This window comes from Lissotriton vulgaris, chromosome 2_1 (genome assembly GCF_964263255.1).
Source record: "Lissotriton vulgaris chromosome 2_1, aLisVul1.2, whole genome shotgun sequence".
Lineage (NCBI taxonomy): Eukaryota > Metazoa > Chordata > Amphibia > Caudata > Salamandridae > Lissotriton > Lissotriton vulgaris.
Genome location: NC_141687.1, coordinates 122208896 through 122353074, shown reverse-complemented (window position 1 = coordinate 122353074; position 144179 = coordinate 122208896). Strand labels below are relative to the sequence as shown.

Here is a 144179-nt window from a genome sequence, read left to right as displayed (position 1 = left end):
AAATTGCTCTTTATAAAAATGATGCTCTATACACGTATACTTTACTCTTTTTCTGCAAAGGAGATGAAAACATATCTAATTATAGAATAAAGTAAACGTGTTTACAGTAACAAAATCATGACTGGTTTATCTCATTCTACATAGAAGGCCCCAAACCACATGCAAATATGTCATAAGGTCCAGAAGAACATCGGGCAACTTGCAAACGCCGAGATTAGCAAATTCACAGGGTTTTGTGACCGCAAAATCTCTTTTTATTATGTACCAAATCCATTTTGTCAATCTGAAAACCTTTTCCAAATTGCTGAATGTAGTTTGTAAGCCATACTGAATCGCCCTTTGGATTCAGTATCTTGTACCGTGGGCGAGAGTTTAGCATATTGTATGTATTCTCCCAGGGTTAGCACAAAGGTCTCCATAGATTCCCGCTTTGTGATGAATCGTCCGTCTGTGTATAGGTCTCCCAGTGTAATGCAGCCACCCCTCTTCCATTGCTCCACTACCATGATCACTGCCATTTCCACAAACAGTTGGAGTACCCACATACGCATGTCTAGTGCAAAAGGCGCTCTTTTGATCTCGTTTTTTACAGCCTTCTACCATATTCTGCAGGTCAGTCTCTCCACATATGGTGCAACTTAAAACATTTCCACCCTCCTCATTAGCAAAGTGGGAAGGGGCTCCATGTTTTAGGAGCCCCTTAACACTTGTTTCTCCCAGTTATCACCAGGGTCTAACCAATGTATTGCATGTTGCACTTGGCTCCATATCAGGCAGCTCTAACCCCAGGTGGCAAGTGCGCTTGAGAGTGTTGAGTCTGACCCTCATCTGTTTCCCACCCACAGCAATTCTCTGATTAGTTTATCTATCTCTGTGCTGTGAAGTAACAATGGGGGTTCTCGTAAAGCTAGCCCTGGAGCGCATAGAGGCATCTCGGTAACCAACCCTACCCATCAGTGATAAGGGCAGTGTCTTCCAGAACCAAATAGTCGGTCCCAGGCTTTCCCCCACCCTTCCCGGGTTCAGATTCATTATGTCTGATTCCAAGGGTGCAACTCTGATTCCCAAATATTGAACACATTTTGCCTTCTATGGGAGAACCGTTGAATCCCAAGTTAAGATGGTTTTTGACTCATGAAGAGGAAAATGCTCCCTTTGGACCCCTTCCCCTTTGTGAACTGGGGTGGCGGTACACAGACAAAATATCAATTTTTAAATATCGATATACAAAAATATCGAAGTTTAAATATCGATGGGACAAAATATCGAAGGTAAGTAATATCGACAGTCTGAATATCGATATTAGTATGATATCTGTAATATCGAAGTTGTAAATATCGATGTCAATAATATTGAAATTAATAACTTCGATGTTACTAATATCAATTTTTAAATAAATTTTGTGTATATTATATTGTATTTATTATGTTTTATTATTTATTTTTAATGTAATTTAATTAAATATTGTCTTTTACTACTGTAGCGGGTTGTGGGTTTATAGGGGAATAGGGTGGGAAGTAATTTAATTATGTTAAATTAATTATTAATTAGTAGGAATTATTAATTATTTAATTGAGAAATAATTTTTAATTATTTTTAATTAATTGATTAATTGATAAATATATTCTGTAGCGGGTTAGGGGTTTATAGGGGAATAGGGTGGGAAGTAATTTAATAATAATTAATTAATTGATATACGGCTAACATCTTATGCAGATGATACCCAGCTGGTCCTGGGCATCCATAAGGACGGCTGCGCTGTGGCAGCCAACTTCCAGAGAGCTATGCTTGAGGTCAGTACCTGGATGGCCTCTAATTGTCTTAGGCTCAACTCGGACAAGACCGAGGTTATGACCTTTGGAAAACTCTCTCCAGAATGGTCTTCTAACTGGTGGCCGGAAAAGCTCGGCTATCCACCTGTCCCAGTGGAAAAAGCCAGAAACCTGGGAATCATTTTTGACAGCAAGTTGGTATTTGACCTTCATACAAACAAGGTTGTGTCGTCTTCTTTCTTTATTCTGAAAAAGATTAAGAAGCTGCTGCCTTATCTCCCTCCCTCAGCTGGGAAGACTCTGGTCTCTACCTTAGTCTTCTCCAAAATTGGTTATGGAAACGCTCTCTTTCTCCATACCCAGAAGCGTGTTATAACAAAGCTGCAATCCATCCAGAATGCGGCAGCCAGGATTCTCCTGAGCATTCCTCGCCGCAACTCCACCACTCTTGGCATTCGTCAACTCCACTGGCTGAGAGTAGAGAGCCGCATTAAATTCAAGGCCCTCTGCATTGCATATAGGGCAGTACACGGCATAGGACCCAGGTTCCTGACGGAAGCCTTTCAGCCATACACTCCTAGACGGCAATTAAGATCGGCCAATACCAACCTCCTCACTGTGCCACGCACAAGAACGGCCACCTGGGGAGATAGACGTTTCTTGGTGGCCACCCCAAAACTCTGGAATCTTCTGCCACATTCCATCAAAACTGCCCCGAACCTGATGAGCTTCCGTAGGCTCTTAAAAACGTGGTTATTTAACCAGTGAGAGGATGACTGACCCCAGTAGCTCCACAGCGCCGAGACACCCCAGGGTATTTGTTGCGCTATAAAAATTACGTAAATAAATAAATACAATAAATAAATATGTTTGTACATATTTTAATTAATAATTAATTGGTAATTGATTTCTATTAATTAGTTAATTAATTAATATAATTTTGTACATATTTATAATTATTAATTAGTTGGTAATTAATTAATATTAATTATTTAATTACATTAATTATAGTAATTTTTTATATATAATTTATTGTTATTCTTAATTAATTAATTGGGAAAAATAATATTAATTATTAAATTAAATTAATTACAGCAAATGTGCTAATATATTTACTTTATTGTTATTGTTAATTAATAATTAATTGGTAATTAATTAATATTAATTAATTTTGGGTAAAGGAGTATTTTTAGGGTTCAGGGTCAGTTTTCAGTTTTTGGGTAAAGGGGTATTTTTAGGGTTCTGGGTCAGTTTTCAGTTTTTGGGTAAAGGGGTATTTTTAGGGTTCAGGGTCAGTTTTCAGTTCATGGGTAAAGGGGTATTTTTAGGGTTCAGGGTCAGTTTTCAGTTTTTGGGTAAAGGGGTATTTTTAGGGTTCAGGGTCAGTTTTCAGTTTTTGGGTAAAGGGGTATTTTTAGGGTTCTGGGTCAGTTTTCAGTTCATGGGTAAAGGGGTATTTTTAGGGTTCAGGGTCAGTTTTCAGTTTTTGGGTAAAGGGGTAGTTTTAGGGATAAGGGTCAGTTTTCAGTTTTTGGGTAAAGGGGTATTTTTAGGTTTCAGGGTCAGTTTTGGGTTTTTGGGGTACAGGGATATTTTTAGGGTTCAGGGTCAGTTTTGGGTTTTTGGGGTACAGGCGTACAGGGTAAAAACAAAAAAATATTACATTAAATCAAATAAATTACATGAAAAAAATTAAAATTACATTAAATTATTAAGTGTTTTATTTATTTTAAATGTATATGTATTAGTTTTAATTTTGTTTTAATATTTTTTTTTAATATTTGTAAAATTATATGTATTTTAAAATTATTTTTACATTATTATTCATACATTTAAAAAAAGGATATTTTTGATTTCGATATTTTTGTACTTACCTTAATGAAGATAGGATTCCGATATTTTTGCTGTCGATATTTTTGCTCCGATATTTTTGCATTTTGATATTTTGTCTGTCAATATTATGTCAGACATTCGGGGTGGCAGCCTCGGTGGGGAGAAGAGGGGGGAACCACGGAGGGTGGTGGGGAGTCTATAAAAATGTAAAATACTGGCTCTACCTTTACCCAGGAGAAGAGTAATATTGTGGCAATAGCAGGGCGGGAAGAGATGCCATATCAGGACATAGGACGTTCAGTCAAGTCCCAAACAAGACGAGATTATAAAGGTGGCACAAAGTTCATCTGGAATGTAACAGTATATGATTTATTTCACCATAATGTATATGTATGAGATCCTGCAGTGCAGATAACAATGTCTTTATTTTTCTTATGTACTGTAACTGGAGAAAATGAATAAAATTTGGAGGAAAAAAACAAGAGTGGGGAAACCACTGCCTGCTCACACTTACGTTTTCTGTAGCCGAAAATTTTTTAAGCACAAGCTGATTTCCATTTTGGAATGCAACCACAGGGATGGTAGTCTGCTGTCTGTTGCAGGCCACCATCTCTGTCACAGCAGCCAATCACCAGGGATTGCAGATTGTGATCTACCTATGAATATTAATAAGGCAGGCCATTTTATGATCTCTGCGTTTTTTTTTGTAGTGAACTCATTTAGTAAGACAGATGTTGGTGCACAAAATCGAATTCCCTTTGCAAAAAGTCTGCAAACATTTTGAAACCGATTTTTACAAATCAAACCTCAGAACATCTGACCCAAAGTTATGTAATTACCTTGCCTGTATGGCTATTATTATTCATACCCAAAGGGGATGATGGATCGAGTGTTGAACAATGCAAACACTCACCCCCAGTCAACTGATCTGGGTTTAATCCATTATCATTCTTTAGCTCCCTCCGCCGCCCCAGTTCAGACATGGCCATATGCAAAGCAGTTTGACCCTGTGCCTCATGGGAACAGTCCGGCCCGAACTGCCAAGCCATGTCTCTGTACTGGGGTGAATGTATGACATTGTTCTGCATTCTGTCCATCAACTGTTGTTTTTGAATATGTTACCCCGAGTCGGACGGGTATGCTCAGACATGAGTCCAGTGCTCTCCATGCCAGTGAAATCAAGCTATTCTGGCTGATGAGGGCTGAAAGCCCGAAACCGGTCCTAGGATGCTTGTTTCCAGTCCAGGGAGGACCTGGCTTGGCAGTTCGGGCTGGACTGTACCCATGGGGCACTGGATCAAGACTGATTTGCATATGGCTGGGCTCAAACTGGAATGGCATGGTGAGCAAAAAAATGATGGATTTAGGCCCAGATCTCTGTACTGGGGTGAATTTATGACATTGTTCTGCATTCTGTCCATCAACTGTTGTTTTTGCATTTGTCACCCCGAGTGGGACGGGTATGCTCAGACGTGAGTCCCGTGCTCTCCATCCAACTCGAATCAAGCTATCCCGGCTGATGAGGGCTGAAAGGCCAAAACCGGTCCTAGGATGCTTGTTTCCAGTCCAACGAGAGCCTGGCTTGGCAGTTAGGGCTGGACTGTTCCCATGGGGCACAGGGTCAAGACTGATTTGCATATGGCTGGGTTCCAACTGAAATGGCATGGTGAGCAAAATAATGATGAATTTAGGCCCAGATCTTTGCAATGGGGTGAATGTATGACATTGTTCTGCATTCTGTCCAGCAACTGTTGTTTTTGCATTTGTCACCCCGAGTGGGACGTGTATGCTCAGACGTGAGTCCCGTGCTCTCCATTCCACTGAACTCAAGCTATCCTGGCTGATGAGGGCTGAGAGCCCGAAACCAGTCCTAGGATGCTTGTTTTGAGTCCAGGAAGAACCTGGCTTGGCAGTTCGGGCTGGACTGTTCCTATGGGGCACAGGGTCAAGACTGATTTGCATATGACTGGGTTCAGACTGGAATGGCATGATGAGCAAATAAGGATGGATTTAGGCCCAGATCTCTGTACTGGGGTGAATGTATGACATTGTTCTGCATTTTGTCCATCAACTGTTGTTTTTGCATTTATCGCCCCGAGTGGGACGGGTATGCTCAGACGTGAGTCCCGTGCTCTCCATGCCACTGGAATCAAGCTATCCCGGCTGATGAGGGCAGAAAGCCCAAAACCGGTCCTAGGATGCTTGTTTCCAGTCCAAGGAGAGCCTGGCTTGGCAGTTAGGGCTGGACTATTCCCATGGGGCACAGGGTCAAGACTGATTTGCATATGGCTGGGTTCCAACTGGAATGGCATGGTGAGCAAAATAATGATGGATTTAGGCCCAGATCTTTGTAATGGGGTGAATGTATGACATTGTTCTGCATTCTGTCCATCAACTGTTGTTTTTGCATTTGTCACCCCGAGTGGGACAGGTTTGCTCAGCCGTAAGTCCCGTGCTCTCCATGCCACTGGAATCATGCTATCCTGGCTGATGAGGGCTGAAAGCCCGAAACTGGTCCTAGGATGCTTGTTTCCAGTCCAGGGAGAGCCTGGCTTGGCAGTTAGGGCTGTACTGTTCCCATGGGGCACAGGGTCAAGACTGATTTGCATATGGCTGGGTTCAAACTGGAATGGCATGGTGTGCAAATAAACGATGGATTTAGGCACAGATCTCTGTACTGGGCAAATGTTTGACATTGTTCTGCATTCTGTCCATCAACTGTTGTTTTTGCATTTGTCACCCCGAGTGGGACGGGTATGCTCAGACGTGAGTCCCGTGCTCTCCATGCCACTGGAATCAAGCTATCCTGGCTGATGAGGGATGAAAGCCCGAAAAAGGTCAGAGGATGCTTGTTTCAAGTCCATGGAGAACCTGGCATGGCAGTTCGGGCTGGACTGTTCCCATGGGGCACAGGGTCAAGACTGATTTGCATATGGCTGGGTTCAAACTGGAATGGCATGGTGAGCAAAAAAACGATGGATTTAGGCCCAGATCTCTGTACTGGGGTGAATATATGACATTGTTCTGCATTCTGTCCATCAACTGTTGTTTTTGCATTTGTCACCCCGAGTGGGACGGGTATGCTCAGACGTGAGTCCCGTGCTCTCCATGCCACTGGAATCAAGCTATCCCAGCTGATGAGGGTTGAAAGCCTGAAACCGGTCCTAGGATGCTTGTTTCCAGTCCAAGGAGAGCCTGGCTTGGCAGTTAGGGCTGGACTGTTCCCATGGGGCACAGGGTCAAGACTGATTTGCATATGGCTGGGTTCCAACTGAAATGGCATGGTGAGCAAAATAATAATGAATTTAGGCCCAGATCTTTGCAATGGGGTGAATGTATGACATTGTTCTGCATTCTGTCCAGCAACTGTTGTTTTTGCATTTGTCACCCCGAGTGGGACGTGTATGCTCAGACGTGAGTCCCGTGCTCTCCATGCCACTGAACTCAAGCTATCCTGGCTGATGAGGGCTGAGAGCCCGAAACCGGTCCTAGGATGCTTGTTTTGAATCCAGGAAGAACCTGGCTTGGCAGTTCGGGCTGGACTGTTCCCATGGGGCACAGGGCCAAGACTGATTTGCATATGACTGGGTTCAAACTGGAATGGCATGATGAGCAAATAAGGATGGATTTAGGCCCAGATCTCTGTACTGGGGTGAATGTATGACATTGTTCTGCATTCTGTCCATCAACTGTTGTTTTTGCATTTGTCACCCCGAGTGGGACGGGTATGCTCAGACGTGAGTCCCGTGCTCTCCATGCCACTGGAATCAAGCTATCCCGGCTGATGAGGGCTGAAAGCCCAAAACCAGTCCTAGGATGCTTGTTTCCAGTCCAAGGAGAGCCTGGCTTGGCAGTTAGGGCTGGACTATTCCCATGGGGCACAGGGTCAAGACTGATTTGCATATGGCTGGTTTCCAACTGGAATGGCATGGTGAGCAAAATAATGATGGATTTAGGCCCAGATCTTTGTAATGGGGTGAATGTATGACATTGTTCTGCATTCTGTCCATCAACTGTTGTTTTTGCATTTGTCACCCCGAGAGGGACAGGTTTGCTCAGCCGTAAGTCCCGTGCTCTCCATGCCACTGGAATCGAGCTATCCTGGCTGATGAGGGATGAAAGCCCGAAAAAGGTCAGAGGATGCTTGTTTCAAGTCCATGGAGAACCTGGCATGGCAGTTCGGGCTGGACTGTTCCCATGGGGCACAGGGTCAAGACTGATTTGCATATGGCTGGGTTCAAACTGGAATGGCATGGTGAGGAAAAAAAACGATGGATTTAGGCCCATATCTCTGTACTGGGGTGAATGTATGACATTGTTCTGCATTCAGTCCATCAACTGTTGTTTTTGCATTTGTCACCCCGAGTGGGACGGGTATGCTCAGACGTGAGTCCCGTGCTCTCCATGCCACTGGAATCAAGCTATCCCGGCTGATGAGGGCTGAAAGCCCAAAACCGGTCCTAGGATGCTTGTTTCCAGTCCAAGGAGAGCCTGGCTTGGCAGTTAGGGCTGGACTGTTCCCATGGGGCACAGGGTCGAGACTGATTTGCATATGGCTGGGTTCCAACTGAAATGGCATGGTGAGCAAAATAATGATGAATTTAGGCCCAGATCTTTGCAATGGGGTGAATGTATGACATTGTTCTGCATTCTGTCCAGCAACTGTTGTTTTTGCATTTGTCACCCCGAGTGGGACGTGTATGCTCAGACGTGAGTCATGTGCTCTCCATGCCACTGAACTCAAGCTATCCTGGCTGATGAGGGCTGAGAGCCCGAAACCGGTCCTAGGATGCTTGTTTTGAGTCCAGGAAGAACCTGGCTTGGCAGTTCGGGCTGGACGGTTCCCATGGGGCACAGGGCCAAGACTGATTTGCATATGACTGAGTTCAAACTGGAATGGCATGATGAGCAAATAAGGATGGATTTAGGCCCAGATCTCTGTACTGGGGTGAATGTATGACATTGTTCTGCATTCTGTCCATCAACTGTTGTTTTTGCATTTGTCACCCAGAGTGGGACGGGTATGCTCAGACGTGAGTCCTGTGCTCTCCATGCCACTGGAATCAAGCTATCCCGGCTGATGAGGGCTGAAAGCCCAAAACCGGTCCTAGGATGCTTGTTTCCAGTCCAAGGAGAGCCTGGCTTGGCAGTTAGGGCTGGACTATTCCCATGGGGCACAGGGTCAAGACTGATTTGCATATGGCTGGTTTCCAACTGGAATGGCATGGTGAGCAAAATAATGATGGATTTAGGCCCAGATCTTTGTAATGGGGTGAATGTATGACATTGTTCTGCATTCTGTCCATCAACTGTTGTTTTTGCATTTGTCACCCCGAGTGGGACAGGTTTGCTCAGCCGTAAATCCCGTCCTCTCCATGCCACTGGAATCAAGCTATCCTGGCTGATGAGGGATGAAAGCCCGAAAAAGGTCAGAGGATGCTTGTTTCAAGTACATGGAGAACCTGGCATGGCAGTTCGGGCTGGACTGTTCCCATGGGGCACAGGGTCAAGACTGATTTGCAAATGGCTGGGTTCAAACTGGAATGGCATGGTGAGCAAAAAAATGATGGATTTAGGCCCATATCTCTGTACTGGGGTGAATGTATGACATTGTTCTGCATTCTGTCCATCAACTGTTGTTTTTGCATTTGTCACCCCGAGTGGGATAGGTTTGTTCAGCCGTGAGTCCCGTGCTCTCCATGCCACTGAAATCAAGCTATCCTGGCTGATGAGGGCTGAAAGCCCAGAACCGGTCCTAGGATGCTTGTTTCCAGTCCAAGGAGAGCCTGGCTTGGCAGTTAGGGCTGGACTATTCCCATGGGGCACAGGGTCAAGACTGATTTGCATATGGCTGGGTTCCAACTGGAATGGCATGGTGAGCAAAATAATGATGGATTTAGGCCCAGATCTTTGTAATGGGGTGAATGTATGACATTGTTCTGCATTCTGTCCATCAACTGTTGTTTTTGCATTTGTCACCCCGAGTGGGACAGGTTTGCTCAGCCGTAAGTCCCGTGCTCTCCATGCCATTGGAATCATGCTATCCTGGCTGATGAGGGCTGAAAGCCCGAAACTGGTCCTAGGATGCTTGTTTGCAGTCCAGGGAGAGCCTGGCTTGGCAATGCGGGCTGGACTGTCCCCATGGGGCACAGGGTCAAGAATGCTTTGCATATGGCTGGGTGCAACCTGGAATGGCATGGTGAGCAAATAAGGATGGATTTAGGCCCAGATCTCTGTACTGGGGTGAGTGTATGACATTGTTCTGCATTCTGTCCATCAACTGTTGTTTTTGCATTTGTCACCCCGAGTGGGACGGGTATGCTCAGACGTGAGTCGCGTGCTCTCAATGCCACTGGAATCAAGCTATCCTGGCTGATGAGGGCTGAAAGCCCAGAACCGGTCCTAGGATGCTTGTTTCCAGTCCAAGGAGTGCCTGGCTTGGCAGTTAGGCCTGGACTATTCCCATGGGGCACAGGGTCAAGACTGATTTGCATATGGCTGGGTTTCCAACTGGAATGGCATGGTGAGCAAAATAATGATGGATTTAGGCCCAGATCTTTGTAATGGGGTGAATGTATGACATTGTTCTGCATTCTGTCCATCAACTGTTGTTTTTGCATTTGTCACCCTGAGTGGGACAGGTTTGCTCAGCCGTAAGTCCTGTGCTCTCCATGCCATTGGAATCATGCTATCCTGGCTGATGAGGGCTGAAAGCCCGAAACTGGTCCTAGGATGCTTGTTTCCAGTCCAGGGAGAGCCTGGCTTGGCAGTTAGGGCTGTACTGTTTCCATGGGGCACAGGGTCAAGACTAATTTGCATATGGCTGGGTTCAAACTGGAATGGCATGGTGAGCAAATAAACGATGGATTTAGGCCCAGATCTCTGTACTGGGCAAATGTTTGACATTGTTCTGCATTCTGTCAATCAACTGTTGTTTTTGCATTTGTCACCCCGAGTGGGATGGGTATGCTCAGACGTGAGTCCCGTGCTCTCCATGCCACTGGAATCAAGCTATCCTGGCTTATAAGGGATGAAAGCCCGAAAAAGGTCAGAGGATGCTTGTTTCAAGTCCATGGAGAACCTGGCACGGCAGTTCGGACTGGACTGTTCCCATGGGGCACAGGGTCAAGACTGATTTGCATATGGCTGGGTTCATACTGGAATGGCATGGTGAGCAAAAAAACGATGGATTTAGGCCATATCTCTGTACTGGGGTGAATGTATGACATTGTTCTGCATTCTGTCCATCAACTGTTGTTTTTGCATTTGTCACCCCGAGTGGGACAGGTTTGCTCAGCCGTGAGTCCCGTGCTCTCCATGCCACTGGAATCAAGCTATCCTGGCTGATGAGGGCTGAAAGCCCGAAACCGGTCCTAGGATGCTTGTTTCCAGTCCAGGGAGAACCTGGCTTGGCAGTTCGGGCTGGACTGTTCCCATGGGGCACAGGGTCAAGACTGATTTGCATATGGCTGGGTTCCAACTGAAATGGCATGGTGAGCAAAATAATAATGAATTTAGGCCCAGATCTTTGCAATGGGGTGAATGTATGACATTGTTCTGCATTCTGTCCAGCAACTGTTGTTTTTGCATTTGTCACCCCGAGTGGGACGTGTATGCTCAGACGTGAGTCCCGTGCTCTCCATGCCACTGAACTCAAGCTATCCTGGCTGATGAGGGCTGAGAGCCCGAAACCGGTCCTAGGATGCTTGTTTTGAATCCAGGAAGAACCTGGCTTGGCAGTTCGGGCTGGACTGTTCCCATGGGGCACAGGGCCAAGACTGATTTGCATATGACTGGGTTCAAACTGGAATGGCATGATGAGCAAATAAGGATGGATTTAGGCCCAGATCTCTGTACTGGGGTGAATGTATGACATTGTTCTGCATTCTGTCCATCAACTGTTGTTTTTGCATTTGTCACCCCGAGTGGGACGGATATGCTCAGACGTGAGTCCCGTGCTCTCCATGCCACTGGAATCAAGCTATCCCGGCTGATGAGGGCTGAAAGCCCAAAACCAGTCCTAGGATGCTTGTTTCCAGTCCAAGGAGAGCCTGGCTTGGCAGTTAGGGCTGGACTATTCCCATGGGGCACAGGGTCAAGACTGATTTGCATATGGCTGGTTTCCAACTGGAATGGCATGGTGAGCAAAATAATGCTGGATTTAGGCCCAGATCTTTGTAATGGGGTGAATGTATGACATTGTTCTGCATTCGGTCCATCAACTGTTGTTTTTGCATTCGTCACCCCGAGTGGGACAGGTTTGCTCAGCCGTAAGTCCCGTGCTCTCCATGCCACTGGAATCGAGCTATCCTGGCTGATGAGGGATGAAAGCCCGAAAAAGGTCAGAGGATGCTTGTTTCAAGTCCATGGAGAACCTGGCATGGCAGTTCGGGCTGGACTGTTCCCATGGGGCACAGGGTCAAGACTGATTTGCATATGGCTGGGTTCAACCTGGAATGGCATGGTGAGGAAAAAAAACGATGGATTTAGGCCCATATCTCTGTACTGGGGTGAATGTATGACATTTTTCTGCATTCAGTCCATCAACTGTTGTTTTTGCATTTGTCACCCCGAGTGGGACGGGTATGCTCAGACGTGAGTCCCGTGCTCTCCATGCCACTGGAATCAAGCTATCCTGGCTGATGAGGGCTGAAAGCCCAAAACCGGTCCTAGGATGCTTGTTTCCAGTCCAAGGAGAGCCTGGCTTGGCAGTTAGGGCTGGACTAATCCCATGGGGCACAGGGTCAAGACTGATTTGCATATGGCTGGGTTCCAACTGGAATGGCATGGTGAGCAAAATAATGATGGATTTAGGCCCAGATCTTTGTAATGGGGTGAATGTATGACATTGTTCTGCATTCTGTCCATCAACTGTTGTTTTTGCATTTGTCACCCCGAGTGGGACAGGTTTGCTCAGCCGTAAGTCCCGTGCTCTCCATGCCATTGGAATCATGCTATCCTGGCTGATGAGGGCTGAAAGCCCGAAACTGGTCCTAGGATGCTTGTTTCCAGTCCAGGGAGAGCCTGGCTTGGCAGTGCGGGCTGGACTGTCCCCATGGGGCACAGGGTCAAGAATGCTTTGCATATGGCTGGGTGCAAACTGGAATGGCATGGTGAGCAAATAAGGATGGATTTAGGCCCAGATCTCTGTACTGGGGTGAGTGTATGACATTGTTCTGCATTCTGTCCATCAACTGTTGTTTTTGCATTTGTCACCCCGAGTGGGACGGGTATGCTCAGACGTGAGTCGCGTGCTCTCCATGCCACTGGAATCAAGCTATCCTGGCTGATGAGGGCTGAAAGCCCAGAACCGGTCCTAGGATGCTTGTTTCCAGTCCAAGGAGAGCCTGGCTTGGCAGTTAGGGCTGGACTATTCCCATGGGGCACAGGGTCAAGACTGATTTGCATATGGCTGGGTTCCAACTGGAATGGCATGGTGAGCAAAATAATGATGGATTTAGGCCCAGATCTTTGTAATGGGGTGAATGTATGACATTGTTCTGCATTCTGTCCATCAACTGTTGTTTTTGCATTTGTCACCCCGAGTGGGACAGGTTTGCTCAGCCGTAAGTCCCGTGCTCTCCATGCCATTGGAATCATGCTATCCTGGCTGATGAGGGCTGAAAGCCCGAAACTGGTCCTAGAATGCTTGTTTCCAGTCCAGGGAGAGCCTGGCTTGGCAGTTAGGGCTGTACTGTTTCCATGGGGCACAGGGTCAAGACTAATTTGCATATGGCTGGGTTCAAACTGGAATGGCATGGTGAGCAAATAAACGATGGATTTAGGCCCAGATCTCTGTACTGGGCAAATGTTTGACATTGTTTTGCATTCTGTCAATCAACTGTTGTTTTTGCATTTGTCACCCCGAGTGGGACGGGTATGCTCAGACGTGAGTCCCGTGCTCTCCATGCCACTGGAATCAAGCTATCCTGGCTTATGAGGGATGAAAGCCCGAAAAAGGTCAGAGGATGCTTGTTTCAAGTCCATGGAGAACCTGGCACGGCAGTTCGGACTGGACTGTTCCCATGGGGCACAGGGTCAAGACAGATTTGCATATGGCTGGGTTCAAACTGGAATGGCATGGTGAGCAAAAAAACGATGGATTTAGGCCCATATCTCTGTACTGGGGTGAATGTATGACATTGTTCTGCATTCTGTCCATCAACTGTTGTTTTTGCATTTGTCACCCCGAGTGGGACAGGTTTGCTCAGCCGTGAGTCCCGTGCTCTCCATGCCACTGGAATCAAGCTATCCTGGCTGATGAGGGCTGAAAGCCCGAAACCGGTCCTAGGATGCTTGTTTCCAGTCCAGGAAGAACCTGGCTTGGCAGTTCGGGCTGGACTGTTCCCATGGGGCACAGGGTCAAGACTGATTTGCATATGGCTGGGTTCAAACTGGAATGGCATGGTGAGCAAAAAAACGATGGATTTAGGCCCATATCTCTGTACTGGGGTGAATGTATGACATTGTTCTGCATTCTGTCCATCAACTGTTGTTTTTGTATTATTATTCATACAACATGCTGTTACAAAGTATAATGGTAGTCACAAGGTAAATCTAAGTAGAGGTTTATTTATAAGTTACAAGATCATAGTTGTTAGTTACAAGCAGAATGAAGGTTGGTTCAAGATCAATTCAAGCTAGTTCATGGCCCCACTAGGAGCGGCATCTTCCCAGCTCAGCCCACTCACTCCAACAGTCACTCTTCCAGTCTACCAGGCATACCAACATTCCACACTGTCATCAGGCATTCTAAGGTTCCATACAGACACACATGCAAACTGGCTGAGCTGCTGTAAATGTAAGCACAACATATGCCAATGCTGAAGTTGGACTCAGAAACACTTCATTAAAATATAATGTATTTCATGTTGACTTCCTTGCACACAGCTCGACTGAAAAAATGCACAATAACAAAATACAACATCATATTCTAATAATAGGAATTGCGTAGTTCAACGTAAATGTTATTCGCACTCCCTAATACTGATTGGTTGGGAATTGCATGCACAACAATCAGAACTGAAAATACCCTCTCTTAAAGAATTCTATCAACTTAAAAATGTTCGCAAAGCCTGGTGCAAGTGCCCTTCTGCGAGAATGAGCTCAACTCATATTTATGTATATGACGAACAGCCAATCCCTATTTCTGGTATTCCGCTTATCAGATAAAACACAGATATAGGCTTCTCTGGACTTTCTCTTTTTTGGAGCAGTACTCGCTTTTTTCTTTCACTGTCTACTTTCTCTCTCTATAATAGGCTTTTTTTGGTGCAAATTTAAATTTGTAAGGATATTGAAAATATTTATTTGCAGAATTGGGCCATTTGGGACAGCAAAAAAACTTTTTACAATGCACAACAGGCAACTTCATTACTGAATTGCAATTTGCTTTAACTACAAAATACCGATTCGGTATTTGGAAGAGGTGGCCCTTCCAAATACTGATTCAGAATAGTAAGTATTAATGTTTTCTTAACAAATTCCGGTCCGAAAACAGTAATACTTTACCACCAGTTTAAAACTTGTGGTAACCCATTCGCAAAGGGGAAGGGGTCCTTCGGGGACCTCTTACCATGTGGGAACGTTAACAAATATTTTTAAGAGCAGTTAGGGGTCCGAGGGGCCATTGCCTACTAAATAAAACAGCAAAGTTTCATTATTTCTTTTTAAATGCATCCGGTTTTCCTTTAAGAAAACGGTCTGCATTTAAAAACAAAAGATTGCTTTATTAAGAAGCAATCACAGGCATGATGGTCTCCTGACCTCAATAGACCATCAGTCCTGTGATGGTTGCAAATCTTTATGAGTCGCAAATTGTGACCTACATCATTATTATATCTATTTCTGACACACTAATGAAACTCAAAAGAGTTTCTTACATTAGGAATACCGATTTCTAAATCACGATTCGGAATTCCTAATGGTTGTACATCTGGCCCTAAATCCCTTACACAGTTTGTGTCTCCTGTTGCCGGACCCAATTGCCAAGAGACATTTTAGCTTTGATGCTCAATGCTGAAGGAGATCCTGAACTTTTCACCACGACTGACAGTGTCACCTTAAGGATTTTCGGGGCTCCTGAGAAAGTCCTTGCCCCTGCATGAATACAAATTGAATTTTACCACCTGTTACCTGTTAATTCAACCTCGGTTTACACGTAATAATACTAAATTATATGTTTCACTTTAACAGGGTCCCAAAAATAAACAGTTAAAATATGTCTTGCTCTGGACCTCATTAATCCTTTCAATGAGACAGGGTAGAGAGACAGAGTCCGAGATAAAGGTAGGCAGAGAGGGATAGAGATTTAGAGTAAGAAACAGACTAGACAGAGGTCAAATAGAGAGAAAATTCACTTTCTCAGGGGCCCATTGGCAGGTGAGGGCCCTGGGCAATTGCCCACTTTGCTCATGCCTTAAAACGTCTCTGACGACTGATCCTGTCATACCTAGGTAAGGGGATTTGGAAAAGTCCATAGAATCTGAATCAGCAACATCTGTCGGCATAGTGAGATTATGGTCTCTATTTCAGGGCCAATAACCACCGATTCAAAAGAGGAAATTTCTGAGCATATGCTTGTAAGTGTCTCTTGAATGAAGCACCCTACATCATTAGGCTTAGTGTCCTGCAGTACTGTAGGTGTTACTAACTCAGAACTCCTGGTCTAGTTCAGGTTCACTGAGCTAAACTCCCAAAGAAGTTGATAGTCTTTTTTATCAAATTCCTCACTTCAGAAATCAGCATGTCTCTCCAAAGCATCCATTTGCTAGAACTTGAGTAGTGAACATCCTAAAAAAAATACTATGATACCTTTGAAATGGTAAAAAAGAAGTGTAGAGTGCAAGGTTTCTTGGTCAAATTGGGCTCCACCTTTTTCGTTCAAGACCCTTCTTTAGGAAATGTGTTGCTTTAGGAAATGTTCTACTTAACATGAAAGCAAGAAGGCAAAAAGTATCCTTTCGGGGGAGGCGTTTGATGAGTGGCTATTTTTCATTGTACGGCCACACCATTTCTTTAGGAAAGAAGTAAATCAATACATCACATTTACATTTTCCATAGTCCGCCTTTTTGGGCCCTAAATTCAAAGTGATTTCCCAATTTTCTCCCCAGAAGGTCTTGTACAATCTTTGTTTTTCACCTACATGCAATATTCCAAAGCTTTTTCCGTTAACATACACAAATACTCTAAATGCTGGATGTATGTCGTTACAACGCATGCTTTTTCCACGCATCCCTTTACAACGCAGGTTTTACAAGGCAAGTCGTTACAACGACTTGCGTTGGGGGGCGCTGGATAGTGAATAGTTTAATTTACTATAACGACTTGCGTTGTAATTCCTGCGTTGTAAAGGTACTGCGTGGAAAAAGTCTTGTTGTAAAGGATGTTTCCCCTTAATGCTGCTCCTAAACTCTGTGTATTGCCCACTGAAAGGGTTTCCTCTCACTATCAATGTCAGCTTTGTCCAAAAATTAGCTAGAATAACAACGCTGGTAAAAGTATCGCTGATAAAGAGATGTGGTCCCTGTTTTCCAATTTTTTATTGGCAAATTTGGCAGCATTCCTGAAGGACCAAACCTCCTTGTCTGTTCCAGATCACATCCATATACTTGTCACAGAGCTGCAACCAGTGTTGGGTTTTAATATCTTGCCTATTTGTACTGATTCAAGAAAATGCAAAAAATGGTTATGGAATATGCACAGAAATGTGGCGTTTCACCGTGTTTTTCAGAATTGTTTACCAAGATAGCAGTTTTTTGTACATTTGGCAGTTTTTGCCTGCCAAATGGACCATAACTGCAAGTCCCTTATGATGTCTAATTGGCATATCTACTGGTTGAGTGCGTTACATGGGGAGTAAACGCATCCTTGCCGTCGGGCCCACTCTTAGGTTCGTCGTATAAAGACAGACTCCAATGTTAGTTCTGGCGGTTAATTATTTATTTATCAATTTATCATGTTCATGTTTATTGGTTGAGAAAAATTCCAAAATTCATATATCCCAATATTATTACGAAATGTTAGTTGACATTTCCAAAGAAATGCTCCAATGCATTTTGGGCAAGGGATGCCCTTTATCAAGGAGCTCTAAAAACACAATAAAAACGCTTTTACCTATCAAAGCATACCACAAATGAACTTGCATTTAAATATAGTACATTGTATAGGAGGTGTACGACGAAAAGGGGAGGTGGTATACCTTATATGCCAGGGTGACAAAGTGAGTGGGGTGGAGGAAAGTGTGGGTCCGTTGTGGGGAAAAGTGAGATACGTGCGAAGTACACTTACGTGTTGGGATCATGGAGGTTCATGGATCTCTACAAAGGAAGGGGAAACAGCCTGTTAGGGAGGGTAAGAACCCAGCGTTAAGGAATGTTAACGCGGGTCTCAGTCGGAGCTCCAAGTTACTTGGGAATGAAGGGTGAAACGGCTTGAAGAATCAATATCGGTTCGCTGGAAATTCGCGGGGTTTTTGCGGAGTGAAGACGCCGATGTATGTAGCTACGCGTAGTGGTGGACTGTGAAAACTGTGAAGGGACTAAGCGGGTGACGGCGGGTGTGGCGGCCATCTTGGAGGGGGTGGTTGCTCGGGAGAGTGTGTGCAGCAGATGTAAACAACATACGGGTTAGAAACATATGCAAGTATTATACTCAAACAGAGGGAACAAAAGATCCAGGGTGAAACATGTATACCACAAGTGGTATCTATAAGAAGCAACTGAGTTCGATCCGGTCATTGAGGCCATGTGGCCTCATTGCCTGTAGTCTATATATCCAGGCGGTTTCGCGCTGGAGAAGTGTCTTGTTGTTGTCTTTACCTTCTTGTTTATGGACCATTTCAAGCACCAAAAATTTGAGTTGGGCCACGTTGTGGTTAGATTCAGTAAAGTGTATTGCGATGTTTGATTTCTGGTGCGAATGTTTGATTTGTGTTCGTTTAGACGAGTCTTTATTTTCCTGGTGGTTTTGACAACATATATCATGCCACACGGGCATTTTAGTAGATATATTAAGTTGCTTGAGTCGCATGTCGCATTTACGTGCAATTTGATTTTGAACCCTCTCATCGGGTGGTTTATACTGTTTCCCATGATGGTATTATTACAGCTGTTACAATTGTAACAAGGGCGTGTGCCAGTATAGGTGGTATGTTGTGTGGGTTCTCTAGACAGAATTTCCTTTAGGTTTTCAGATCTAGTATATGCAAAAATCGGTGGATTTTCAAATAAATTGCCAAAGTCAGGTTCAGAGGAGAGTATACGCCAATGTTTTAGGATGTTGTTTTTGTATTTTCTACTGCAAGTGGAATATTTTGAGACTATTACAGTTCTCTTATCATCTTTTTTGGTGGAGCCTTTGAGGGCTTCCTGGCGTGTAATAGCAGATGCATTTTTGATTGCGTTGGTTAGTGGTTCTTGTGGATACCCTCTGTTGGTGAACCTGGTAGCCATTTCTTCCATTTTCTGTATACAAGTTTCTGGATTAGATACAATCCGTTTTATTCTTAGCATTTGGCTGAATGGCACATTTCTTTTGAGCGACTGTTGGTGGAAACTGGTGTAGTGGACAGTGTTGTTTCGGTCTGTTGTTTTTCGAAAAAGGTTAGTTTCCAATCCTGTTTTGGTGACTCTAACTAGAACGTCAAGGAAGGTGATCTCATGTTCGTCAATGTTCCACGTAAGAATGATGCGGTTGTCTTTGGAGTTCAGGTCGATTAAGGCTGACTCGAGATTTTCTCGAGTGTTTTTCCAGATGAAAAATAAGTCGTCAATGTAACGAACATATAACTTGAGGTTATCTGACCAGTTGGAGTTGGCGTAGATGTGTGTTGATTCAAATTCTGCCATATAAATATTCGCATAGGTCGGTGCAGCGCAATTGCCCATTGGCATTCCGGACATTTGGAGGTACCATCGTTGTTCATGCGTGAAATAGCTATGGTATAGCGTAAAGATCAACAGTTCCATAAGAAACGTCTGTAAAGGATCCGTGAGGTTGCTGCTGAGTAAGGCTTTTTCTATAGCCTCAATACCACCTCGATGGGGGATGGAAGTGTAGAGGCTTTTGACATCGGCAGTACATAGGATGACATGTTCATCTGTGGCTATAGTTATTTCTGAGAGTTTTTTAAGGAATTCGGTTGTGTCTTTGATGTAACTCTTGAGGTTAATTACGATAGGTTGTAGATGTCGATCTATGAATTTTCCTGTTGGTTCATGGAGGGACCCCCTCGTAGACACAATGGGTCGAAACGGGGGGTCGTTCAAGTTCTTGTGTATCTTTGGTAACATAATTATAGACGGACTCTTTGCGTGTTCAACAATGAGATATTTCTTCGTGCGGTCGTCTATGGTACCTTCCTCATGAGCTCTGGAGACAAGATCTGTTAGTTCGGACTTGTATTGTTCGGTCGTGTTGTTATTTAGTTGCATGTAAGTTTCGGAATCATTGATATGTTCTTTGATTTTGGTTTCGTACATACTGGTATTGAGTACAACCAAGGCGCCGCCTTTGTCGGCTTTTAAACATTTGATGGTTTTGTTGCCTGCAATTTTTCTCAAGGTATCCTTGTCTTTAGTGGTGATGTTTTGTTTCGTTTTTTTTGGAAAAGTTGATTTTAGATATATCTTGTTTTACGAGTGTCTCAAAAGTGTCAATACTTTTATGACTACATGGTGGCATGTAAGAACTGGAAGTTTTTAAACCGAGTTGATCCGGTTTAGTGTCGGTGGGCGGTGGCAGTACGTTCTCAAAAAAGTGCCTTAAGCGCAATTTGCGAGTCAGTTTGAAGGTGCTCAATTCTAGTTCAAGAAGATTCGTAGAAGTCGTGGGAATGAATGAGGTACCTTTCTGTAACAGTTTGGTTTCATATTCGGTCAAAGCAGTATCAGAGATGTTAATAACTAGCGATTCCTCCTCCCCTTGGGTTTTTTTGTCACCTGAGGTTGGGCTTCTTCATGTTCTTTTTCTTGATCTTTTTCCCCGCCGGGGTCGTTTTTGTTTCGTCGGGCCTGATTCTAAAAAAGGCCCAGATGTGGAGGGGCTCTCGGTGGTTTGACTAGTTTTTTGTTTGGGATCTCGAGGTTCGTTTGATGCTGTAGATTCAAAGGTGGTTTTTCTTGGTGGGCGATTGGAACTGTCGCTCCCTGAAGATGACGTGTCGGTGTTTTGATTGTAAGGTTTGTTACGATGACGTTGTGCGTATACATCTGCCCAGGTGTATACCTCTCCTAATTTATAGTCGGGGTGTCTCGGCGAAATTTGCGGATTTTACGCTCATTAATTTCCTTGGTGTGCCTGTCTAGTTGGTTGTTAATGTCATCTAAGATTTTTGTTAGTTCCTCGGGAGTGATGGATTCCTTTAGTTCTTCTTCTGTTGTGGAGATTTCCTTTGATAGTTCGAGCAAAATTGTTGAAAGTTCTTCTACGATAAGGAGGATGAGGTCAAGGCTGCATTTGTTTAAGATCGCGTTCCACCGTTCCTGAAACAGTTTCGAGTTTTTACAGAGTGAAGGCTTAAGTGCAATCCGTAGTCCTCGGGGTATGCGCTGAGCTCGATGATATTTAATGAGTGTGTTTGCGTGCAGTTTTTGATTAATTCTCCGTTTAGATAAGTAAAGTAGTTGTTTCACACATTGTTCTTTTGTGCGGCTTGAGGTGGTTTCGGTTAGGTCTTCGTTGTTAAGAGCGTAAATGCGTTCAGTTTCTTCAGTTCTAAAGGCTAGTGTGCTAGCTCGTGCTTCGGTTGACTTTGATATTTCCTCATACTGCATTTTTGTAGGTGATTTAGGAGCGTGCTGCCTGCCTTGAGGGCGGTCAGAATGCGATAGTACTAAGAATAAGTGGCGTGGCGCACAGCTGGAGATTGAATTGAGTTTCCTTGTGGTTATCTTGGGAGATTGCAATGGTAGTTTCGGGTGCTCCGGCAAGAGACGTAACCGTCCGTGTACGTCGTGAGAAATGACTGGTTGAGTGCGTTACATGGGGAGTAAACGCATCCTTGCAGTCGGGCACACTCTTAGGTTCGTCGTATAAAGACAGACTCCAATGTTAGTTCTGGCGGTTAATTATTTATTCATCAATTTATCATGTTCATGTTTATTGGTTGAGAAAAATTCCAAAATTCATATATCCCAATATTATTACGAAATGTTAGTTGACATTTCCAAAGAAATGCTCCAATGCATTTCGGGCAAGGGATGCCCTTTATCAAGGAGCTCTGAAAACACAATAAAAACGCTTTTACCTATCAAAGCATAACACAAATAAACTTGCATTTAAATATAGTACATTGTATAGGAGGTGTACGACGAAAATGCCAGGGTGACAAAGTGAGTGGGGTGGAGGAAAGTGTGGGTCCGTTGTGGGGAAAAGTGAGATACGTGCGAAGTACACTTACGTGTTGGGATCATGGAGGTTCATGGATCTCTACAAAGGAAGGGGAAACAGCCTCTTAGGGGGGGTAAGAACCCAGCGTTAAGGAATGGTAACGCGGGTCTCAGTCGGAGCTCCAACTTACTTGGGAATGAAGAGTGAAACGGCTTGAAGAATCACTAGCGGTTCGCTGGAAATTTGCGGGGTTTTTGCGGAGTGAAGACGCCGATGTATGTAGCTACGCGTAGTGGTGGACTGTGAAAACTGTGAAGGGACTAAGCGGGTGACGGCGGGTGTGGCGGCCATCTTGGAGGGGGGTGGTTGCTCGGGAGAGTGTGTGTGTTTTACTTTCTTATTGTGTGTTTGCCTACCACCTTGCCTAACCTGCCTGTTACACTCATAATGCATTATTAGTGTTGCAGGAAAATGTGGACTGGAGTTAGGATCTGTACACTAGAGTTGAACAGACGTGCAGTTCAAAATTTGGTATGTATCTTGAAATGGACATAGGCATGCATCTTACCTTGTGAAGTACTGGCTGCTCCGGATGTATCCAAATGGGTCACTCCCATCATAGCTTCAGGCTGGAGTGTGGACTCAACTTGATACACCAGGGGTGTATGTCCACCCAGTGTTGCCAGTCTTCTTAGCCTCCCTCAGCCTGTCCGCAATTCTCTCCTTGGCACAGCTGCACAGGTCCTACCACCTTTTTTTCAGGTTGTCTATTGTGCGATGGGTTACCCCCACTGCGTTCACTTCATACTGGATCGTGAGCCATATTTTCCCCTTCTCTGCCTCTGGTACCTTGAGACACAGTTTCCCAAAGAGCTTATCATGGCTCCTCACAACGTCCTCTATGAGGTTTTCAATTTCTTTCTCACTGAACTTCAGTTTGCGTTTTCTGGTTGATGCACTCTCCCCTGGTGCTGATAATTCCATTATTTGGCACTGGACAGGCCTGCAAGCCCAGACGTTGTTTGTCCTACTCTGCTACTACACTCAGCCTCCTCCTCCTACTCTCTCTGTGAACTAAATAAAGCATGAGCTGGATAACTTCCTGGTTGTGACGTCATCACAACAACTATAAAAATATCACTGATGAAGCTCTCGCCCCCTATGTTCAGGCCACAGAGCCTTTCTCCTTAAAGAAGGCGAGTGAGGCAGCTCAAGAACTTGCTGATTCCATTTCCATTGCAGTTGAGAAACTTGCTCCTACCTCTCTTCGCTATGTGGCGAGGCAGAAACCCACTGCTCCCTGGTTCTCTGAACATCTGAGACTTTTGAGGCGGAGTTGTAGGAGTAAGGAGAGAATTTGGAGGAAATCTTGGGATATGAAGGACCGGGAGGAACACAAGTCCGCTTTGCGGGATTACAAACAGAGAATGATTTTGGAAAAGCAGGAGTATTTCTCCAACCTTACAAGCTCTCTAACCTCATCTAGAGAACTTTTCAAAATTGCTGACTCGTTATGCTCCCTCCAACTTCCAGATCCAGTGGTGAGCTCACAAGATCTTTGTAATAACATCTCGGATTTCTTTTATAGTAAAATCACGGATATCCATACTTCTTTAGAAGCTCAACGACTTTCCCTGGAGGATGGTGTTCCTCTCAATATAGCCAACCTTGATATCCTGGCTGAAGGTTCCTCGGTATCCCTCACCCAATTTCCAACTCTTTCACTGGAAGGACTTAACCTCCTCTTAGACAGGACTAAATCCTCCTCCCCATTGGATCCTGTACCTTTAAAAAAGTTAAAGGAATGTAGAAATAGTATCCTTCCGCCCCTGCTCGAAATTATGAATGGGGCTATTGTCCAGGGTTCTTTTCCGCAGGTATGGAAGAAGGCCATAGTTAAGCCTCTCCTTAAAAAACCATCTCTGGACCCGGACAACCTTAAGAACTTTAGGCCTATTTCTTTATTGCCAGCCCCGGCAAAGATGCTAGAAGCGCATCTTAATACACATCTTTCTATTTTTCTTGAGACTAGTGAATACCTTGATAGCTCGCAGCACGGATTCAGAAAACATCATAGCACTGAATCCGCTCTCACTGTTATGGTGGATAATATTCGCCGCAAAGTTGACCTTGGCCAAACTACAGTACTGGTTCTATTAGACCTCACGGCTGCGTTTGATACTCTGTCTCCAGCCATTTTAACATCTCGGCTTAAGGAGGCAGGGGTCACGGGATCAGCCCTGAGTCTTCTTGACTCCTTTCTCCATGACACAGAACAGAGAGTTATGCTTGGAGATTTCCTCTCCCCTGCCAAGTCATTGCAATGTGGGGTGCCACAGGGGTCGGCTCTTAGTCCGACCCTATTTAACATTTATGTGGCCCCCCTTGCTAGACTAGTAAGATCACAGGGGATGGAGGTGGTGTCTTACGCCGATGACACCCAGATCATGGTGTCACTGGCTCACTCTGTCAGTACATCCGCATTCAGCTTTAGGTCATGCATGCAACGTGTGGCGGAGTGGATGATTCTTAACTCCCTAAAGCTGAATGGCGACAAGACAGAGGTCTTGGTCTTTGGTAAAGACCAAGACATGTGGTCGAGCGAGTGGTGGCCTTCATCTCTTGGCATCTGCCCCACTCCCTCCCAATCGGCCAGAAACCTCGGCGTCATTTTTGACACCTCACTTTCCATGACGCTCCAAGTGAATAGGACCGTGGCCACCTGCTGGGGTGTTATCAAGATCTTAAAGAGAATCCTCCATTATCTCTCCTTCCAGGCGCGCAAACAGATTGCAATTGCTCTTGTTGTCTCCAGGCTTGATTATTGTAATTCTCTGTATGTGGAGTCCAACAAGGGCCTTATCCATCGATTGCAAACTGTACAGAACGCCGCAGCGCGCTTTGTCTTGGCCCTTCCTATAGCATCTTCGGCCACCACTGCTAGGAGAGATCTCCACTGGCTTCCTGTCCAGTTTAGAATTTCCTTTAAGCTCCTATGTCTCACATATAGAGAACTTGCGGCTGGCCCTGTAGACGCACTTGGTTCCTTGCTCACCCGTTATGTACCCACGAGATGCCTGCGATCAGCCGGGTAACATCAATTGGTAGTGCCTCCTGCTAGATTGACCAGATGGGGAGCAAGAGCTTTTTCTGTTGTCGCTCCTCAGCTCTGGAACTCTCTTCCGATGGAAATAAAAATCTTACCCTCTATCGACTTGTTTAAAAAAGCCTTGAAAACCTGGTATTTCACCAGAGCGTACCAATGAGATACTGCTGTCTGACCCGGCTTGTCTCTGTATTTGATTTAGGCGCCTTGACGCCCATTGGGCTAAGTTAGCGCGGTACAAGATACAATTCATTCATTCATTCATTCATCAGTATGCATTAAAAGTTACGCGCTATTAGCGATATCGCTATTAGCGAATTTGCAAATTGTGAAATCGCTAATAGAGTACTCGCATATAGGTATTTCTGTATGTGCGACTCGCTATTGTGTTATCACTATTTGCGATTGCGATTTTTAGCTATTCGGTAAAAAATCAGAAAAATGTTCATGCATTGAGATAGTGAATTCTTAATAGCGAATCTTTAATATTTGCTATTAACGGATTCGCTATTTCGGAGTTTGATGTATGTGCCTCTAAGCCTGTATGTTTAACTTCAAGGTTGAAACCATTGTCACATATGGTAAACAACAATATACAAGGTAGATATCACTGTGCCTTGTAAAAGGTAGGCCCAGCTGCTTAATGTTTTTGCATCTAGAATGTAAGCTGTGCGCTCATTTTAAAATGGTAGAATGAGTTTAGGTGCTTTTGCGCTGTGGCCAAATCATACCTTGTTGAACTAGTACAGATTTGAACAAATAGTTCTCCTTAACTTAATTTAGGAACTAAGCAGATAAATCATTTTGGCAGCACTACTACAAAAGTAAAATGAAGACACTATTGATAAAATGGATTTTTATTTAATATTTTGAAAAGGTTACATTTAATAAGACCATAATTTCTTCTCCTTTAATAAACCAATGTGACCTGGTGGCATTAATCCTCTTCCTGTGGCTGAGGCCCCCCGACTCACCAGTTAATTCATTTATTTAATACTGACTTCTCTCCTGGGAGAAGTGCTCCACATTCACTATTCAGAGCTTTTCCTGGTCAAACATCTTCCTGCTTGTCACAGTTTTTTTGATTTGACAGCCATAAGTCAATGGGAGTTCCTGACTATTACCTTCTTTGAAAGGCACAGATCTTAAAAACTAGAAGGAGGTCCAACACCACATTGAAATCCCCGCCCCACAGTCGCTGGCTGCACACCACTGATTAGAAACCCTACCTCCACAAAGAAGGCGGGAGAGTCAACATTAGGGGCATACACAGTCTAAAGTAAGGAGTAGCATCTTACCTCTCTGGCACCCCCTATGTTTGGTAAGATTATAACTACTGTTCCCTACATCCTATCCTAATCATTTAGTGTACTTTTTTTAACCATAAATCTTACTCGTAACTAAATTTGTTTGGGATCTTTAACTTAGTTATTTGTAAACTGCAATGTTATATTGGTGTTGCTGGTCCCCAAGTCACTGTGCAAGGTGGACCCTGCAGTGACATTTTTTTATCCGACGCAGGCAGAGAATCATAGTAAATATTCATCCGAGTGGGTGTTCAAAGGGGGCGATAAGTCGGAAGTAGCGTGCTGCTCGTGTACCTTAAACTCTTTGGCGTCTTGCCAGGGGCATGAAAAACTCTATAAATGCAATTCAATTCAATGCAATTTTCTCTAGAGATGGCATTGTTGCATGTGCAAGCTACCAAAGTTAATTTTAGGATTTCTCACAGTAACCCTTTTAACCTCTCTGCTCTATATTTTTTGTCATTGTGGGACTGCAGCCACAACTCAAATCAAGATTGAGGTCTTTCTCCCCATAGTCTAAGAAACTGTTTTGTACCACATGCTTGAATTATTTTAGCTACTTGTGATTTCTATAGGCGACATTTTCAGATGCACAGAACATTCTGAATTATACTGAACTCAGCTATGGTGCACCCACGTAACTTCATAAATTAGAGCAAAATTTCATAATCCTATAACGAATACTATGGAAAATTCCAAAGATCACTCAAGAGATAGCGGAACCTGGATAATGATACATATAATTCCATGCATTCCTGAGGCACAGGCCGGTTCATAAATCCACAGATTTTTTTTGATGGACCAGTATACACTAGGACGGTACCTGCACAATCTCGAAGATGTAGAAATTAATGACAGGGGGCTAGATTGAATCCTAAAGGCCTCATTGCGAGTTGCACTTTACTTTTGTTGGGGCTTGTAACCAGTTACCAGCCTCATTGGAATGGCAAGGTCCCCAGATTTTCTGCGGACCTGGGGCCATATTTACGAGCCCCTTGTGCCGCCTAGCATCACTTTTTGTGACGCTCCGGTGGGGTAAGCCACCAAATCATATTTATAAGGCCAGGCTACGCGACTTTGGTTAGCTTTGAATGGGTTCATAGATATGGATTAAGGCACGGCAGCGCAAACCGCTGTGTTGCCTTAGTCAGCACCAGGGAAGCATTCCATGGGCATTGTGGTGGGTGTTCCCACACAACACTCATGGATTTTGATGCTGCCCCAGATTAACAAGACCATGAACCCTGGGGATGCGCCGAAACATTACGCCTCCCAAGTTGAGGCGCAACGAGGAGACATAACTTTATTTTTCCTTGTTTTTTTCTTTTTCTACTCTGCAGCACACATAGAAAGAGGAAAAAGTCTCCCAGGTTTGGTTTTGTGCAGGAAGGTGCCCCTCCCTGTACAAAAACAATCCAGCAAGCAATGCAGGCACCCTTGCACCATGGTGCAAAGGTGCATGCATTGGTGCTAGGCTACTGAAATAGCGCCAGCGCAGGGGGGAAGGAGAGGAATGTGCTGTATGCCGTAGATATGGTGCATTCCTGCCCTTTCACTTTGATGCAGGGCAGCGCATCAAGGTGAGTTACTGCGCTGCACCAAATCCCCATGAATATGCCCTGTGGTGTTTTTCTATTGGTTCTGATGAGTAATTCCCCAACCAGCTGGAAACTACGTTTATGATCTCATGGGCCCAGCCATGGAGACGTCATCCTGTTGTATTTCAGATATTTACTCCTCAGAGGACCGCCCTCTCCTGAATTGTAACTGACTGCAAACAAGACTTCTGGTTCTACTGCCTGTAATGTTCCGGCTCTCCTTGTAATGAAGACAGGAGCCGCTGTTATATATGTACGTTATTTATTTACTTATTGGCATCAGAAAGCGCCGAGCCGCTGAACTTGCCGGCTTCCGACACTCGCGCTCTTTCCTCGGGATGTGCGCGCATCCCATCATGACGCTGCTCACGCCGGCTAGAACGCCAACTCTACATATCTCCCCTTTTAACACATATACCAAACTGACACTATTGTCCATCACCCATGTCGTAGTCCTGGAACCTGGCTGGTCTAACCATTGTTCTCCCCCCTTGGGTGCGTCTTACCGGGGTTGTAATGTCCTCTCTCTCCTGAGTCGCCTCACTACCTTCTCCTGGGTTCGGTTCAGCTGGGCTCCCTATCGACCTCCTTATGCTCCTCTCCGCTTCCCCGTTGTGACCAACGTTGCTGCCTTGCTCCTCGTTCAGGCCCCCGGCATCTGTGTCCACCTCCAGGTTGGACAGTTCCATTTCCTGTCCAAACTCCGCTGTTCCTTCCCATTCCTGTTCGTTTGCGTCCCATCTTACTATTCTATTGCAACTTGCCATTCTATCTTGGGACCATACATTTCCATCGCTCAATAAGGCAGCTCTGTCGTACACCTCCTTGACTTGGAGTGGTTTACTGTACTTGCTGTCCCCCTTCCTTTGTAAAGTCGCCAGCTTGACTCTCACCCATTCACCTTTCTTCAGTCAGTCCAGTGTCTCTCACATTCTTGCGTAAGTTGTAATGTTTGGCATACACAGCTTGTGCCTTCTCCAGGTTGGCATGAACTACTGCGGGGGACCATTGGCTGGTCAATGTTTTTTCTTTCCACACTCTGTTATCCCTCGTAAAAGGGTCTCGGCCCCTCAATATCTGGAAGGGGCTATATCCTGTCCCCGTCGGTGTGATCCGGTAGGCCCATATCATTTTCCATATTTCCTTCTCTCAGTCTTTCTTGCTAGTTATGGCCGCCTGCAATGATCCCATCACCACTCTATTGAAACGTTCTACTAGACCATTCCCAGCCGGGTGGTAAATAGACGTGTGTTTGGACAGGATTTCATTCCTCGTCATGAATTTAGTCCACTTCTCCGAGGTGAACTGGGACCCATTGTCGCTTAGTATAGACTTAGGAATACCTTCTCTTACAAATGTGTTGTTCAGGAACCTTACAACTGTCTCCGTATCCATCACTTCTGCCACCTTCATTTCCGGGCACTTAGAGTACCTGTCCATCCAAATCGGGCCTAAGATGTCAATGGACAGCTCTTCCCACGGGTTCTTTGGGGATTCAAATTTCCCCAGCGCTGGCCTCAAAGGTTTGAGTGTTTTGTCCGCTTCTTGGCACTGGGCACACTCCCTGACGTACCGTTCCGCTTGCACATCCAAGCCCGGCCACCAGTATCCCTGCTTAGTCCGTAATTTCATCTTTACAATCCCCAGATGTCCTTCATGGAGTATCGCTTGTAACCTCGGGATGATTTCTGCTGGGGGGATGACTTTATCTGTATATAAACACTCCTTTGTCGCCAACAGACAGTTCTTCCCTGATTTCGTAGTACTTCCTTAGATTATCATCCATATGTTTTTTCTCCGGCCATCCCTTCACTATGCACTCCTTCACCTCCTGTAAGCCTACATCCCCTTTGTAGGCTTCGTGCCACTCTTGGTTACTGATGACCCTTTCTTGCTCCTCCGTCAATGCCACCATTTCTCCTCCAATTTCTCCGTCCTCTGCTTCCATCTCCATTGCTGCTGCTCGGCTCAAATAGTCGGCTACTTTATTTCGACTGCCCGGGATATACTCCACGTCATATCTGTATTCCAGCAGCTTCAACGTCATCTTAGCTATTCTGGGCGTGGCGCTAGCATGTCCACTTGAGGTTAGTACCTTTACTAATGGTTTGTGATCCGTCTTCAACTGGAACCGCGTTCCAAATAGAAATTGTTGAAATCTTGCCATTGCCCACACTACCGCCAGCATCTCTTTTTCTATGATGCTGAATTTTTTCTCAGTATCACTCAGTGTGCGTGATGCAAAACTCAACGTTTCCACCACTCCTTGGCCTCTGTCCTGCATCAACACTGCGCCAAGTCACTTGTCACTGGCATCTGTCGTGAGCATCGTCAGTCCCTGGGGCTCGTACCCTTGCAAGGGTACTGCATTTACCACGTCTCTCTTTACCCTCTTGAGCTCCTGCTGTGTTTCTTCTGACCATCTGAATGGCGTCTTCTCCCTTGTCAGTTGCCGCATATGGTGGGTCTTTGTTGCAAAATGTTGGATGAATTTGCTATAGTATTCCGTCATCCCTAAGAAGGATCTGACGTCTTCTCTGTTAGCAGGGGGGCGGTGCGTCACAAATTGCTCTTACGTTCTCGGTTTTTGGTTTGATTCCTTGCACCCCTATCTCATGCCCCAAATATGTTACTGATTCCATGCCAGGCATTTTTTCCACTCCGCCGTCAGACCTTTTTCTTCCAGTACACTCAAGACCTTGGTCAGCTTGGCATCGTGGTCTATTCTGTCTCGGCCCATCACCAGGATATCATCCTGAAAGTATTGGATGCCATCCATGTTCTTGAACAGTTGGTGCATCAGTTTCTGGAACACTGCCGCAGCCGATGCCAGTCCAAACGGCATGCGACAGAACTGATAACATCCAAAGGGGGTGATGAAGGATGTCAATCTCTTGCTCTCAGGATGTAATGCGATCTGGTGGTAGGCAGAAGGTAAGTCTATCGTGGAATACCACTTTATTCCCCTGGTTTTTGCTAACATCTCTTCGATGCGGGGTAAGGGGAACTTTTCCACTACAATGCTCTTGTTGAGCTCGCGGAGGTCAACACACAGCCTGACCTTACCGCTGGGCTTCATCACCACCACCAGTGGTGCCAACCACTCTGCACACGTGATGGGTTCGATTATGCCCCTGTTCTCCAGTTCTTGTAGTTCTTCCTGCACCGCGTCTCTTTCGGCCAGGGGTACGTTCCTCACTTTGTGCGATACCGTTACCGCTCCTTCCTTGAGTACAATCTTGTGTGTAAACTTCTCTTGTCTTCCCACTTTGCCTCCGAATACTTTGGGGTATTTCTTCTTCCACTGGTCTAAGTCCGACCAACTGTCTTGTTCGGTGAGTAGTATCTGGACCTTTCCTCCCGGGTCTAGTTTGATGCCCAAGTCCCCTTGGTCCAACCAACCCAAGACTGAGGGTCCCTTTTGCAGATTGCAGTGCGTCCCTTGAATTCGAACTTCAATGGCCTGAACCCTGCCATGGGTATGCGGTCTCCGTTGTACGTGACCGTTCGAATGTCCAGCCGCTCCAGCTCTTGGCCCAGTGACGGCGTAAATGTCTCGTTCCATACCGCCCTCTGGACTATTGTGTATGGTGAGCCTGAGTCCGCTACCATGCTTATAGGCACCCCTCCTATTGCCATATCCAACACTGGTTTGGTTGACCTCTTAGTGTCGATACAGAGTATCTGGTCGTAAATGCATAGCACCGTGTCTTCTTCTTCGTGGTTGTCTTCATCTTGGTCCTCTTGTTCTTGGTCTACGAACTTCACCATGGTCCTGGTGGATTTCCTGCGGCACACCTTCTCGTAGTGTCCTACTGTCCCGCAGAACAAGCATTTGGCGCGAAACGCCAGGCACTTCCTGTCGTGAGCCTCATGCGCCATGCTTCCGCATTTGTAACAACTCCTTTTGTTATTTCCCGCCTGTTTTCCTGGGGGTCCCGGATTGCCTTGCCATCTGTTCGGATTCTTCTGCGCCGTACTTTTGTACTTGCCGTCTCTCCGAGGCCCTTCATCCTCTATCCTGTTTACCATTGGTCTGGCCACCGGCTCTTTTTTCGCCGCTTCGGCACAACGTTTTACGAGTTCCGCTTTGTTGACCGTCACCATGACTTCCTTCAGCGTGACGTCACCGCTCGCCCATAATTTCTCCTCCACAGCTTTGCTTGTGGTGTGCATCACAATCTGATCTTTGATAAACTCATCCTGGAATGCATCGTACCTGCACGTGGAGGCCAATTTCCTCAATGCCGCTACGTATTCCTCGACTGAATCTTCTATCTCTTGTTTCCTTTGTTGAAAATTATATCTGTCGATTGAGACACAGACCGCCGGGCGAAAGTGTTCATTCAATTCCTCGATGGCATGGGCGTAAACGTCATCATCAGTACTTGCCCGTTGCTTGGGTACCAAGTTCTTGAAAACCCTGAGCCCCTCCGGGCCTAGGTTAAGCAGTAGTATTCGTTTCTTTCTCTGGCTAGTAAATTTCTCCTTGTTTTCATCCTCCATCACTTCTATAAAGTTCTCTATGTATTCTCTCCAATCTTCCCACCGCATGAGGGGTTCCCCTGGTTTGGGTAGGAATGGAACCGGTGCCATAGCTGAAGATGTTTGGGCGCACATCCTTTCGCGCTTCTCCTGGGGTTCGGTCCCACTCTGGCTCTTGGGGCTGCCTGGCGAGTCGTCCTCCTCCTGTATCTTTGGCTGTCTCTCGGGGCTTTTATTGTCTTCCCCTTCGTCCTTCCCTGGGTCGCCAGCTATCCAGCCCTTAGGGTGGTTGGTTGGTGGGATCCCTTTTACTGTTCATCCCCTCCTTCAGTGCCCTCTCACCTCCTTCCGTGGCTGTGGGGCTCCCTTGTGTGTGTGTGGGGGCTCTGCCACGCTCTCTGATGTCCTTGTCCCGTGGTTGGTGGTGGGTTTGGCTTGGTGAGCTCGTAGTGCTGCTCAGTCTGTGATCCTGCTCAGGGCTCGGTGGTCGATTTTGCTCCAGGTTCGATTTTTTCTTTTCACCTTGTAAATCCCATCATCCTCGTCGCCATTGTAATGTTCCGGCTCCCCTTGTAATGAAGACAGGAGCCGCTGTTATGTATGTACGTTATTTATTTACTTATTGGCATCAGAGAGCGCCGAGCCGCTGAACTTGCCGGCTTCCGACACTCGCGCTCTTTCCTCAGGATGCGCGCGCATCCCATCATGGCCACGGGCGTGCCGCGTCATCACGCTGCTCACGCCGGCTAGAACGCCAACTCTACACTGCCCAAACTTCCCCTTACTGAACTTCACAGCGTTCCGAGAAAATGTGGCAAACCACAGCCGATCTGACAGTGAGGCAGCCAATCAGCATTGCTAAAACAGAGGACTCAATTCTATCTGGCCAGATAATGCCCAATCAGAATGACAGCAACAAGTAGCTACTTCAAATGCTGCTGGTGGATAATTGATCAGGACCAATCAGAATGACTGCAGTTTACCATGCTTTCCTGCGTGTCTAGTCATCCATAGAGGTGCGACAAAGCAGCTGCATAACTCCTAAAGGGCAGATGTGGTGAATTCAAGTCTGTATGAAATGCGCACGTGGAAAGCAATTACATTTGGCATTGCTTCCAGAATACTGAAAATGAAGGATTCCCCCCTTTTGAAATGTAGCCTTTCCTAGTCAGCAAAGGTTACAAGCAGTCACAATTGCTACCCTTACAGTTCCTTAACAATTACTTTATATTTCAATGTCTCAAAAGTCTTAGGTTGATTTTCCAGCTTTTTGCCCAACATTTTAATTAGGATGCATAGCAATGTCTTAGCCAATCCCCTAATTGTCTTTGATACTTTTCAACCATTGGCTGACCCTCGATTTAGTCTCTTCCCAGCTATAGCGAGGTCTGTACCCAAAGTGCCTGGTGGCCTTGTCTGTTTCATAGGATAAAGAGGTGACGATGACATTTAACAATGGCTTGGTGAGGAATGGCTTCAGGGTCCAGAAAGGCTTCACCAGGAAGCGGATTACCACATGAATATGTATGAAGAACCACATCTTCCAGTAAGGTACGTGCGAGCCCAGTCGGATTGTGGGGTCCACCTCTAAGAAGAGATCGCGCATCAGCATACACCTCTGTCGCGCCGGGGTGTGATCGTATGTATAGTACAACTGCCCTCCCAGGATTTCCGGCTTCAATTGCAGCTGTCTGGCAGCCAGTACGTGCATCCACGCCACATTTCCTGGAACATATAAATAAATTGTGGGATATGATTGTCAGAAAGCATGCCTAGACATTGAGTTTATGCACACAACTACATTAATTTAGGGACATTTTCAAGCGTTCTTTCCTCAAACATGCACCTCATTAAGGAATCCTCCCAATGACTAGAAAGCAGATTAAAATTTAGAGGTTTAATATGTGGTACTCTACTGCTTGCTTGGTTTCCCACATTAATCATGTATTGTTATACTACAACTTATGATCATGATTCACATAGCTACTTGTATGTGCATGCCCACCATACGCTCATAAATGGCAATCTATTAACATAAGGTAACACTTCACAGGTTAATACTTTTATTCACATACAATATTACCATTCAGTGTTGTAATATTGCTTGTAAATTCCTCTCAAGTGGTAGGGAATTCCTTCCATGGTGGGTTTCCAAGGAAAGTTCAGGAACAGCCTTAAACTCGAGAGTTTGTGGGTATTCTCACACTTTTTTTCAACCCATTCCCTTCCTGGAGTTGGTCAGAAAGTTACTCTTGTCAGGAACAGAAGCCAGGAGTGGCCCAAGTTTCCTTCGTCGTCGTCTGTCCCTGTCCCTCTCCCACCAGGCACCACTCTTACCTACATGGGCCGCGCCTGACAGAAGTAAATATCTTTCCAAGGTGTAAAGAAGAAAGAATAAAAATTGGTAGGCTTTGAGGGAAGATATTTTCCCAGTTCTGTGGAGATTTTACTTTGAATGTTATTGCACAAATATTTTGACATATGTCACTGCTACATTGTTCAATAGGCAGCATTTCACTTTTGGAAATGCTTCCAGGTGGTAGTAATTGGATATACACACAAGTTTCCCACAAGTACACTTGCAAACCAGCATCTGCTACAGATTTCCAGGCAGTTTCTGGTACTCGCCCTACTTTCTGTTGTTCCTGATTTTTCTAGGCCTGTTTCTAATTACTAATTGTAAAAAAGCTCTCCGGACAATGAGCTATCCTGTCCATGCTCCACATTCTACTGCCCTCCAGAACCACTGAATTTCGTTCAATTTTACCAATATTTGATGAATTTGTTCTTATTACCCATTGCCTTATCTTTTATTTCTGACATTAGCTCCCAATTTCTTGTCCTACCAGGATTTGTATCTTTGTTGGTGAGTATGAACTGAACACACAGGTTGTCCTCCATTCAACCAACTAGGAGTAAGCTTGGAACCAGGTTTCCTCCCTTTAAGGACTGCGAAAGTAGAAATCCCTGTGACGGCATTTGAGGAAGTGAGTGAGGTATGCCCACAGCATGTCTCTCACAGATTTTTGTATGGATTTGCCTGATGTGAAAGATAATTGGATAGATTCTTTTATCATTTTATTTGTTCTCTCTACCAATCAAGTGGCTTTAGGGCAACACAATCGTGCTCTTCTGTGATTGATAGACAATGTCTATAAACATTTTTTAAATCTTCCAACGCACATTGTACCCCACTATCTGTTATCATAGCACTATGGATACCTTCCCTTGTAAATACATCTCTAAGGAATTTTATGAATGACTTTGTACTTGTGTTACTCACAAATTGAATGTTTACCCAATGTGAGTAGCAGTCAACCAGTATGTAGACTAATTTGTGAATGATTCCTGGAATGTTAACAGGACCTATCAAATCTAATTCCAACTTTCCCATGGTTTAGATGGAACTTTTACAGATGAAAGTGGGGCCCTGCATATCACCTTGGTTTTTATCACTTTCCCCACATGTGTAACAATCCCTTACTTTGATTTTTTACCATTTTATCCATGATAGCAAACCAATATTCTACTCTGATCTTGTTCTTAGTCAGGTTTCTTCCTAAATAACCCTCTTGGGCAATATCAATAATTCGCTCTGTTAAGTTTTCTGGCAGTACAATTCTGTAGGCTTTTAAGATATACTCTCCTAGAATAGAGAGTTAAATTCTTACATTCCAATATGTGTTGCACTTGCTCGGTAGAGTTTTGCATTTTTCTGGCTATTCTGCAGGCTTTTTTTATCTAACTGATAGTAAGGTTACATCCTTACTGGTATCATCTTCCCACTCTCTTTTGAATATAGCTTGGATTGTAATGGATTGAACTGTTTTATTGGAAGACAATATATCAGGTGAGTGATCTGTAATAGGTAATCTGGATAAGCAATCCGCTACAAGGTTCTTTGCTACTGGTACATATTCAGTTTGAAGTTATAGCCTTGTAAACCTAACATCCCCTTAGCTATATTTGGGGTGGTGTTTTCTATGTTTTAGTGGATAGTACTGGGATTAAAAGGTTTATGGCCTGTTCTTAGCAGGAATGGCAAATTCCATTAATAACATTTAAAATAGTTGGTTCTCCAGATACAGGCTAGCGCCTCTTTTTCTACAGTTGAATAATTACCCTTCAGAACCTTTTAGTTGTCTAGAAGCAAAGGCGATTATACTTTCTGTTCCTTCTTCTACTTGGGATAAGGTAACCCCAAGACAACTGTTGCTGGCATCATTGGTTTGAATAAGTTTGTGGTTCACATTGAATTTACCAATATTAGGTGCATTCACAATCGTCTCTTTAAGTTTTGTAAAAACATTGGTGTGTGTATCTTCCCAATCAAATGATGTGCCTTTTTAGTAATAGGCGTAAGGGTTGTACAGCGTCTCGAAAGTTCTTTACACATTTGGGCATATATTCAGCAAGTCCGAAAAAGGAGTTCAACTTTTCTTTGTTGGAAGGAGAGATGTATTTCTCACTGAATATATAAGGCTGATCTTGGACTTTATACCTTCGCTTGAAATGGTGTGACCTACGTAGTCAATGGCTGTCACAACAATTAAAAATGTTTCACTTTTAATTGTTAAGCCAGCTACTTGGAAGTTTTGAGAACAATTCTCAAATTTTCATTATGTTCCATTTCATAATTTACACATATCAAAATGCCATCCTGAAAACACAGGGCCTGATTCGCAGAACTAACTTAAGACAAAATCCTAAACTTACTACTTTTGGTATTCACATAAGGCATTTAGTAGTAGTAAAGTTGGGCTTTTGTCTTAAGTCTATATTAAGGCTGTCTTAAGTCTGTCCTAAGTCTGTCTCAAGTTTGTCCTACATTTGTCTTAAGTCTGTCTTAAGTCTGTCCTAAGTTTGTCTTAAGTCTGTCTTAAGTTTGTCTTAAGTCTGTCTACGTTTGTCTTAAGTCTGTCTTAAGTCTGTCCTACTACTTTTGGTCTTCACAGAACTCATTTAGTAGTAGTAAAGTTAGGATTTTTTTAATTTGACTTAAGACAGAATTAAGACAGACTTAAGTCAGAATTAAGACAGAATTAAGACAGACTTAAGACTGTCTTAAGACAAACTTAGGACAGACTTTAGATAGACTTAAGACAGACTTAAGGCAAACTTAAGTCAGACTTAAGACAGACTTAAGACAGACTTGAGACAAAAGCCTAACTTCACTACTACTAGATGCCTACTGTGAATACCAAAAGTAGTAAGTTTAGGATTGTGTCTTAAGTTAGTTCTGTGATTCGGGCTCACAGTGTTGCCCTGCAATCCTCCAGTATGTGCTGCATCACCCCTTGGAAGGCAGCAGCAGCCGATGTTAAACCAAAGGGCATTCTGCTGTAACGGTACACTCCAAAGGGTGCAGTAAAAAATATAGGTGGTCTGGATTCTCTGTGGAGCACCACATGGTGGTAGGCTGCTGAAAGATTAAACACACTGAAAATGTTTGCATCATGTGTTAAGCCTAACAATTTGTTTATCCTGGGTAGAGGATGTCTGTTCACCTAGATGTTAGAGTTTAAGTCACGAAGATCTACGCATAATTGAAAATCATTTGAATTATTATTGGTGGTAATAAGTGGTGAGCCATTCTGAGCTTTCAATTTTTTTCAATTACTCCTTGAACTTCTAATTTGTCTAGTTCTTTTTTTAGGGGTTCTTTCATAAGTAACACACTGGCTCTGGTTTTGGTTACAACTGGAACTGTATTATTTTGTAGCTTAATTTTGTGAACATTTCTTCTTAAAGTTCCAATTTATCTGTCAATATTTCAGGGAACTCTTCACATACATCATTGCCTACAACAGATCTGGCAATTATAAGCACTTGCTCCTCATTGCTTGGGTCAAGCATTATGCCTAATCCTTCTTATGTTTCTATCTCAACAGATTCGAACCTTGTTAAGTTATGTATCTTTTTCCCACTGTGCTCCTCTCCTTAAATGATTGCACATTTTAACCACTCCTTTCAATGGGATGGGATGTTTATTATAACCCCCTGGTTTGATGTCAGGTGGCTCTAAAGTATAACCCTTCCCAGAAAATGTATCCATGAAACTCTTGTTATCAGTGATGGTGTATGGAGGCACAAGTCTGCTTAGACGTTGAACATTACTCCATCTAATGCAATATCCTATGTGGGACAGGATATATTCTCACTTTTTTCAAAAGAGTGTACCTGAAAAAGTATTCTATTCTCTGTATCGCAATCATTGTCACTACAGATTTAACCTAGTCTATTTCTTTAGTTCCAGAGTCTTTGCACACTTTAGTAAAGTGTTGCCTTTAGTTGTATTTTTTACAAAGTACAGACCTTGCAGGGCACTTGGGATTGTTCACTAGGTGATTAGTGTTGCCACTTCTGTAACACCTTAATTTATCTAGTTTATTACTTTGTTTGTTAGGTTTCTGTGTCTGGAGATTTTTTACCTTGTATATTTTATCTGTTTCAACTACATTGTTAACATCCCCTGATTCAGTTAGCAATTCATTTTTTGTTTGAGTTTTCATTTCTTTTATGCATTTGGCAGTGTGCTCTATTCCCGTAGCAATATCTATTGACTCTTGTGGGTTCGGATTTAAAGCAAGTAGCTCTCCTGCACCAGAGGCTATTTGTGCATCTTACAAGTTGATCATGTATAACAAAATTATTAGGTTGACCAAATTTGCAAGTGGCTAATAATCCTCTGAGCACTGCAATATAGTATGCTGTCTTCTCATTTTTTCCTTGTACTCTGCTGAAGAAATTATGCCGTTCTAAGAGTATGTTTATCTTTTCCTTGAAATAGTCCTCTAGCCTTTTCAATGTGACCTGATATACATCTTGTTGTGTTACTCCGTCACCCTCCTCTCCAGTCATTGTGTACCCCGGGAGATCTTCTTAGATTTTTACTAGAATGTATACCTAAATTGTGCAATAGTAAATGCTGTTTCCTCATTAAACAACATTTTTCCCCTTCAATTATGATAAGATATGATTATAAAATGTGCATCTATCTTTCCTGTAGCAGATCTGTTTCCCCTGCTTCATTTAGAAAAGGTGGGGGCTGATTCATACTAGCGGCTGCGAGGTTAAGCGTGAAGATATAAGAATATACCTTGAGTACCAATAAGGATATAGGTATTTTGTAGTATAAGTGAGTATGAGTAAAAACATCCAAAAGAAAATTGGAAAAGAGCAGGATATGAGATAGTATTATAGTTAAAAATGAAGCTCTTTAGCTTACAATATGCTGGTACTAACTGTAAGTCTTATAGACTATACATTACATATATACTGTTCCTCTCCCAGTTTTAAGTAAGGAGAAGGAGTCCTATTTCTGTGGCTGTAAAGGCAGGTCACATGTATAGTCATAAGCACAACTGAAAGGAAGAAGCGGTGGGAACAGGAGTGAAGGTGTGCAGCAAGATGATGCTAGAGTTGTGTCTAAGATTACCACGAAGTATTCGTGATAAAATAGGGCTGCCAGCCCACATCCCCGATCATCTGGTGCCGGTGGATAGCGAAGGATAAGCGGGCACAAGGGAAAAAGTACATTTGACGGAAGTGCGGAGATAAACGTGGTGCTCACCAACTTCCTGATGCCCATGGGGAGTGAAGGAGCAGCGGGGTAAGTGGCTTCAAGAGGGCAAGTCAATTAGTGGGAAGGGCGGAGACACATCATGGCGCCCGCCTGCCTCTACGATGATGGAAGGCATAGCGGCCACAAGGAATTACCACAGAATAGAGGCACTGGAGAATGAGGCACTATAGAATGAGTACTACACCCCTATCAGCGAGACGTGATGCCCGCTTACTGTGGTTCTATGACAGCTGCCACAAAAGAACCAGTGCCACTAGCTTCCTCACTCCTCTCAGCACGGCATTGCCAAACTACACATACAGTTAACCCACAGCCTCCTGAAAGTGTGAAGTACACAGAGAAGGAAATCTCAGATCGCAGCGCCCGCTCACTGTGCTCCGATGTCTGAAGCCTGCAATTGCAGACTGTGATGGCAGTGTTAAACTGCCATTTCGACCTGGCAAAAGAAACCTTTTTCCAGGCCTAAAGCTTTTCAAAAAATATATATGTAGATCACCCCCAGTGTAGGCCCTGGACTGCTCAAAGGGAAGGGTGCAACGAATTTAAAAAGTAGGACATGTACTTTAAGTTCTAGTCAGTGGCGGCTGGTGAGATTTGTGAGTGGTAGGGCTGGCCTTGGGGGGTGTGTAGGAATGGCACGGCATTTTGTGAGGAGGTTAGTGGCCGTTTTCTGTGCAAATCGTATATAACAAAAGTGAGATAAAAAGTTGCATTTTTCAGCTCAATTTTTTCAAATGAAAAGAGCAAAAGGGAACAGCTTTCCTAGAAATGTTTACTCCTTTATCAAATTACTTTAGAGTACATAATCTACTTCTCATTCTGCTGCTAAAATAGTAGCATTTGTAATATGGATCTCAACACAAAGCCATGAGAGCGGAACTATGTACGCTTACTTTTATAGTGAATAACAAAAAATAATTAGCACATGCTTATGTGCACAGCAGAAGTAGCCATTTTAAGTTTGAGCACAAGACCAGCAAGGGTTGATTGACAGACTATACATGCCCCCAGCAGTTATCACCTAATTAACTGAGTATGTCAGAAAAAACAATGCTTTACTACCCCCTACATTCCTGCCTGGACCTAAAGTTAAAAAAATAAATTATCGAGGCGGCTGGCATACATGCAAGTTTCAACCCAATCTACTTCTTTGTCTTCCAGGAATCTCCAAGAATAAAACTAAAAATCCCAGAATGCAACTTTGCTATTTACTAAAAAAGTAAAAATAGCTGAAGGTGTATCAGAATCATTTCTGACATTTTTCACATTACATATGCATAACAAATTTCCTCAACTTGTGGTAAAGTGTCACTCATACACATTTTAATATAACACGCAAATGCACTCAAAACAAGGACATGCCGCACATAAGCAGTCTCGGGGCTTGGCAGCTATGATGACTTTTGCGATTTGAAATGAACGAAGTTGAGGGGTAGTGAGTGAAAAGTAGGTGCATGCATGTTGAAAGGCGGATGCAATTTTCATAATAACTGCACTGCATATTTTGCTAAATACTCTGGTCCACAGAGTTTCTCCTTAGGCGCTTACAAAAACACATTTACATTCCATCAAAAGAAACGTGTAAAACGTTTTTTTGAGCACCCGTTATCAAGTAATGTTGCGCTCCTATAATCCCAATTTTCTCATTAACAGCATGTGTGCCAGCTTATATTAGTACCACTGGAAATTGTAACTCATTTAAACAGGACAAGATATGTTTTAAAATTGTGTCGGATTTCAACAGAGATAGCGCTGTGCTTCTGACAAATGGACTTTTCAATAACAGACCCTTGCTTATGGGGGGCCCCTTATTTTAAGTGCCCCACCACCTCCCAAAGCCTGCTGTAGTACACCCCCGCGTACAATGGATGGCCCAATTGCAACCAACAAGTAGGGCCTGGGCCCGGCAGCTGTCAATTTATTTTTGGGGTTCTTACTTGGTGAACTCCTGTGTACCGGCCCGACTTCTTCCCATCACGACGACAGGAACAGTCTGTCCTGCAGTGCTTTCGGGCCCGATTCCTTCATAAGCATCACGAAGGCAGGAACCTGCAGTGCTTTCACGCTCTCTAGCAGGCCTCTAGCTGCAGGCACTGCACAAATCATTTGTTTGTCTGTCTGAACAGACACACACACAGCATGCTCATTTTATTACAAGGCACGGCACCCAAGACCAAACCCTCATTAATGGAAGCACTCAATGCCTCAGAAGCTTCACGGAGTCTGTGCAGTCTCAATCTATTGCCTTCCCGCCTGACAGGCTGCCACATCCTTTCCCAACCTGTAACGAGTTGGGAAAGGGCGGGGTGACACTGCTCTCTCCACTCCCTGATTGACGTGGAGGCTTAGAGATACCGGGCTTCAATTCAAAACGCCCGGGTCTGACTTAACCTCCACGCCATCAGGGGGTGGAGACTGGGCGTGAATGCAAGGTCTTTGCCGAGCTGATGACCTCACAGGCCTCAGGGCCGAGAGATTGTCAGACCGGTAAATACTTAGACTTTCGGCATTCCCAGTGTTCCTCTCGTCACCAGTAACGTGCCTGCATTGCTAACGCTGAGCACAGCAACAATGCTGATGTAGGCGAGTGGAGCCGGCAGTGCCCCTCCCTTGTTCTAAAATCTTACAAGGGTGATTTTTTAAATTTAAAAAAACGGATCTAACATTATAAAGATAATGTTTGCTTTACTGTGGAAATAAAGGGGGCGGAGCCCCGACGCCCGTGCACAGAAACCGCCACTGGTTCTAGTAGTAAAAAAGCCTTCATACATTTTTCACTACAGCAAGACCTACCTCTCCCATAGGATAACGTTGGAGTTAACATATTACATTTAATAAGCTTTAATTTCCAAACGAAAGCAGGTCAAAAGTTAATGTTTGGTGTCTTTGCAAATATATTTATGGTGAAGTCAGATGTTAAATTACAGTTTTGAAAATGTCACTTTCAGAATTTTGGCATTTTCTTGCTTTAGCCATTTGGGCCTTCAACCTGTCTCTTGGTCACATTACTGAGTGTAGTTGACAGTTGGGCTTTGTGTATTTCTCCTAGACAGCGACACTCAATCAGGACCTTAGGTGTGCATGAATGGGCCAGCACTTGCAGGATGGGAAGGATGAGATCGGCAAATCCCGCTTACACTTGAACAGGCTAAGTCCTGCCTCCACACAAGGGGCTGCATACTCCCTGTAGTGAATCTGGAATCAGGGCCGGGAATGCACTTCAAAGGCTTGCCTCTAGAAACTTCTCCTAATTTCAAGGGCACTACAGGTATAAATACTGGACCTCAAACACCAACTATTCAGTACACTTCTGGACCTCTGGATACTCTGCCAAGAAGAAGGACTGCTGTCTTGCTGACAGGATTGCCACTCTGCTGGACTGCTGAACTGAAGGAACTGCTGCCCTGCTGTGCTGACATGCTTCCCTTTTTCCTGGGTGAGTAGGACTGGACCTGCATCTCTTGAAGATAGAACCCCAGAATGACTCCAATGCTAGTTGACTGGCCTCCTGATCTGAAGCCTTAGGAACACAACAGGCTTCAGACACCTGCACCTGGACTCTGCCATCTGTGAATCTATCCTGCCGAGTGGTGCAACCCCATATATGGACCCTTGGAAGTGGGCTTGAAGTTCTCTGCCAGCCTGTGGATCCAGCGGTATGCGTAGCAACCTTAAGCAGAACCAAGGCATCGACGCTGCTGCCTGGACTGGAACCATCACAAAGACCTGGGAAGAATCTGTTTTTTTCACCGCACCTTGTTCCAGGGATAAAATGACAATACCAATTTTTTTTCTCCAACTGCTGCTACACTAATTTACCTTCATAAACTTAGCGACACTGTCCATTTGTTATGCCGGTTAGTGGTAACCATTACTGTTGCCTGCCATTGTGCTTTGATTTGTTTGAGCATATTTACAATGAACCAGAGCACTAGGATCACAAATAGGAAAGGTCTGCAAACCAATTACAAACTATCTCATTGTTTGGTGGGAGGACTGCAGTTACGATCACGATGAGTTAGTCATTGCAATCAGTACTTGTTTGTGAACATTGTTGAACCAGGTTAATCTAGCAATCCTGAAGTCCTAGGGCCCCTGCAGGACCAGTCCACATTGCTCAACTGGACCTTGTTGGATTCAGAGGTCCTTCTGCTCTTGTTTTCCTGGAGCAGACAAATAACCACTTGGCCCTTGACAGCAGCCCCAGCCTTTAGGTGTCAGCTGTCATCAGGAGCCAGGAGGTGTTGAGTCCTCTTTTTCCAGCAGTCAGGCACGGTCTTCTGTCTTAAATGTGTTACCTTACCAGGAATGTTCGGAGAAGTTGGTGGTGAGGTTCCAGCCTTATCCCGTGCGCTAGCCAGTGACTGACAGTCAATCTCCCCATTATTCCCACCTTCTTTTCAGCTCTCTCACTCTTGGTTAGTTAGACAAGCCATTTATCCAACGCACAGTACATGTTGTTAGGAGAAAGAACAGACTCTATACCACTGTTTAGCAGTGGCTTAACAGACATAATCCCAAAGTCAACCAAACCAGACATGGAAAAGTTGGGGACCACGTCAAAAATGATATCCTTTCTTTAACAGCCAATTTAAGATTTCCATATGCTACAAACGATCATATCCTGAGTAAAAATTTCAAAGACTATATTGGATATTACAATTCAATACATCGCTGGTATATGCCTGAACAGCGCCAATTACTAATATCCTTTGATTTCTTTTTTACGTGCAATAAAAGCATGACTAACTGGAAATAGAAGAAAAACAGGCAAATTACCTCTTTTTAAAATGAGCTAATTCTTCAAATAGCATTACAACGTACCTACGTATGTGAAGTTATTCTGAACTCCTTCCGGTTCAAGAAAGCTTATGCAGCCCTTACTGGCTTTTGTGGTCAAATAGGTGTTCTTGATCTCTTTCAGCTTCTCTCCATAAATGTTACTTGGACGAATCACACAGGTGATCAGTTTGCTGCCATTGGCCAGCTGAAAAACAGCAAAACACACCAGTGATCACACCCGATAGTAGGAAACAGTGTTCTTATGGAGAGATTATACATAGTAAAACACACAAGATGATGGACGGAATGTTTCACAATGGCAAAACATTCACCCCCAGTCCCAGATCTGGGTTTAAACCATTCTTATTTTGCTCACCAAGCCACCCCAGTTCAGACATGGCCATATGCAAATCAGTCTTGACCCTGTGCCTCATGGGAACAGTCCAGCCCAAACTGCCAAGCCATGTCTTCGCTGGACCGGAATCAAGCATCCTAGGACCGGTTTCTGGCTATCAGCCGTATTCAGCCAGGATAGCTTGACTCCTCCAGTGGCGTAGTGAGCACGGGACCCACGTCTGGGCATACCCTTCCCACATAGGGTGAACAGCGAAACACACAAGATGATGGACGGAATGTTTTACAATGGCAAAATATTCACCCCAGTCACAGATCTGGGTTTAATCCATCGTTATTTTGCTCACCAAGCCACCCCAGTTCAGACATGGCCATATACAAATCAGTCTTGACCCTGTGCCTCATGGGAACAGTTCAGCCCGAACTGCCAAGCCATGTCTTCCCTAGACCGGAATCAATCATCCTAGGACCGGTTTCTGGCTATCAGCCGTCTTCAGCCAGGATAGCTTGAATCCAGTGGAGTAGTGAGCACGGGACCCATGTCTGGGCATACCCTTCCCACATCATCTTGTGTGTTTTGCTGTTCACCCTATATGGGAAGGGTATGCCCAGACGTGGGTCCTGCAGTCTGCAGCACACAAAGAAAAAGTAAACTGCCTTTGAACATTGTTTTTGTGCAGAATAGGTGTCCAATTTGAGTAATGCATGGACACTTGCACCACAGGTGCCTACTTTGGCACTAGGCAGCACTTAGTGAACCCGCGCAGAGAGCAGGCAGGAATGAGTCATATCTTAGTAGATTTGGTAAATTCCTGCCCTCTCTCTGTCACACAATGAAGATTAATAAATCTGCCCTCTCTTTCCTCAATGGCTCCAAACTATGGAATCCTGATGGTTCACCTGAGCTCCGGATCCCTCAATTCTCACTTCTCAACCAGAAGTGCTCAAAGTGAGGAAAGGAGTTGCACCGAGGGCCCCCAGTTGCGAAAAGGAAGAGCTGTCCAAGGGGTACCGTACGAAGGACCCTTGAGGATCACTAGCATCAACAGTGCAGCTTCTGGCTTTCACCCCTTCTCTCTTCAGCTATTGATATTCTCATACAACTCAGCACCATTCCACTGGGCGAATTATGGTAGGATTCAGCTTCGGCTGGCACTGCCAAGATATCAAACACACACACATACACACACACACATGCACACATGCACACACACACACCACTCTCTCTCTCTCTCTCTCTCTGTAAGTTAGCTACATAGGGTCCTGATTCCAATGTGGTTAGGAAAGCATTTCCTAAAGCATTACCTAAGGCCCGTCGCCTTCCTAACAGAAACATGGATGAACGCCTCTTCCGCCCCAGACATCACCATTGCCATCCCAGAAGATTATAAGATCATACGCAAGGACCGTACCGGCCACACAGGAGGAGGAATCGCTATCGTCCATAAGAAATCCATCCACATCTCAACCAGCTCTGACGTCAATCTCGCCAACTCTGAACACCTTCACTTCCAGATCCACATCGACCCCAATACCACACTCAGAGGCACCCTCCTTTACAGACCTCCAGGACCCCGCGCACAATTTAGTGAGGACATCACGGACTTCATCACTCCACACGCGCTCCCCTCCAAAGATTACATCCTTCTGGGAGACCTCAATTTTCACCTTGAAAAGAACAACGACCACAACTCCACCACCCTTTTGGACAACCTCGCCAACCTCGGACTTAAACAACTGGTCACTTCCCCCACCCACATCGCAGGTCACACACTCGACCCTATCTTCACCTCCAGCAATCATGTCTCCTTCAGCCACACTACGGCTCTCCTCTGGACTGACCACAGCTGCGTTCACTTTACCTACAACAAGCCCAAACCCAACAACCACCCCCAACCAACTCTGCAAAGAAACTGGAACAAAATCACCATCGACCAGATCTCCTCATCGCTTCTTCTAAACCCCCCAGCCCACTCCTCAAACCCCGACCAAGCCGCCACCAACCTCACCCTATGGTTATCCAACAGCGCCGACATCCTAGCACCACTGAAAAAACGACAAAGCAAACTTGGCAGCAAGAAGGCCTCCTGGTTCAACGATGATCTTAAGAAATCCAAGAAACTCTGCCGCTCCCTTGAGAAGGCCTGGAAAAAAGACCCAACCACCAGCACCAAGGACGCCTTCAAAAACGCCACCCGCATACACCACCAACTGATCCGAAAGGCCAAGAAAACCGCCTTCAAGGACCGACTAGATAACAACGCCCACAACAGCAAGGAACTTTTCAACATCGTCAAGGAATTTACCAATCCCTCGGCCAACTCTAACGACATCACCCCCTCTCAAGCCCTCTGCGACTCCCTAGCCTCATTCTTCCACAACAAAATTGCAGACATCCACAACAGCTTCGACAACCAACCCGGAGACCAACCCACCCAACCATCTGCTGGACCTTCACCCCCTCGAACATCCTTAATGACTGGAACCCAATCTCCACTGAGGACACCATCCGCCTGATGAACTCCATCCACTCAGGATCCCCCACAGACCCATGCCCTCACCACATCTTCAACAAAGCAGACTCCATCATAGCACCGCACCTCCGAGACGTCATCAACTGCTCCCTCAACTCCGCCACCTTCCCGGAGAGCTGGAAACACGCTGAACTCAGCGCCCTTCTGAAAAAACCCACAGCGGACCCCACCGAACTCAAAAACTACCGCCCCATCTCGCTCCTTCCATTCCCGGCCAAAGTCATCGAGAAAGCTGTCAACAACCAGCTCGCCGCCTTCCTCGAAGCCAACAAATCCCTCGACTCCTCACAGTCCGGCTTCCGAGCAAAACACAGCACGGAGACCGCCCTCATCGCAGCAACAGACGACATTCGAACTCTACTGGACAATGGAGACACAGTCGCCCTCATCCTCCTCGACCTCTCCGCAGCCTTCGACACAGTCTGCCATAGCACCCTTCTACAGCGCCTCAGAAACATCGGAATTCAAGCAAAAGCACTAGAATGGATCACCTCGTTCCTCACCGGAAGAACCCAGAGAGTCCGCCTTCCACCATTCAAGTCAGAGGCCACTGAAGTCATCTGCGGCGTACCACAAGGATCTTCACTCAGCCCCACCCTTTTCAACGTTTACATGAGCCCCCTCGCGGCCATCGCTCGCCAACACAACCTCAACATCATCTCCTACGCGGATGACACTCAACTGATCCTATCACTCACCAATGACCCTAGCACCGCCAAAACTAACCTACACGAAGGAATGAAAGAAGTAGCCGAATGGATGAAACACAGCCGTCTGAAACTGAACTCAGATAAAACAGAAGTCCTCATCTTAGGTACCTCCCCCTCTGCATGGGACGACTCTTGGTGGCCAGAAGCCCTTGGAAAAGCACCCATCCCGACAGACCACGCACGGAACCTGGGCGTCATCCTGGATTCCTCACTTTCGATGAACAGACAACTCAACGCCGTCTCTTCATCCTGCTTCAACATTCTTCGCATGCTCAAAAAAACATTTCGTTGGATCCCCACCGAAACTAGGAAAACGGTCACCCACGCTCTGGTCACGAGCCGACTGGACTATGGAAACACCCTCTACGCCGGTACTACCGCTAAACTCCAGAAAAAACTCCAACGAATCCAAAACGCCTCAGCCAGGCTCATATTAGACATCCCGCGTAAAGAACATATCTCTGGTCACCTGAAAAACCTCCACTGGCTTCCCGTCAATAAGAGGATCACTTTCCGGCTCCTAACCCACGCACACAAAGCACTCTACGAAATCGGACCAGAATGCCTCAACACACGACTGTCCTTCTACACCCCCTCCCGCCAGCTACGATCATCCAACCAAGCCCTTGCCACTGTACCTCGCATCAACAAAACCACCATGGGAGGTAGATCCTTCTCCTACCTGGCAGCTAAAACCTGGAACTCACTTCCCACTTACCTTCGCCTTACCCAGAACCACCTAGCATTCAGAAAGCAACTTAAAACGTGGATATTTGACAAGTAATTCCCCTCCCCTCCTCAAGCGCCTTGAGACCCTCTGGGTATGTAGCGCGCTATATAAATTCTCTGACTTGACTTGACTTGACTTGATGCGGTTAGGAAGGTCTCCTAACGGCATTTACTCCTTCCGAATCGGATTAGGAACGTGTCTTCCCAACCGAGGTCCAGATTACGTTGTGGTTAGGAACAAAGGCTCCCATAGAAGTCAACGAGTGTCCAACCAAATCATATCTGGAAGCATCCGGATGCATCATACTCGGTCGGTCGGACTCTCCTGATCCGAGTCTGTCGAAAACCATTTCCAAACCCATTCGTTTGGGAAGATTTCCTAACCGCATCAGAATCGGGCCCTTAGTTGTAAATGTGGGCGGGACATGAGGGAGTGCCTGGACAAAGGGACATATTTACTACTAAATTGGAATGGTTTATAGAGGAGTAAGGAGGGGCTTAGGTAGGACTAGGTATGGGGTTTAGGGAGAGACATGCACTCACCTAGAAAACTGTTAGCACATTGCTGTTCACAACTGCACCTCTAAAGTTACTACAGCCAAAACAGAGGTAAATGTACTCCAGCATGTCCTGGAATACGTTCAGTACCACTTAGATGCTGCTGGATTTGATACTGCTCCTGCTTAGCAGGAGTAACTTACATTTGTAAATTTGGCTCCATCCTCTTTCATGGGGCAGAGACAGATATGTCTTTTGTTTTGAGTAACTTTACACTCGTAATAGTAAATAGCCATAAGTAGTAAAGTTAGCCTGTTTATCTTGATAATCCACACAAGGTACCTTTTTTGAAATGCAGGACTAACTGAGAATGTACTGTTCTATTTTTCCCAGATAGAAGGGTGAGTAAATGTGGTGTTTTTTTTATAGTTGCAGAGGGGACATCCTAGTTTTATTGAATTCCTGTTTACTACATAGACATCTGAATTCAAGTCTGTGTGTCTTGTTTCAAGTAAATCATTTATAAATTAATTTCCTTAGAGCTAGTTTCTTTGCTTGAATCAAGTTCAGTTTATTTAGCTAAGTTGCTGGTATATGAATTAATTCCTATATTTTAAGAGCCCTGTGCATCCCTATGTAGTCACTTCAAATATTATTGGCTGAATGTGCATAAACCAATAGTGCACAGCAATGTTAGAGGGGGCCAGTTGTCAAGACTTTCTAGTTATGTTTACTGTTTCTGTTAATGCACAAACTTCCTTCCTCTATTAATTCATAAGTGGTAACATTTATTTGCAGATAAATGATACTTGCTGTATATTCCGTGATTGCTTTCATTCCCAAAATATAATGTCTGGAACACCATCTATGCCTTAGCATAATTCGAGGGAAAATTATAATCCCAAAGCATGAAAATTAAGACTCTGGACAGAAAAGAATGTAAATTTATATGGCACAAACGAAAGATACAAATTGAACAAAATAATAATCAGCAGGTCATGAAAAGGTTCCATGAGTTATTGCCACAAAGGCAATGTGCAAGTAGAAAATAAGTACATATTAATGGAAAAATACATTTAGTGAATGTGTTCACAGAAATTATTTTTGAAGTTCACAGATTGCCTATATGAAGTGACTTCTCCAGATTGCTGATGATATTATGATGTAACGCAAATAGTTCAGAATAGCTAATTACACAGCAGAGCCCCCATATCCTAATACTGAGAGCCCCTCTTCAACTTCATGCACTGCAGGAAAAGTTTGTGTCTCTACCTGTTCACCGTTAGCTCTGAGGACTAGTTTTTCTGCTGTAGCCTTTGTCCTCCCATATGATAACACGGGTTCCCCATTATACTTGGTATCCTCTGTTCCTCTAATAGACAGAAAGTTTTGTTAGGATCCATTACAACCAATCATTGAAAAAAAAGATACACAGGACAAACAAGATTCTACCAAACAAATGCTAGAACAGCAGAAGTCATGGTAGAGTGTCAGAAGGAGTGCAGATGTTGCAGACTCATTCACTGTTGTCTGGTTTCAGAGATAAACATTACAATACAGGTACACGTAAGACTACTTGAAAGACTGTGCTTTTTAATGAAGGAGTTCACTCTTTATGACCTGCTTTCTAGGGGAATATTTTAAAGCTCAGCCATAAAAAAATAAAATAAACTCAGAGATAGATGTGCATAATGGATAGTTTACTTTCTAGCTTTCAAAAGTTCCTGGATCTTTTCCTAACCATAAACCTTCCTTGTCAATTTAACTGTTTCAAATTCAATCATTGATTGGGCCATTCAGTGAAAAACTTACCATACAACTATATTATTATCACTAATAATAATGACAATGATAATAATAATAATAATAATAATAATAATAATAATAATAATAGTAATAATAATAATAATAATAATAAATAATAATAATAATAATGCATTGTTATTGTATTATTGTTACTATTATTATAGTTATTATTATTGTTGTAGTTCTTGTTGATGTTATTGTTGTTGTTTTTGTTATTATTGTTATTATTATTATTATTATCAGTTTAAACCAACAATGGCAATGTGGTGATAAGCTCTGTAGTGGCTGCAATATAATTGTAGGTCCAAATATGTGACCTCAATACAGGCAAACAACGTTTTCTATTTCTATTAATAGCACATTTCAAGGGTTTGAATTTGCAGCCAATATGACTGAAGAGAAAGCGGTCAGTGGCTGATAGTACAAGAAGGTCCATATTGGCATCTGTACGCTTTGTCAACTTACTATCTAGTCCTACACGCACTACCCTGCTTTTCATGACAGTCACAAGAGTGTATCTTCTCTTTTCAGCTTATTGTTTTTTAACGATATGTATGTTTCAAGTTCTAATTCTGACAAAAATAAATCAGCCTGTAATCCTTCAAAGGTTCAAAAAGTGAGTCACTTTTAGTTTGGTAATAGTAACATCAAGTATTTACAGCACATACGTAGCTCCTTGCACGATGCTGCAAGGTGAGCTGTAAGAAAGACAACCATGATGAAAAAGTATGAATACTTTGTATGATAGTTGTCGCAGGAAGTATTTCCCCTTACACTTGCCCACTGGTGCTGGAACAATTTTCAGGGTGAGGTGCTGCCATCAATGTTACATCACAGAAGTCATAGGGATTGTGAAAAATCCACGCGTCACACAGAGAACAAGTGTAGCGAATGCGTCAAGCCCATTCGGGAGGAGAGTGGTAAGGATGTGGTATTTAGTCAGTGGTGTATTTTGTAATACATTGTTGCCAATATATTGCTAAAGGGTGGTGTGGTAGGATGCTGTCACTTACAGACAGCATGCTTTCCTCTGAAATGACCACTACATTTGCACAGACATGCAGGTTTACTCCTAAATATAAATAGTGCACAAACAACGTATGGAATTTGGGTTTTAGCGAATAATTATCATTGCACATTCCTAAGTAAAGAGTCTTGATTTGTTTTGATCCTAATAAAACCATTTCCATCACACTTCAGAATTGCAAAAAGGTTTTATTTGTGCTTCTTAATTGCTGGTATGTTTTGGAAAATTTGTACTGTCCATTGACACGTATACAAATACAAAAAATGGCATCTTACAGCCTTTCCATTCACACTTCTTTTACTCTAGCAAGACTGTCATACAGTTCAACTTTACAAAATCCTCTCACTTTGAAGTTAGAGAATGAAAAGTAAACCCCAATCGCCATGTTAAACGAAAAATAAACTATTTGTCAGAAGACAGATCCAGGCATTTGATCTCTGTCTTTGAACACTCAGTAAATGTGACAAAGTAAATACAGGAATTTAAAGACATCTTATTGGTCATTCACTTTCTGAGCTCCAGCATGGTTACTTCAGGGGGCCCTGCAGCACCCCTACTTCCAATGTCTAGGCACCTGCCCTATGTGAAGACCGTGCTCACTGTCTGGCAAAATGCTGCATGAGAGGTTGGTATGTCGGAACATATGTATTATATTCACATTTTCCTTTTCCATTTTTTCCTTTTCCCTCCTCTGTTATTTGTTGAAATCTTCTGCTCCAATATTTATTGGAATATGGATTAACTGGGAAGCCTGTTCTGTTTTTCTTCAATAAATCTGCATGAAATAAGTAATCTGCATCTTACCTATAAAATTTAACTATAAGGGGTCTGTATCCTTTTCTTTCCTAAATCACCTAATACATGAGTCACCCACGGTCGTCATTCTTGTGTGTGATTTTATTCCCACCCTGCTGAATTCAGTATTCGCTGCTTAGTGTGGCACCCACTGTCAGATGATCGTTGAAAACCTTTGGTTCACAAGTGTATGGCTGAAAACTGCACTTTACTATGCTCGATATCCTGTAGGTTTGGCACCTGGTATCTTCTTGACAAGGACCTTTTCACTTCCTTTCCTATGTACTTCAATATGCACACACACTCAATCATAATCAGGTCTTGCTTATTTGGTAGCGCTTCAATGTGCATGAAATTAGTTCTTCTTCATTTTTGTTAAGCATTTTTACTTGGCATACTTGGAATGCTCCTTCAACAGATAGGAATTTACATCAAGTGGACAGAAACTGCAAAGAAATTATCTTGTATACATTTAGGTGCATTATTGGTTATTATATGATCATACCTGTACATTATTTGTAAAGGTATTTTTGTATTATTAATATGGTTGATACTAAGTATTAGCATCAAAGTTATCCTAGTTATGAATCACATCATTTGGATATGACATTGTTATGGTCATTTCTTTTTTTCCCCATGTTTATTCATACATTTATTGATTGTCATAAGCTATAATTATTTTATATTTACAGCACTTTTTCATCTGTAACTGCAGTGTCTTTTGAAGGAAATAGTATACAGGTCATAGGATACAGAATTGACAGGACATATTAAAGCAGGTATGCTTGGATTAACATTTACACTGCCCACAGAGGTGTCTATGTGCATAGATTAAAGATCAATGTGTCCTTCACAAAGCCAAGATAGTTGATCAACTTAAACTTGATTATAAGATGGTAGATTTGATTTGGATGTATTTAATGGCAAATTAGGCAAGTTCCAGGGATATCACAACAAGATCATTACTGACAACAAATTGATGACTACGAAACAAAAATTGAGACAAGCCTCTTTTATTGTATGAACTGATCTTCAATCGATGTTAGAACAAATGATCTTCCAGGGAACTTTTGATCATTACTTTGGTTTTCATCCATTGTCCTCACAAAAAAAACATAGTGGTAGCCTTAGACTATGTGTGGACCGTGGAGCCTCATACAATAATAGAATTGATAAACATCTATTAATACATACTAAAGAGATAGTTGCAATGCTAGAATGTGCTACTGTTTTCTCTACATTGGATTTAAATGCATCGTATTACCAGGTGGATTAAGAGCGGAAGTCAAAGAACTTTGCTACATTAATTACACTTTTTAGAATAGTTTGGTTCATAAGGGCTATCTTTAATATTTGTATGAACATGTACTCTTACATCGAATTCTTCTAGTAATATATCTTGATTTAAAAAAAAGATAATAACTCACATTTAGAAATTCTCAAAAATATGTGCTATAGCTTATTTACAAATGGATAAATACATAGTAACAAATGCGATCTCTTCAAAGCAGAAGTTGTCTACCAAGGGCATACTTTATTAAACAAAGGGATTATATCTTCTTGTAAATTAATTTCTGATCCGATTTTCAATTCCTTTTGTTATCTGAAGAGTTATGGTTGGTACAATATGACCAAACGTCGTCATGGATTCATAAATACGTACAAATTGAAATTGCCTTTATTTCTGGTTGCAGTTTTGCCTTTATGTGTTTAAACAATACTTAAGGAGTGTTAAATATACACATATAGGTTATATATTCAAGTTTGCTATGCACTATTATTCTTCCTTATGTTCCTCTGTTATTTGTGGAACATTCATCTCCAATACTCATGTTTAATCTAGAATGTTATCTTTATAGAACGGAATGGACACACAATACCTCTCTGATGTTTGTAGAGTTAGTCAGAGTTAGGATATGGAAACACTGGGATGCCTGTTTGTCACCGTCTCTCCTTTGCCGCGTCTTTCCAACGTCGAGTGAGTCTCTTCCGGGGACCGGGAGCACCCAGGCTCCCCACAGCCAATCACAACGCTCCATTGCAGTGTTGTAATTGATAAACACACAGACTACCCTGAGTCAATCACAACACTGCAGAGCACCTTCATCATTCGGCCAGGGAATGGGGACCTGGGCAAGTTCTCCATGCAGGCTGCATTACAGCCTGCATGGAGAACATGCGAAGTGCGCATGAATGTTTGGCTGGCCCAAGTGGGCTGGTCAAATACTCATGTGCACTTTACAGAGTGCACAACCACTCCTCCTCCATGACTTCAGGGGAGCCAAGCCCCGCCCAACCCTAGCCTGACCATACGAAAAATAAAATGATAACTTCAGTTATCATTTTATTTTTTCGTTTACACTGTTTTGTGAGCAGTGGAGTCATGCTCCTCCGCCTTAGTGTAGGAGCTGCCACTGCAATAGAAGGTGGGCAGGCAGGGCTAGGGAAGCAAACAGACAAGTGAGTGGTGGGAAAGCAAGAAAGGTAAAAAAAAGTGGGTGGAGAGGAAGCAAGAAAGGCAACTGAGGGAGGGCGAGAAAGAGGAACAGGAAGGCGGGAGAAGTATACCAGGGAGACAGTTGTAAAACACATGCACTCTTGCAGAGAATCATAACCAAAAAGTAAAAGGTAGCTCCTGAAAAGGGAGTAGTGGAAGGACACAAGTAATGCTCCAGGGGTAGGATAACCACAAGAAGAGGAGGGAAAGCCTATGGAAGGTGATGAATGAGAAGCAACCAAATGAGAGTGACAATGAAGCCACCCAATGGTAAGCAAAGGGTCGTTCCTAAGCCCACTACAAGTTAACAATATGTCTCACAAGAGACAGTGCATGAGCTGTTTAGGGGATATCTAAAAACAAGCTCTATTATTTATTTATGTATTTCATTTATAGAGAGCTTGAGCAACCAAAGGTTTCTTTGCTCTAAAAACAAATCTAAATTAATATTATTAATAGTAGTTATAACAGCAGAAGTAGTAGTAGTCTAAGCAAAGGCAATAGTCCTAGCAGTAGCAGTAGCTGTACTAGCACTACTATTAATTTCTGATCCGATTTTCAATTCCTTTTGTTATCTGAAGAGTTATGGTTGGTACAATATGACCAAACGTCGTCATGGATTCCGAAATACGTACACATTGAAATGGCCTTTTTTTCTGGTTGCAGTTTTGCCTTTATGTATTTAAACAATACTTAGGGAGTGTTAAATATACACATATAGGTTATATAGTAGTAGCAGCAGTAGTAGCAGTAATAATAAGATTAGCAGTAGTAGCTTTTATTAAGGCAGAGGTTGCACTAACAGTAATAGTAGTACTAGAGGTTGTACCGTTAGTTGAAGTAACTGTAGTAGACGTAGGAGCAGCAGTAAAGTAGAAGTAGTAGTAATAGCACGAGCAGTTCCATTACTACTGCTAGTAGTAGCAGTTATAGTAGCATTAGCAGTAGCAGTAGTAGTACCAGCAGTTGTACTACTACTACTATTAGCAAAAGCAGTTGTAGCATTAATAGCAGTAGTAGTAGTAGTAGTAGCAGCAGCAGTAATAGTAACAGTAGTAGTAGTAATACCAGTATTAGTAATAGCAGTAGTAGTAGTAGTAGTAGTAGCAGCAGCAGTAATAGTAGTAGTAGTAATAGTAACAGTAGTAGTAGTAATACTAGTAGTAGTAGTAATAGCAGTAGTAGTAGTAGTAATAGCAGTAGTAGTAGTAGTAGTTATAGCAGTAGTAGCAGCAGCAGTACCTGAGCATTGGCTCCAGCTGCCTGTTGGGGCCCAGGGCGGAGATGGAGCTGGTGTACAGCAGGTACGGTACACTCCGGGCACAGCAGGCCTGGATCACATTCTCAGTCCCTGGGAAAGACATTAGCACAGTGATGAACCGGCCTTAAACAGAATTTTGTGCAGTTTGCTCAGTTCAAGGAATAAAGCTTTTTCATTTAAATCTGACGCAATTGAACCTTGTTAATTCCACCAATTATTTTTTAAAAATCACCGACAAGGACAGCAGGTTTTTTAAAACATTTTTTTCTTGTCTCAGGTAGGTTACAAAAGCAGGTCTTAACGCTCAATACACAAATGGGCGTGGCTATTACATGTGTAGCAGGTGCAGTGGCACCGGGGATCAAGGGTGTGTGGTCCCCATTGGGTCCAAACTATGGCTCTTGCCTACCACGCCGCTAGAAGGCGGCTGCTGAAGGGGGGTATTGTTTTTTTACTTCCATTAGACACCTTGGGGCCCTTCATGTGCCATGGTGTACTTTCCGTCTCTGTGTCTTTACGCCGCCAAGGTTCAGTTTGGGGACCATCTGTATGACAAAGTGGGCAGGACCTCAGAATTAAGTTTCTTCATCCTCATAGAGGGAATGGAAATTACAAGCAGTAAACATTTTTCTTGGAGCCTCTTTAGGTCTAGCTCTATCCGAGAGCTTTTTATTTCTAAAATTACATATATGTCATACTTACTTACAAGGGGTTCCAAGCAGCCCTCTTCATCCTCCAGTCTGTGATTGTGTCATTCACAATTTTCTTCCAACCAACATCTTCCTATAGCGTCTGTTATAGATATACAGCCTGGGTCACTTGAACAGCCCACTTCACTGTGAGTGACAGTGTTCATCCCTTTCACCACATCCATACACACAGTATTTCCCTTCATTGCCAGGGCTATTATGGCCATGACAAAACAAAACAAGCACTGGCAAAGCCAAAAGGCAGACAGCTACAACCAGGTCTGCTAGCTTTGCATGTGCTTGTTTATTTACTGTTCCTGACGCTGCCCGCGTGATCCTTAAAATCAGGAGTAGGAGGGGCAGTGCCAACTGTTACAAAACACAAACCAAGAGAAAGCAACTCCTACCCCTATCTCCAATTAAGAAAAAAGCATGCATTGTCCACACTGGCTCCCCCAGAGCAGCCAGGTACCACTCACAGGTCCTGTCAGACCACCCTTCTTCTATATTATGTCTGACCACCAGCATCGCATGCTTGGTAAGCCCTGCTTCACGACTGCCCAGTCCCGTCTCACACTGTAGTCCTGTTTGAAAGGCTAACGAGCATTGACGAAGGGCTGATAAATTATAACTGATTTATAACTGAAACTACCCAGATGCTTCCACCTATGCAGTCACTCATTCATCCGTAAACTTATCGGCTCACCGTTGCACTCATGCATCTATTCTTTCAACCAGTGACTTTCATCCACTCACTCGTGAGTACGTGAGTTTGCTGTTGGTATTGAGCAGAGCTTAATTTGTAAAAAAAAGTAAATGTCTTGCCCTCATGAAACTGCCACTGCAGCCTGAATTGCCCACTGCCTGTGCCAGCGTTGCTAAGGACAGTACCTGTGTGCAAGTGTAACAATTCAGACTATTTGACGCCCCTAAAACCATAAGAATGGCTTGGGCAGCAGGTACTAGTTGTTTGTATTGTATATTGAAATAATACATTACAGTTGTTTTGCTAATCTCTAAATAACACAAGCAGCACCACCATGTGGCAGCTGTCATTATTGCCAGTGTTGGCAATTAAGTGCCAGTACTGAGCACTGGAAACTACTGGCTCAAATTTAGCACTGGTCGTTAGTAACTACTAGCCGTTGATGAGTGTGGAAATGCCTCTGGTTGTAAGTTATTGCAAGCCTGTGCTATGGGTGTACTGTGGAAGTGCTATGAGTGTTGTAAGGCTGATATTCTGTGAAGAGTGCGAGTTCTGGCTGTTGTGTGTGACTGATACTCTGTGTGGGTGAGAGAGTGCTTCTGCTAATGTGTGACTGCAAGGCTGTGAAGGATGTGAGACTGGTCCTCTGTAAGAGGTGTGAGAGTCATGTCTGTAGTGTGTGACTGACAGTCTTTGAGGGATGTGAGTGTGTCTGGCAGTGTGTGAGTGCAGCCCTTACAGGTGCAGAAGTGCTGTGGGTAGTGGATTGCTGATATTATGATGTATTTTCAGTAGAGGGTGACTTGCACTTCATAAGGGGTGTAAACGTGCCTCAAGTAGTGTGTGACCGGCACTTCATGAGGGGTGTAAGAGTGCTTTCAGTAGTGTGTGATTGGCACTTCGTAAGGGGTGTAAGAGTGCTTCCAGCAGTGTGTGCCCAGGGCTTTATAAGGGGTGTAAAAGTGCTTCCTTCAGTGTCTGACCAGCACTTCGTAAGGGTGTAAGAGTGCTTCCAGTACTGTGTGACTGGCACTTCATAAGGGGTGTAAGAGTGCTTCCGGTAGTGTGTGACTGGCACTTCGTATAGGGTGTAAGTGCTTCCAGTAGTGTGTGACTGGCACTTCGTAAGGGGTTTAAGAGTGCTTCCAGTAGTGTGTGAATGGCACTTCTTCAGGGGTGTAAGAGAGTTTCAAGTAGTGTGACTGGCACTTCATAAGTGGTGTAAGAGTCCTTTCAGTAGCGTGTGACTGGCACTTCGTAAGGGATGTAAGAATGCTTTCAGTAGTGTGTGACTGGCACTTCGTTAGGCATATAAGAGTGCTTCCAGTAGCGTGTGACTGGCACTTCGTAAGGGATGTAAGGTTGCTTCCAGTAGTGTGTGACTGGCACTTCATTAGGGGTGTAAGCGTGCTTCCAGTAGCGTGTGACTGGCACTTAAGGGGTGTAAGAACGCTTTCAGTAGTGTGTAACTGCCATTTCATAAGGGGTGTAAGATTGCTTCCAGTTGTGTGTGACTGCTCGTCTGTCCAGGATGTGAGTAACGTGAGTGTTCTCAGCATTCATGGTCTTTCACCATAAGGGCTTTAAGCACTTTCACAGACTCTTGTCCAGTGACCACTAGAAGGGAACTCCCAACCTACAACTACCAACCCCCATACTGCTCACTGACACTCACATCATGGATGCAAGTGCTTCTGTTGACTGGTGCTAGGAAGCACACATTACACCCATGAACAGAGTTTCTGTCCTCTTAGAGCTTCCTACATCTACTCTCCTGACAAATGCCATCTCATAGCCCCAACCAGGAAGCTACTCCAGCCCCTTCCTACTGTATTTGACACATGGCCTGTCACTCCAACCCAAGATGTCTTAAACAGCTTGGTGGAGAGCAATCACAGAACATCAGAGCTTTAAGGTGTATTACACCAGGGTGCTCCAGCCAATGCTGGCGGTTCTTGCATGCAGCATGAGAGAAGCATCTGGATTGGTAGATAGGCGTTTCGGCTGGAGCTCTAGAGCATGTGCTGCCGAGATGAAGAACATCGATCACGAGGCAGTAGGTAAGTCAATCGTCATTTCTTTTCAAAAGTTGTTTAAATCACTGACAGGCACTGTGAGAAACTCGCAGTGCCTCCAGCCTCCACTCCAGAGCTCTCAATCATGGCCCATTATAAACACTGTTGAGAATGGACCATGAATGACACCTTTGGCTCTGAGACTAAGTGAACTGCTGGTTTTTATTAGTGCCTGTCAGTGGATATATATTCGCCCATCGCCCCACCTGTTTTGTTGGCCTCTGGCCACCAGTGGTTGTATGTCAGAATATCAAGGTCATAGCTATAATATTTACAAGACTATTATGTGCAGAAATAGCGATTACCACTATAGTGTCAAAATATACATGAAAGTGTAGCTATAATATTCTTAACTCTACATCTACATACCTTCATGACCCCTTTCTGCATATCTATAGAGATGCAGATATTGAATCTCTACTTGTCTATACTTAGCTTGAAGATATTCTGCAGTCAATAATCTTGTAGGTGAACATCAAAACTCAATATTCTGGTTGAACATCTTCCTGTTGTGTTTGTCTCCGATTTACATCACACAAATCCCCTTTCTACGTGATCTCTGTGTGTGCCAACAATATCCCTATCAGTTAAGAGAAATGGAACGACTTCAAAGGAAATTAGCACCACTGCTGCCCATTTAAATGTAAAGAAGATCTACAAAGGGGTCGACACAAAGCTCCACTCTATATTAATTTTTATTAATAATTTTATGCGATTACAGTAGTTGTGACAAGCAGCAAAAGCGGCCTCTAGCTAGACCCAAAAGAGTTGTTTCAGATGTTGATTCACCATAGTAACAAGAATAGTGGAAGTAACTTCACATAACCTCAGCCCCTCCTAATGTCAGTGGAGAGCCTTTGGAAAGGGCCAGGAATGGGTATTAAGGAAAATAAACAAGGCTCTTAGAAACCTATGTGTCATAATCTGAGACAAGGGGGTGGGGGAGGGGCAAAAGCAGTGCCAGGGCTTTCAGAGGGCAAGTCAGGGGCAGGAGCAGCTAATTGACGTCCTTGTTGGCAGTCACTGTGAAAAGCCAACAGCTACACTGTTGTTTTTCAACTTTTAATTATACCATTTAGCTTGAGAGCTAAGCAGCTTACAGTGGCAGCAACCCGCAGCTCTGGTTAAACCTTCTGCTTTCCTCACACAGCCCTCAAAGCACAAATCCAATATTACCAGGCATGAAGTCCTGTGTGTGATTTCAAAACTATATAGTTGTGAAGATTCCCTTTGAACTAGTATAATTCGTTAAACTCAAGACACCGACTAGCATCACATTCAGTCAGTACTATCACACTTGGAACTCCATTCAAGCTACAACGGTGCTTACATTAAAAAAGTTGTTTTTATTATTAATGAATAAATGATAATAATCACAGAATTAAATCATCACAATAAAATACAGAATAAAAACATGTCAAAGGGTAACACAGTACCCATCAAAGATTAAGAAACCTTGAAAAAACATGATTTCTACAATAGGCATCTCATAATTAAAAGACAAAACCACATGGAAGGAGCAAATATAGGGCAGTCAAAAATGTGCCTTTACACAGTTAATTTAAAACCAATGTGAACAAGGCAAAGGATAGTTAGTTCTGGTCTCAATGCTTCTTGTCCCAAGTCAAATTTAACACATCTTTCTGCGCCAACGCATTTTGGTGGGACTAATTGGATACGGCCACCTTCTTCAGGACTAACAAAGATATTCCTTCCTTATACTGTATCATTTAATATATCTTCATTCAGTTCCAGGTATTGTACACAACGGGTAGCATCTGATTACCCGAAGCAGAGTATCTGTTTAATGGCCCATGCCTATAAATTAAAACGCTGTGTTCCACTCATATCAATCGGGAATTTTTATCCTTAGTACGATTCTTTTCTTGATATTTAAAAAAAGTTTTTTCCGATATTCTTTTAATGTCTCATCTCACTTCGTGAAGCTTGTAAAATGGGCTTTATAGCGCCAAAAGCCTGTCGTACGGAAGCCACGCACAGCATCTCAGTTGCCGGCTTGGTTCCCGCTTGATATTAGTGGAACACAGCATTTTAATTTATAGGCATGGGCCATTAAACAGATGCTCAGCTTCGGGTAATCAGATGCTTCCAGTTGTGTACTATACCACAAACTGAATGAAGATACCTTGAATGATACAGAATAAGGAAGGAATATCTTTGTTAGTCCTGAAGAAGGTGGTCTTATCCACTTAGTCCCACCGAAACGCATCGACGCAGAAAGTTGTGTTAAATTTGACTTGGGACTAGAAGCATTGAGACCAGAAGTAACTGTCCTTTGCCTTGTTCACATTGGTTTCAAATTAACTGTAACTAACAACAAGGAGCTTAGAGGGAAATTAAGGTCGTAGGTCGCCCTCCACTCAATGAATACTATCACAACTATGACCTAGACCACAAAGGCACCTAAGAATTATTTATTTTAATGCTGTACCATACGTTGCAGAACTTTTGCAACTAACTCCTCTATTTTAATTAATGAGGTAGGAGGTACATCCATATTGTGCCATATTTAAAAATTGCCCAATCCCTTTATGTAAAACAACAGTTGTGAGACGACGAATAACACACACCTATGTGCCACACTCAGACAAACAGAAAAAAGTGTGTGTGAGCGAGATGGGGCCTCACGGGCGCACCAACGACGGGAACCTGGCAGGTACTCACCAGGATTGCCCTGATCTCATCATTGGCACCACCAAGCTCAAAAGAAAAAATGTGTCCAATAACAAACAAAGAATGTGTTTGTGAAAATGTGCAGTGTAAATGAACCACGAACAACACATATAGTGTCAAAACAACATATAAACCACAAACAACACAGATCTTTGCTTTTATTCTGTCTCTTTCGTGTTGGTTGTGGGATCTAAAAAAGTGGGTATGGCTACTACTTATCCAACCATACTCTACTTGCCGACATGTTTCATTGCCATTCAAATTTTGGCAATTTCCTCAGGGCGTCACACATTTTATTGGACGCAAGTTAAAAGTAAGAAAAAAAAAACATTAAAACCATGGACTACCCAAACCAACATGGCAGCGGTAGTCATGGTAACACATCAACCAATCAGAGTCCATCAATCAGCATATAGGGAATCCCAGCCGTTAGTCCTTCCTCTTTCTCCATTGCTGCCTCGGCAAGATAAGTCACGTTTTACTTCAGCTTGATCTTTGTCGTGGCAGTTTTGAATTTGAGTGTAGACAGCTTTGTTTTGGTATTTTATGACTAGCCTTTGACTTCGCCTTAGTTGTAGGCTGTTTTATTGTGTATTTAACGCGGTAGGCTTTTAGCCCGAGCGTTTCTCCTTCGCTCGTGCGCGGTCCTGGTGTCGGCTTCTGACGCCGACCGGCTGTTCTCCTCAGCGCTCTTCGCGCTTTAGTGGAAACGCGCTGAGGCTTTGCGCTTCGATTATTTTTGCCTCTTCCCTCACACTAACGCTGTTTTGACGGCAAGAATTATTTCTCTGACTGGTTTTAAATAAATTACAATTTATTTTCAGTCAGTATATTTGTATTTCAGGCTTTCTAGAAGCCCTCCAGGTGCCCCGCGTCACGCTTCCTGGCCGTACGTGATGGAACACAAGGAACACCACTGGGCCCTGCCCCACTGTCCCCAAAAACACCTGAATCAGTCTTGAAAACATGTGCTGACAGCTTATTGACACTGTCCTGCAGAGGTGCCAGAGCCTGAGCTATAACAGAAGAGAGAAGCCTGTCCACCTCTGTAGGAGGGCGCGAAAGGGGCAGTTGTGGCTGATCATTAGGATTCACCACCTCAACAGTAGAAGGACTGGACTGCATTTTAGCAGAAAAACTGGTACCCATAAACAAACACCCCAACTATATATAAGGGTAAACCCCTCACACAGTGGTGTTCCTTGTGTTCCATCACGTACGGCCAGGAAGCGTGACGCGGGGCACCTGGAGGGCTTCAGCAAATTATCTGAAGTCTTTCGTAAGAGTGCGCGCACGCTAAGAAGCGCACCCTACCGGGGGGATGACTCACCCGGAGAGACTGGTGGTTTTGCCACCCAGGACCTTGACCCGGAGGAAGGGTTTCCCAATAAGGGAGATGATGAAGAGGACGATTATGTAGATGAGCATGAGGACGCTTCCTCAGAGGATTTTTCAGATGTGAGCAGGTCTTGGCGCCCAAAACCTAATGCTCCTAGTCTTTCGGAGGGTGATCTTGTGCCTCCTAATATGTTTGACCCATCTACTATTTTTAGACCCAGGTCATCAGAATGGTTTCCTGAGCAGTCTACTGCTGTTTATGTCGCTGCTAAGCTTCGACAGCCTTTACCTCAGGATGTACGTTTACGCCTGCGTTCTGAGTGCCCACGCCCTTCTCTTCCCTTTAGGGTGGCATGCACCCCTGAAATTGATCCAAAGTTGTGCACCTTCTTTGCCAAGTATATCAAGGACCCTAAGAAGGGTATAGATAGGTCTTGGAAAGCCTGTCAAGATAAACTTTTGGATGTTGTTGGTCCTCTGACGAAAATAATTGAATTAGCCCAACGTTCTAAAGAGTCAGGCATGCCTCTTTCGGTTGATGACATTGCTGGTTGGTCGCAAAGGGCTATGTGCCTTCTTGGCAATGCCAATTGTGCGCTTTCAGCGGAGCGTCGACGATCCTTGTTACTAAAAATTGACCCAAAACTGGGAGGGTTGTCATCATCAGAGGCGGGCCCAATTGCGCAGGGTGCTTTGTTTGGGGACCTATTTGTGAAGGAGTTAGGGAAGTTCGTTGCTACTTTTTCTGCCCTAGACAAAGCTCAGGCTTCTATGAAAAAGTTTTTTCCCAAAAAGGTTTTTGGCGGGGCTGGCAGCAGGCAGGGGTCGCTCTTCCGGCCGTCAATTCCAGCAAGGCCCCAATAGAGGCCAATCCAGAAGAAACAACGGCTGGAATGATGGGCGTCAGGGTACCTTTTACCCTTCCAGAGGAGGCAGAGGCCAAGGCAGGGGACGTGGTGGCAACCAGTCCAACTCCAGAGGATTTAATGGTAAGATTTTGCATCATTTCTCTGGTTCAAATGGGGGGAACGTTAGCGTTGTTTCCCCAGGCCTGGTCGTCGATAACATCAGATTCTTGGGTTCTGGAGACCGTTCAGGGGTTTCACATCGAGTTTTACGGTTCCCCCGTTCAACTCTCTCGTCCTCGCCCTCTAGTTTTTTCAGTCACAGAACAAGAGCTTATAGACTTGGAGGTTCGGGCTAGGTTACAAAAAGGCGCCATCATCCCCTCTGTGCTCCACCCAAACGGTTTCCTCAGCAATATCTTCCTATTGGAAAAGAAGGGCAAGGGGTTCAGACCGGTAATCAACCTCCGCTCCTTCAACGAATGGCTGATTTACAGACATTTCAAGATGGAGGGCATCCATCTTTTGAGAGACCATCTGTTGCAAAACGATTGGTTGGTTCGCTTGGATCTGAAGGATGCTTATCTTTCGGTTCCAATCTATCCTCCTCATTGTCGGTTCCTCCAGTTTCTGTGGAAGGATCAAATTTACGAATTTCGTTCGCTCCCCTTTGGTCTTTCCTCAGCACCTTGGTGCTTTACCAAGCTCCTGCGCCCGGTGGTAGAACCTCTCCGTACCCTGGGGATTCGTCTAATAATTTACCTGGACGACATTCTTTTAATGAATCAGTCCAAGGACCTCCTTCTTCACCATCTTCAGGTTACAATTTCCCTTCTTCAGTCACTGGGCTTCATCATCAATGCCCAGAAGTCGGATTTAATTCCTCGTCAGGAAATGACTTTCCTTGGATTTCTGATCATAACTACGGATGCAACGCTTCATCTTCCTTCTCAAAAGATCTCCAAGATCAAGAAGGAGATTCGCAAAGTTCTCCGTCGGGATCGAATTTCCCTCTGTCAATTGGCCAGGATTGTGGGCTTACTGTCTTCATCGATCCAGGCCATTTTTTCCAGGCCCTCTTCATTACAGGCTCTTCAGAGACTAAAAGCGTTTCACCTTCGCAAGGGTCTCACTTACTCGGAACTGATTTCCTTACATTTGGAAGCCCGGTCAGAACTTCTTTGGTGGTTGGATCACATGGATGCGTGGAACGGGAAGGCGATTTTCGGTTCCCGTCCGGATCTTGTGATCGAGTCAGATGCCAGTCGCCAGGGTTGGGGTGCCCGGTGCGGCTCCCTCTCGTTGGGCGGCAGGTGGACGGAGGAGGAACTTCACCTCCACATCAATTGCTTGGAGATCCTCGCGGGTTCCTTCGCAATCCGCTCTTTCACCACGACCAAGGTCTCGTGTTGTGTTCTTCTCCGGATGGACAACACGACTGCGGTCAGGTATATCAATCGTTTGGGCGGCACTCATTCCAAGGTCCTAGCGGATCTTGCGAAGGACTTCTGGAATTATTGCCTTCTTCGTCAGATTTCAGTCACGGCGGAGTATCTCCCAGGCGATCTGAACATGGTCGCGGATTGGCAGTCCAGGAATTTTCGGGATGCCAGCGATTGGAGGCTGGATCATTCGGTATTCCAGAGAATTTCGGACCTTTGGGGTCTTCCAGTGATGGACTTATTTGCGTCCAGGTGGAACGCCCACCGTCCCCGCTTCTACAGCTGGAAACCGGATCCGGGTGCGGAAGCAGTGGATGCCTTCCTACAGGACTGGTCCCAGTTTCCAGCTTATGCGTTTCCTCCTTTCCTTTTCATTCAGAGGGTGGCAGCTCAGGTCCGCAGACAGAGAGCATCTCTGATTCTGATCACACCAATCTGGAAAGCTCAATGCTGGTTTCCTTCTCTTCTAGAGCTGTCCTGGGACAAACCTCTTCGGTTACCGTCGTTCGATCACATTCTGACGGATCCTTTGGGTCACCCGCATCCTCTGGTTCTCCAGGGCCATCTACATCTCATGGCCTGGAGGATTTCAGGGGACGTTGGTCTTGTGACTCACTTTCGAAAGACGCTGAGCTCCTCATTCGAGGAGCCTGGGCCCCTAACAACACTAAGCGTTATAGATCAGCATGGAACAGATGGGTTCGTTGGTGTGTGGCAAAACACCTGGATCCCATGGGCTCCTCTGTCACTGATGTGATTAACTTCCTTGCTGATCTTTTCAAAAAGAAATTGGCATACAGCACCATTAACTCTTTCAGGTCGGCAATTTCTGCTGGTCATGCCCTTGTTGATGGCTCTCCGGTGGGTGAGCATCCTTGGGTTTGTAAACTCCTCAAGGGTATTCGCCTTTCGCGTCCCCCAGAACCCCGTTATTCTGGGTTATGGGATGTTAACGTGGTTTTGAATTTTCTTAGGTCCTGGCAGGATAATCAGTACCTTTCGCACAAGGAACTTTCTGCCAAATTGGCGACTCTTCTCTGCCTGATTTCTTGTAAGCGTGCTTCGGATGTTCGTGCTCTGGATATCTCGGCCAGGGTTTTTACCCAGGAAGGGGTTACGTTTACAGTTTCAAGAAGAACTAAATGTAATACCAGGTCAGTAACTTACCCAGCTTTCCCAGATTCACCAAAGCTCTGTGTTGTTCGTTGCCTCAAAACTTATGAGGATGTTACTCTTGAGTTCCGCCCTCCGGGCGAGAGACAACTGCTTATTGCGGTTAAAAAACCTTTCAAAGCAGTTTCCTCTCCCACCATTGCCAGATGGGTCAGGTGGATTATATCCGAAGCTGGAATTAATATCACTGACTTTGGGGCTCATTCCACTAGAGGTGCAATGGCTTCCAAGGCTGTACAGGTTGGGGGACGCTTGGAAGATATCATGAATGCAGCGGATTGGTCTTCGGATTCAACTTTTAAAAAGTTCTACTTTAAACCAATCCATGAGGCTGCATCGTTGGTGGTGAGTAAGCTTTGAACAAGCAAAATCCTCGCCTCCGCTTCCTGACATAGAATGAGAAATTTCCTAGTTATCACAAAGGAAAGTTTCAATTCTATTAAGGACGCGGAGGCGAGGATTTTCCCACCCAGGCTTTATCGAGCCTTCCCTCCCAAGACTGGATTCTGATGATTTTACTTCGTCTAAGGGAAGTACCTCTTTATCCTATGTATTAATGTACACATTGATTTACTGTGCAATTATGTTTTCTTCTTTCTGCTATTCGTTTTATTTACTCCATTGCAATGTTCTTGACTTCATTCTACATTGTTCTGGACAAGATATTATTATTGTTTCTCTTCCCTAGGCTCCGATCAGAAAGCGGACTAGTGGATGGATGACTTCTTTTCTGCGGCAGCACCCAAGAAAGAGGAAGGACTGGGATTCCCTATATGCTGATTGATGGACTCTGATTGGTTGATGTGTTACCATGACTACCGCTGCCATGTTGGTTTGGGTAGTCCATGGTTTTAATGTTTTTTTTTTCTTACCTTTAACTTGCTGTCCAATAAAATGGAGAAAGGACTAGCAAAATCCTCGCCTCCGCGACCTTAATAGAATTGAAACTTTCCTTTGTGATAACTAGGAAATTTCTCATAATACTAGTTCAAAGGAAATCTTCACAACTATATTGTTGATTTTAGTGCTCTGTTCCTTTGAACTTTATGAGCCCCTCTCCTAGTGATTTTAAAACTACCACCAGTCAAGGTGTACAATATCAGCAAGCAGACGGCTGTGTTTTGCTTAGTTAGTGTCACAAATGAAGTAACTTCAAAGGAAACTGGTGGGGAACAAATCATTGCAAGGGGAAACATCCTTTATGACGCAACTTTTACCACGCAGTACCTTTACAACGCAGGTTTTTCAACGCAAGTCATTACAACGACTTGCGCTGGGGGGCGCTCTAGGATAGGTAATAGTTTAACCCCTTCAATGCTGGTGACAAAGCCAGCTCATCATGGGCGTTACCTGCGCTGCGCGCATGAAGAGCTGGCTTTGTCACGTAACCCGCGATTTTCAAATTTCAGCGCACAGCGGGAAAACCCGCTAGCGCGCATGCGGTTAATTTACTATCCAACACCTTCCCTACTATCCACGGGGAATGGAGTTGGAATAGTAAATTAAACTATTCACTATACAACACCCCCCAACGCAAGTCGTTCTAACGACTTGCGTTGAAAAACCTGTATTGTAAAGGCATGCGTGGTAAAAGCATGCGTTGTAACAACGTACATCCCATTGCAAGAGGGACCGAAGGAGGGGAGACAGGACGAGAGACGGCTGTCCATGCCAAGTCTCAAAGACTTCTTGAGAGCACATATGCAGAGTGTGTTAGACAGTCCTTATTTTAGTTATTTCAGTACATTATAAAGTTCACTTCTCCTTATCGGCTCCTCTTTAAACTTCTCCCCTGTAAAATCTGGACCCATGTGAGTTTTTGGACATTTTGTGATTTCTCCTACATTAAGGAATTTGCAGATATTTGAAGGTTTGACACACTATAGGAAGATTTTGTTAAGGATCAGACCCTCATGCATAGCAGGGATGAGCCAGAGCAGGAAATATGTTGGGTCAAAAAACCTTTGGGGAGAGAATGTGGCCTAACGGCTAGGGCGGCCGACCTCGGAGAGGTGAATGACTTAAAGTCACCCCTAAGCAGACACAAGTAGGAGAAAGGCGAGGTTGAGCAATGCTCATTTGGGGTTTGACCGACAACTCACTGCCGAATAGCATGCCAAGGGTTACCACTGGTTGAGGCAGTTATCTACAGGATTCACCCAGGAGAAATGCAGTGGGGCAGTCAACAGGCCCCAAGAGCAGTATTTTCATAGCATTCATTTCTGAATGTGCAAAAGGCAACACAACACAATAAGAAGGAGTTGACATTCCTTTATGATTTTATTTGTACATTCTAATTACCATTAATGGATTACATTCTTAGTGGGACAGATAATTGAGAACTGGTTTGGACTGCAGCCAATACACTTTTACTACACGTGTTCACTTCAATAGCACGAGGCATCATTCTTATGACAGGTGGAGCCACACATGCGGTCAGGCTAATTGGATGGTTGCGCCCTGGGTTCACTCATTTAATCTGATCAATTACCTCTACGGTGGCCAGCAAGACAATCCATGCACTTCACCTCCAGGTCAAGGAGGGAGACTGAATAATAATAAAGGCAGAATGGCTCTAGCTCCCACTGTATGTCCCTTTAGAGTTAGGTTGGTTCCTTGGCCTGCTCATCCAGGCTGAGCCCAGCTTGTGGAACCCCGTGCCCTCTGCCCTGCACATATCCATTTGCCCATGTCCCTTCTCCTGTGCAGTTGTTTAATATTAATCTCTGTTCCTGCCAGCAACCACCTAACAGTAAGTAAGTGAGTAAGTAAGTAAAGGGCTTGTAAAGCGCACGAATACCGAGGCGTTTTGGTGCTTGGAAGAAAAGAGTTACACTGCAGGGCGGGGAAGAAAAGAGTTACACTGAAGGGCAGGGAAGAAAAGAGTTACACTGCAGGGCGGGGAAGAAACGAGTTACACTGCAGGGCAGGGAAGAAAAGAGTTACACTGAAGGGCAGGGAAGAAAAGAGTTACACTGCAGGGCAGGGAAGAAACGAGTTACACTGCAGGGCAGGGAAGAAAAGAGTTACACTGAAGGGCAGGGAAGAAAAGAGTTACACTGAAGGGCGGGGAAGAAAAGAGTTACACTGAAGGGCAGGGAAGAAAAGAGTTACACTGCAGGGCAGGGAAGAAACGAGTTACACTGCAGGGCAGGGAAGAAAAGAGTTACACTGAAGGGCAGGGAAGAAAAGAGTTACACTGAAGGGCAGGGAAGAAAAGAGTTACACTGCAGGGCAGGGAAGAAACGAGTTACACTGCAGGGCAGGGAAGAAACGAGTTACACTACAAGGCAGGGAAGAAAAGAGTTACACTGCAGGGCAGGGAAGAAAAGAGTTACACTGCAGGGCGGGGAAGAAAAGAGTTACACTGAAGGGCAGGGAAGAAAAGAGTTACACTGAAGGGCAGGGAAGAAAAGAGTTACACTGCAGGGCAGGGAAGAAACGAGTTACACTACAAGGCAGGGAAGAAAAGAGTTACACTGCAGGGCAGGGAAGAAAAGAGTTACACTGCAGGGCAGGGAAGAAACGAGTTACACTGCAGGGCAGGGAAGAAAAGAGTTACACTGAAGGGCAGGGAAGAAAAGAGTTACACTGAAGGGCAGGGAAGAAAAGAGTTACACTGCAGGGCGGGGAAGAAAAGAGTTACACTGCAGGGCAGGGAAGAAAAGAGTTACACTGCAGGGCAGGGAAGAAAAGAGTTACACTGAAGGGCAGGGAAGAAAAGAGTTACACTGCAGGGCAGGGAAGAAAAGAGTTACACTGAAGGGCAGGGAAGAAAAGAGTTACACTGCAGGGCGGGGAAGAAAAGAGTTACACTGCAGGGCGGGGAAGAAAAGAGTTACACTGCAGGGCAGGGAAGAAAAGAGTTACACTGAAGGGCAGGGAAGAAAAGAGTTACACTGCAGGGCAGGGAAGAAAAGAGTTACACTGAAGGGCAGGGAAGAAAAGAGTTACACTGCAGGGCGGGGAAGAAAAGAGTTACACTGCAGGGCGGGGAAGAAAAGAGTTACACTGCAGGGCAGGGAAGAAAAGAGTTACACTGAAGGGCAGGGAAGAAAAGAGTTACACTGAAGGGCAGGGAAGAAAAGAGTTACACTGAAGGGCAGGGAAGAAAAGAGTTACACTGCAGGGCAGGGAAGAAAAGAGTTACACTGCAGGGCGGGGAAGAAAAGAGTTACACTGCAGGGCGGGGAAGAAAAGAGTTACACTGTCTTCTACACTCTCTTCTTCCTCATAATTCTATTGTTCTCTCTGGTGCCTAAGCAAGCTTACAAATCCACAAAGGTCAGGTTGACCTTCACTGGTAAATCAGTAACTAGGTAGTCGATCAGATCACTTTTCTGCTAAGCACAAGGGATTTCTCTAGAAGACTGGCGAGAACACAGGTACATGATGTTCAATGCATGCAAAATATAAGATGATAGGGCCAGGAAAGATAAATACATTACAGCTAAACGTCAAAGAGCAAATAATACTTGAGGCAGACCACAAATATCTTTACAATGATGGATACTGCTAATGTTGGCTTTAGGGCCTATTCAGGAAGAGTTTCTAGGAAACCCAGTGCACACACGCTGCACATGTCCTCTGTGGTAGGCTAATACAAATAAACGAGTTCAGTGTATAAGATTGAGAGCTGTTTGAAAGAGATATGAATGCTGGAGAGCATAAGATATTAGGAAGCTTTTTGATAAACAAATACTTGTTTTAACCATTTTTATCATTGTCACTCACTTTAGATATCCTGATCGCTGATTAATAAATTGATGTTTCTACTCCATGTTGGGTTGTTGTTACAAAATTTCCAACAATGGTATGTGATATGACTCATCCTGAAGAAATTCTACTTTAGGAATGGGTGAGAGGAAACTGTTCTCTTTTCAGTAAGGCCTGTGCCCTGAAGGTGTAAATGAAACTGGGTACTCCAACTGATGCTGAAGAGGGCCCAGAGTCTCAGGGCTGAGTTGGAACAGCCACATGGCAGTCTCGTGGGCCAGACCAAAGGGTGATGCAACCTCTGCTGTCGGGTTAGAGTCAAGAGAAGGCCAGTGACAACCACAACCCCTGAGACAGTGTTAGTTACCTGTATAATCCATAAATACATTACCTTAGTACAATACATATGATAAACCAATAGTAAAATACAGTGATAGGCAAAAAATTATCTAGTGAATGTAAAACACCACCCATTGTCCTTTACAGTATACATTTAAGACAAAACCTCTAGACATAAAAATTTAGGTACACCCGTGCGCAAACCACAGAATTTTACTGTTGGGAAGACATGGACCCGGAACACTCAATGTACATCACACACCAGTACCTTTATGTTATGGTTTGAGTTTATTAAATAACTGCTTAGTTACTAGAAACAATCGCAACAAAAATGACAATATTAAAAGCGTGGTATATTGTTTGTTAAAATCTAATGGACTAATGGCTAAAGGCATATTTAAATACGTTGGGCCCAATTCACAGAATGAACTTAAGACTCAATCCTAAACTTACTACTATTTTGGTATTCACAGAATGCACTTACTACTTTTGGCATACACAGAATGAACTTACTACTTTTGGTATTCACAGAAGTTAGGATTTTGTCTTAAGTTTATCTTAAGACAAACTTAAGGCAGACTTAAGACAGACTTAAGACAAAATCCTAACTTCTGTGAATACCAAAAGTAGTAAATTCATTCTGTTAATGCCAAAAGTAGTAAGTGCATTCTGTGAACACCAAAATAGTAGTAAGTTTAGGTTTGAGTCTTAAGTTCATTCTGTGAATCGGGCCCCATATGCGTGTCTAAAATGACAATTTGTTGGGGAATAAAACTCTTTACATTCATGGTCCGCTTCAGTCTCGATGTCGCATGGGAGAAGGTCACATGACATGTGCAGCCTTAATTGTGGTAATTATTTTTATGAAGGGAAAGTGGTTTGATTTCTCAGCAAGCCTAGGGGGTTGCGCTGTGGAGCAGGCTTTTCTCCACCTTCAACCTTCAACAGGAATTTAACAAAGCAACAGTTCAGCTGGGCATCCCCGGGGTCAAAGTAGGCAGCACCGCCTGCCTTCTAGAGCGAACACCTCTTTGGTTGAAGTTCCTTTTCAGTAGCTGACTCCTTTTGCCCTGTCCTGCCTTGCAGGAGCAGACTAGGTAAAGGAGGTCTTCCTTCCCGTACCCACATACGGGGCAGGTGTCAGGGAGCCTTCCCTGGAGCCAGGGTGGAAGGTGCAACAAGTGCAATTTGACGGTGGCTGGATACCCAGTGGAAATGATTTTTTGGGGCGAAGGTTTTATAGTTGTTAAGTGTCATCCACCCATGTGCTCTGATGGATAGGGTGTCCTTGTCTTCTATGACAGAGCATGTTTTCAGGGCCTTCAGAACCGATTGCTTGAATACCTAGTGGCTGATGGGCATGTTCCAAAGTTGCGTGAGACCTGTAAGTTCAAGTGATTCTTGCTGGTAGGCCCTTGTCGGTGACGTGTCGCAATCCTGTGGTTCCTTCCATAGCATATGGTTTCATGTGTTTTGGTACTGCTTTCTGGATCTTGTTCCGACATGTTATGTATGCATTGCGCCTGGCTAGCACCTGTTTCATTAGCCCAAATTCCAACCGGATTTGTGCTGGTGAGGTGAAGCATGTGCAAAAACAACAGTTGATGGACAGAATGCAGAACAATGTCATACATTCACCCCAGTACAGAGATCTGGGCGTAAATCCATCGTTTTTTTGCTCACCATGCCATTCCAGTTTGAACACAGCCATATGCAAATCAGCCTTGACCCTGTGCCCCATGGGAACCGTCCAGCCCAAACTGCCAAGCCAGGTCCTCCCTGGACTGGAAACAAGCATCCTAGGACCGGTTTCGGGCTTTCAGCCCTCATCAGTCAGGATAGCTTGATTCCAGTGGCACGGAGAGCAGTGGACTCACGTCTGAGCATACCTGTGTCACTCGGGGTGAAAAATGCAAAAACAACAGTTGATGGACAGAATGCAAAAGACTGTCATACATTCACCCCAGTACAGAGATCTGGGCCTAAATCCATCGTTTTGTTGCTCAGCATGCCATTCCAATTTTAACCCAGCCATATGCAAATCAGTCTTGACCCTGCGATCAATGGGAATAGTCCAGCCCGAACTGCCAAGCCAGGTCTACCCTGGACCGGAAACAAGCATCTTGGGACCGGTTTTAGGGTAACACCCCTCATCAGCCAGGCTAACTCCTTCCTTGTCATGACAGTGTTTATGGACCCGTCTTGAGTGAGGATCCTCTTGTACTGGTTTGATTTATCTGTTGAGGTTCTGTGAGACATCCAATGGTAGGTGATACGATGAGGTAGGCCGCCTCCTCTGTTGGTGGTGGCTCGTACACTTTGGGATTGATGTTTGTCATAGAGGGCTGACCAGGCGGTTCATCCAGTGAGTTTGCTGTTGGTGGGTAGGAGCTGGGCACAGCCGGCTGTTTGCCGAAACCTATGTGATTTGAGTCGGCGGAGCCTGTCCTTCATTTTGCTCATCATCCTGTTCTACTTGATGAGAAGCTTGGTCAGCCATTTCGAAGAGAGGGTGTATATACTGAGGAAACAGAAATTTTATATGGTCAGTGTGTCCCCCCCTCGCACCCTATTTACATACCTATGCCCCATGTATGTTCATGTTATCATGTAAATTCCCTTCCCATGCCCGCAATAATAATGCTTCTGCATTTCCGTTCAACATTAGCATGTCAGTTAGTAGGCCTTCCATGAATAATACATTAATTCTGCACTGAGGCCTACGTTGCCAATGCATTTACATGGTACACTTTTAAATGTCGCGAAGCACACGTTTTCGTGGCCCAGCCGAGCCAGGCCCTGAATTCAGGCTCTGAGCCTCTTCTGTCTCTGAAAGCTGCAGTTTAGGTATGCATCCCTGACCTCTCCCTTACTCCCTTACTCCCTGCTCCAGTCGAGAGGTGCCCGGCCTGCCTGCCTGCCAAGACGGTATTTTGCCTACAATTATCTGCTCAGCCTCCGCAAAAACACATTCCAATCTAGTGAAATAGGTAAACATCTTCCGCCTGTAGAGCATAGGGCCTAGCCTTCCTGTCTCCATATAAGTGATTTACTGAACCCGTTGCCATAGTAGGCCCATGGCCTCCGCACAATGCACGAAGACATATATGCACCCACTAGTATTCAGTGATGAACGGCCTCTGTTCGAGAGACCTTTACTTCAGACAATACATCCTCCAAACACAAGATATCAGATATGCAAAAGGTACAGGTCGCTCTGACATCCCAGACTCCAGACTCCTCTACTAGTGCTAAAGTCAACCCCCAGTTCTCCCCAGTTACACGTCATGACCGGTTGCGCGCGCATGTAGGGTAAAGGTTTCTGCTGACCCTGCAGACCTCCTCTATGCATCCACCCACCTATGACACTTCTATGACTCGCCAAGTGCACATCCACGTGTACGCCTATTTACACGCCTTCTTTCACGCCCATGTGTTCTTATCTTTCTCCTTTCACTTGCTCCGCCTGGAGTGTTACGCCTACTGTATTCATTGCAATTGTATGGTTTTACTATATATAATGTGTGATGTTAATAAAACGTTAGATATCCCTTCCTGAACCTTAGTGGTGATGGAACCCGATTCTCCCCTGGCTCGAGCCATTGCAATAAAGCCCTGTTAACTCAGATACCACGGACTCTGCCTCTCATTTTATGAGCTATCCTTATTGATATTAATGTATGGAAAAATAGTCCGGTAATTTTATTTACCACATAAATCTGGCGCCCGAGTAGGGACGAGTCCCCTTCCCCACGCGCCGGCGATGTAAGAGCGGCCCCCTGACCCCTTCTACAGCCGTGACGGACCCATTTCTGTGCACATCCGCGGGTTTTCCTGCTAACTCCCTCAGGCCCACGGAGGAGACGGAGACTGCGACCAGGCATCCACACGAGGCGGTGAGGATTGCGGACTGTCCCGACCAGAGCCCAAGCCGAGAGAGAGCAAGGTCCGAGGTATCCGGAGACCCACCTGTTTCGAGGCGCATGAGTACCAGAAGCCGTAGCAGTCCAGTCCAGTATCGAGTTTCCGAGGCCTTCAGTTCTGCTTCCCGGTGAGTACCGTTGTTGGGAACGCATATAGACGGGTTCATAGCTGAGCCCGGTCAAGACGGGTCTGGGTACACAGATCCGGTAAAGACGTGTCCATTTCGGTGGATGGGGTATGACGTGTCTCTTTATGAGACCGGTATGACTGTACTGTTCTAGCAGTGCATCCAGTATAGTATTGTATTTACGAATATTTCAGAATTGTGTTATTCTATGTACCAGGTAGTATCTGTAATGTTTTAATGTCGTGGTATGAATGAGTGTTTGCAGTCTATTATTGTGCTCATTGTATTTTTGTCCAAGTTAGTTCAAACATGCCGTTGTTTTCGAAATTACGTCAAATAGGAACCAGGAAAGGGATACTAGAAGAGGCAGTTCCCGTCCCGCCTAGGGACACTCCCGGACATTTTATGTACCATAAACATGGCCTAGATGCCATACTGTACTTAGATTTATGGGCGGATTATACTAAAGACCTGGAAGAGAAATATAGATGGCCTGTCTCAGGGACATGGGATGCCGAATGCATCATGAGAGTAGAGGAAGCACTGTGGAAAAAGAAAGCCAGACAATCCCAGAAAGATGCCATAGAGTTGTGGCGTAAAGAAGCGCATAGAAGAACAGAGAAAGAAATCCAGAAAGCAGAGAGAAGTAGAGAAGCATCAGAGAGAGCCAAAGAAAAAGAACTATTAGAAGAAGGTGAACGAGTTAGAACAGAACAATTAGACCGACAAAGAAATGCCCTTATTAATGGCATGTATCCTCTTCTCGCCGAGGGCTTCCTAAAGTGACCCCGGAAGTACCCAGTAACTTGCCGCCACCACTGATTCCGACTAAACTCCGTAGTCATAAACAGACCGCAGCACACATTTTTCTTTCTTCCTATTTAGATGACGCTGCTCCAGAGTATGTAAACGTACGTGTACCTCCTACTAATCCTCCCAATCCTGTCAATAATACTAATTCCCCCACTGTTCCTCCTGCTACCAACCCCGCTCCGAATCCTTTTCTCCCAGCACCTGTAATACAAGCTCAACCCGCATTACCAGCGACAGCGCTGCCAGTAAAACCTGATTCAAGCCAAGGCGATTCCAGTCAAGGAGCCGCAGGAGGGGGCCCCTCCACCCCACCTCCGTTAAAACGATCATCATTACGAGAGATAGAATTGCAACACACGCCGAAAGCAGCTACACACGCATCTCTTAGACAGCACCTTACTGATTGCATATATGATCCGGTACCAGGGGATGGTTCAATGATTATATAATCAGTACGATTAAGACGCGTTACAAATTACTTGCTTATTCTACCAGACATGAAGTTACATTTAGACAAAATATACCACTTCATTAGAACGGGGGAGGGACCAGAAAGTATTCACGAGGCCATGGCACATAGGAAAGTGGAGCTACAACGTATGCTCTTACAGTTTTTGATTAATTGTTTGATAAGGGAACAAGACCAGCCAAATAAAGAAGGAACTAAAGTCCTGACAAATTGGAGTGACAACATAGCTGCTGGTAAACATGATAAACAGAGTTGTGTAGAAGCCATGTACAGAAAAATTCGTAAAGAAATTGTTGAGATACACGAGAGAGAACAGGCGGAGAAAGAGGCCGAGGAAGAAGATGACGAAGTCTCAGAGGACGATGATTTAGCAACTAAGGAACCAAGTAAAATAAATTACGTAGGTAGGGCAAGACAGTTGGATAGACCCTTTGATAGACCCATACGCCTAGAATACAAGAAACGTTCTCTTTCTCCCATACCAGAACAATATTCCCTTGAACACGTATTCCAAGCCACTGACCAAGCATTGAAAAGACGAGTAGGGAGTAGCGAACTTAGTACTATGCATGAACAGGAACTAGCCCGGTCAGCAGTCCAATGGGCTGGCAATTCTAATATATACAAAGACGACATAGTAGTGCAAACATTTTTGAGTCTTCCTCCGGAAGAACAGCGTTTAGCTGGTACCTACATGATTCAGCATCTCATCATATTGTATGAGAGTCAGCATTCTGATCCAGGTCCCCTATATAATTTATTGGACGATTTACTCCTAGCAAGATGGAGAGGTCTAGGTACTGAATTAATTAATGCCATATTAGAACAACGACATAAATACATGACTTTCCTGACTCCACATTTTATTCCTGTTCCACACCGAGAAAGAAAGACTTTTTACATAGACAGACAGAACCCCTTACGAGAGGTTCATCCCGTTAGAACTGACGCGGGTACGCTTCAACGAGTATACGCTTACACTCCCTTGACGAAAATGGAATTATTGGAAATGAAGAAATTACTGCCCTGTCATGATAAAGACCCAGCAGGGTTCCACCGTGAATTAAAAGACATGCTCCGTATGGGGGAGTATACATATGCTGATACGATTAAAATGTTGAAAGTCCTGTTACCTGTGGGCATTTACGAAAAACTCAAAGAAAAAGAGTGGGAGGTGGGAGAGAAAAAGATTAACTGGGCAGAATTAGAAGACGAGGATAATACCCGAACACCTGGTACTGGTCTCGGGGATAAAGCTAAAGAATTACCCGGCCTATTGATTCAGGTTTTGCCGAGATTATTGACTACTAAAAAAGAAGATTGGGATGCTATTTCAGCCTGTAAACAGAAACAAGATGAAGACACTAGTGATTTTTATTCTAGATTTGAAAAATGTTTTCCTATTAATAGCGGCCTAAAGACAAGTAGTGAATCGTATCCACATCTGTTTGTGACCAAATTAGTAGAGAATTCCTTACCCCAGATTAAAAATAGAGTACTGAAAGTTGAAAGTACCTGGCAAGCCAATAGCCCTTCCCAACTGTTACAAATGTTACAGTACCACCAGAACCGAATTAGAGAAGAACAGGAACATGAAAAGAGACGTATGAAAGACACGAAAATGAAAGTACTAGTTGCACAATCAGTTCCAGCCGCGGACGGTCAGAGAAAGGGCACGGCACCTGTCAAAGGGACCTGCAACTACTGCAAGCAGCCCGGTCACTATATAAATGAATGTGCTGTCCTGAAACACAATATAGCTACAGGCAAGACGAAAGAAAGACCGCGTCCTCCTCGACAGGAACACACCCCACAGAACACGCAACCTCCACAGAACGCGCAACAGACAGTAGCTGTACCCCAACCAATAGCTGCCACACAACATGTCACGCAACAAATGTATCAGTACGCACAGTCAGATTACCCAGATTATCAACAGTACTCATGAAACAGCCTAGAGAGGGAGGTTGGCTTGCCTCTTATCGAGGTTCCTGTAGATCAAGAGGGTCCCTATGTACATAGTCAGGTATTGGGGAAAGACAGAAAATTTCTGATTGACACAGGGGCGAGCAGAACTACCATCAGTCATAACGAGGTTCCAAGGGGCACCCCTCTCAGGCTCACAGAATATTTCCCTGGGATTTTCAGGAAAGCCTATTGTTAACGAAGTATCAAAGCCAGTTTCCCTAGAAGTTGGTCCATTGTCCCGTACTACAGACTTATTGCTTACTAAATCCTGTCCAGAAAACTTGCTTGGTATAAAAACGTTGAAAGAACTAGGAGCTGTGATTTGTTGTTCTCCGGAAGGAGTGAGATTGTTTTTACGTGATTTTAAAGGTCATTATGTGTTGAGAGATTTTGATCCCAGACTTCAGAATGTACCACAGCATTTATGGGCACAAGGTCCAACTGATGTAGGTTGCATGCACATTACACCATACCGTGTCACACTCAAGCAAGGAGTTGTACTGCCACAAATCCGACAATACAAGTTACCACCCGAGGCTGTAGTGGCCTTACTGAAAATTGTTGACGAACTTATTGCTCAAGGAGTGGTTGTAGAAACTGACTCCAATGTATGTAATTCTCCTATCATTCCGGTTCTTAAACGAACTGATCCAAATGCACCACCGGTTTACCGATTAGTGATTGATCTCAGAGAACTAAATAAATGCATAATACCCCAGTACCCAGTGGTCCCAGACATTTCTTCCCTATTGGCTGCAATTGATTCGGAAGCGACGTTCTTTACTGTAATTGATCTCAAGAACGCCTTCTTTAGTGTCCCAATCCATCCGGAAAGCCAGTATCTCTTTGGATTCTGTTTAAATGGCCGAAGCTTCAAATTTGCAAGGGCTCCTCAAGGGTTCACAGAAAGCCCTAGTATTTACAGTCAAGCACTGAAACGACAACTAGACAGTATTCACATGCCTACTGACACTGCTCTGCTCCAATACGTTGATGATCTCTTGATCACAGCGCGTACAGAACGAGATTGCGAACGTGCATCTCTGACAGTCTTATACTTCCTGGCAGAAAAGGGGCACAAGGTGTCCCCTTCAAAGCTACAATTCTGTGCCCAGCAAGTGGTCTACCTAGGACACTTGCTGTCCAAGTGGGGTAGACAGTTGACACCTGACCGCATTCAGTTAATTGCACATCTTCCACAGCCCAAGACACAAAAGGAAGTACGGGCCTTCATTGGCCTCACTTCTTACTGCAGACAATGGATCCCCCAGTACGCATATCTAGCCAAACCACTCATACAGTTGACAACACAGGAGGCAGCGACTTCGACTGTCCTCCCTTGGACTCAGGAACATACACTTGCTTTTGATGAACTGAAGAAAGCTCTATGTCAAGCACCAGTTCTAGCGACTCCATGTTACAGCAAACCTTTTACACTTTTTGTCACTGAACGCGATGGCACAGCATTATCTGTTCTTACACAAGATCAAGCAGGAAAACACAAGCCTTGTGCTTACTTTTCTAGTACATTGGATCCAGTGGCCCAGGCTCTCCCTGCGTGCCTGAAATCAGTTGCAGCAACAGCTCTAGCAATCAGACAAAGCGACTCCATAGTGTTAGGACATCCTCTGACAGTACAGGTTCCACATTCAGTAGAAGTTCTCTTGAACCGGACACAGACACAGCACCTAACCATAGCAAGATTGACAGGATATGAACTGACATTGTTCCAGCCACACATAGAGATCAGACGTTGCAACATCCTAAACCCCGCGACACTTTTACCCTCAATCACAGCAGACCCTACACCACATGACTGTGTGGAAGTCATTAACACAGTGACGAAGCCAAGACAAGACTTGACAGACATTGCATTGCCCGATCCAGACCTGACACTTTATGTGGATGGTTCATGTATGAGAACAAGCACAGGAGAGTTAGTGGCCGCGTATGCCGTGACCACCAAAACTGAAGTCATAGAGACACATCGAATTGATACCTTGTTTGTTCAAGCAGCAGAGCTCGTCGCTCTGACCCAAGCCTGCATACGAGCCAAGAACCTGAAAGTAAACATATACACAGATTCACAGTATGCCTTCGGAGTCGTTCACGACTTCGGTGTTCTCTGGCAAGAGAGAGGTTTTCTGACCTCCCATGGAGCCAAAATACAGCATGGTCCCCTCATTCAAGCTCTGTTAGATGCGATACATTTGCCTATAGCAATAGCCATTATGAAGTGCAAAGCACATACGAAAGTCACTGACACTATTTCCCAGGGTAACGATCTGGCAGATCGAACAGCCAAACTTACAGCACAGACTCAGACAGACATTCCAGCTGACACGACAAAGACGGTAGTATCATCACTGACGACTTGCATGACAGTCAGGGATCCCTCACAAGATGTACTCGACATACAGACACATGCGACTCCAGACGAAATCAAGAAATGTACTGAACAAGGAGGGGCCCAGACAGATCAGGGATGGATGACAAAAGGCAAAGCCACATGGTTTCTCCCCGACTCCATGGTTCAAGTTATCATTAATACAGCACATAGTCCAGCACACTTAGGAGAAAAAGCCATGTTAGATAGCATACAGAACATCTGGTTCAACAAGCATTTACGTGCAGCAGCGAAACAGAAAGTACGTACTTGTATGATCTGTTGTCAGTTCAATCCAGGCAAAGGCATTACCGTGGAACCAGGTGGATTTCATCCTCCTGACCATCCTTTTGAAGTCCTCCAGATGGATTATATTCAGATGGACAGATGTCGAGGATTCAAGTATGTCCTTGTAGTCGTATGTGCCCTATCTAGATGGACAGAAGCGTACCCAGTCCCAGATTACACTGCTGTGACCACTGCCAAGCAGTTGGTTCGTGAATTCTTTCCGCGGTATGGCTTGCCCCGTGTTGTGTACTCAGATAATGGACAGCCATTCTCTTCTGAATTAATGAAACAAGTATCTCTTCTGTTAGGGTACCAGTGGAAATTCCATTGCGCACGACACCCAGAGGCAGCTGGTCTCGTAGAGAGACACAATCAGACTCTAAAAACACGACTAGCAAAGGTCTGTAAAGAAAAAGGTGTAGATTGGATGGTAGCCTTGCCAGTTGCCCTCTTTTACATGCGTATGGTAGCTCATTCCAGAACCGGACTATCACCGTACGAGGTGATCTTCGGTAGACCGGCAAATATGTGGGGTACGCCTATGCCGAGAAAAATCACTGACGTTGACAGTAATATGCTGACAGATTACCTGGCTTCCTTGATGTCTGCACTACTCTCTTGTCGTTCACAGGTTGCCGCCGCCTTCCCCGACAACACCCAGGTGAAAAGCCATGAAATCGTCCCTGGTGATCTGGTCCTGGTGAGAAATTTTGACCGGTCAAGCCCCCTGGAGCCGCGTTGGAAGTCACTGAAGCTTGTGCTACTGACGACGAGGACGGCTATAAAAGTGGAAGGACGTAAGGGCTGGATCCATGCCCATCACGTGAAGAGATTTCATGGACTTGGCTCCGGAATGGATTCCAAAGACTGTTTTGCGAAGGTCTCTGAGAACAGTTCTGATACTGACACTAAACCCCCTTTGCTAGAAAAAACTCCGCAACAGGAGTTTAAAATGAAATTACGGTCTAGTAAGTCAGACAGCGTTTAATTGTTTAAGTCCCCCTCGGGTGAAGCGCTTAGACAGGTTCCTGACATGTATAAGACTGTAGACCCAAATAGCCAGAGAGATAGGCAGAAAATAATGAAAGAGAAGTACTGCAAAAACTTACGCAGCAGATGCATAATAACTGTGATCATCATGTTTTTTTAAGTGTTTCGATTATATGTATAAGCTTGACGCTACATGTTTTCTTTCCTCCTCTTGATTCACATATACATTCTTCCTTCAACGACACTGTAGAGCACACTTTTAGCAACCTGCCACCCCACGAATTGTCCTATCGACTAGCACTGCGCAACAATACTTTTATTCGTATGTTACACCATTCCCACCAGACCAGCAATGTAACTGATTGCTGGGTATGTGGCCGACTCCCACCCTACCAGAAAATGAAGGGAGCTCTGCCCCTTTTTCTTATCCGTTTTCGCATAATGGTTCGTGCGGAGCATGGTTTGCTTTAATGTCATCACTAGACAGTAAGTCCACAGTTTCCCAGAACGATTGGATATGGGGAGACCTGAACACAGTTATGAATAAAGCATGTTTTCCAGACAAGGACGGTCTTCCCCAACGGAAAGGGACCGATTTAGAAAATGAAGTGTACGAATTAGGAAATTTTTCCCTCAACCTCATGATACTAAACGTCCAGTCCGAGACCAATACGGGTTCATCGTTTATAACAGTCTTACCAGTGAAAGGTGAATTATGCGTTAGGAAAAATGGTTCAGTGCACCTAGGACACACTGATTGTAATACTGTGATCGAATTCAATGATAAAGGAAAGTCTACTTTCAAAGCTTCCCGCCATTCCTATTTTATTTGTGGTCAGACAGCCTATATACGTCTGCCCTTAGACTGGGGTGGAACATGTTATATTGCGTTCCTTCTGCCACCTGTTTTTCTAGCCCCGTCCAATTATCATCGAGACTCCCGTCTTGTACATGTTAGACATAAGAGGGACCTTCCTCCAGTTATCGATTACACTGAGTCAGCGTGGGACCAGTACAAAGATTACATTAAAGGATACTTCTGGTTCATAGGTCCCGTCCAAAATAGTAAAATAATACGCAGATTAACCAGAACTTTGGAAGCAGTAGTGAACGAGACTACTTCTGCCCTAGGTAACTTAACCGAAGAGCAGTCTGCTATGAGACTTGTTGTTCTTCAGAACCGCCTTGTTCTTGACGTCATCCTGGCCGATAGGGGCGGAGCTTGTAGAGTGATCGGCTCCAGTTGTTGTGTGTTTATTCCTAATAACGCACCATCAGTGTATTCAGCAATAACAAGGCTCCATAAGATAGCTCACGAGATGCACCAGAACCCAGGCACCTGGACCTGGTCCGGCTGGCTCTGGAGTGTGATATCAGCCTGGGGATGGAAAGTATTGTCATTCCTAGGAATAGTACTGCTCATCGTATTCAGTTGTTGTCTCTGTCTGCAATGTGGCCCAGCGATTTGCGGCTTGTGTGCCACTGCTTGTATTCCCCGTCCACGTTCACGTTCCCGTGCTCGAATGAATAAAGACAAGCAAATGATGCTATATGAACAGATAGATGGTCTCATGAAAATAGATATATCCTAAAGGGCGCAGTGGGGGCCAAGGAGGGAATGAGGAAACAGAAATTTTATATGGTCAGTGTGTCCCCCCCTCGCACCCTATCTACATACCTATGCCCCATGTATGTTCATGTTATCATGTAAATTCCCTTCCCATGCCTGCAATAATAATGCTTCTGCATTTCTGTTCAACATTAGCATGTCAGTTAGTAGGCCTTCCATGAATAATACATTAATTTTGCACTGAGGCCTACGTTGCCAATGCATTTACATGGTACACTTTTAAATGTCGCGAAGCACACGTTTTCGTGGCCCAGCCGAGCCAGGCCCTGAATTCAGGCTCTGAGCCTCTTCTGTCTCTGAAAGCTGCAGTTTAGGTATGCATCCCTGACCTCTCCCTTACTCCCTGCTCCAGTCGAGAGGTGCCCGGCCTGCCTGCCTGCCAAGACGGTATTTTGCCTACAATTATCTGCTCAGCCTCCGCAAAAACACATTCCAGTCTAGTGAAATAGGTAAACATCTTCCGCCTGCAGAGCATAGGGCCTAGCCTTCCTGTCTCCATATAAGTGATTTACTGAACCCGTTGCCATAGTAGGCCCATGGCCCCCGCACAATGCACGAAGACATATATGCACCCACTAGCATTCAGTGATGAACGGCCTCTGTTTGAGAGACCTTTACTTCAGACAATACATCCTCCAAACACAAGATATCAGATATGCAAAAGGTACAGGTCGCTCTGACATCCCAGACTCCAGACTCCTCTACTAGTGCTAAAGTCAACCCCCAGTTCTCCCCAGTTACACGCCATGACCGGTTGCGCGGGCATGTAGGGTAAAGGTTTCTGCTGACCCTGCAGACCTCCTCTATGCATCCACCCACCTATGACACTTCTATGACTCGCCAAGTGCACATCCACGTGTACGCCTATTTACACGCCTTCTTTCACGCCCATGTGTTCTTATCTTTCTCCTTTCACTTGCTCCGCCTGGAGTGTTACGCCTACTGTATTCATTGCAATTGTATGGTTTCACTATATATAATGTGTGATGTTAATAAAACGTTAGATATCCCTTCCTGAACCTTAGTGGTGATGGAACCCGATTCTCCCCTGGCTCGAGCCATTGCAATAAAGCCCTGTTAACTCAGATACCACGGACTCTGCCTCTCATTTTATGAGCTATCCTTATTGATATTAATGTATGGAAAAATAGTCTGGTAATTTTATTTACCACAATACTCTCTCGGTTCCGTCCTTTTCTCCTTTGTTTCCATTAGTATATGGCATTGTTCCTTGTATTCCCGACCCCGCTTGGCCCCGGTTAGGGCAGCCGTCAGGGCCTGCAGAGTCTGACTGCTGCCCCAACGTTGGGAGGTCTTTGGTGGTGCTTGCAATACCTCCATCAGGTTTTAGTGGTGCCTCCTTTGAAGTCCCTATAGTATCTGAGTTTGTTATGGACTGTTATGCTCAATTTCTGCCCCTGCCAGCGCTTCTATGGTTTATGGGAGGCCTGTAGGGTTCCCAGAGATGATTTGGCCTTGATTTAGTTGTACCTCCCCAGTTTGTTTGACCCACTGTGTCCTTGAATTTTGTTTGAGACCAGTTAAGAGGTCATTTAACACTGTAGGGAGGGATGGCAATTTTTCAACAATGCTGGTGCAGTGACAGGCTATTTGGCTGAAAGTGGGGTTATCCTGCAATTGTTTTATCAACGAGTTTAACTCTCCTAGTATGCCGTCGATCCCAGCCACCTAGACTGCCAAAGTGTTGAGACGTCAGAGCTGGATATCCATCTTTTTCAACTGGTCTTGTCCCTTTTGTGGATAACTGTGCCATGCTCAGGAGGGACACCCATACATTCTTCAGAAGATGTTTGCCTTGAATTTGCTGCCTACAGGATTGTGTTGGAAACCTGGTTGCTGAGAGGTCAGCAATTGTTTCATGGGGTCCTGTGAGTAGCTTTCTAGCATTTCATCCCATTCTGGTGTTTGTAGATATGAAAGTCCCACGCTATCCTTTTCTTCAATTTCTTCTTTGGCTCTGTGTGTCCTATACATGAACTTCCTGAGCCACTAGGTTTGGAGTAGGATTTTGGAGTGCTGCTAAGATTTCCTGCAGTGGCAGCAGCTGCTGGACTTCCCTCAGCCTTGTTTGGCCAGGGGGAGCTTGTGTACCACTGCTTTCTGGACTGCAAGGAAGGCTCCCCTGTGCTTTCCGTGGTGGTCATGCAGGCTGGCAGATTTGGGCTCTCCCATCCTTGGGGTGGAGGTCAACAGCCCTATCAGGTACCTGCATCCCGTGTTGCTGTTTTGCAAGGGTTCGCAAGAGCACTTGGCAGTTCGATAAAAGTTGGAATGGTCATTTGGTTGGGGTCACAGGTGGGGGGAGAGCATCCTGGTCTGTTTCCATATTGATGACCTGTACAGATGCTGCTGGGGATGTTAAGGGGGTTTGCAGCCTGGTGAGCTTTTTGTGGGTTTAGAATACCACAGTTCCAGCATCCTTTGGAAAGTTTAATTTTGTGATATATTTCTGGCTGGTTTTTGCTGGCAGGGAGCTTGGTGTCATGGAATGAGCAGTTTCCTGGTGATCCTTGATTGCCCATTGTTTCTGCATGATTTAAAAGGTCTATTAGAGGGCATTCGTTTGATCGGAGTTTATAGTTGGCTTTGGATCTCACTTGATTCGTTGACTTGGCAGGTCTGCTTTGTTTCCTCCTTTTGGTGGCTGGAAGGCCCTTCCTTGACCTTGCCGGACCTCATGTTTAGGCCTAAAGACTAGTTGTGTGTGTCCTGGATTCAGAAATCCTGGACCGGGTACCTGGTGCCTGGACGTTGGTTGATCATTGGACTTGGCGCCTCCTCTGTTTGAGCCAGTGGAGCTTGGATTTGTCTTGCTATGCTGCACCCCACCGGGGGCCGCTTTCGTAAGCGAGGTTTAGTTGACTTTTGCTGTCATTGTAGCTGTCTTAACCTTCTATCCAATGCTCTATGCTGGAGGTCAGTCATGAAGTGCTGACACACCCCCTCTGCAATTATCTGTGTCAATAGATGGTGCAGGGGGGCACGAGCACACTGGTGGGTTGAGTTGTTGTCTGAGTGGGGTTTTATCCAAGGTCATATTTTCTGATTCCTACATCTGGGAGAAACCTCGCCACCACCCCCATTGAAGGCTCTCTGGTGTCAGTATGATGGCAGAGGGGGGGCATGATCATGCTGACTGTCTGAGTTGGTCCTTGAACTGCTATGGTTGCAGTTGGTTTTCCTGTCCTCCTCTACCCATTCCCTCCAAAGAACACCACCAGGCTCCAGGCTGTCACCAGGGGAGGAGTGGTGAGGAGGTGAAGTTGCCTCTCGCTGCTTTCTGCTTCCTGGTTGAAAAATGTTGGCAGCTTTATTTGGCAAGAGCAGCAAGGATATGTGGGAGGTGGTCCTTCTTTGGATTTGAATTTGTGCTGGTTTCCTATGCAAATGTGCAGAGCTCCAGCCTCTCAAGCCACACCTGGCCTATCAGGCACAGGGCTGGACTGGCCGCAGCGGGCAGCGGGCACCGGGCTTTTCCCCGGTTGGGGCCGGTTTTAGGCCCCTGGGAGGTAGTTTTTGCTACCGGTGGCCGGCAATATCGCCCCTGGTAACAAAATCGGCCGAAACCAGCCCTAAACAACAGCTCGGCCGCACCCCTCTTCTCCCCGCCATGGGGGCCAGCCCAGCAGTTTGCCTGGGCTAGTTTCGGGTTCCCAGTCCGGCCCCGATCGGGCCGCTACAGATGGCTGGGATCCTTGCTGCCTCTAACTGCACCTGTTCCCCGCCCCCGGCTCAGTTCCGTGGGGGCAGTGAGGAGTGAGGACCATGAGTGGGCCATGTGGGTCACAGCTGGTCACAACAGGTGGAGTCTCGATGGTGTAGTTGGCGCGAGACCTGCTGCCTCGGGCCGTGCAGCCATTGTTGGAAGTCGCTATCTGGAGCTCTTCCCCTGCTGATGCCCACCCAATGTCAGTCTCTCAGGGCAGCAGTATGCGGTGGCAGCAGTGGCAACAGCGGCTACGGACGGCAGCAACAATGGCCGAGGAAGCAACTCAGCGCAGCCTGCAGCGTTGCTCCCCGGATAGTTGGAATTCATGTTATGGGGACAGGGCGCCATCTGTCACACTGGGTCGCCGAATCTTTGTGCACACATGCAGCATTTCTGCTTGACCCCTTGCACTGGCATTGGGAGACAGACCTGGGCCACTCTTGTGCTGACAAGGAATGGGCCACCATACTGGAATATTCAGCTCTTGTTCTAAGCAATGTCTGTTTTAGCCGTATTACCTTTTTCAATATTATTTGCTTCACAGGGCTTATCTCACCACAGACAAGATAAACCAATATTATCATCGTTCAGACACTGTCTGTCCTCGCTGTATCCTGCCTGAAGCCAATCTTGTACACATGCTCTGGGTCTGGCCGTCTCTTATCCGTTACTGGCTGAGCATGACTTCACACTTTTCAAACTTCACAGGGCAACCCACACTACGGGCCCGATTCACAGAACTAACTTAAGACAAAATCCTAAGCTTACTACCATTTACTCATTTTGGTATTCACAGAAGGCACTTACTAATCAATGAGTAAGCGCCTTCTGTGAATACCAAAATGAGTAAGTGCCTTCTCTGAATACCAAAATGAGTAAGTGCCTTCTGTGAATACCAAAATGGTATTAAGTTTAGGATTTTGTCTTAAGTTAGTTCTGTCAATCGGGCCCTACATACATGGGAAATATGCCTCCTAGGCTTCGCACCGCCAGGAAAGAAACACAAAGCCAGTAATGATTTATTGATCATTGGGCTCCTCCTAGCCAAGTGCCTGAACACCCATTGATGGAAGTCGCCTACTCCTCCGGCGGTCACTGAATGGGAACATTCCATGCAAGCCTGGGCTCGGGCCGAGAACACTGCCCTTAACAGGGAAGGTACAAGGGGGTTAGGCAGACCTATTGCCCATTGCTGAATCACACAAGGAGGTCCAGGCTCCTGTTGGGAACTTTCGGGTAACCCTCCCCTATCGGACATGATAGATGATACATCCTGACTTCTCCCCCTCCTCACATCTGTTATTTTGAAGGTCGTTACGGGAAACAACCATTACAACACAGTCTTTACAATGCACTACCTTTACAACGCAGCCATTACAACGCAACATCCTTTACATCGCATGCCATTACAACGCAGCTATTACAGAGCATGTCACTGCAATGCATGCCATTACAACACATTATAAGGTACTTAATGGGAAATAGTAATTTTTACCCCTACGCTATCCAACACTTACCCTACTGTTGCACTCACTGCATTGGGAATACTAATTTTTACCCTTACACTATCCAACACTTACCCTACTGTTGCACTCACTTTAGTGGGAATAGTAATTTTTACTCCTACACTATCCAACACTTACACTACTGTTGCCCTAAAAGTATTATGGGTTGTAATGGCAGTTGTTGTAATGGCATGCGTTGTAATGGAATGTGTTGTAAGTGTACTTTCTGAAAATGCTTTGTGATGGCATGAATTGTAAAATCATGCGATGTAAAAACCGCGTTGTAAAGTCATGCACTGTAAAAGTTTGCGTTGTAACGTGTCCTATTTGTCGTTACGCCTTAGTAATGCATTCTTTTATTTTCTTGACTTGTTGCACTATTTACAGTTTCATGTTTTATTTTCTGTGTTTACTGAATCGGAAGCTAATTGCCTTGTGACTTTATGATATCACCATTGGAAATGTGTATGAGACATATATACACTGTAAAACATGGAGGGGCTGATTAACAAGCGCCTTGCGTCGCTGGTGCATCTCTTTGAAAAATAGCAAAAAGTGACATAAAGGCGTTGCAAGGGGCTTGTAAATAAGCCCCAAAATATTTTTTTTAAGTAATAAACAGATTTTAAAAAAAAGAATTTCACTATGCCTTTAGATTGTATTCTTAAGCATGATTAATCTTGGGCAGATACACAAGAAATTAAGTTAAGACTAAGGTCCTAACTTGAAGAGGCAGCTCTTAATGATAGATTTTTTGAGTCATTATTAATGTAAAATATATTTTGGGAGGGTAAGGCCACATAGGTAGGTTCCAGGGTGTTACCGAATGTGGTTCTGAGAGAGGAACACAGGTCTTGATTGAACCTAAGGGCCATGGTGTCCTGTTTTATCTTTATTTTGAAATCCCTTTGGGAGAATCCCTCATTAGCTAAAAGTGTGATCTAGGTCTAGAAGTGGATTATGTACATACAATGAGAGGTTACATTTCTGGTTTCCTATGATTTCCTCCTGTGTAAAGGGGTGTTTAGCCTATATTATATGTGGGACTTTTGTGCCCTGACAAGTAGCACCATGTCATGTCATTAATGAGTGACACCTTCCCCTGGTCCTGCCTATATAGCCCAGGGCACTTTACATCTTATCGTTTTCAATGTTTAAATCAGAACTACATGTTCCAGAATGCAATCTGATGCTAACAAAGTAGGACATGCTGGAGATTTCACTACTGGGGGCATCTTAACAGCTATGTTTAGGCAGTCTGTATGAATCAGCAGTTCTGGTCCATCAAAACAAAAAAGAAATATATATTACCTACTGGCAATAGCCAGTAGGTATATATAGTTAGGACCTAGTTACCATAGGAAATGCCGAACATTCTATTGGGAATAACTTTGGCGTCGATTGAGGGATCTGCCTGTAATTTTCTTTAAATTTGCCTCGCTGCGCTCCGCTCCTTCCCTGAAAATTTCGGGGGTATTCGTCAAGCGGGGGCCGAGAAAAAAGGAGGGTCCCAAAACGTGTTTTCCCCATGTTAATTTCCATTGGAACATTCTGACAAGGCTACAGCTCGAACGGCTGAACGGAATTACACCAGATTTGGCAAAATGGTAGGGACTGGTATGGAGCAGTGCCTTTTGTATGTTTGGTGTAAATCCCTCCAGTAGTTTATGAGAAAATTGAATGTGAAATTGAGTCCAATGCAATTTTCCATAGGACCTTTAAACACAGCTACAGCCCGAACGGCTGAATGGAATTACTGCAAACTTGGCAAAATGGTAAAGCCTGGTATGCAGAAGTGCCTTTTGTATATTTGGTGAAAATCCCTTCAGTAATTGTTGAGAAAATCGACTTTTTTCAAATTATATATATATATATAGGCGGGACACGGTGCGCGCCCGTGCGCGCACCGTCCTTGCCCTGTCCTTGCATGTGCGCGGACCTTAGCGTGCGCGAGCTGCATGCTAATTGGCTGCCAATGTCTGTCAACACTCCAAAACAGAAATTGTTGGCAGCCATCTTGTGCCTCGGTAGACTGAGGCACACGAAAGCAGAAAAACAAACGTGTAGAACTCAAAAAGGGGGCAGGGTAGAAGTACCCTGACCCCCGCACCCTGCGATTTTTCAAAAAAAAATTCTTTTTCAAAAAATAAAATTGAGGCGGGGGGCCTTGTGGGACCCCCTGAGCAGGCCTAGGGGGTCAGGGTGCTTCTACCCTGCCCCCTTTGCGTGTTTTGCACCTTTGTTTCACTGCTTTCTTGTGCCTTGGTTCTACCGATATTAGTGTATATGGGAAAACCCAATAAACCCTTGTAGGCTTGGGCAAGGCAAATGGTTGAAGTAAGGGGTGTCTACAAGGGATTTTATTTTTGAACTAAGTACATGTGATTTAAAAAGATATAATTTTCAGGATTCATAAATCCATTGAACCTGGCTGTATTCACAGGATGACTAATGTATTCCAATGTTATTCAAAATAATACATTCGATGAAAAAACAAAGAGAGGAGAATTAGAAAAAAGCACACAGCAAACTGATTGTATATAGAAAAGACTTATATTTGAAAAATCATGGGGATGTGAAGGAATTAATCAAAAGTGAAAAAGTCATGAAAGGCTGTACATATACATTTACAGGTCAATTCACAACATAGCATCAACTCCATTGGTAGGGAAGGAAAAACCAGTTCATAAATGTAAAAAGGGTTTCTTCCAATGCACAAATGCTGTGGAGATGATGTTATTGGTCGACGTTTCGGTCTTCCTTGTTGTCATCTATGAGACCATCATCAGGACTATTGTTTTTTCAAAAAGAAAAGCCCCCTATGTAAAGATAATTATATACAATTACTAAATAAATCAATTTAATGCAATGAAAGGGAGGGAAGGAGGAATTGCAGTTCTTTACAGAGACACGCTCGCTTGTAAGATTCAGAATGGAGGGGTGACTGATTGTGAGAGCTTACAGTTCTCCCTTCGGTTGTCACCTACAGTGTCTTTGGTAGGCTTGTTGATTTACCGCCCTCCTGGACCCTTGGGTAGCTTCCCTAACTCTCTCTTAGAAATTACTGCACCTCTTGCCTCTTCAACTGCCAACTTTGTTGTTCTCGGGGATTTTAATATCCATCTTGAGGACCCCACTAATGCCGCAGGAGTCGATTTGCTCGATGATCTCAAATCTTTCGGAATCAATTTGGTCAACTCGGGCGCGACCCATGAGAAGGGCCACCTGCTTGATCCCATACTCTCCAACCTGGACCATCTTATTCCATCTCCGGCTCTTGCCCTACCTTTGACAGACCATTTTTTGGTGTCCGCGACATGGCAATTCGACAGCCCAGCTGTGGTGGTCCCACGGGTTCACACCCTGGAGAGAGCCTGGTCGAGGCTCCCAGTTGACACCTGGGCGGCACACTTGGAGGCCACGCAGCCCCCTCAGGGAGCTAACCCGATAGTTGCTGATGCGAATTTCCATACCTGGCTCGTGGATTCTCTGGACACTCTCCTACCCAAAAAGAAACAACTTACGAGGCGGAAGAGAGTGGGCTCTGCACCTTGGTATTCGTCGGAATTGAGAACCCTGAGGAAAGGATGTAAGAGGCTAGAGCGGTCCTGGAGGAGAGACTGGAGTGAGGCGAGTCGTAAAGAATATCGTGCGGCCCTGAGCAGGTATAAATCCGCTATTCGGGTGGCAAAATCAGGATTCTTTGAAGAGCGTATAGGCTCTGCGGCCAACTCTTCCAAAGAGTCATTCAGGGTCATTAAGGAGCTACTGAATGCCCCCGATCCTCAGGTTTTCCACGAGGACCCTCGCAAAAAATGCACAGAACTGGCCTCGTTTTTTAAAAGCAAAATTTACAACATATTGGCTTCCCTTCCCCGGCTAGGTGAGGTCTCTTCCTTGGAGGACAATTCCAGCTCCCAACTTAAGTTGCAATCGGTGGAGCTGGCCTCCCTTGGTCCGGTCACTAAGGAGGAAGTTTTGGCGGTTCTGAGGTCTATGAAGAGCGGCTCCCCGAAAGACCCAGCACCTATTAAATATCTCAAACAGGTGTCATCTACAATCGGCGGCCCTGTGACGGACCTGATAAACCTGTCTCTCGCCCATGGGGTAGTCCCCCCCAGTTGGAAAGGGGCGGTGGTTAAGGCCCTTTTGAAAAAGCCTAACCTCGATCCCGCCGATCTCGCCAACTTTCGGCCTATCTCCTTGCTGCCGGGTATCAGTAAGGTGGCTGAGAAGCTGGTGAACAGCCGACTTTCGGACTTCTTGGAAGCCAATTCCCTCCTGGGCGACTCCCAAACGGGTTTTCGCCCCGGTCAGGGGACTGACACCGCCCTGCTGGCTGTCGTGGAGAATGCGAGGAGCATGCTGGATTCGGGGGGATCAGTGGCAGTGATCCTCCTGGACCTCAGCGCTGCTTTTGACACCGTGGACCATCAGGTGCTTCTCCAACAGCTGTCGGGGGTGGGGGTCACGGGTCTGGCCCTCAAATGGTTCGCTTCCTTCCTGGAAGGTTGTACATTTGAGGTGTGGGAAGGCCAGGAAAAATCATCGTCAACCCCTCTCCAGTGTGGTGTGCCACAGGGCTCTTCATTGAGCCCTACCTTATTCAACGTTTACATGGCCCCCCTGGAGAGTGTGGTACTGCCGCTGGGTATTAAAATCATCAGTTATGCTGATGATACTCAGCTGGTGGTAGGCCTCTCCCAGTCGGCGCACCATCCCGACTGGCTGCACACGTGTCTTGAAAAGATCTACACGTGGATGTGCAGCTCAGCCCTAAAGTTAAATGGCTCCAAGACGGAATTGATGCTGCTGGGGAACTCTTCTCCATCTCTGTCCCCCAGCAGCTGGCCAGACTGTCTGGGACCGGTACCCCCCCCCAAGCAGGAGATCAAGAGCCTGGGGGTATGGCTGGAGCAGGACCTATCGTTTAAAACCCATGCCAAAAAGACTGCTGGCGTGTGCTTTGGCCTGCTCCGCTCAGCCCAGAAGATTCTGCCTCTGCTCCCAGTGGCCACTCGAAGGCTTTCATCCAGGGACTTATCATCTCGCGGCTGGATTTCAGCAATGCGCTATTCCTGGGCGCACCCGAATCTACCCTAAACAGACTGCAGCAAGTGCAGAACGCGGCTGCCAGGCTTTTGACGGGTCTCCCTAGGCGTCAATCTGCCCGCCCGGCGTTGAGGGCACTGCACTGGCTCCCTGTGAGGGACAGGGTGAAATTCAAGTCACTTTGCATCGCCCACAAAGTTCTGCACGGGGTAGGTCCACCTATTCTGGAGGAGATGGTCCAGCCTTACAAGGCCCCTCGTTCTCTTCGCTCTGACCACCAACATCTCCTTCAGGTTGGCAGGGTGAAAAAGGCAAGAACCGGTGGCAGAAGGTTTTCAATAAATGTGGCCTCCTTGTGGAACTCATTGCCCCTACAACTGCGCTCGGAAGCTAGTCTTCTTCGGTTCCGTAAACTTTTAAAAACTTTTTTGTTCTCCGTTTAATCCCTGCATTCTTTTAGTAGTGTTATGTTCTGGTAAGCGCTGGGATGCCTATCGGTAACCAGGCGCTATACAAAACTCAGAATAATAATAATAATAATAATGACATTACTTACCTATCGAGTTCATTCGCTTTCAATGAATACTACTGTCGTATGGCCATGGTGTTCAATATTTAACACTGCCCGCTAAGATCTAAATTATCCACGGTTCATACACAGTGATATATTCCCAAATATCCAGACCAACAATGTAAAAAATAGTTTAGATATAACATATGTCTGGAATACATCCCCACATTATTGAGATGTAAAGGCCAACCGGCATTACCAAGAGTAAAGATTAACTGCGGATCAAGATAGTTGTCTCAGTCTAGATTTTCAGCATAGAAACAGTGATGACAAACTTTAAAAAGGCTTATTTTTACAAAAAAAACGCGATTTAACAAGCCATGAGTTCATTAGCGCCATAGGACATCATAGATACCACACAGGTTATCATAAAGCGGCTTATACAAATCAAATCTATAATGGGGAGCCAAGAAACAAAATAACTCTATCCTAAATTAAGGTCATCAAGTTATGAGGAATCTCAGAGCATCGAAATCTGCTCAGTCGAAATCCGCTACGTAATGCCGAAACAGCGGGGATAGTACAGACAGAACTTACTAATCTCACGAATGGCGATCGAGCTCTCCGCAGTGTCGAGAAGTTCTCTGAACAAAGCTATTCTGGGATTAGCCCTTTTTAAATACCCAAACCCGGAAGTACACATTGAGAAAATGTTCGGTGTTTGGTAAGTGGAGCCGTACAAATACGGCGGCCATCTTAGAATGGTTATTTACGTTTAGTCAGGTTTATAAATTGCTTTCACGATAATCAATAATTTCCTATGTTTTCTGTTTAACATCAAGAAGTCTTTGGATTCATTTAGATGTATCAAGGTCTCGTGACCTGTACATTAGAAAAACATGTTCTGCATTTATGCACGCAAAATATTGAGTGCCACGTTAAAGGAGCCAAGAAAAAGAATCGGCCATATTAGAATGGTTATTTTAGAAATAACTGGCGATATATCTCGATATCAGCGTACATACTTTGTCACTCTCAGCCTTACAGTTTAATCTATTGGAGGGTATTTGCCATTTTCTAAAAACGAATACTAGGTCACACGATGGCCGTGAACAAGGACTACGGTTCGAAACGCGTAGGAGTTTTGCTCGCGATTTGAATTAAATCAACTTGAAAACCACCAAGAAGTGTGCCACGCCAATTCTTTGCATGGAATATATATATAAATATATATAGGAATCCACAATCCTGAAGTGCCAGCATCCAAAACAGCTCGAACACAGACCAGGTACAGACCACAACGAGGGTTTCAGGTGAAATGAAGTGCTTTTATTCCATCGATGGGAACGGCAACATGACGCGTTTCGTTCGGGGAAATAAATATACATATATATATATATATATATATATATATATATATATATATATATATATATATATATATATATATATATGTATATATATATATATATATATATTCACTGAAAAAAACATAGGTTTCAGGCCTTATATAGTTAGGAATTAGCATTTAAAAAACCATTGAAATTGCTCCTATATAGTTAGTTGTACTAACTATATTTCGCGCACCCGCAATCCACTGCTGATGATGTCACATATAACATCATTCATGACATGGTCAGTGACATCACTGATGAGATGGTTACACTTGTTACCTTTCTCTTTTTCTCTTTGTCTGGCACTACCGTTCACGTTGAGAACAAGTTGGAAATCATAAGGGTGTGTCTCAGGCACAGATAGCACTTCACATTTGAACACATTGTGTTACGTATGAATAGGAGTCACTTTTCTTATGCACATTTTGCGGCACTGATGTTTTGAACTTATCTCTTCTTTAATTTTTCATACCTTACTACAGTGCAAATTCTATCTTATTACATTGTAATTTGCATTGTGTTTCACACATTGCAATTTTATTGTGTTGTAGGTTTCCTGTGGAGTACGCAGTTGTACAATCGAAATCTCGAAATCTTGACCCACATGCTTTACCTATCCCCTGAGGAAGGGTTCGAGTGGGAACCCGAAATGCATTGGGAGTGTGTTGTTTCTTTTCTATTAATCTGCTGAATATATGTGTGAGGATTAACGATGATTGTAGAAGTTGATTCTCAAGCTCATGTTTGCATTGCAATTAAGTGCATACTGTAAAAATATTGTTGATTTTTGTATATGAAATATGATTCATTATGGCTTGATAAATTAACATGTTCAAGAGTTTAAAAAATGTTGATTATCTTTGAGTACTTTATAGTCTATAGCTGTGCTCCACCTCAGACTGTGGTTTTCCACAGCCTCCTTTTTATTATTCTGAAGCAAGGAAGGCAGGATAAAGGTGTGGGACCTCCCTCTACCATCAGGAATGTGCACATTTATATTAGGAGGGGTTAGTAGTTCCCAGCCTAATACCTGGCTATTATCTAGTATGCACAAATGCCTTCCATAAACCCCCAACACATTTATAAACAAGTACTGTCAACGCTTGTCTTTTGAATTTCTTGTAGAAAAAGGGTTTTTGAATCTTCACTGAGAGAGGGCAGATCATAAATGGGCAGAGGAAATGCAGGTTGGCTTCAAATATAGTACAGGATGGGCAAGCAGGAGGAGGTAAGGTGAGCAGGCGGGCGAGGAGGCGTGGGAACATGGAAACACATGGTCATGAGAAATCAGGGCGATGCCGGGGCAACCCTGGCAGAGATGTGCATGTTCAAGAATGCAGAGGGAAGTGAGGGTAGGGTACCTGCAGTGACACTGGAAAACCTGGGCAGGGAGGCACAGGGACACAAAGAGGCATGGAATGCAGAGGGGGCACTGGTAAAATGGGATTGAACACTGTGGGTGCGGGCAGCAAAGGAGTGGGGGCATAGAAAGCACAGAGGCTTGTGAAAGCTTGGGGGAGGGGGCAATGCCAGGTACATAATGGCACGGCCTTCCAAAGAAAAAAAAGCATATGGAGTGTAAAATATGCAGGTGCACATACAAGAGCATGAAAAGGCCAAAGCACCCTCCCCCTATTGTCACTCGTTATACTGAGGGGAGTAGAGCTAGCCCTGCTTTGACCTCTCTGATGCATTGCAGACATACAAGCAGCAACCATGATGATGCTCATGTCGCAGTGACTTATTTTTATTATTTCTACCTTGAGACAGCGCATGTGCATCTTGTTCACTACAAAGGGGTTTGGAGACCGGCCATTGCGTACCATTTGTTGGCTTCATTGTCAGTCTTATTTGCTGGTTCCAGTATCACTTTCTCTTTGTTTCTCTCTTCCATGGAACATAGACCAGATACTGATTGCTTCTTCTGATTAGTGTCCTTCCACTGCTTGCACTGGGATTGAGGTACTTTCTTCTTCCTACCCCGTTTTCTTCATTGTTGCTTGTTCCACCATTACTCCTCTCACGTCGTTGCTTGCCCAACACTGTTGCTTCCCACTGATCCATCCATGCTGTTGTTTGCCTGTTGTTTTTGCTTGCCCCGTGCCCCCGCTTCCCTCCCGCGTTGTAGCTTGTCCACTGTGTCATAGACCATACTTGTTACTACCCTGTGAACCTCTGCCCATTGCTGCTTTCCCAGTGACATCCACTACTTTGCTTCCCACTGATCCATCCATGTTGTTGTTTGCCTGTTGTTTTTGCTTGCCCCGTGCCCCCGCTTCCCTCCCGCGTTGTAGCTTGCCCACTGTGTCATAGACCATACTTGTTACTACCCTGTGAACCTCTGCCCATTGCTGCTTTCCCAGTGACATCCACTACAACTTCTCCCACCCGTTGCTGCTTGCCATGTGATGCTTGTCTCCTCTATTGGCTTTGCCAATGCTTCTTTATTTAACACTTTCACATGCTCTTGGTAAAACATAAGGAAGAAAGGAAGCATTATTATTAGAGAAAGAGTATGAGGTGGAATGGACAGCACAAACATTGAGATCAGAGCAAGTGGATAAATATCTACAATGCAGTGAGGGTTCTGGGATCCGAAGAGGATAACAGTGTGGCATCAGTTGGTTGGAATTAGCTTCTTGGTCCTATCGGCATCAATACTGGATGTATTGATCTACCTGGGTTGGGAACAGTGAGAGACAATGCCACAGGCTACCGGCTACGTCTGAGTTTCGGTTCATGGCAACCCCACAGTCATGGTCTCTGCTCCTGCTGGTGTGGAGCCAGCAGCCGCATTCCAAGCTCTGCTTCCAGGGCCCACCTCACTTAACCTGGCTCAACCTTTTCCATTACCAGTCCATAGGCCTTTTGCTCAAGCTCGCCTGCCTTGTCAGTAGCAGAATATTCCCACAAGAATTAACATACCAGCAAACATCAACTAATCACAGTTATTGTCCCAGAGAATGTTTGTCCTTCATACGGACGTACTACCTTCCAGCACAGATGATTTACAAATAGGCTACCAGGGTAGGATATTTGTAAGCCACAACTCTGAGGCGCGAGATTCCACTAAATATACTGCTATTGCGGCCAATTCTGCCTCACGATGTCCAATTTCATAATCTATACCTCTCCCTGCCGCTGATCAGCTGATTATATAGGAGCCCTGACAAAGTTCTCTCTGACACAGATCGGGAACGAAACGCGCTGGCTGTGTGCGAGTTTTAAAAGATTGATTGTATAAAAAGAAGCAATTTTGGAACAGATTCCTACTTGCGTATATTGACTTCACAACGATTGCACCTTCCATTCCCTCTTGAAAATTTGGCTACTACTGACACCTCTGGACGGCGGGTGCAGGAAGTGATTGCACCACTTTCTAATTTAATGTACATTTTGCCTTTTAAGATCATTCAATTCAATTCAAAACTTTATTTGGCAGCATTTTTGCAGCCATAAAAGTTATTCACAAACAGAAAATGATAAAAATATTTGACCAATACATATATGTCTCAGCCAGAAGGATATAATATCTCATAGAGTACCAAACTGCAACAGCATATCTCCTCAGTGCATCAAAGTTTGTGCCCGCGTGGCAGGCTTTAAAAAAGCTCCCACATTAGAAAACACTTCATAATTACGTAAAAGTAATACGAATCTAAGAGCAGGTCTGCATTGATTTAGTTCCTGACCTGTTGGGACTACTCGAGATGGAAAAAAGCCAATAAGATCATTACTGGTGAAATTCCCTTGATGATAGAAACATTCCCACCCAAAGATGGCCACTAAGTTTGCCCACTAGACAAGGTAGACATTCAACCTATGAAATAGAGAACCCCTTGGCACGTCCATTACCAATGCAATGCGACCAAGGACAGCACTGAAAGAAAAGGACACTACAACTCCGAAGATCCGTATTCTGTGGATTAAAGGTAATAGCCCTCCTTAGATTGTACTTTTTGCTGTCATCTGAAAAAAAAATTACACCTCAAATGATAATTTACCTGAAAATGTTTTAAGAATTTTAATTGTTTTGTTAATTGCCTCTCAATGACACAGGTAATGTGTAGAGACAGAGCGAGAGGCTTTCAGCACATGGAACAGTCTTGGATGAAGCAACATGTATCAATTACTTACCTGGAAATTGTATTACTCTAAATCCTACTCCATCACTTTATTTCATCATCAGATAAGGCGGTACTCCCTCCATAAACACCCCTGCCACTTCCGACTTCTTCTATATAGGCCCCTCACCCCACCACTTGACCTGTTCAGTAGACAAGTGCAGCTCTCACCCAACTCAGTTGTCCAGGAAGGGCGGGAGGGATGTATGAATTAAAGTTATCAGTAGTGCAGCAGATGCAGTTGCACCAGGTCCCAAGGTGGTGAGGGGCACACATTACCCCAATTAGAGACTATGGGGGTCATTAGGATGGCTGTCGGACTTTGTTCACCCACTATCATATTGGGAAATGGGACCAACCGCCATAAGGGCGTGGGTCCTGTGGTGGCCATTAGGATGCGCCCGCCACTGTGGCGGGCACATCCTGCATTCCTGTCATTGTGGCGGGTGGTGCACTCTGCACCTCCTGCCACAAAGCTAGGAAGGCAAGTTGTGCACTTCCATGCACAACATGGCAGGCACCGCGCAGTGCCTGCCATGTTGTACATGGAACTGGAGGGGGGTACCATAGGTACTCCCCATGTGCACCCACCACCCCCCAGAGTCCCTGGGGCCTGCAACAGTCTCCGCAATCAATTACCACATGCCTTTCCATGGCAGCAATGCCACCATGGAAAGGCATGTTTCCGCACCCATGATAATATGGCTGGCGGGGTCTGACAGACACCGCCACCATATTAAACTCTTTTCCGCCCGGTCAACTTTTGACCGGGCGGAAAAGTGGTGAACGGTCTTTCCGTCCGCCATGGTCCCCCCGCCATAGTATTATGGCAGGGGGGGTAATGGGTGACGGGTGGGAACAAATCTCTGGTAGATCGCCACCGCCATGCGATCCGCCCGAGTTCCTATTGGGCCCCTATTTGTTTTCTATTACCAAATCAGGGAATGGGGGTGCAGTCTCTTTTCATGCATTAGGACCTTTGGTGCTCTTGTTATGCCATTGGATCTGAACAAGATGGTGAAATTGGGTGATGTTTAGAAAACAGCTCTTTCGCACAACAATGCCTGAGTCTGAAATATAGGTTGGCCTGAGGAAGCGCCTTCCTGAACCTACAATATTGATTTTGCGGTCTAAGACGTTCACCCTGTTGCTATGAAAGGTTTTCACAGTATTTGTCCTGTGCATGACATGTTTTTCTTTATATCAACAGAATAAAGAGGTTGCCTCCATCTTGGGTTTGTGCTTCTTACCACCAACATTGACGGCCTTCATTTTCCAAAAGGGCTCCAGGTCCAGGTAGTCTAGAAGAGCAGCTGTGTGGATCACCACATGGACCCCTTTCATGGCCTCCAAAAGCTGACTGTACTCAGTGATGTCCCCTCTGATCACTGTCACTTTAGTAGTTGCTGCAAAACATAAATAACCAGAGAAGCCTTAAATCAGAAAGACCACACTACTGATAATCCCAACTTTGCAAACAAAGCTTAGGATACGGCGGCTTCTCGGTTCAATGACGACACGGACCATACGCAACCACTGAGGATTTAGAAAAGCAATAAAGTCCTGGATGTTCCCAGAACCAGGATTAAGGTGACCAGTTTGTATATGCAGCCTACAAATCTATGCCCTTGCCATCCTCCGCAAGCTTAAGGTACGGTTGGTCGCCGCTGCAGCCAGTCTGTAGTCCTGCTCGACACCAATACTCTATACTTCAACTACCACCCTTCCCTTCCTTCTTCATCCATGCACCTGAGGAGTTACAACCACTCATCTAGTAGTCTTTGGAGCTCTTTAAGGCCTCGGAAAAAAGTAGTAGATAGCTACAGAAATAAAGCAATAAATACAATAAAATATACAGTGCCTAAAGTAAACAGGCAGCCTACCAGTCTATTTGTTTATCATCCAAATGTTACAATGCAGATGACACAACATCTCATTTTCACCATCCTCCGCTCACCCAGATAAGGTGTTTACTTTATACACTCAAGGCTCCAGGGAGGGCTTCATAAGCAAACCCATCTATACAGAACAACCGTACATGACCGGGGCTGAGGCTTTGTATTAACAGCCTGCTTGTTGCAGCCAATTCATACACTCTTTTAAGTGAAAATATTCTATTTGTAGTTTCCAACCAGTTGGTGTTGCATGTATTCGTCCGAAGAATATTCCTTGATAAAGGTTTAAAGCCACAACCATATAATAGTATAAAGAAAGCACCCCTCTCCTAAGAGAATCTCATAACCTATTTGGTAAAGGGATCCGTTCTCTTTGTAAATTAGAGGGATAGAATTGTTGCTAGAACTGCCTCTGTCCCAAGCGAAAAATGCTGTGGCAAAAAATGATGGACAGAATGCTGAATAAATCAAACATTCACCCCCAATCAAAAGATCTGGTTTAAATCCATTGTTCTTTTGCTCACTATGTCACCCCAGTTTGGACCCAGCCATATGCAAATCAGTTTTGATCCTGTCCTCCCTGGACCAGAAACAAGCATCCTGGGACCAGTTTTGGGATATCACCCCTTATCAGCGAGGCTAGCTTGAATCCAGAGAACAGCGAGCAAGGGACCCATGTCTTGAACTTCCCCTTCCCACTTAGGGCAAAAAATGTTGTGGCAACAAATGATGGACGGAGTCAAGCACGATTAACAGCTAGTACATCCCTGTATTGGCCTGGTCCACCGCCTTCATAGACACACATGCCCCATAATTCTATCAGGAAACCAGACACAAATAGAAGCATTCCCTAGAAAAAAATCTCTATACAGTAAGGTGCAAAATGTTTTATACTGAAGTGCTGGTCTGTTGAGTACGAATAGCCCCATACGAAATTGTAATTACAATGGCGAACATCAAGAAATTACTCAAAGCACATCAAATTTCTTGAATTTTCGCATTATGTGATTTCACTTTTTTTTTTTAGCTGAGAGTGCAACTTGCATAAAAAGAAGCCTTGCAAGATAATATCAGGAGATTGGTTCACACAGAAGATGTCTCACTGAGAGCCATTTTCTGCTCAAAGTCCCTCTCTTGCGTATATCCTCCAAGACGATTATCGAAGGAGTGAGTGTGTTTCATCTGCAAGAGTATAAGGATTAAATCAGGGCACGTGACTTAGGGCAGGAGTAAATACGATCACTTGAAATGGGAAAGAAAGTGGATGGGGATTAAGAAAGAGGAGGCCAGTTTTGTAGAAGAAGCCACTGAACTACTGGAACTAGTCAAAGAAATCCTCCCTCTAGAACCAGCGGATTACGGCAAACTGTATAGAAAAGGCTTCTGTGCCTCACACCCACAGAATGCAGGAATGAAAATGATCCTATGGGTTGTCATCCCACAAAATGCACAAGCCCTCACAAAATTTATAGGTGGAGAGTGCAGTGGAGTGGTGTGGCTCACTGGTTAGAGGCGGCAGACCCGGAAGCAGAGGACGGCCCGGGACCAGGGTTCAATTCCTGACGCGGCAGGGTCGTGGACCAAAGTCAGCAGACTCGATTATTCTCGCCTCGGTGCCTACTCTAACCAGGGATCACACTCGGCAACTCTGGGCATTAGCTTGCCTCATCTCCACAACGGCCCCCCACATACGCCGAGGATGCCTGGTTTCACCTTGGAGATTCCCAGTAGGGACCATCTCACAGGGAAAGCCAGGACGGGTTCCCCAGCGGTCTACAGCGCGGAGATACCCCATGTGGGGTGATTCATGCACTTTACAAGACATCATTACATTACATTTCATAACGTGGAAAAAAACAAGGGTCCTCTAGGTTCTGATGTGCAGCACAGTTGGATTTCCCTATTCATGTTCATGGCATATAAGGGAGAACACTTATAAGAGGACAACTTGAAGAACCTTAAAGTGTGCCACTAGTTTATGGACTGGCTAGGACAGAGGAGCATAGGCACTGTATCTAAAGCTGAGGAAACCATCATTTAGTGGGTGACTTCATGGGGCATGGTAGTTTGTGATACCACAGTATTAGGTTCATGTTGTTAATGACCAGCCTCTTACATAAAAGAATCCCCTGAAATGAGTGATAAGGTATATTTTTAAAAGAGAGTATCAGACAATTACTGCACAAACTCAGAGCAAAACTAGGTCATAAAGGAACACAACCTGTTAAGTGACCTATTCAGATAAGCTATGCCAGCCCTGAGCCAATCTCTTCTGCCCACACATGATGCAATGTAACACCAGTGCTTCAGTGCTACTGAAACATGAATGCCCTGATTACGAGCTTAGGTGCTACTGATCAAACCTGGTAATAACAATACCATAGGGTACAATATTTATTGCATGCAATAAATAATACCTATTATGAATTGGTGGGGAATAACATGCAGATTTATTTCTTAATCACCGAAAGCCGCATGATAAGGTAAACACTGGGGGGCATATTAACAAGTGGCTTTATCTCCGCTTTAAAAGCCAAGAGAGCGGAGATAAAATTATCTCCCTATTACCTAGCTGTCGCTAACACCAGTTAGCGACAGCTAGTAGGAGATAGCGACCATCTTGGGCCCCGCTTTGCATGTCAGTGATATTCATCACTAATGACATGCAAAGTGGGTGTGCCAAGATGTTGGCGTATGGAAACAGTCGCTAACATCACTATCTCCTATTACCAACTTTTGGAGATATTCGCGCTAAGCGCGAATATCTCCAAAAGCTAACACCTGCCATGAGCAGTTCTTAGCCATGTTATCCAATGGGAGGTGAATAACATGGCTAAGAGCATTAGCTTGGTAATGCATGAATGTCACTGACTTTTCAGCGATATTCATGCATTTCGGCCGATTTTTATCGCTTAGGAGATAAACCTTGATAATAGCAAGGTTCCTAAGCGATAAAAATCGCCGCAGCTCGGCGATAAAAATATCGCCGCTAAACCAACATAGCGATAATTATCGCTAGTTGTTGGTAATATGCCCCTATATGCTTTTATCAGATGCATTAAATACCTACCAACTCGTAATTCAGACCTAGGTGTAAATAGGAGTTTACGCACGGGTCGAACTCTAACGGCCAACCTATAATAAGGGCCTCAGAGCGTTACATTTAGTGACTGACTGTTGCAACTTTTTTGCTTTGCAAATAGCCTATTTTGGCTGTGTGATTAGTTATGGAAAAATCATACCTGTGGCAAAAGCTTTCACGCTTTCATTTTCCATGGTGTCAAAGATGCGGACCTCACTGATGTAGTCTTCTTTGGCCAGCAGCTCCACAATGCGTTCCCCCAAGAACCCACCGCCTCCAGTCACCAGGTACACCAGGTCCGCTGCCATCTTCAGAATGAGACAAGCCTGTGATTTGGGCAGATCATGGAAAACTGATCTCAGAGCAGCTACATCTGTATCTTTACACCAGATAGATTTGTATGGAAATGTGACAGGGAAGATATAATGACTGACAATTTAATGTAAACTCATCTTGCCATTTTGCTATTTTACTCATACAGTAATCCTTTGAATCTGTACTGTATAGTAAATGTAAAATTAGAGTGTGAGAGCCAAGGGTCTTTCTATATCTCAGCCAGTCAGTCATAACATAGAAGATTTTGTTGGTTTTCCCTCCAAGAAATCACAACACCTCTGAACATACAAAAAATAGAAAACTAGTACAGACTAAGGGATTTTACATCTTCACACTGACATTGCCAACCGCACATGGAAACTGTAGATTTCTCCATCAAACAATCTCCCTTGCACTACTCGTCAAAAAAATGCCTAAGCATTATCATGGCAGGTGGATATCAACAAACCATTCTAACATGCAAACAAGCTATTTGCATATATACAGAGGCTCAGCAAACAAATGATTTGCATATATACAGATGTTCATTGCCATTAACCTTTTAAACAACTGTTTACACATACAAGGACCTTTATAATTGCATATCTCAACAAAAAAGTTGAGCACATTTGCAAGATGTGATACTATATTCTTTCCGAACTGTTTTTAATACTTTGCAGCATAGATAGCAATAGAATGGTAAAATGAGCAAAAAATAGGTTTCATTGTCTGCTTTGTCTATTAAACATAAAATATGTTGATTGAGTATCCTTCCATTTTGTCATTAAACTATTCAGCTGCCTCAGACATACCTTATGTGGACACATAGCGGGCATGGTGGACCTACCTGAATTTAATCCCTTTGAGGATAAACTCCTGATGGGGATCTCGGTAGAGGGGATATCTCTCAGATCCTTCGACCCCAGGTCATTAATGCCCCGGGCAGATTTGCAGCCCTTCGACAGAAATGGGAGGAATGGGTGAGCCCGCTTGATGAGATGGATTGGAAGGAATCTTGAATGGGCCCTTAAGAAATTGCAATTTCCTTCCGCCTCCACTAAATCAAACTGGAATATTTCCATGCCACATCTCTTTCCCATCTCCACCTATGGCTAGCGGGTTAACTTCCTGCCCACGAGAATTCAATGCACCTGCCCAAATGCAGACTTCCCTCACATCGTTTGGGACTGCCCCATTGTTGCTGAGTCCTGGAGCCAGATTGGGCGAACCATGACCAGAGTATTGGGATACCGTATCGACCTGATGGCTAAGGTGGCCATCTTGGGATTGGAGTGACCGCATCCTGGTGGGCATTGCCTCGATGGTGGCCAAAAGAGACTTTTCCCATGGATGGAAACTATCAACACCAGATCCTTGAGATACTATTTGGTATTGTATCACCTTGGTCCAATGAGAGTCTTTACTTTGTGCCTGTACAGGTGTTCACTGTTTTCAAATCATTAACATTCTCTATCAATAAAACTAAATATTCAAATGCAAATGTTATAGTGTAACTGGGCTTCATCCTGGACTCCTCCCTCTCCATGACCAGACAAGTCAACGCCGTCTCCTCGTCGTGCTTCAATATCCTGCGCATGCTACGTAAGATCTTCCGGTGGATCCCCACCGAGACCAGGAAGACGGTCACCCAGGCCCTCGTCACCAGCCGTCTGGACTACGGCAACACCCTCTGCGCCGGAACCAACGCCAAACTCCAGAAGAGACTCCAGCGGATCCAGAACGCCTCAGCACGACTCATCCTGGACATCCCCCGTCGCAGCCACATCTCCGGACACCTGAGAGATCTGCATTGGCTCCCGGTCAACAAGAGAATCACCTTCCGTCTCCTCACCCACGCACACAAAGCCCTACACAGCCAAGGCCCAGGATACCTCAACAGCCGCCTCAACTTCTACGCTCCCAAACGCCAGCTTCGTTCGACCAGCCACGCCCTCGCCGCCGTCCCCCGCATCCGCAGAGCCACCACAGGGGGACGGTCCTTCTCCTACCTCGCCGCCAAGACATGGAACTCCCTCCCCACCCACCTCCGCCTGACCCAGGACCACCTCGCCTTCAGGAAACAACTCAAGACCTGGCTGTTCGAGCAGTAGCGGATCCCCCCCTCCTCCCCTCCCCCCCCAAGGCCTTGAGACCCTCTGGGTAAGTAGTGCGCTATATAAATACGATGATTGATTGATTGATTGATTGATTGATAACTTCAAATAAATTGCATATACATATGATAAGGTATGCTTACTCACACAGGCTTCCCTGCGTGAAGACGTTTTGATTTGGTAATAAGATGTGTTAAATGACTGTCTTGACAGCATCTAACAGTGCAACACATTAATCATGTCAATACAACATGATTTTTCATATCTCTAGGTCTTATAGCTTCAGGTTCGTGGAACAAATGCATCACACTTAAACCAATCAATGTGACTCTATTGTACCTTACACAGGTGAACTGGAGGGCATGGTCACACAATTGTAAACCCTGAAGATCTCTGTGAACATACTTGGTGGCTGTGTTAAACCATATGTGGACATGCAGAAATTAAGAGGCGTAAAGGTAGAAATATCCCAAATATGTTTAACTATTTTTAATCTAAAGATCCTCCCACATCAAGAAGAGAGTTGTTGACCTAGTAAGGAACAGATTAAAAGGCAACAGGAGCAACCCTTAAACCTATGGGAACCAGGGAAATGTGTGTCTTATCTGCAACAGTGGTTCACAATGGGGTCAATCGAACAGAAAATAAATAATACGAAGTTGAATAACCTCATGCAATTAATGCCTAAGAAGACCACCACCACATAAATAGAATTAATATAACAAATTAATTTATATTAGACACATTAGTTTATATACAACACAAAATTGCCAAGTATTTACAAAAACTTAACAGTGCAATGTGGCCCAAGCGTGAAGCATGTAACACCACAAATCACAACTATAAAACCAAAGAAATGTTACTAAATCTAGACAGGAGCTGATCAACTAGTGACAAACGATCCACAAAATGACTTCAATAATCTATATAATGACTGATCCTTAATCTGCAGAGGACTCAGCAGGGCATATACTACATAGGCAGGAGGACATCAACAGAAGATTCCTGGAATTCTATGCCACACTATATAGGCGCAGAGCCGGGTGGGAGAGTGATGCGATTGGGGAGTACTTGAACGCAATCCCACTTACTGCTTTAAAGGCTGAGGCCTTAGGAGCCCCCATTAATGTACATGCAACATCGGCTGTAATTAAGGGACTGGCTAAAGGTAAAACACCTGGAATAGAGCTGTACGCTGTGGATGTTGAGGAACTACCACCCAGGTTAGAGGACGTATATGGGGCAACCCTGGAGGAAAGTCAACAACCGGGGTCCACCTGGGAAGCCCTGATTGTCCCACTTCTTCAGCCTGGTAAGAGCCTCACAGAGCGTAAAGCCAACAGGCCATTATCAATGTTAAATTTAGATTTTAAAATACTAAGTTAAATACTGGCTATGAGACTGCAACCGCTTATGTCGACCTTTGTACATCAGGACCAGGCAGGATTCATCCTGGGGCGCAATATGGCACACAATATCAGGTGGCTCTTAGCCCTTATGACTAGAGGAGGTGCAGGGAGAGACGAAGAAGTGGTCTTCGCAGTAGACATGGAAAAGGCTTGTGACAGTCTTGAGTGGGGATTTTTATACGGTGTCCTCGACAAAATGGGAATGGGGCAGGGCTTTTAGGCATGGGTTAGACTACTAAATTCAGGGCCAACAGCAAGAATTTGATCAGGATGAACGATCTCAGAGAGATGCAGAGTTGAGCAGGGGACTCGACAGGGATGCCCTCTCTCGCCGCTCCTCTTTACCTTCGCAATGGAGCCTTTGGCCTCCTTGGCCCGCACAGGAGGATGCCACCAAGGGATACTATTGGGGGCTAAAACGCACTATATTGCCCTTTATGCTGATGATCTGTTGCTTTTCCTGGGTAATGCGCACGTGGATCTACTAGGAGCTAGGTCTTTGATGGGTGAGTTCGGAGAACTATCCAGACTGAAAATTAACTGGTGAAAGTGCAAATTGTTTCCATTGATGGGTGCTGGGACCCCCGTGGAGGAATTGGGAGCTCTCACATGGAAACCCCACTGTCTAGAGTACTTGGGGTGAAATTATATCATGCCCCGGCTGACATATTTGAGGAAAACCTAATTAAGGCACTGAGGTCCTTGAAGGCCAACATGGAGTTTTGGAAGGGTCTCCCACTATCGCTAGCTGGAAGAGTGGCCCTCTTGAAAATGGTGACGTTGCCAAGACTAATATACTTCTTCACAACACTTCCAATGTGGATACCCTCAAAATGGCACTCAGACTTACACTCTATAGTTACATTCTTCCTGTGGGGCATGGACTGGAGGCGGGTCGCTCTTAGAACAAAGCAACGATCAACGCGGGAGGGAAGACTAGCAGTCCCAGATTTTGAGCAATACTACTTAGCGGCCCAACTACAGTGGGTAGCGAGGTGGATAGGAGACCTCCAATCCCAGACCTGGGAGGTGGACCCAATTGCTCTAGATGTGGGAATCTTATGCAACCTACTGTTGGGTAGGGGTAGAGACACATCTGAAGATTCTGAAGTGATAATGATAGCCAGACGGTGCCGGAGACAAGTTCTCCAAAAGACGCAGACCAAATTCCCATACTCACCTGACCTTCCCATAAAAGTACTCAGGGTGCTTTCTTGTGGATCAGCTTGGGTGGGACTCGAAGACTGGGAGGCAGCGGAGTGACAAGAATAGGGGATCTGTTCAGCGGGTGGAGGGAACTCATGTCTTTTGAGGACTTCAGAGAAGGGTATGACCTGCCCCAGGGGCATTTTCTACTGCATGTGGGGCTAGTAGCGGCGATTAGAGCACATTGATGATTGGGACTTGCTAAGCCCCCCTGCATGCCACTTGTGGGTCCTTGGGCACTGGGGGAGGTAGAATTAACGTAGTTTCATGCCTATATGGGGCCCTAAGCAGAGCTATGACACAACAACTGACTAAACTACTGAATTACTGGACGGAGGACCTGATTATCCCCCTAGATGACAAATCCTGGGGAAACGTATTGAGGGGGATACCCAAATCATTGAGAAATGCCCTCTTCCGACTAATCAACTTTTTCACATTGCACAGTGCATACCTCACTCCCGCGAAGCTAAACAAGTTTTTCAGAGGGATGATGCAAAATGCCGAAGATGCGGAGAGGTGGGTGTGGAGCTACTACATATGCTATGGACATGCCATGGGATACAGACCTTTTGGGTAGCAGTAGCAACCACCATTGGGGGGTAATAGACCGCCTGATCTCATCCACATCTGCTCACTGTTTATTGGGGCTGTTCCCACACAATGCTAAGAACCGGGTCACTAGTTGATTTCAAGACCTCGCCCTGGCTCTAGCAAAGCGGGAGATTACGCAACATTGAAATTCCCCGGGGGGGCAAAAAAGTTTCACTTGGAAGGCTGAGATAGAGAAATGGATGGCCTGTGAGGGGAGAATACTCCCTCGAAATGCCAAAAGAGGGATTGGGAAATTGTAGCGAGCTCGGACCTCGGAAGCCCTAGTCAACAGCCTGAAAGAGCCTGAATTAACTTCAGGGGAGACGACTCCGATGGGGGTATCCCCACAAGGTACGCCCGACCCGCGTGCATGGAGGGAGGAGGAAACATGGATTTAGAGAGGGGGATTCTGATACACTCCAAAACTAGAAGACGGCGGAGGGGGAACAGCTGGGCGGGAGGGAGGGGGGGAGGAAACCACAAGGATTATATTTAACCTTCAGGCACACAATTATAACTGATACAGGACGACTACTGGAGATCTGCTATGGGGGAGGGAAGAAGGGAGTTCGGCGTTAGGAAAGATAAGTGAATGTGTATTAGTTCCAGTACTTTGTCAAAATCTCATAACCCTAGATCAGTTGCACAAAGGGTCGATACGATGTAACTAATTGTTGAAAATATTTATAGAAATGTAATGTAATGGATATCAAATGTGTTATTTGAAACTCCAATAAAATATGTTTAAGAAAAAATGACAGATCCTTAATTGATGAGTTTGTGACTCATTGGTGTCAAAACCAAGTCGACCGGGCCCTGTCTGTTCTGTGTCCACACTGTGCAGCTTATGTGGGCACACTTCTCCAACAGGAAACAGCCACGACTTATAGCATGTACATAATATTATGATATGTCTTGAGAAAAGGTACATTAACATTCAAAGCATAAGAACTTAAAAATTTTTTTTTTACTTTTTAAAAAAATATAATATATGTTTATTTATTTTCTATTTATTTTTTTACAACTGTGGGCTGCACCACTAAACCATGTATCCAAAAATAATGATTAAATGTCCATCCAATGTTGGAAATATTTTAAAATGTCTTTTTTCTTCCTTTGGTTAGTTCAAAGTAGAGCACCAGGCAGCCAACGCGTTTCGTTCTTTTAGACAAGAACTTCGTCAGGACTATCAGATTGTTTGTGGTTATATTCAAGAAGGGCAACCTCCTTTGCTAAGGACCTAGGAACGTTAAATGGCTGTTGTACCTATCAATCTTGTTGCTGGCTGAACTCTTAAAACCAACGAGGAGAACTATTAAATGGCGGTTGTGCCAGAGCACGGCGTCTTGGACGCCAAAATATACGTAAATCTGAGCGCTCGAAAAAAAATATGTTTATTGTTTGATTATTTAAAATCTTTACAATAAAAAGCAACAATAGTGCAACATTAATACTGATCGTTTAAAATCTCAATAAAACCATGTGATTTAAATAATCAACCATATGTTCCCCATTTTTTATACATCTATGAGAATGCAGGGTGATGGATTTTGTTGGTCAAGGTTCGTTTTAGAATGACAGGGTGGACAGATGAAGGGTGCTTTGTTGACACTGTCCAGGGAGGTGTCTGTTTCCTCAGACAGGAAGCGGTAGTCAGTCTGTTGTTGAGACATGTTGAAAGGTGGGCCCCTGGCGATGTTTTTCTGCTTTTATGAGTGACTTTTCCACACCATGAGCGTACTTAACTATTCTAGCAATGGAACTTGCATCTGATGAATTGAAGTGGGTCAGGACTGCTTCCCTGCAAGTGTGCACCCCTTGCTGTTTCCAATGGGGGCACACAAGTATCCGGCAAATTCCGTATGTGGTTGAGCAGAGACAGATCTGTGGACCATGTTTTCGACAGCCAAACCGCATAACCTGCAGGCCATATCTCTAGCTGTCCTCATCCAGGGCTTAATAAATGGTAATGACTGGAATGCACCCATTCGGCAGAACAAGAATTGTTTGTCTTGGGATTTAAGGTTGCCGCAAGGTACTGCTAGGGTTTCAGGGATGTGTAGCTGTTCAATTCAACCCAGGCGTGTTGGCGTTTCGCTAGGGTTGCCCTATCCTCTAAGGATGCTGATATTTTAGATGATTTTGATGACGCCTTTTTGAATTGATGTAGGCTTGCTGAGCTTAGCCACAATTCCTTCAGGCCTAGCAGTATGGTGATGGTATCATTGAGATATTTGAAAAAGGCGTGTGTGGCTTTTTTGCAATCTCCTTCCAAACATGGTGGTTAATAGAATTGGGCTCCGCCTTTTTTAGCTTACAGCAGAGAGTAGCAAAAGCTTCTCCCCTTGCCTGGATCTGCTTTGTTAGCCCAAGCTCGAGTCTGATGTGTGCTGGTGAAGTGCATTGGGGACGATGAAAGATTTGCCTGTACACATGAATTAGGATTTTCTCCAGGACCAAAATGTTTCTGCCTCTCAATGCTTCACACCCATCAGCTAGGGTTGGTATTATTTTTGCTTTGGCGGTTTTAGGTATCGGGGAATATAGGATGGCCTATTTAAGTGCCTAAATAGCTGTGCCAGGCCTGCTGCGAGGGCCATACCTTTCTTTCTTATCTCCTCTTCATGGGACCTAAAGGAAATGTGAATATTTGATGGTTTTCTGAGATTCTTAGGGGCAATCTGAAATAGCTGATGCTTGGAAAACATTACAATCAAACATTAATTGACATAAATGTCATGTATGTACATGAAGATATTTGTATAGCTAGGAAGTAATGGAGCCCAGAACAGTGGGTAAAGCTCAGAAGAATGATTCATTGTGGTTTACAGAGATGAACTTAACTGTTTCTAATATAGTTAAGCATGGTAGTGTTTTCTGTTGTGATAAAAACACAGAAAAGTATGTCCCCGAATCCAGGAATCCCCACTGAGATATTAACACCTGTTGCAAGAAATGCTCATCACCTTAATGCCTGGATGCATCAATCAACTAGCAAAGTGGGGGGATGCATTCCATTCCATGAGCAGCATTCTTTGTACCTTTTGATGAAGTTGAACTAAATGCATTTTTTTAGCAATCTGCAGATTAGGCAACAGATGGTGGATTATGGATCAAATGTGGCAAAATAACATCTATGCCTATTTCATGCTCTGCCAAACAAGACACAGGAAGACCTGTAAGACTCAAACCCGGAAGACACTCACCGGCATGTTAAATACCTGAGGGAACTAGCAGCGCAGGCGCTAGAGCGGTCACCTGCGGAGCCATGACTGGGAGACCGCGGCCATGAACTGAGGTCCTGTAATGGCGTAGCAAGGAGCAGTGCATACAACTCAACAACCATTAGACTCAAGTTCCAGAACAGAGACTTAAAAGGATAACTTGTGCAGACGGGTCATATAATTAATGGGGAACCATCCTGAGGAAGGCCTCTTCATAGATAGAGTGCCCCACCAGAGAAAAAAATCCCATGTGTCGACTTTTTAACCGAGGTACTCCTAGTAACAACTGAACTGTCCTTTGTCTGACAGGTCTTGCAATATGAAAATTATGTTTTTATCATTAAGAGTCTAAGTCCTGTCACCCTTTGCAGGACATCATTTTGTTACATAGAGATAATTTTAGACTGTGTCCTTTTCATTGTTAGGGTTAAATACATTGCTTTAAAGTTGCCATATTAAGGTAGCTCATCTTACCTTTGGATTTTCACTTTGACCTACAGACGTCAGTGGTCAGCAGCGCGTCAAGTCAGAGTGGCGATATCCAGTGTCGCTGCTCTCACTCTCCATCCATTACCCTTTCCCTGTCTCTTCTACTGTTGGATCCAGCTGACAAGGTAAGTCTTTTAACAATATGCTATTATTCTTCCCCTGCTGAAACATCCATCTGTTGACACCTCACGTCAATCCCAAGCCAATAATCACCCCAAATCCATATTGTTTTTCCACCTAAGCTCTTGGTTGGTATACAACCAACTTATTCTACCAGTTAAACTTCTAGCTACGCAATACCTTTAAATTAGAAGTTTGTGAATTCCGCTTCACTTAAATGGCCCTCGTATCTACCTTCCTTAACTCCTTGCATGTGGCGCACATTTCCGCGCTGTGTGGGCAATTTGAATAGTGGGTGGGATTCGATGGCCCCCAGCTGTCTTCTGCACACCCCCACCGTGACATCGGAAGGCTGGGGCCGTCCGAAGCATACAAGGGGTTAAATCTATCTCCCTTTCTCTGTTCACTATATTCACCTTTCCTTTATACACATTCTCTTCAGCCACTCACCTGCCGCCGAGGCTCCCAATGGTTCTGATGCGTTCATGCCCCTTGCCTCCCTTGGATCATGGCCAAAGCTCTTGTCTGTTTCTCCCCTCGTCTTCAGTCACATTAACAGTCTCAAGGGTCCCCACTCTCTCTCGCCGCTGACCACCCTTCCAACTGGCATTCCCCAAACTCCCTACTGGGTTCTCCTCTGCTCTCACTGTAGATGATCTTACTTGGTGATTTTTTTTGTTTAATAATGTATTTATAAGTGTATGGATCGGGCGTTGACTCAGGGCAAGATGGCGGCCGTGTAGAACGGCTGTGTGCGATGAGGTGGTGGAGATGAGCGTCTAAACCCTAAAGCCCTGGCCGTAACCGTAAATGCCGAATGCCAAACGGACCCGCTACACCACTATACCGAACGAAACGGAATACATGACTATGAAAAGCTCCGTGAATTAGTTGAATACATGACTGAGAAAAGCTCCGTGAAGTAATTGCAGAATGCAGAATTGCAAAAAAAAAAAAAAAGACGGATGCCGAAGGGAATCACTACACCGAACGGAACGGAATACATGACCGAGAAAAGCTCTGTGAATTAATTGAATACATGACCGAGAAAAGCTCCGTGAACTAATTGCAGAATTGCAAAAAAAGACGGCGAGAACGGCGAGATCAGTGATCGACTAATGATCCTGCCTCATACCTGCCGTGGGTCCATCGGACGTCTGCTCCGAGAGCTAACGCTAGCGGTGAGAGCAGTGAGAGGCAAGCTATACGCAGAGGGGAGGTACTCGGAGCTTCAAAGCTCACGGAGTTCGTGGAGCAAGCTACGCAGGCAAGAGATCCAAGCATCAGCAAAAAGTGAAGTCTATTGTGAGGGGTGGAGCACGGAGGCACGAAATCCTGCATCGAGAGAAGGCTTCCAAAACTGGAGTGTAAGCAGGGCCAAAAGCCGGAGAGGAGCTAAGGCGCCGAAAATGAATACTACTTCGAAAGCTGCCGCGAAAAGGAAAGCAGCTGCTGAAGCTGCAGCTGAGAATCAGGAAGAGGACTTACTTCAGGCAAAGCAGACTCCCCCGGTAAGGAGACATCAACATGGAGGTAAAATTAAACAGGCAACCACCCCAATTATCGATATGTTAGCTAAAATGGGCAAAGAGAAAGACTTTAAAGTTGGTGTGGCGGTTGTGGAAAAGGGGCAGGAAAAGGTGGTTGCAGAATCCACAACAGGAGCGATTGCGGAGGGGAGGGGGGGAGCGGTCATACCCCCCAATTATACAGAACCTAGTGTGGAACATCTCATTAGCAAAGCAGAGACCAGTGACCCTGTCTCAAAAAAGAAAACATTAGAGGAGCAGGAAGGGGATGGTGAAAATACTGAGGCTGGAATTTCGAGTTCAAATAAAAAAATGGAAATGAAATCTGCAACTACTCAAGATGGTTTGGCAGATAATAGTGATAACATGGTGAACCATCCTGGCCACGAAAAGCTAATTGATAAGGATAAGGGCAAGGAGAAGCCCCCTAGCGAATGTTTCTTTTCTGTCTCAGAGGGTGGTGAGTGGTCAGAGGAGGATAGCTCAATACAGGAAGGAAGCTTTTTGGATTCAGAAAGTGAGCCTGAACACGATCCTGACCCTCATATGTCCACAGCTAGACCACCTGCGGCGATTAAAATCCAGGAGCTTAGCTGGGATCACTCGTCAGACTCTCCTCTACTCGGGAGCCCACACGGGGAAGCCGCGCAGATGTCCCTATTAGAGGTGATACACAAGGAGATCCTTGCATTCAGAAAGCAACGTAAAACTTGGATATTCGACAAGTAATTCCCCACCCTTCCTCAAGCGCCTTGGGACCCTCTGGGTATGTAGCGCGCTATATAAATTATTTGACTTGACTTGACTTGCTCATAGAGAAGAAACTCGCCAGGACAGCCGCAAGGCTCAGGCAGCTGTTAGGAAAATGCAAGGAGCTGTAAGGAAATTGTCTAAAGTGGCGTCAACCTAGGCGATCGAATGTCAAACTTAGAAGAAAGAGTGGTCTCAACGGAGGCTGAGTCAGCTGCAGCCACTACCAAGGTGGACGCCCAAAGTGCCCAGCTGACGGATATACAATGGAAGCTGGAGGATTTGGAGAACCGGCAAAGGCGGAATAACCTTCGAGTCCTAGGAGTTCAGGAGGGGGCCGAAGGGTCTGATGCGAGAGCTTTTGTTATCAGGCTCTTCGAGCAAGCTTTTGTTGATTTACCAGGTTGGAACTGGGCTGAGGAAATACAACGGGCACATCGCACTCCGTTCAAACCAAAAAAGCATGCAAAGGAAACGGACAAGCCTAGAGCTATATTGATATTTTTGGGCAATTTTTTACTGAGACAAGCAATATCCGAAAAAGCGAGACCAGATGCAAGAAAAACAGTAGGTGAGACATTGTTTTTTGTCAGACCAGATTTCTGCCATATAACATTCGAGAGACGTTGGAGATTGAGACAGTTGATTGTACCTTTTCAAGCTAAAAAGATGCAGGCTTTTCTGATCAATCCGGCGCAATTAAAAATAATTCACGCTGGCAGAACCTTGTATTTCACGTCTGAGGTGAAAGCTAAAGAGTATCTGGACTCTCAAGGGACATGAGAAAGATAAGCTAACGTGGTCGGATATATGGATAAGTCTCGTTAAGTTGGTCTATAGGCTAATCCACTATTTCCCCTGTATGGCACTATTGTTATTTGAAGTTATTGAAGTTATTTGAAGTGTGGTATGGTGTGCGGTTATCTTAAGCTATTTGGCTATTAAGTTGCAAAGTATTGGTTGTATATTATCCAGGGTATGGATTTTTTGAACGACTATGAGAAAATGTCATCTCCACCACCTCAATCGACCTTCCATCACATGCACAGACTAGGTCTGAGCGCCTTAATTGAGCGGGTGTGTGGGTGGTGGGCGGTGTTGGGGGTGGGTGGGGGTAGGCGAGTGGGGGTTGGGTGGGAGACTGCTGGAAAGGGAGGGGGAGGGCGGGGAGGGAGCAAAAAGAAAAATTAAAAATTGAGATGTTTCGGTATGCAAAGGTCTTTGGCATTAGTCAGAAAGTAAGAATAATCTTTGTTAATAAATCAAGGTTGTGTCTTCTATATTATCAGGAAAAGAAAACACTAGATTATGTCACACATTAAAATCTGTTCTATGAATGTCGCTGAGTTAAATGATTGGAGGAAGCGTCAGAGAGTGGGTCACTTCGCGAGGTTTAACAACCTTGACATCCTATGTCTGCAAGAGACACACCTACCCTGGGCTAGTAAAAATCTATTAAATATTAGGGGTTACGAGATACTGGCCTGCTCTTTACAAACCTCAATGGTCAGGGGGGTGCCTATTCTCGCCAAACACAATCTAGGAGGGGCAACAAGAGTGAAGGCAGATAGCTCAGGAAGATGGGCTATAGTGGAACTGACCATAGGCTATACTCTGTGTACAGTATACGGCTCAAATTTTGACGACCCGGAAGTCTTTGATATCCTAGAGGAAGAGCTGGTAGATTGGCCAACATCGATAAAAATGTGTGGGGATTTGAATGTCTCTGTTGATTGTTAGATCAATGTCATGTCACTCCCAAGAAGTTTTCTCCTTGATTACTGATGATAATCCGGATATCTTTTTCTTCACGGAAACTTGGCTGCATGATCAGTCCATGGCGGTTATTAATTTAGCCCTCCCCGTGGGCTACACCATGCACTCTCTCCCACGCAATGCTAGAGGTGGAGGTATTGCAGTTGCGGTAAAAACATGCTACCCCTGCATTTGGAAACCTATCGCCATAGCTGGATGCGAGAGTTCCCTTTTCAACATCTCGGTGAATTCCCACTTCACCTTCTTGGGACTATTAATTTACAGGCCTCCTGGTTCTGATGTCGCTTTTCGTCAAAGCCTCCCGGAGGTGATTTCTTCCTTAGTTTTAAAAACTGCCAACTTTACGATTATCGGCGACCTCAACTTGCATATGGATGCCCCACTCTCTAACTCGGTCCATAGCCTGTTAGCTGATCTCGAAGCGTTCCAACTGATTCAAATGGTACAATCACCGACTCATACAGGCGGCCATCTATTAGATCCCGTCCTGACGTATCTTGCTACGAATATCTCAGTGCTCCATCCAAGACCTATGGCCTGGACTGACCATCATCTGATTGAAATTCGTATCATCACTACCTTTTCTCCCTCTAAAAACAACCCCCCAGCCAGTTTCAGACGCCCTTGGAGAAACTTAAATTTAGAGCATTTTCATCAACTTTTGATGAAATTTCATCCTCTACCCCCTACTGAAGTCTCCCGCGGCTATGATAGCTTCTGTGAGTGGCTAAATTACTCATTAGATTTGCTTATTCCAGCCAAGTGGAGTAAGACTAGATCTAGTCCTTCCAGCCCCTGGTATGATGAATCCCTTAAAAAACTCAAAATCTCCTGTAAAAAAGCAGAACGCGCGTGGCGTAAAACTTATGATACTGACCTCAAGGCGGCCTACAGGGCTTGCACTAGAGTGTATCATCGGGCCATATGCGAGGCTAGGGCTGCTTTTTACTCTCAGGAGATAAAGAACAGCACAAACCCCACTAAGGTCATCTTCAGGGTGTGTAAGGACCTCACTAGCAAAAGGACTGATACTGCTGCTTTTCAACCTTCCATGACACACTGCGAGGACTTAGCCTCGTTTTTTGTCGAAAAGGTGGAGGCTATTTATAGGTCATTCTCTCAGCTTTCCATCATGGAGAATAGCTCTACATCATTGGTTCACAAACCACTGCTGATTATTCCCAGTCCGACTTTAGATGAGTTTGTAGCCTTGACGACAAAAGTCAAATCCGGCTCCCCGGACGATCCCATGAGACCCATTCAATTCCGGGAACTCGCTGAATGCGGCTATCCTGCTTTGCATGGTCTTATTAATCTGTCCTTCAGCACGGGTAGTGTTCCCAAGGCTTGGAAACAGGCGTCGGTTATTCCTATACTTAAAAAACCCGCCCTTGATCCTACCAAGCCTGAACACTATCGTCCCATCTCCCTTCTCCCCTGGCCAGCCAAACTAGCAGAAGCACATGCTAATGCTGTTCTATCATCTCACCTGCAGGAAGCGAATATTTTGGATAATTCCCAAAATGTATTCCGTGCAGGTCATAGCACCGAAACTGCCCTTTTGGCTGTGGTGGAGCACATCAGGAAACTGTTGGACCTGGGTCAGACGGCGGCGCTGATCCTTTTGGATCTCAATGCCGCCTTCGATACGGTGTCTCACCAGATTCTCTTACATCGCCTGATGGAGGCAGGAGTTGGAGAGGTGGCACTCGAGTGGTTTCGTTCCTTTCTTAAGGATCGAGCCTTCAAGGTCTCCACACCTCCTTTTGTCTCTGCTTCTCGCCCTATACTTCAGGGTGTCCCCCACGGATCGGCCCTTAGCCCTACCTTGTTTAACTTATATGTTCAGCCACTAGCGGAGGTAGCCCATAGTTTTGGTCTCTCCTTAGTGTCATACGCCGATGACACGCAGCTGGCGGTGGCACTTAACGGCGACTCCGACATGGATGCCCCCACCTTTCAATCAGCTTTAAAAGCTGTGGCTGGCTGAATGGCGAACAATCGACTTCAACTTAATGCCTCTAAGACCGAGGTCATTATTTTTGGTAGGGAAAGTGGATTATGGGGAGATCATTGGTGGCCTTCTGATCTAGGCCCCGCTCCTTCCCCCGTGACTGAAGTCAGAAATCTTGGGGTGTGGTTGACGACAAGCTCTCTTTCACTTCCCACACCAAACGCGTGGCTGGCACTTGTTTTGGCACCCTGCAGTGCCTTCGACCAATTTTTAAGTTTTTGGATGCGGAGACCAGACAGATTTTAGTCCAAGCTCTGGTTCTTACCAGGCTGGACTACGCCAGCTCTCTGTTTTTGGGCTTAAATCAGGCCGAGCTATCCCGCCTTCAGAGGGTCCAAAATGCGGCGGCTAGGATGCTTGTCGGCCTCCCGAAGTTTGTCTCGGCTCGCCGGACTATCCAGGATCTCCATTGGCTGCCGGTGGGGCAAAGAATTAAATTTAAAGCTCTTTGCTTAACTTTTAAAATTCTCAAATCAGCTTCCCCACCTATTCTTGCACAGACTATTCTACACTATGTCCCTGCCAGAGCTCTTCGCTCCGCCGGATCTAATCTTGCTATTGTGCCACGCTTTAAAAAATCCAGAATGGGCGGACGCTCCTTCTCAGTACTGGCGGCAGCCCTCTGGAACTCTCTGCCGGCCTCTCTCCGCTCCATCCCTGACTTGCTCCCTTTTAGGAAGGCACTAAAAACCTTCCTTTTTTCTACAACTTAGGCCTATTTCTTTTATCTTCTCTGATGTGTTGTGTTCTCAATTCTCCAAAGCGCCGGGACGCCCCTTGGCTGCGGCATCCGTGCGCTATACAAAAATTAAATAACATAACATAACATAACATTGGAATAGGTCAGGTAGTTACGCAGGATCTAAGCCAAAAGTGTTCAGGGCGCTTACCTCACTCATGAGATCACATGGGCTAGAAGATGTGTGGAATGTGAAACATCCAACAGAACCGTGTTTTACATATTTCTCTTTTCCACATATGAAATACGCCAAACTAGACTATTTCCTTCTCTCCTCAGATAAGCTCTGTAAAGCTAATATAACAAAACTACCCAAATATATCTCTGACCATAATCCTCTGATCTTAACCTGCGTAGTAGATAATGTTAAAAGGCGGCAAAAGAATTGGACATTCGAAAGAAAGCTTCTAGCTGAGATAGGTTTTTGAGATATATAAGACAATGGACAAAGGAATTGTATGAGATGAATCGGTACAGTGCCTCTCGCAACACAGTCTGGGACACGTTCAAGGCGTCTCTGAGGTGGGAGACAATAAATTGCTCAGCTAGATTGAGGAAGGAAGATAGGTTAAAGGTTGAAACTCTGATCGGGAGTTGGGCATAGTGGAAACACAACATATTAAAGAGATCGGGCAGGGGGCTGACGGCCAGGCAAGTTTAAATAGAATGATTACCATCAAAGCGGATTCCCAGGGGATAGCGACACAGAAGGAGTCTAGGGAATACCAGTCCTCAAGAGCGAATCGATATGAGACGGGGGAGCAGGCAGGAAGAGTGTTGGCACTCGTCCGGATCAGACAGGAGAGATCTAACAATCAGATCCCCAACATACGTGAAAATGGGATCGAATATACCGAACCGGAGGAGATTCTGAAAGTCTTTCAGACCTTCTATCAAAAATTATATGACGAAGAGGGTGGGTGGCCTGTACAGAGTCCAACACTTAAAGATGCTGGCCCAAAAGTGGATGAAAGAAGTAGGGAAATACTGGAATGTGATCTGACTCTAACGGAGGTAAAGATCGCGCTTCAGGAACTAGCTGCTGGTAAAGCAGCGGGACCTGACGGGATTCCCCTTGAGGTCTATAAGTGTCTAGAGGAGGAAATTACCCCAATTCTGCTGGATTTATTCAATGGTGTAGTATGTTCAGGGTTAATCCCTGAAACCTGGAAGGAGACAAACATCGTCATATTTCATAAAAAGGGTAAACCCAAGGATAATCCAGGATCCTACCGTCCGATTTCCCTCATTAACTCAGACACCAAACTATATTCCAAGGTGTGGGCAAAAAGATTGGGTGGGATCATTGGCCGATTGGTCTCCCCGTGGCAACATGGGTTTGTACCAGGCCGTGGCACCACAGACCATATAAGACGTGCTATAGCCCTCTTTGATGCCCATGATGCCAGGGGTGAAGATATGGCCATGATCCTTCTAGATGCTGAGAAAGCATTTGACCGTGTGACATGGGAATGCTTGTGGGGGATCATGGCCGGAAGAGGGTTTGGAAAGAAGAGTTTGAAGGCAATCAAGGCAATGTATAGTGACGCGATCGCGAGGGTTATGGGCCAAAGCTCTGAGAAGATAATAATCAGAAGGGGAACCCGACAAGGGTGCCCCTGCTCCCCGATATTATTCTCGCTGTATATAGATCCTTTGATCCAAAAAATCCTGAAGTCGGAACAGATCATTCCGGTGATACTCAATGGCCACACTACCAAACTCCTGGCATATGCTGACGATCTGGCTATAATTACAACAGCCCCCCAACAAGCAATGGCTGAGATATGTCAGTTGGCTAAGGTTTTCGGGGAACGGTCAGGGTATCGCCTGAATGAGGGGAAAACACAGATCATTTGTACGACTAATATCATCAAATCAGATCAAAGATATGTGGACTCAGCAGTATACCTGGGGATAAGGGTGAGCGCCAATATGAATAAGATCATATCTGATAACTATCTCCCATTGATTTTTTTTTTTTAAATATGTTTTTATTGCAGAATTATTGACAAAACATCGGGATAAGTCAACCATCATATCCACTACATTACGAGGCACTATGCGTTGTTAAAGTAGTACACAGCCCTTCAGCCCACATCCCGGAGGCCGGGTGGCGCAGCAACAAGTTCCAGCAAAAGGTCGCCATGTGCACCTCAGAGGGATTTCTGGTCAACAACATAATTAAGTATCTGCTTTTATACCCACCAAATTCCCCCCCCCCAGTCACCACCTGATAGAATCATTCCCTCTGTGCGGCGACGCCAGGACCTACAGAATCTGTGTTATCAGGTCTCCGCTAGTACACTCCTATGTCGACCATCTGTTAGTGCTTAACAACATCTACACCATGGGAACCCATGTGTATCGCCCTGCGCCCCTCTCCTGTAATTACCAGCTATACATCCCTTCGCCGGCATCCCTCCTAATCCTATCGGGGTAACCTAGTAACGCCCCTACTCCCCTCCCTCCCTAACTATCTCCCACTGATAGAGTCAATTGAAAAGGAGCTCAAGAGGATCGACGTGTTACATCTATCATTGATCGGTAGAGTAAACGTTCTGAAAATGACTATGTTCCCGAAGCTGCTCTACCTGTTTCGCGCCATACCGCTGTTATTGGAAGAGGGGACAGTTAGGAAGATTGAAGGAACATTTATCCGTTTTATCTGGCATTAGGGGAAAGTTAGAAGGTCGATTGCACGTATGTCTCTACCACTTGAAAGGGGTGGCCTGGCGATGCCCAATATCAGGCTATATCACTGGACTTGTTTGTTAGTACATATGAATATATTGTTTCAACATGATTCAGGAACAGCAGAACCCCCGCTTGACGTTCAAGCTCTCCCCACTATATATGAGCTTTTAGTAGGTAGGAAGGCAGTGGGATTGTTGATGTGCGAGGTCGAAAGAAGATATTATAAAAGAGCCAGATATAAGATTTTGATGGGTGCATGGGGAATTTGGAAGTTGGTAATGAAATTCTTAAACATTCCCAAAATTCATGCTAATATTGACTTATGGAAATCGAACATCTTTTCCCATCTAGGCCAAAACATAAATAGCCGTAGTTGGAGGGAGCTGGGAGTTAAGTGTCTGGGTGATGTTATATTAGCTGACGAGATACTTGGCTTTAATACACTGCAACAAAAATTCGGGCTCCCATCTAGTCAATGGCTATTATATGTACAATTGGCTCAAACAATTAGATCATTTAGGCCTAGGCTATTACTCTTGTCGAGCTCTCCAATAGTGGAATATCTGAAAAAAGGAGGCAGCAAGATTAAAATATGCTACAATAATCTTCTGCAGGAACTAGAGGATGATACCGTGTCGAAGTGGTTTAACAACTTTTTGAGACAAAGAAAGCAGATTACTATGCTAGGGCAGTACTGCTCGGAAGAAAGGGAAGTGCAGTCTGGGGTACCTCAGGGCTCTAGTCTGAGCCCTATTTTATTTAATCTTTATATGGTCCCACTGATGGAGCTTATCTCCTCCTTTGCCATCAGCTCAATAGCATACGCCGACGACACCCAACTAGTCCTAATTCTAGATGAGGACACGGCGATTGCTGAATGTGCTCTTAAAGACTGTCTGAAGGCCACTTTTGAGTGGATGAATAAAAATCATCTGAGAAATTTCTGTCTTCGCGGTGTAACACCGCGAAGACAGAAATTTTACCCTTTGGTAAAAATAATCTGTTCTCCCCCGAAACCTGTTGGCCGACAGCAGCTGAGGCGCCGCCTAGTACTATCACGGCGGCTCGAAACTTAGGAATCAAATTCGACGAGACATTATCCTTCAAACAACAGGCTAGTGAAGCAGCAGGTTCGTGCTTCAATGTAATAAAAGGTCTCAAAAAATTCTTTACTTTCCTTCACTTATCAGCCAGACGAACGGTAGCAGTGGCACTAATCATATCCAGGTTAGATTATTGTAACAGTTTATATGCAGGGGCAAACAAAGCAGCCCTACATAACTACAAATGGTCCAACATGCTGCGGCAAGGCTAGTGCTGAAAATGCCTAGGAAAACTTCAGCCTCCGCAGCACTTAATATGCTTCATTGGCTCCCCATCCAAAAGCGGATTTTGTTTAAGGTCTTAATGATTACGTTTAGGGCCTTTCATAAACGAGGCCCACATTATCTGTCAAAAAAATTCATTCGCTATCACCCCCGTCGTGATCTAAGATCGACAACAGCCAATTTAATGGTTGTCCCAAAATTCCGGCTCGTCACGAGAGGAGGAAAATCCTTAGCGGTTAGAGGAGCCAAAGCCTGGAATAAACTCCCCCACCACATCCGGGAAACTACCTGCAAAAGCAAATTTAGGAAAGCTCTTAAAACCTGGATCTACAGCATGGCAGACACAACCTGCATTACCCTGGTCTAGAATCTGATCGCCAATGTGAGCATTACAACTCTCACCATCTGGAATACACAAGTCAAAAGCGCCAAGATGCTCTTCGGAGTGATAGAGCGCTATAAAAGTTCCACATCACATCACATCACACATATGGAAAAAACAGAAACCATCCTAGCTCAAAAACTTGGTGACCCAGATGTGGACCTAGATCGAGCCCTAGTATTAAATAAAAAGATCTTCCGCTCATCAAATTTAAGGGCTCAGCACTATAAGGCACTTTTTAATTGTATTTTACCCCATCAAAATTGTTTGCCTGGAGAGTGAGGGATAACGATAGATGCCCAAGGTGTAATTCAGGACCTGCAGACTTACTCCATATGTTTTATAATTGCCCGAATTTAACACCAGTTATTAAGGAGATACAGGTATTTCTGGAGGGGTTGCTAGGACAGAACATCGTTCTATCCTCTTCGGTGATCTTAGTGGGCATGGATGGGAAATTGAAGGCAGAAGGTGGGGCGGAAGCCCTAGTTTTTATATCTGCTGCTATATTACGTCTATCAATCTCAGCCGGATGGAAAGACATCTCTGCTCCCACCTTCCAACAATGGATCTCAACGTTCTTAGGAATGCAAAATATTGAGGAGTGTTTATATGATTTGAAGGGGAAGAAAAAACAGGAATGGGATAGGAATATATGGGCCCCAGTCAGAAAATGGAGGGAATCTAGACACTGAAAATATAAGACGAACGTGTATAGGGTGGTCTGGTTCTCACGTATCCGCTGGTCTATTGTAGTCTATTGTAGTATGTGTTTTAATCTTGTCTGTATCCACTTTTAGTCAAGTCGATTTCTCTAAATGTTTTTTCTACTGCCTATGTATAGTTGATGATGTCTATATTTATTTTGATTATTTATTCTGATTGTGTAATGATAATGTAATGAATTACTATATGCAACGAATTTGTATACCTTAAATGCCTGAAACTTCTCAATAATTTTTTTTTTTATTTATAAGTGTTTTTATGTAGTACAGGCAAAGCACCCAGGGTTGCAGATCACTTTATATGAGAGTAGTTCAAAGGTTGCACATCACCTAGAAAACAAATACATAATGGCTGAACATAAAGTAATACGGAAAATGAAGGATCTGGGCTAGAACTTGAATCTTTCATATATTATTCATGCAGAGCAGTGGTGTTGAATTAACAGGCTCTTCAGATCGATTTGAAACATTTTCCTAGAAAGAGGTGGCCCTGACAGCTAGTGGAATTGAGTTAAATATGCTGGGATCACTTCCAGAGAACGATTGTGAAAGAGAACCCTTCTTTTTTAAAGGCCAGAGTTTCAAGCTGAAGTGGGCAGACCTCTGAAGGGGTCAATGGCTGCCTGAGATAACCAGCTACTGGGACAGAAAGTTCAGGGTCTCAAAGTCCAGTGCCTTGCGAGTGAGGCATGTTAAGTTACAGAAACGATTGCCTCTATGGGAAGCCACTTTATTTGGATTGGCAAGGTGTGATGAAACTTTATTGCGACTGTGTCCGATCAAGCGGTGGCATACAGTGCTGCTTCCATAGGGATCAGTTGCAGGTTGGAAATGCCTGTGAGAATTGATTGCCTGTAGTCTAACTTCAAGAGCATGAGCGTTGTGGACCACTTATTGAAATCTAGGCCCGGGATAAAATGAGTCATTCCTACAAGATATTTTTTTTTAAACTATGCTCCTACAGATAGTGATATTATGTGAGCTTGCAGCCTGAGGTTTTCAACTGAGATTAAACCAAGGGGTTTGGGCCCATCTATAACTGAGCATCTGCAGTTCAGAACAGAGAGGTCATTGGGCTAAAATCTCAGCAGAAAAGTAGATTTGGGGTGTGGTGGGATGAAGAAACCCCTTCATACGTGCCTTTACTTTGAGGTGATATTGTGCCAACCATATTGACTATTCTCCAGGATCTAGGACAAATGTCCAGCATCTTACACAACTTATTTTCCATGTTAAACTGGTACAAAATGTTAGATTGGTAAAAACCCGTGAGAAAGGCTCCATGAACAGGTTGAAAAGTATAGCCCTGAGGATTGAGCTTGAGCGACTGCTTTTTGGACCCGAAAACCTTAGTTTAATGTACTGACACTGTTCCTCTAGCATGATAAGAACCATTTGAGGACTGTGATATTCGGTCCCCCCACCCCCCTCTGCTGATCCTTATGAGAGTGGAGTGATCAACAGTGTCTAACTATGGTGAATGGTCAGGAAGATGAGAAGACAAGCAAATACAGAAATATTGTGATAAAAACAGTGTCCTAAATATTGTTTACAAAATACTGACCCATGGGATGTAAATTTTCTCTAATTAGATGATCTTATTACAATGATACTCTGGTACCACACCACATGCAGGAATTAGTTATCCTTGTTGAGAATCTTCAATTCATGATCAACTATTTTTCGGGTAGGGCCTCTGTGGTGTATCCTCACCTGAAATTAAGCATGACTGGAGTTCGTCAAGGAAGTTTTTGTCCACTATGATAAAATTGAGCTGGGTCTCCATGCAGCTCTCGTGCACCTTAGCTAAGAAGAGTAGGTCAGAAGATCTGTCCAGTGTCTTTTTAGTAGTTGTGAGACATGGCCGAATTTTAAGCAGTCTGGGAGTGTACTTTGTGGGGAAAGATGTTAATCAGGTTTATTAAATAGGATTTGGCATCTTTAGGGTATAAAGAAACGGCAGGGTTTAATTTAACTTCAGAATAGGACCTCAATCAGTCACCACTAACAGCACAGTACCAGCTGTTCAATGTCAAGAACATCTGGTAATAATTCCCATTTCACGCAGTCGTGATCCTGATGAACGCACTGGTCTCTTGTGTGCTAAACGGATGCAACCGCCATGTCCTCTTTGTTGGAATACCCCTCAGATCCAGCTCAGAGAGATCCCCTTCCTTTCTGAGTTTGAGCGAGACCTCATGTCACAACTCCTGCCTCTGGAACGTAAAGCGCCCTCTCCCACTCAACGTACACTAGTATGTAAGTATAAACCTATCTGTAAATATGACTTGCAAAGCATGCATTTTTGTATTAAACCCACCAAACCTCATATATCATCACAGCGTCTTCATGGTATCTACCAGTATGGAAAGAAGCCCTTATCTACCACCTGTGTAGCTTTGTGGAGCACTTTTTTGAGAAGACCATTTTAAGTTTTTTGTTGTTTTTTAAATAAAATAATATAAACTCAAACACTCATCTTTAGCCACTCACAGCTATTTCAACATACACGTGCACACACACACACACACACTCACATAACCACTGTCACAGAGATAACTACCAACAGAAACCACAGCTGCCATTGTATCCACACAGTCACACAGCACATGCAGACACAGTGACACACAATCGTACTCAGAAATAGGCAAACACACACACAGACATATATAGGCACACACTGGCACTTACCCACACGCAGACATACAGTCACAATAGAAAGGACACCACCCACAAAAACAAACCCGGTCAAAGATGCATTGACAAACACTGACGCATGTCCACTGAGAGTCACAGCCACGCAGATATGTACTCACACATGGAAACATGCTGACACACACAGACACATACCCTCAACACAGGTATCAACACTTAAGTACCCAGAGAAGAAAAACAGATATGTGCACAGATACGCAGGCACAAGATACACAGTGGCACGAACAGCAACCTGGTTGTAAACTAATATCATCACAGTGATACAACCCTGCTGTTGGGCACACGTGAAAAGCGTTGTTTTCTGCAATTCTATGGTTTTCAGCATTAGTACAGCTGCTCGACCCGGAGTGACAGCCACACACTGAAAGATGTAAAGATGACGTCTGAAAAACATAACAGGCTCCGCCTTTATAAATTATGGTGCCTCTGTTTACACAAACTGCAGACAGCGCTGAAACTGTAAATGTACGCTGCGTAAATATGCGCAGAGCGACCGCACAGTGCGCCGCACTACCCCAAACACCTGCCCCGCAGCCTGCCAGCACACTCTGTTTTCTAAAATCCGCTCTGACCCGCATGCTGGGCCCTATGTGTTCCGTCTCATGTTTCAGATGTTCTTGTCTCTACAATTAAGCAAACACTTGCCAATCTTGCACTGCTTTTTTGAGCTACTACCCATTTTCAAGAACATAAAATTAAATAAAATGAGATCAACAAATATAATAACTATAGCACATATAATAAAAATGCACGGGAAACGTAAGTGTGAATTTTGTTTCGAAAAATAAGTCCCACATTATAGAAAATAACTTGTTGAACTGTTTAACCCCGGCCGCCTGTCAGATATAAACATATAGTGAAGATACCTTAACGTAAAACAGAGTCCCTCGGACACTCCGCCCCGTGCTGCTCCTTGTCTCTCAGATACTGTATAAACTGTCTGTGTAATAGGAAAAAGAGACCCTTGAACCGTCCGCCATCAGCCACGGAAGCACGTGGGAGGGGCGCGCGCGCGCTAGTCCGAGAGGCGCGATTCAACACTGGGTCAGCGTTGGATTGGTAACACGGACATTCGGGCAATGCCCGAGGGGCCGGTGTCCGAGTTCTGCTGTGGGCTGCTTTTTTTTTTTAGCAGGGGGAGGGGGGGGGGGGAGGTCAGCATTTGGGCGCTGTGTCTATTGTTCGAATACAGGCTCAGCCAGCGACCCAGTGGGTGTCTGAGTGGCCTTTCTAGAGGCAGATGGGCGATCATCACCTCCCTTTAGCAACAAGCAGAGGTGTCACTTTCTTTCTCTTGCTCGCCGGCCCATTCATGTCTGCACATACTGAGCGGGGGCAGGGGGCCTGAGTAGAAGTGGCCTCACCTGTTTCACCAGTGTAAACTAACGCATGCATATCTTTACACCTCTCCTAAAGTTTTTTTTTTTTATAAGATTACACCAAAGCAGTGATTTGAGGAGTGATTATGCAAATATGGGCCGATTTTTGTTTTGGCGTGCCCGGGCCGATTTTCAATCCCAATCCAACCCTGCACTGGGTTAATATGTCAGCAAATCCGCACCTTTCTTGCTTTCTAGGAAACTAAAACTGAGTGTACAGCAGTGAGCCAGGAATATACAACCCCAGCTAAAAGCACCGAGTGTACACAGGCCCGTAGCCAGGGACAGATCGTTTGGAGGGTGGGGGTAAAGAGGTGGGGAGGGATGCTGGCCCATAAAGATAACTATAACATAAAAGAGGTCTTGGGTGGACACGGATGTGACTTTCCCTACAATAACTTCAAAGAAAAGACAATATATTAAGATGCTGAAGAATGCAATACATTTGCCAGCATTTTTTAAAGTGCTCCACTTTGACAGCTATGCATGATAAACGATGCCCTCAAAAGCACAGTGAGAAAGGAACAGTGAGAGCCTGTGGCGAGACTTGCATCAAATGGTGTTTTGAAAGCACTTTTAGACAGTGACTAGAATATGAAGGCAAGTATACATGGGGTTGTGTGCAGGGGCGGCTCCTCCTTGGGGGCGGAGGAGCGTCGCCCCACTGCTTTCTCACAGTGCGAGAAGCAGAAACATAATATAGTGTTATAGATAACATTTTATGTTTCTGCTTTTTGTACTTCGAGAAAGCAAAAGGGTTTGGTTAGGGGTGGGTGGGTGGCCCTGCTTGAGGGCAGGGGGGGAGTGGCTAGTCCAATGTTGCGGGCCCTGACTCTTTGGTAGAACCTCTGGGGCGACCAAACCAGTCATGCACACTCTCCCTTTTCTCCATGTAGGCTGCCTACATGGAGAAAATGGCCTCCTCATAGACGCCTCTGGGGTCGGTGTCCCAACCAATCACAACGTTACCATTGCAGTGTTGCGATTGGCTTAGGGAAGGAGAGGGAGGCTGCCTGCTTCCTGTTCCTGCGGAGGCAGGAAAGCAGGAGCAGAGCAAGAAAAGGAAGTGGGACCCGAGAAAGGTTACGTTTTATTATTATTTCATTATTATTTAAACCCCCCTCCCCGCACAACCCCTCCTTCCCTCACAACAACTCGTCTGTCCCCCCTGCAGGACCCCGCGCCAGTCCCCCCCCCCCCCCCCCCCCCACCCGTGAGCCATGCCAGCTGCAACTGGTTGTGTCTTCTCTGTCAAGGCACCTTTGTGGAAATGAGTGGCAAACGCTGCATTTGCAGGCAGATTTTTATATAAATCATTAATAATAACTGGATGGGTGTGTCACATGTGTGAGTACACAGATACAGTGCATACAAAAATGTGCTCCTGTTTTGAGTCAGCACTGTTCTAACTGCAGGGCCGCGATTCTTTGTTAGGGCTGAGGCGCGTCGCCCGACTGCCTCTAAGCAGTGTCACCAAAGGAAAAATACAATGGTAATTACTCTAGGCTATTATCATTTTATTTTTTCCTTCTTGTGGCAGTTTCACAGGCGGGACGGGGTGGGGGGCAGCTCCACTGACAGAGGGTAGGAATGGTTTGCACACCCTAAAGAGCGGATGAATTTTTGTCTGGCCCTCTAGGGCCAGCCACACATTCATGCGCACTTTGCATGTTCTCCATGCTGGCTGCAAAGCTGAATCAAAATTAGGCTGCCTTGTCTTTCGAGAGTAGGGGCATTCAGAAAATGCTTTGACGGCCTCCTAAGAACACCTTCGACCCCCTGCACTAATATTTTTGAAGCACCTCTGGGACTCTAAATCACTAGGAGGGAATGGCGGTGATCCATTTTGTAGCAGACCCTTGCTCTGTAGTGGTGTTTTACTCTGGCTGCCGGCAGAGTGCTTCCACACTGACTGGGCTGGTAGCAGGCAGTGCAATTTAAATATTGAAGCAGGCTCAAACAATAAAGAGCCTGTCATCTCCATCAAAAATGCAGCAGGACCCTCTTTCTTTACTGGGACGGCAGAAAGCACATGGCCTACCTGAAGTGCTCAGGTATTTGTGCGCTTAACAAATTTTCTAAAATAAATAAATGAATAAAATAAACTATAAAGGTGCATTCTGTGAATGTATATTGGCTGAGTCAAAGTTCTGGTTAATATTGGCAGGGTTCAGGAATTATTTCGTTTGGGCGATGATAGGCTGCTTTATTGTCTCAAGAATAAAACTTAGGAAGACTTGCTGATGAATAGCTGATAAAGAACTCTGTTGTTTAGTTGGTATTTGTTTGTCCTTTTCCTCCTGGTCCAAGTGTCTATGTTCTCCCAGGAAATTCCACAGGCACAGTCTTTGTGTCCATGCATTGATGTCCCTATATCCTCATGTACCAGTGACCTTGTGCAATTTTCAGTGCCCTTATCAATGACTCTGCTTGTCTGCATCCCCAAGTTCCAATATCTGAGTCTCGATGGATCACTGACAGAATTTCGACCTCATAAATATCGACCTACAAGAATATCGAGTCAACAATATCGAGGGCAAAAATATCGACATCCTATCTACAACATGGTAAGTACAAAAATATCGAAAAAATAATATAGATGTAAAAAATATCGATGTTAAAAATATCGATTTTTTTCCTTTTAATATATAAACGTAAAATTAAGTATATAACACTAATAAATAAAATATACATATTTAAAAGTATCTAATAATGTTTAAAATTAATAAATAATACATATATATTAATAATACATTAATTAAATATATACAGTAAATATATAATATATATGTACTGAACAATAAGTATTAATAATTATTTTACTAATTTATAAATTAATAAAATATATTCTAAATTACTAATACATTTACAAACATAAAACAGTAACATAAATAAAATGTAAGTAATATATAAAATAAAATAAACATTTAATTTTTTTACAATTAATTATATAAAACGTTGGATAGCGTAAGGGTAAAAATTACTATTCCTACTCCAGAGAGTGCAACAGTAGGGAAAGCGTTTGATAGCGTAGGGGTAAAATTACTATTCCCACTCCAGAGAGTACAACAGTAGGGAAAGCGTAGGATAGCGTAGGAGTAAAAATTACTATTCCCACTCCAGAGAATGCAACAGTAGGGAAAGCGTTGGATAGCGTAGGGGTAAAAATTACTATTCCCACTCCAGAGAGTGCAACAGTAGGGAAAGCGTTGGATTGCGTAGGGGTACAAATTACTATTCCCACTCCAGAGAGTGCAACAGTAGGGATAGCGTTGGATAGCGTACGGGTAAAAATTACTATTCCCACTCCAGAGAGTGCAACAGTAGGGAAAGCGTTGGATAGCGTAGGGGTAAAAATTACTATTCCCACTCCAGAGAGTGCAACAGTAGGGAAAGCGTTGGATAGCGTAGGGGTAAAAATTACTATTCCCACTCCAGAGAGTGCAACAGTAGGGAAAGCGTTGGATAGCGTAGGAGTAAAAATTACTATTCCCACTCCAGAGAGTGCAACAGTAGGGAAAGCATTGGATAGCGTAGGGGTAAAAATTACTATTCCCACTCCAGAGAGTGCAACAGTAGGGAAAACATTGGATAGCGTAGGGGTAAAAATTACTATTCCCACTCCAGAGAGCGCAACAGTAGGGAAAACGTTGGATAGCGTAGGTGTAAAAATTACTATTCCCACTCCAGAGAGTGCAACAGTAGGGAAAGCATTGGATAGCGTAGGGGTAAAAATTACTATTCCCACTCCAGAGAGTGCAACAGTAGGGAAAGCATTGGATAGCGTAGGGGTAAAAATTACTATTCCCACTCCAAAGAGTGCAACAGTAGGGAAAGCATTGGATAGCGTAGGGGTAAACATTACTATTCCCACTCCAGAGAGTGCAACAGTAGGGAAAGCATTGGATAGCGTAGGGGTAAAAATTACTATTCCCACTCCAGAGAGTGCAACAGTAGGGAAAGCGTTGGATAGCGTAGGGGTAAAAATTACTATTCCCACTCCAGAGAGTGCAACAGTAGGGAAAGCGTTGGATAGCGTAGGGGTAAAAAATACTATTCCAACTCCAGAGAGTGCAACAGTAGGGAAAGTGTTGGATAGTATAAGGGTTAAAATAACATACTTATAAATAAACTATTTTTGTAATTATAAAAAAATAGACTATTAAATAAATATGGGTGTTTTGGGTCATGACCTTTTGTCTTCTACTGTGATCAATTTGTATGTGTAAGATTTTAATGTATATTTATGTATAAAAATTACTATTTCCACTCCAGAGAGTGCAACAGTAGGGAAAGCATTGGATGTCGTAGGGTTAAAAATTACTATTCCCACTCCAGAGAGTGCAACAGTAGGGAAAGCGTTGGATAGCGTAGGGGTAAAAATTACTATTCCCACTCCAGAGAGTGCAACAGTAGGGAAAGCATTGGATAGCGTAGGGGTAAAAATTACTATTCCCACTCCAAAGAGTGCAACAGTAGGGAAAGCATTGGATAGCGTAGGGGTAAAAATGACTATTTCCACTCCAGAGAGTGCAACAGTAGGGAAAGCATTGGATGTCGTAGGGTTAAAAATTACTATTCCCACTCCAGAGAGTGCAACAGTAGGGAAAGCGTTGGATAGCGTAGGGGTAAAAATTACTATTCCCACTCCAGAGAGTGCAACAGTAGGGAAATCGTTGGATAGCGTAGGGGTAAAAATTACTATTCCCACTCCAGAGAGTGCAACAGTAGGGAAAGCATTGGATAGCGTAGGGGTAAAAATTACTATTCCCACTCCAGAGAGTGCAACAGTAGGGAAAGCGTTGGATAGCGTAGGGGTAAAAATTACTATTCCCACTCCAGAGAGTGCAACAGTAGGGAAAGCGTTGGATAGCGTAGGGGTAAAAAATACTATTCCAACTCCAGAGAGTGCAACAGTAGGGAAAGTGTTGGATAGTATAAGGGTTAAAATAACATACTTATAAATAAACTATTTTTGTAATTATAAAAAAATAGACTATTAAATAAATATGGGTGTTTTGGGTCATGACCTTTTGTCTTCTACTGTGATCAATTTGTATGTGTAAGATTTTAATGTATATTTATGTATATATATGTGTGTCGCTTTTTACAGCCCTGACGAAGTTCCACAAGGCTAATGGAACGAAACGCGTTGGCTGTGCCTGTATTTGAAAAAAACTGTTAAATAAAGAAGAAGATATACAATACACTATCCTTCCTTTGGACTCTAATTGTGTGCACCTTCTATCTTATGTTTCTGTATTAAATAAATATAAACCATATACAATACCTATACTTAATTATAAAACACATGCTTAGCAAAATATATTTTACCTAAAATAATTTTAAAATAATACCATTTCATAATATTTTATCAATTAATAATTAAATAACAATTATATTATTAACAATACAATTAGTTTTAATACATTATTAATTAATTAAATTTACTTTACTTCCCACCATATTTCCCTATAAAACCACTACCCACAACATAACACATTTATCCATTTATGAATTAATGAAAAATAATTAGCAAATAATTAAAATTAATTAACTATTAATTAAAATTAATTACCAATTAATTACATGTATTTTATAATTCCTACTAATTATTAAATAATTAACCATAATTAAATTACTCCCCACCCTATTCCCCTATAAACCCACATCCCGCTACAGAAAATATATATCAATTAATCAATTAATTTTTATTTTTCCAATTAATTAATAATAATTAGCAATTAATTATAAATAATTAATTAATCCTACTAATTATTAATCAACTTACCATAATTAAATTACTTCCCACCCTATTCCCCTATAAACCCACAGCCCGCTACAGAACATATATATCAATTAATAAATTAATTATAATTATTTTCCTATTATTTTCAAATAATTACCAATTAATTATAATGTATTAATAAATCCACTAATTAATAATCAATTTACCATAATTAAATTACTTCCCACCCTATTCCCCTATAAACCCACAACCCGCTCCGGTACTAAAACATACAATTTTCTTATAAATTAATTTAATATTATATAAAATTAATACACATATAATAATAATTATTTTAAATACTTAAGTTAAACATATAACACATACATAATAAAAAACTATAAAATAATACAAATATCGATATTAGTGTCATTGAAATTAGTAACATCGATATATATGCTATCGATATTACTAACTTCGATATTACTTACATCGATATTAAGAATTTCGATATTACTTACCTTGGGTCGATATTCTGTCCTACGATATTCTTGACTTCGTTACTATGCTCCTTCGATATTTCAGACTCGATATTATGGTAGGTCGATATTTCCTACTCGATATTTTGACTGTGTACCTGAGTCAATATGTCTCTCCCAATGTCTGCGTCACTCACAACGTCTGTATATCAGTATACCAACATCATTGTCTAAATCACAATGTCCATGTAACAGTGCCAATGTCTTAATGTGCCCGTGCACTCGTTGTGTGCCTGTCAGTGTCCTAGGGACATTATCCTTAACTCAATGCCTGTGTCCCTGTCCAAGGGTCACCCTTTTAATGTGGTTGTCCCAATGCTGCTTGTCCGTCTCTTAAATGTGCACCTCTCAATGTAGGTCTTTCCTTAAACACTGTCTGGAAACCCACAATAGAATTAAAGAGTCCAACATAACTGCTTTTTCACAACAGAGGCATGGCTAAAATATGACTCCACACTAGACATATTTCTAGCTTCTCAGTATGGTTATCTTATTAAACATTTTGATATAACGTCATAATAGGGAGATGAAATCCATAAACAATATCTTGAGGTCTCTGATTATCAATTTCCTCCTATTTGGTGAGTTAAAGCTCTCACTCTAACTTTCAAAATATTGCATAAACTCTCCTTTAAATGTATTGTCATCTACAGAGCTCCTGGGCCTACTGATAATTTAATTGATAATTTTTTTTAAACTGTGGCAGCATGTCTTCATAATACCAATAGAATTCTTCCTCTGGGTATTTTAATATTCATCTTGATAAAGAATCAGTTAAGAACACTGCTAATTTTGGCCACTGCTGTTTCTCTTTATATCTAGAAACGAGTGCCCCCACGAAGCCGGCCATGCATTTGATGCCATTTTATGCTCCTCTGCTTTGGCATCAATTTGGAAATATCCCAAGTTAACTTGGACTGATCACAGCCTGATTTATCCCATCTTGCCCTCCCTACCCTTCAACCTCTTTTAAAATCCTGTTGAGATCGAGAGCATGAGAAAAACTGACCTCTGAAGGTTGGAATAAAGTGCTACATCCCTCCTGTCCCATCCTCACTGAAGACAAACTCACACACAACTCCGATGTCACAGAGAACTGGATATCATATTTGCTTAGTAAGTGATAACAATAAATTGGTATACTGAAGAACTGAAAACATAAAGAAGACTCAAAAGATTATTGTGGAAAGGCTGTGAACCACACATCTAAAGAACTCGTCGACTAGTGCCACGAGTAAAGTCGCCGGGCTCGTCAGAGACAGAATCACATCGTCGGCATATAAACTGATAGTGTGTGTGTCTGCCCCAAGACGAATTCCAGAGTTTCTTAGGTTATCCCCGATCCTCTGAGCCATCGGCTCCATATACAGAGCAAACAGTAAGGGGGAGAACAGGCACCCTTTCGTGTTACCCTGCATATTGGAAAGAGCCCTGAGGAGAGCCCTTTGACCCTGACTGATGCTGTAGACATTTTGCATATATATCCGAGCTAGCCAAGAAATCTGTCCCCAAAACCATTCGGCGGACCGTCTCCATTAAAAATGGCCAATGGACCCTATCAAAGGCCTTCTTTGCATCGACCGACAGCAGGAGGGTCCCCTGTCGGGAGCGTGCGATGAGATCCGTCAAGTCAAGTCAAGTCAATAGAATTATATAGCGCACTACATACCCATAGGGTCTCAAGGCGCTGGAGGGAGGGTGGGGGGTTACTTGTCGAATATCCAAGTTTTAAGTTGCTTTCTGAATGCTAGGTGGTTCTGGGTAAGGCGAAGGTGAGTGGGAAGTGAGTTCCAGGTTTTAGCTGCGAGGTAGGAGAAGGATCTACCTCCCATGGTGGTTTTGTTGATGCGAGGTACCGTGGCAAGGGCTTGGTTGGAGGATCGCAGCTGACGGGAGGGGGTGTAGAAGGACAAACGTGTGTTGAGGCATTCGGGCCCAAGTTCGTAAAGTGCTTTGTGTGCGTGGGTTAGGAGGCGGAAAGTAATCCTCTTATTTACGGGGAGCCAGTGGAGGTTTTTCAGGTCTGGCTGAAGCGTTCTGGATGCGTTGGAGTTTTTTCTGGAGTTTTGCCGTGGTACCGGCGTATAGTGTGTTTCCGTAGTCCAGGCGGCTCGTGACCAGTGCGTGGGTGACCGTTTTTCTAGTTTCGGTGGGGATCCAGCGAAAAGTTTTTTTGAGCATGCGAAGAATGTTGAAGCAAGATGATGAAACGGCGTTGACTTGTCTGGTCATCGAGAGTAAGGAGTCCAGGATGACGCCCAGGTTCCGTGCGTGGTCCGTCGGGATGGGGGCTTTTCCAAGGGCTTCTGGCCACCAAGAGTCATCCCAGGCGGAGGGGGAGGTGCCTAAGATGAGGACTTCTGTTTTGTCTGAGTTCAGTTTCAGACGGCTGTGCTTCATCCACTCGGCTACTTCTTTCATTCCTTCGTGTAAGTTGGTTTTGGCAGTGTTAGGGTCTTTGGTGAGTGATAGGATCAGTTGAGTGTCATCCGCGTAGGAGATGATGTTGAGATTGTGTTGGCAAGCGATGGCCGCAAGGGGGCTCATGTATACGTTGAAGAGGGTGGGGCTGAGTGACGATCCTTGTGGCACGCCGCAGATGACTTCAGAGGCCTTTGACTTGAATGGTGGGAGGCGGACTCTCTGTGTTCTTCCGGTGAGGAACGAGGTGATCCATTCCAGTGCTTTTCCTTGGATTCCTACGTCTCTGAGGCGCTGTAGAAGGGTGCTGTGACAGACTGTGTCGAAGGCAGCGGAGAGGTCGAGGAGGATGAGGGCGACTGTGTCTCCATTGTCCAGTAGAGTTCGAATGTCGTCTGTTGCTGCGATGAGGGCGGTTTCAGTGCTGTGTTTGGCTCGGAAGCCGGATTGTGAGGAGTCGAGGGATTTGTTGGTTTCGAGGAAGGCGGCGAGCTGGTTATTGACAGCTTTCTCAATGACTTTGGCCGGGAATGGAAGAAGCGAGATGGGGCGGTAGTTTTTGAGTTCGGTGGGGTCAGCTGTGGGTTTTTTCAGAAGGGCGCTGAGTTCTGCGTGTTTCCAGCTTTCCGGGAAGGTGGCGGAGTTGAAGGAGCAGTTGATGACATCTCGGAGGTGTGGTGATATGATGGAGTCTGCTTTGTTGAAGATGTGGTGAGGGCATGGGTCAGTTGGGGATCCTGAGTGGATGGAGTTCATTAGGCGGATGGTTTCCTCAGTGGAGATTGGGTTCCAGTTGTTAAGGATGTTCAAGGGGGGTGAAGGTCCAGCAGAAGATTGGGTAGGTTGGTCTTCGGGTCGGTTGTCGAAGCTGTTGTGGATGTCTGCGATTTTGTTGTTGAAGAAGGAAGCTAGGGAGTCGCAGAGGGTTTGGGAGGGGGTGATGTCGTTGGAGTTGGCTGATGGGTTGGTAAATTCTTTGACGATTTCGTGTTGTGCCTGCATTGTCTAGTCGGGATGAACCCGCCTGGTCCGGATCGATGAGGCCCGGTATATACGGGTTGATGCGCGCAGCCAAGATACCTGTTAAAAATTTCCCGTCCTTATTAAGCAATGAAATCGGTCTATAGGATACACATTCTAGGGGATCTCTTGTGGGTTTCAAGATTACCGAAATGGAGGCCTCCGTGAACGAGTCGGAAAGTGCTCCAGTGTTAAGAAAGGAATTAAAAAGCCTTGTCAGGATAGGGACAAGAACCTGACAGAATTTCTTATAGAACAGAGGGGTGAATCTGTCCTGTCCTGGAGACTTAGCTATTTTGAGGCAGGCTATTGCAGAAATGACCTCATCTGCTTTGATAGTGTGATCAATGTGAGTTGCCGCGCTCCACCGGCAATGTGGTCAGCTGCACTCTCTGAAATTAAGCGGCTATATCTCCGCTGAGGGAGTCATCTGTGGGTGCGCGGGGTTTCGGCCAGTGCAAGGTTGGATGATTGGAGGTTTCTTTTGGGAACCTGGAAGTTGATTCTGTCATTGAGGTATTTGGGTCTGTTGTTGTGTAAGCATTTGTAGGCATGAGTGAGGATTTTGAAAGTGACTCTTTTCTCCATGGGGAACCAGTGGAGACTTCGTAGGTGTTGGTTGAGTATTCGTGTCGGGGGATGCAGAGGACACGTCTGGCTGCAGTGTTCTGTATTCTCTGGAGTTTGCGGAGTAGAGACTCGTTGATGCCGGCGTAGAGTGAGTTTCCATAGTCCAGTCTGCTGGGGATGAGTGCATGGGTGACTGTCTTCCTTGACTCAGGGGGTATCCACTTGAAGGTCTTGCGGAGGTTGTTGAAGCAGCTGGTAGTGATGGCGTTGACCTGTTGATTCATGGTGAGGTTCTTGGCGTCGTCTGAGGTGGGAGGTGGGCTTCCGAGGGCGGTCGACCACCAGGTGCTCTCCCATGCAGAAGGGGTGGTACCGAGGAACCGAGGATGAGGACTTCTGTCTTCTCAGCGTTGAGCTTCAGGCAGCTGTTGATCATCCGATCTGCGTAGGTCTTGCATTCATTTCTGAAAGTTGAGTTTGGCAGTGGTGGGGTCTTTGGTGAGGGAGAGAATGAGCCATATGCTCATCAGTCTTGACGCTGCTCCTTATTGAAACAGTCCAGCCTGACCTGCCAAGCCAGGTCCTTCCTAAACCAGAAACAAATATCCTGAGACCAGTTTCAGGGTATCATCCCTCATTAGCCAGGCTAGCCTGAATCCATACCCTTCCCTCCTAGAGTGACAAAAGCAACATGAACAAATGATGAACAGAATGCTGAACAATGCAAACATTCACCCATAGTAACTTAGATCTATATTTCTTTTGCTCATCACACCAACCCAGTTTAGACCCAGCTATATGCAAATCAATCTTGACCCTGCTCCTCATGGGAACAGTACCGCCCGATCTGCCAAGTCAAGTCCCCCTGTAACTGGTCCCAAGATGCTTGTTTCCAAGCCAGGGAGGGGGCTTGGCAGTTTGGCAGTTTAGGCAGTTTGGAATGAACTGATCTAATGAGGATCAGGGTCAAGACTGATTTGCATATGGTGGCCTGGTGAGCAAAACAATTATGGATTAAAACCAGATCTTTGTTACTGGAGTTGAATGGTTGCATTGTTCAGCATTCCGGCCATCATTTGTTCTGTTTGCTTTTGTCACTGACATCAAAGGCCAAACTAGATAAAGTACTAGACTCCTTACACCACCACTTCAGTACACGTCCAGACCAGTGAAGACTTTCCTCGGAAGAAGGACTGATGTGCTGCTGAAAGGACTGCCACTATGCTGGACGTCTGTTTTTCTAAATCCCTGCCTTGCTGGGCTGACTTGCTCCCTGCTGCTCTCTTGCCTGGCTGTGGGGATTGAACCTGCATCACTTGAACCCAGAGTGACTCCAAGGGCTAGCTGGCTGATCTCCTGATCTGAAGACTCAGGGACATAAAAGGATTCTAACCAACCTGCTTCTGTACCTGTACCCTGCCATCTGTGAGTCTGCCCTGACAAGTGGGGCCACCCAAGTCCTGGACCCTTGGATGTGGGCC

At 44.5% G+C, this 144179-nt stretch overlaps 1 protein-coding gene across 2 annotated transcripts; it reads right to left on the bottom strand.

Annotated features, from left to right (window-relative positions):
• Positions 1-33686: 33686 nt before the first annotated feature.
• On the bottom strand, positions 33687-132001 carry LOC147729678 (3 beta-hydroxysteroid dehydrogenase type 7-like). 2 transcript variants are annotated; one of them, XM_086954563.1, is made up of 7 exons: positions 131908-132001; positions 107076-107241; positions 103189-103344; positions 56992-57100; positions 50897-50996; positions 44842-45004; positions 33687-34157 (listed from the first exon to the last, which is right to left on the bottom strand). In XM_086954563.1, the coding sequence occupies exons 2-7, from the start codon at positions 107221-107223 to the stop codon at positions 33751-33753; spliced, it is 1083 nt and encodes a 360-aa protein (XP_086810689.1). In that variant the 5' UTR covers positions 107224-107241; positions 131908-132001; the 3' UTR covers positions 33687-33750. The 2 variants fall into 2 exon arrangements, with proteins under 2 accessions (XP_086810689.1, XP_086810690.1); XM_086954564.1 differs by having other exon boundaries at positions 107076-107223; positions 131908-131977.
• Positions 132002-144179: the final 12178 nt, after the last annotated feature.

Bases quoted from the DNA above. Each gene is read 5' to 3' on its own strand.
- LOC147729678 (XM_086954563.1), bottom strand. From the start codon at position 107,223: ATGGCAGCGGACCTGGTGTACCTGGTGACTGGAGGCGGTGGGTTCTTG. The intron at 57,101-103,188 runs GTAAGAAGCACA...TGTCTTTCCCAG, and splicing joins GAAGGCCGTCAATGTTGGTG to GGACTGAGAATGTGATCCAG. The intron at 45,005-50,896 runs GTAGAGACACAA...GCTGTTTTTCAG, and splicing joins TCAGAGCTAACGGTGAACAG to CTGGCCAATGGCAGCAAACT.